At 37.7% G+C, this 105,762-nt stretch overlaps 2 protein-coding genes and 1 pseudogene across 5 annotated transcripts; 1 reads left to right on the top strand and 2 right to left on the bottom strand.

Annotated features, from left to right (window-relative positions):
- Window positions 1–6,116: 6,116 nt before the first annotated feature.
- On the bottom strand, window positions 6,117–10,262 carry LOC148844321 (putative disease resistance protein RGA4). The gene is made up of 3 exons (XM_088959138.1): window positions 7,407–10,262; window positions 7,225–7,270; window positions 6,117–6,419 (listed from the first exon to the last, which is right to left on the bottom strand). Exon 1 carries the CDS (start codon window positions 10,188–10,190, stop codon window positions 7,422–7,424), a length of 2,769 nt encoding a protein of 922 aa, XP_088815264.1. The 5' UTR covers window positions 10,191–10,262; the 3' UTR covers window positions 6,117–6,419; window positions 7,225–7,270; window positions 7,407–7,421.
- Window positions 10,263–26,289: 16,027 nt separating this feature from the next.
- Window positions 26,290–30,405, top strand: LOC148844320 (putative disease resistance protein RGA1; annotated as a pseudogene). The gene is made up of 3 exons (XR_016103759.1): window positions 26,290–29,038; window positions 29,171–29,219; window positions 30,153–30,405. The product of XR_016103759.1 is annotated as a putative disease resistance protein RGA1 (transcript).
- Window positions 30,406–35,203: 4,798 nt separating this feature from the next.
- On the bottom strand, window positions 35,204–105,329 carry LOC148844319 (cycloartenol synthase 2-like). Of its 3 annotated transcripts, none has more exons than XM_088957815.1 (19): window positions 104,884–105,329; window positions 103,922–104,132; window positions 89,845–90,030; window positions 89,669–89,758; window positions 89,296–89,490; window positions 89,086–89,170; window positions 87,244–87,410; window positions 56,329–56,517; window positions 55,326–55,439; window positions 55,059–55,181; window positions 54,824–54,946; window positions 54,642–54,740; window positions 46,093–46,149; window positions 42,427–42,473; window positions 42,187–42,330; window positions 41,734–41,911; window positions 37,623–37,703; window positions 36,249–36,332; window positions 35,204–35,467 (listed from the first exon to the last, which is right to left on the bottom strand). In XM_088957815.1, the coding sequence occupies exons 2-19, from the start codon at window positions 104,117–104,119 to the stop codon at window positions 35,354–35,356; spliced, it is 2,274 nt and encodes a 757-aa protein (XP_088813941.1). In that variant the 5' UTR covers window positions 104,120–104,132; window positions 104,884–105,329; the 3' UTR covers window positions 35,204–35,353. The 3 variants fall into 3 exon arrangements, with proteins under 3 accessions (XP_088813941.1, XP_088813940.1, XP_088813942.1); XM_088957814.1 differs by lacking the exon at window positions 104,884–105,329 and adding an exon at window positions 104,413–104,746; XM_088957816.1 differs by lacking the exons at window positions 55,059–55,181; window positions 104,884–105,329 and adding an exon at window positions 104,413–104,665.
- Between the last annotated feature and the right edge of the window lie 433 nt (window positions 105,330–105,762).

The following is a 105,762-nucleotide window of genomic DNA, read 5'->3' as shown; positions in this document are numbered from 1 at the left end:
TTTTGAGGATTAAGCCCTTACTTTGTAGAATGAATAGATATGGGCTTTTAGACATTGAATCATGCTTGGAAGTCTCAATGTGAAAGCTATAAATCAGATATGGCTTTGTACAATGGAATCCTCAAAGAATCGTAGTAAAAAATCTTGGGTTTAGTCTCACATTGTAGTTTTGTTAACTCTTTCATCTTGTTATTATTTTTTCTCAGTAAGTTACTTTTTCAAAGTTGAATCGATATATGGATTCGAGCTGAGCCAAGTCAAATATTTGGTCGTTCAAGCTTGGTTTGTTGAAACTGTATTGGGTTCGAGTTCGAGCTCGATTCGAGTTAGAGATTTGAGCTCAAGCTCGAACTCGGTTCAAAGTTCGTAAGTTTGAGCTCGGCTTGGCTCGAGTCCATTACAAGCCAAGTTTTTTTTTCTAAAAAAATAAAAAGTATACATATAAAAATATTTTTTTATTTTACATAAAAAATTAAGAATTATAAAAAGCATTTATTATTATACATATAAAAATAAAAAATATACATATAAATAATGTTTTTATTTTACATACAAAAAAATAAGAATTATAAATGAAAAATAAAATATTATTATATAATAAAATTATTTATTATATATATTTATAAATTTGTATGTATGTATATATATATATATATATATATATATATATATATATGTATATATATGTATATGCATGTATGTATATATGTATATAATAAAAAATTATCTATTTATTATACTAGGCTCGCGAGCCTCACGAGCCAACCTTCACTAGGCTTGATCTTGGCTCGATTAGCAAATGAGCCTATATATCAGGCTCAAACTCAGCTCGAAGCTTGGTTTAAATCGAGCTGAGACGAAGTTTTCACAAGCCAGATTTGAATAATTCGTGAGAAGCTCGGCTCGTAGCCACCCCTATTCCTTAAGAAATAGAACCCAAGCTCCTCCATATCATTGCATTCAACAACTTTGTTAGTACAACACATCCTCCATGTTCCATTGAGTTTCCTGATTAGAAATTCATTTTCTGGTCACATCTTACGTTATTTTGTTTGAAAAGTCACTCCTGCGCTGAAATAAACAAAAAATTGAAAACAAGAGTAACTTATTGGTGGATCAAACACCAAATGCTCAAAAGGTCCTCATTAATTAGAAACCAAGTCTCACTATCTCTCCTTATTCACAAATTGACAATAAAAATAAGCTTAGGAAGTTAGAATGAATTTTCACACTTTATGTTTTCAGCTGAGTCCTGATTTCTTGTCCACGACAACTCCGCCTACATTTATTGCAGCTACATATGGAGAACATCTCATCCCCTACATAATATTATGCAGGGGGAGATGTTCCCAATTCACAAGGGGTGGTGTATTGTGGGTAGGCATGGGCAGTCCGGAGTCTTTCACCTTGCTTAGAAACATGGCTCCCTTTGCTTCTCCCTTTTGGTAATGTCAGGATTCAATATTCAAGATCTACAAGAAAGCTTTGAACACAAATAAAAAGGTGAATGGTGAGATGGAATTATTTTTATTAGTTACATTGTATGAACATTTTTGAATTGGCCTTTTACATGTTTTGAAAATTTAAAGAATGTTAAAAGGCAAAGAAGTCTTTTTATTGATTTTGTGACATGTAACGGTGTGTTATTCTGCCATGGGAGGTTTAAGTCCTTAAAAAAATGAGAGGAGGTTTCAGTATTTAGAAGAAACCCCAAAGGAGGTTTAAGTCTTTTACCTTTTTGTTAATGGAAAATTTCATTTTAATACTCTGAACTTTGGGGGTAGTGTTAAGTTAGTACCTGAACTTTTAAACGGGTCATGCAGTATTTAAATCTTCAAAAAGTGTCAAATTGGTTCAAAACTGTTAATTGACGTTAAGTATCATATAGAAAGACAAAAATATCCTTCACCTATCATCTAATTTTCTTCTGCTTTGTATGAATCTCTAACCACCCCTCCATTTCACCAACTCTGTAGTTGCAATTATAGGGTCCCGCATCAATGTTGCCGGTGGCACTTCTGAATTTGAGGATAAGGGAGAACATCTTCCATCTCTTTTTATTCTTTTACGCTTCTTTCTTATTACTCTCAATTTTTAAATCCATAAAATTTTCTTTTTCTTCTTATTTTTCCACAACAAAAATAAATAAATAAATAAAGATTAGGCAGCAAAAATCCAAGCCAGAGGCATGTGCAATGGAATGATAGAAAAACAGAGAATAAAGCTACTCTATTTGTTTCTGCTATTTGCTTGTTCCTTTTTTATTTACATGATTGTTTTGATAATAGAAAAGAAAAAAAGAAAGAAACTCAAAAAACCAGAGAGCTCTTACTAGGTTTATCTATTTTTCCATCACCCCAAAAACACCTTTCATTTTCCCTCAACAGTTCTATCATTTTCTCTCCCCCTTTTAAACAAAGGAGAAATTCAGAAACTGATTCGACTTCAACAGAAAATCAAAAGAAACCAAAAGGGCATATTTCTTGGTCTTTCTTGTCTTGCTTTTACTAACTCAACCTGCTCAAACAAAACAATATATCATTCACTAAAAACCAAACAAAAGCGAAAAAACACGAGAGTTGTGTAGAAAGAGTCTGATAAAGCTTTATCCTCCATTTTCAGATTTTTCCTTTTTTTTCCATTTCCATTCTGTTCTCGGGAATCAGTCTCACACTTTGAGATTACTACTACAACTGAAGAAAACAATCCACACCTCCAGTTTCTGAACTAGCTCTTTAGCATTTGGAGCATAGACGATTATGTGTCACTGAGAAGGCATGAAAAAGCCATCGTCCACAGCTTTGTCGATGAAGGTCAGCAGGTAGTTGTAATACCCATCTGCGGATTCAATAATTTAAGCACTGATCCGCTTGTAATCTTCTTTCTTTTATTGGTTTTCAGTAAAAACCAATAAGCGTTCATCCGCATGTAATCAACGTGATGACAATGTGCAATTGTGGCTCAGTGTTATTATGGTTCAGTTTTAACGTAGAAGACAATTAATAGTGCTTAACTGTAAGATTAACAGTAGGAACTAAGTTGATAATTTTTGAAAGTTTGGGTACTGCAATGACACATTTGAAAGTTTGGATACTAACTTGATACTACCCAAAGTTCAGGGTACTAAAGTGAAAATTTCCTTTTTTTAAAGCAATTTTATCCGTTTGAAAGGAGTACAAATACAAATATGTAAAGTGCAAAACCTTTTATTTTATATTATTTTGCATGTATTTATACTATACATATTTGCATTTATAATCTTTCCAAACTGAGCAAAGAGTACAAATACAAATATGTAGAGTGCAAAAACTTGTATTTTATATTATTTTGTCTATATTTATAATGTACATATTTGCATTTGTACTCCTTACAAACTCAGCCTTAGGTTCAATTTAGTAAGAGTAAAAATATAAATACATACACAATAATACAAAATACAGGGTTTTGCATTCTACATATTTGTATAAGTTTTTCCCCACCCCAAACTATCTTCACTTAGGGTCCCGCTTCGCATAAAATGATGTGAAAGGCTAAAGGCATACGCCTCAATCAAAGTGAGGCTTACACCCCCATCCTGCAATTGAGGCTATTAAGGTGAGGCGATTTTTGGTCACCTCATCTTAAGACATAGGTGGCTAAGAAAAGTTTTGGTTTTACTTGAAGATTTGTGGCTGAGGGATCTAGATAGACACCCTCAAGAGACTAAGAGATCTAACACTAATACCCTCTCACCATCCTAAGCCCTTGTCTTAGCATAAGGTCCCAAGAGAAGGGTATTTTGTCTTTCAAAGTTAGATACCCCACCCAAAGGTCTTTGCATTCTCCCCAGAGCACACATCAACTCTAATGTGAAGCATGATTTTCAAAACCGGATTGGACGGTTGGACTGGAAAAACCGGGAACCGATTAAGTGATTGGTTTTGTTTTTCACCAAAATCAGATTTTTGTCAAAAAATATTGATTTGGTTAACAAACTGCTGACCCGGTTGATTGAACCGTTTGAATCATTCAACGGTTTTGACTATTTTTTATTTATTTTTAATTTTTTATCAAAACAGACCGACCGTTCGGTTCGAACAATCAGACCGTTCAACTCGAGAACCGGACCCTTAACCGATTCGTTATCCGGTTCAGTTGAAATGGTTAGAGATGGAGAAAAGAAACTTTTAGTGGCAATCAAAAGCAGTTATAGCATTTAATCCAGCATCCCGGCCATAAGGAGAGAAACCATAAAATATCATCATTTGTTTGTATCCAACGCCACTTTCCCAACAGTGAAGAATTCTTCAAGCCTAACCCCCCAAGTCCTAAACCCCCTACTTCCTTTCTTCTACCTACAATATTCCAACTCATCATTTGGTTCTTGGATTCATCCAGCTACGACAGAAAATTCCTCGTGTTGCTAATTTAGAGAATTCAACACCTTCTAATTGCTAACTGCAGAACTTGGCCCCTTTCATCTCGACAAGAGATCAAATGGTTGAGCAAAGAGAATGAATAATAACAAAGAGAGAGAGAGATGCAGAATGACAAAAGAATAAGAGGGCACTAAGCGGGGTGTTTTCCTGGTCTTTTATGTTTTATGTAGAAAAAAATCAGTATACCCCTTCTCTCATATACATGCTATTTGATCATGTATGCTTTATTTAAAAGAAGGGTGTTTATAATTTGGTTTGGTTCGATTTGGTTAGGTTGGAGAGTTAGTTATCCGAAATTTTCTGACCAATGACAAAAACTGGTCATTTCGGATTGTATTGATTTGGCTTGGTTTTCGATTTGGTAGTTGGTTCAAAAATTTAATTTAAAAAATTGAATTTAGAAGTTAAACTTACATTTAAATGATAGTAATAGTATTATTAAAAAATAGATTTAAAAAATTAAAAAGCCCTAAACCCCCTATTCCTTGCTTCTACCCACAATGTTCCAGCTTATCGTTTGGTCCTTCTTGGATTCATCCAGCTACCACAGAAAATTCCTCATGTTGCTAATTTAGAGAATTCAACACCTTCTAATTGTCTACTATAGAACCCGGCCCCTTTTGTCTCAACAAGAGATCAAATGGTTGAGCAAAGAGAATGAATGATAATGGATATAACAAATAAAGAGAGAAAAAGAGAAGGAAGAACAAAAAACATATATAACATACTTGAGATATCTACCATTGACTGAAAATACGCAGGGTTTTTAAGAACGACAAAAGAATGAAGGGCATTGAGTGGGGTGTTTCCCTGGTCATTTATGTTTTATGTGAAAAAAAAAAATCAATCTACCCCTTCCCTCACATGTTATTTGAGCATGCATGTTTGTTTTACTTATAAGTAGGGTGTTCACAATTCAGTACAGTTTGGTCCAAATTATTTAACAAATCGAATTGATTTTGTCAAGTTGGGGAGTTAGTTACTCAAAATTCATTGACCAGTGATAAAAACCAGCCAATTTAGATTATATCGATTTGGGACAATTTTCGATTTGGTTGTTGGTTTAAAAAATTAAAATTTAAAAATTAAATTTAGAAGTTAAATTTAAATTTAAAGAATTGCAATAATATTATTAAAAAATATTAAAAATTAAAAATTGCAATGGTTAAAACACTAAGGAGTTTTAAATATTTTTCACAAAATTGGGGGGGGGGGGGGGAGCTATTTGCAAAATCCTACCTAACTTGCAAATTATTGGCTGTAAATTTAATTAAGAGGACCACGACATATGAAGTACAAACTGAGGGCTCACGCCTTAGAAAAAGGATTTCCACTAAAAATTCATCACGGGTGTTATCCGTTTAATAGAAATTAGAAAAGAATTAATCACTTGTCTTATCCATATCAACAAACTTAATAACATATATAATTATAATGACAATCCAAAACCCAATGAATATTAAACAACTGAATCTCTCCATTGCAACAAAAGACCCATTCAAATTTATTGGATCGACCATGGATCATCAAGAGGACAGATGTGCTAAATTAGATAGATAAATAGAATGATGATCAAACAAATCGATTTTGGGTTTGCATGGTCAATATAAATGATGCTTATTAACATGATGTTTATCTTCTAATTCTAATCTTGTACAAAAGCATACATATATTCACATATAATGTAATCTCTACTACTACAACCAATGCATTATATTACAATCTGTCTCCACTTCCTCCATGGTAGTCATACAACAAATAATGCATTATATTACAAGTTGTCTCTACTTTCTCCATGGTAGTGATATATATCTAGGTGCCATCAATTTTGAGATGATCTGGCAATTATAATAATACCTTGAAATTTGCAAATTACACTAATTAAGCTTATTGAAGCATTGGATCCAAATCTCTTAAAAACAACACAATTCTACTTATAGTAGTAATAGACATTACACAACAAACACGAGATACCAACTGCCAGAAACTTTTAACTCTGCCCTGGAGATACATTAGATGTAAAATAATGTTAGCAAAATCAAATATTTATTATTTCAAAACAAAAAAAAAATCAAATATATATCAGTTATTAGTGTGAAGCAAAGTTTTTAAAACTGGACTGGATAGAGAACTGTCTTAGGTTCTGATTCTTAGGTTTGACCGCCCGGATCAACCATTTTGACGATTTGGGGTGAAATGGAATTGGTCAGGTTCTGGTTTTTCCAGTCCAACCGTGTAATCCGATTCGGTTTTGAAAACATTAGTGTGAAATGAATATTTAGATGAAAAGGATTACACAAGAAATTCATATAAAGGCAGATAAATAGGACCGATTAAATTGTATGAGGCTTTGAACCAGGTCTAGGCCTGTAGTCTGTACCCTATTTCGAAACTGAAGACACGTGTGGGCCAGGCCAGACCTTAGAAAAATTCAAATTGCTAATTAACCAATAACTGAAATGGCACTTCACAGAAAATTAAAAATACAGAAACCTTTGAGGAAACAGAAAACTATTAGGCTAATTATTAAAGGTCAAAGTTTTCTTGAGCGTTAATAATTAACAGTTTGACGGGATTAGCGTGTATTGGTGTGTTGGTGACTCCTAAATCCTAATTATTAAGGTCATAAAATTGATGAGGGGTTTGAATTTCAAATGCTGGTTTAGTTTTTGTTCTCTACCGTGTCAATGGTAATATCATGTACGATTTGATTGCAATTTACTAATTTATTAAGAAGATTAGAAAGAGAGAGAGAGGTTAGAAAGATAAAAGGTAATTAATTCAGCAAAAAATAAAATAGAATTACCCGAAATCAAATTTGTATTTGGATGGATTGGACAAAGCCGAATCACCTTGAACAAGAAGATTAATTAATTAGAATATATTTGTTTGTATTAGTATAAATATATATAAATAAAAAAAATTAGAACATACAAATAAATTAATTACACAAAGAGAAAGAGAAAGAGGATATATGTATGGACTAACCTTAGATTAATGATCTCAAATTTTGACATCTGGAATATGAGCAATCTTGTTCCAATCCTGCCCTGTCTGTCTGTTATATCTCCTTGTCAAATAGGGACATCGTCTAATACACAACCGTTTTAATGATGTGAAGCCTTGGATCCCTTCCCACAGGGATCTCAGGTTGGGGCAATGCTCCATCCACAGTGCATTGAGAGACACCAAATTAGAGTTCTGGTTCCTTTCTTCTTCTTCTTCTTCTTGAAGAAACGTCAGATTAGGGCAATTCACTATTACCACTCGTTCAATCTTTGTAATCCATGAAGGCAATCTTATGCCAGGAAATCCTATTAAAAAGAAATATTTGAGATTAGAGTGAGGTTCGAGGGCTTCCAGCAGCACATCATTGACGATGTCTAGACCCACATCATCCGGAATAGAAGAATTTCCTTCCCAAAGGAGTCCCAACTGACGAAGGTGGTGTTTTTCCTTTAAAAACTTTGCCCCGCTAATTGCTTGTTCATGGAGGTTAAGGTTGTGGAACCAGTCACCTTTGAAAACTATACCCAATTGGCGAAGATGATTTGAAAGAAGATGTCCAAACTCTCCAGTTCTGCCTATAACAAAACCCCATAATGTTTGGAGGTTGGTTAATTGTCCCAGCATTCCCACTGGCATCTTCTCAACGCCACTAAACATGATACCCAGATGCCTCAAATTAATCATCTTTCTCATATCTCGTGGGAGTTGTTTGAGATTCCGGCACCCTGAGAGCAGTAACGTCTTCAAGTTGTAGAGGTTGGTGATTGAGTCGGGTAATTCTTCAATGTCTGTACACGAGAGGTTAAGGTATCTCAAATGTTTCAACCTTCCGATCTCAGGTGACACCAAAACCTCCCTATTCTCATCATAGCGCCTAGACAAGTCCAACACGCGTAAGCACTTTAAGTTCAATGACATATAATCAAACAGATTGTAGTCAATTTTGCAAATATCCCTTAAGAGAAGAATAGTACGCAGTCGCCTTCCACCACCAGCTCCAACATACGACGACAACAATTCTACAATTGTCCTTGGCTCGGGATAAGATCCCATAGGTGCAACAACTGACAAATGACGAGCTTTTTCATGAACAATTTGTCTTAATTTATTCTGCTGTTGATGAACATCCTCATCATCGTCGTCATTTATCGATGAGTTTGATGATGAATTTGACGACGACTGATCAATAACACAACATTCATCCCCATTCACTGATTGTGCAAGATCATGCATGAGGTCATGCATCTTGCATTTCCTTATTTCACCAGAATATTCATCTCTCTCTACATCCTGGAAAAACGACCGACCCAATAAGCTACTGAAGTATTTCTCAGCGGTATCTTCCAATGAAACCTCATCGTTAGCTTCTCCAACCACAAACCCATGCGCAATCCATTGCCATATCAACATATGTTTATAAATCACATAGTCTTTTGGCAACACAGAACAATAAGCAAAACACTGCTTCAAATGGTAAGGCAAATCATCGTAACTCAGTTTCAGGGCCGCCATGATTTGAGCATTATCATTTCTGTATTGTTTCCAAATTTCATGGTCTCTCACCAACTCCCATTCCTCTTTTGATCTTTTGGTGCGCAATAGCCCTCCCAATGCTTTTACTGCTAAAGGCACACCCTTACACCTTTTCACCAAGTCTATTCCAATTTTCTCCAGATCTGCATTTTCATCCTTATTTGCAATTGCAAATGCTCTTCGCTGGAATATGGACCAACAGTCTTTATCAGATAATGCTTCCAAACGGTGCATTAGAGGTTCACCCCCCATGACGGATGCAACCTTCTCACTGCGTGTTGTTACAAGGATTTTGCTTCCTTTCTTAGCATCATCTCCTAAACACTTTCTCAACTGGTTCCACTCGCTTTCATCCTCATTCCAAACGTCATCGAGAACCAGTAAATATCTCTTCCCTCCTAAACTCTCTCGAATTTTTCTTACAATCATATCCCAATTTTCCAGGTTGCAACTATTTTTCGTTGCTGATTCTATGATCAGCCTACCCACCCTTTTGACATCAAAACCAATATTCGACACACGAACCCACATTTTTAAATCAAAATGTTGGTTTATGGATTCATCATTGAACGCTAACTGAGCAAGCGTGGTTTTGCCTAATCCTCCAATACCAACTATTGGAAGGACTGAGACATTAACCTCATCACCACAACGGTCTTGTAGGTTATTTATGATTTTTGATTTATCCTTGTCCCTCCCGACAATCGGTAAATCAGCAATATCATAAAGAAAAGCATAGGTTTCTTGCACTCCTTTTCCTTTTTGAATGCTTGTAATAGCAGTAGTGTTTGTACTACCACTGAACTGAAACCTGTTCTTTTCTTTATCAATTCCGTCCAACTTCACATTGATCTTCCTAATCTCATGAGCCATCCTAAGACGAAATGCAACTGGGTTGGAGTAGGGTGAGAAGAAGTTGCATACCTTTTTCTTCATGCTTTTTCTAATGTCCATCTTGCGTCGCAAAACTTCTGTTGCATATTCGTCCAGTACGTCATCAGCTTCATAAGCCACATCTCTCAATTTCATCAACCAATCTTTCACGTTCTCATTCTTCACTTGCATCGTCTCAGCCTCCTTAACTACAACTTGAATCTTCTTCAATATGTTCTGAAGCTTTCTTAGCTTTGCCTTGAAACCCCAGGCTAGATTATTGATCTCATCGGCAACCAAGGAGAGCAACTTATCGATGATCCCCTCCGTGACAACAGTAGCCACAGCTTCGGCCATCTTAATTTCTAATTAATTATAAGCTCCAAAGAAATTAATTAATTGAAACCACCACCACCACAACAACAACAACTAATTGATCTTTGTATAATGTAGTTTGTTTGCAACAACGTGGACACAAATCAGTGTCTTAAATAGATCAATGCTCTCTATGCTTATTTGCCCAGCAACCAAATATACCCAAGAAATCCCCACCACTGAATGTAACTTTCCTACAAAGCAAGGAACATAATCAGCTGTCATTGTACCTAAGAGAGAGGGAATCATCAATCAGCATAAGATTGAGCTTGTGGCACCTGGAGACAAGGGAGTTAAGGAATTCAATTCCTGCCTCTGTGAGAAGCAAAGCTAATTAAAGCATGTCCTTGTCCTTTAATTACCAAAGTAAACTTCATTTATTCCTTGTCTTAATTAATTAAATACCTTCTCATGAATGGGATTAATTGATTCCTGGTTTTGTAATCGTGTTAAGTTTGAAAGAATTTAAGTTGGATTACATCTTCCTATTGGTCCTGGGAGATAATTAAGTCGAAAAGATGCATACTTATTGCCTCCTTAGTTAGCTTGCTACTACGACATAAATGTTTCTGTTTTGCCAAATAATGAACTTAAATTATACATGTTTATTCTTTCTTTGGTTGACTCAGTTAATTATTATATTATATTACATATAGTACATTTCTTCATTTAATTGATATGTTTTGTATAAGGTCTCAAATTATACAAAAATGGGACATCAGCTCAATTAAAGTTCCTCGATATATCGTTATCTACCCCAACTGGTCCCAAGCGATAAGTAGGAAGCTTAATTAATTTCTGCTGAATTATTAGAAACTGCAATAAAATTAATTTCAAATGACATGGGACTTTCCAAACATTTGACCATTTTGGTTATGGGTGAGCTAAAAAACCGAAAAACTGAATCAACCAAAAATACCAACCAAAGCTGAACCGAAAATTCGATTAATCAAATTGATCGGTTCAATTTTGGTTCAATATTTAAAAAAAAAAAAACCAAAAGTACTGGTTTGGTTTTGGTTAACCAAAATAGAAAAATGATAGTTTACCGAACCAACCAGTATACATATATTTATATATGATATATATATTTTATATTTTCTATACATTAAAAATTAATAAATATGCATTATATATAAATACATATTTATAATATATAATATATTATTTATTATTTAAAATATAATATTATATATATATTTCGATTATTTTATTATATATCTATATATTTTTCTATAATAAATATTGTAAATAATAAAAACCAAAAAATCGATGATTAACCAAACCGGTCAGCAAGTTTATATATTTTTCAAAAACCGATAACCCCAATTCGGTTTAAAAAATTAGCCCACGATTCGGTTAACTAAACTGAACTGTGAGCACCCCTAATTTTGGTTTATCATTCCTTAATTTCCTTCATCAATAGACAAATTAATTACAAACTGAATTTATTTATTGTACCTTTCTCCCCTCCTATATACATGTATAATACAACCACATCCACTCCACCCATGCCCACTGTTGTTTATTAGTAAACTAGCAGGGACCCGTGCAGTACACAGGATTTTTTAAGCGAAAGCTAAATAATAGAAAAGGTCATTTACTAAAGTACTCCTTATAGTTTCATTGATTTACTAAAATCTACCCTATAGTTAGCATTTTACTAAAACACCACTTATAATTTGCAATGGATTTAATCAATTTTCCATTAGATGACACTGGATAATGATAGTGCTGACCTTAATGTTCATTTAAATAAATTTAATCAAAAGAAAATAAAAATAAAAATACTATTTTTGCCCTTAATAAGATACGAGCAACCACTCTATTGGCTATATTTGGTCAATTTTTTTTAGGTACAAAAAAGTGTTAAAGGTGTTTTTGGAATAAAAAATCATGGGCCTAATGGCAAAACAAACACTCCTTAATGAAATGTTGATTAAGTAAATAAGTTATAAAATATATGGAATATATATTTTAGTAAAATGAAAACTATAAGGTAGGTTTAAGTAAATATGTAAAACTATAAGGTGTGTTCTAGTAAATGACCCTAATAGAAACACATAAGAGTATACAATTGTTTTATATTTTCAAAATTTTAAATAATTAATAATAATTCATATTTTATATACTACTTTTAAAATTTTTTATAATACAAAAAACACAATAATTAATTTCAATTAGGTTTATACATCAAACTAATGAAATCGACCAACCCGATCAACTCGACCCGAGTTGGTTAGTTTTCTAGTATTTTAGGTCGACTTTGGTTAAAAAAATTCTCAATTCGACCAAGTCGAATCAGTTTCACTTTGGCCACTTATAAATTGACCAAAATCAAACAACCTAACCATGGATATATATTAATATTTTATATTTTAAACATAATTTTTAATACGAAAAGTGGAAAATTTCCCATATTTCTTAGTCTAAAATGTTTTATATCATAAACCTAACTTTTGAAATTGTTTTATTAGTTTCATTGTAATTTTTAAAATAAATTTAATTTTTAAGTTTAAATCTTTTGAACTGACTAACCAAACAAAAAAATAGACCCAAACCGATACAACTTGAGTGAGCCAATTTTCACAAAAGGTTAGTCGGTTTCAACTAACCAACTCCCCAACCTGACCAAGTCAATTTGGTTGTCTAGATATCCTACAACCGAACCAAACTAACTCATGAACGCTCATAATTTCAGTTAAATTAATAGTCTAATATCTGATAAATACCAATAGTTTAATCTCCAATAATTATTGAAAGTTTTATGTTAAATAACAAAACAAAATAAATTTATACATAATCATTAAAAATACATTTATCACAAAAAATAAATAATTACTGAAATACAATAAATATTAATTTTAGTATATAATTACATAATAAATACAGATTAAGAGTTTAAAATTATTAATAATAAACATTATTTTTTGAAAGTTATTTTCTCGAATTATTACTTGATATAATTGAAATTAGTTATTCACAATATTATGCAAAAATATTAAATTATTATTAATTTCAATAATATGTTATAATTATTTTTCTACTTTTCAAATTTTTTAAATATATTACATAATTTATTTATTTTAACTATTTAAAATCTATTTATGTTAAATATTTTGTTATTTAAATACTTAAATAATATTTAAAATTTTAAAATTTAAAATAGTAATTATTTATTGAATTTAATTATCCATAAAATCATAATTTATACTATTATTACATAATTTCACCATTGACTTTGTAATATATTAAATTATTATTAATTTAAATTATATGTTATAATTATTTTTCTACTTTGAAGATTACTTTTTAAATTTATTATATAATTTCATTATTTTAACTATTTAAAATCTAGTAATTACCAAAAAAAACTATTTAAAATATAGTAATTACCAAAAGAAAAGTATTTAAAATCTATAAAATATTTTTTTGTTATTTGAATTTTATTTATTTAAAGCTATTACATATTATTAAATATTTGGAAAACATTTAAATTGATAATCCGAAAAAACATAGTTTAAATTGTTAGTACATAATTTTGTGATATGTTTTGTAAAAATATAAATTATTTTATATGTTTTTAACAAATATTTTAAAGTTATTATATAATTTTATTATAATATTTAAATAATTCTTAAAATTTTTAATTCAAACTTTTCTTTAAATAGATATAGATAAAAAGTAGGGTAGAAGATAAATAGGAATTGGAATTGGAGATAATTTAGGAGAGAAACTCTCTAGTAAATTTGAGATAATTTTGGAGATAAATAGGAATTAGAGATAATTTAGAAGATAGGTAGGAATTAGATGTGATTTTGGAGATAAATAGGAATTATAGATAATTTAGAAGATAAGTAGGAATTAGAAATAATTTTGGAGAAAGTGGGGGATAGTGGAAAAGGTAGTTTAGGACTAATTTTAGGAGAAGAGAGTATTTAGGTTATTGGGAAAGTGCATCTCATTGGTTATTCAAAAAATGACATGGAATAAAAGAAATTAAAAATTCAAAAAAAGGAGAAAATTTCTTGAACCAACTTTTAAGTATGTTTAATTTTAACCCAAACCACTTTTGAAAGTGAAAAATAAAAATAATTACTTGGTGAATAATCATATGATGCCATTGTTTGAACTATTGACCTATTTGACCAAGTCAATAGGCTTAATGTATCACATTAATTCTCTTTTTTTTTGTATTTTTAGTCATTTCATTCATTAATAATTATAATTCTCATATTGTTCACATATTTTTGTTTAATATAATGAATATATAATATTAAAGGCATGCTCAAATTTTTCCACAAGTTTTATCAAATTTTATATCTTTTTATTTTTATTAATTGCTAATTGGTTAATGGCATCATACGTTTACTTTTTTGATTGGTAGAAAAGTGCAATTCTAATTGTTTATAGAACATTGGTTTCTAGTAATGGCCATTTTTTTTTATCTCATGGTCAAATTAATCAGCCAAACCGGTTAACCTATCACCCAACCAAGATCCTGGGTCCATTTACTACCAATATGCTTGCCTACAAAAAGCTATTGACTCAATCAACAACATAATGACCTAGCTAAGTGAACTATTGAACCATTTAAATGGTTGAGGTCATGAGTTAGATATTATTACTTTTTACCTACTTTTTATATTCCATTGCAATCATCAATAGAAATAATTCATATTTCTCACATTTATTTTTATAAGATAAATATAAAATACTAGAGATATGTTCGGTTTTTCTATATGTTTATATTTTTCGTATTTCTATCTGTTTTTAAATTTTTATTATTTAATTATCATATCATGGATTGCCACATTTTGCCCAAAATATCATTTTACCTACCACTGGGAGGGGAAAACCATTCTTATTTCGTTTAAATATTTATTGTTTGATCTCGACACCATGAGTTGGCCGACCCATTTGACCCAAAAGGTTGGACCATTTACCACCTATATAGGAAAACAATTTTATTTGTAAATTGATTTTCAATACTCTATTTCATTCACATCATTAATACAAATAGAGGTGCAATTTGAGGGGGTCGGACTGGGTTTAAAATCAGCCTAGGCCTAATTTGAGGCTCGAGCCTAAATTGAGCCTATGGTCAAACCTAAACTTTCCGACGTAAGGCTAGGTTGACTTGAAATTTTATGTAATCGGACTGGGTAACCGATCCAATTCTATCATCTTTGTTCTTAATGCTTTTCAAAAATAAAGCATAAAATTTCATACATGGGACTATATGCCATTGGATCTCCAAATTTTCTATCTGTCAGAGGGTCAGTCATCTTTGGACACGTTGTACATCATCTAGGTAGCGCAATTTTCATTTGAAAGGCCCTATTGGGTTTTATAATAATCCTATAAATTAATACCTTCCTTTTGTTACTTTTGAGGTGGAAAATGTTGATGTAATGCATTAAATTTTTTTTTAACCCATTGCTCCTCTATCATAGGTTGAAAGGTAGAATTGACCAAGGATCAAAGTATCTGTATCGGGTATTGTATCGGATAAGTCGTATGTGGATACTGATATGCTTTAGAAACGCATGGATATGAACGAAAGATATAGAAACACTTGGATATGGTAGTGAAATGCATATAAATCACATAAATACATTAATAATACTAAACCAAAAGTTGAATTATCTATGAATAAAATACAAAAACAGGAAAAATGCATACTTCAATACGTTATATGAAGAGAAATATTACAATAAACAATATCGAGACTATAGAACATTCAAACATTGTACAATAACTATCATTCTTTCAATTTTATAATTATAATTTTCAATTTTTATTAATTTTTGGGAATACTTATTAATTTAGTATTTTATTTAAATAACAACTATTTTTAAATAATAAACATGTTTTCATTTTTAACATATAATGTTTTTATTTTCACATAATTGTAAAATAAAACGAATAAATCATTTAAGGTAGATAAAATAAATTATATTTAATTTTCAGTTTTTATTAAATCTTTTGGGAAAATTAAATCTTAAATTATTCGTTTCAGTTTTTATAATTATAATTTTTTGTTTTCCATTAATGTTGTTGGGAAAATTTATTTATTTAGTATTTTTATATAATAACTATTATTTCAAATAATAACTATGTTTTCATTTTTAAAATATAATTGTGTGTAAAATAAAATATATAAATCATCTAAGGTAGATGCAATATATTATTTTTATAATTTTTAGTTTTTATTAAGTTTCTTAAAAACATTAAATCTTGAATTATTTATTTTAGTTTTCATAATACTATTTTTTAACTTGTATTAAAGATGAAAAACAATCCAAAAGTACTCAATGTACAATTTTGTCAAAATAAACACGGATACGCTTCCGTATCAGTGTGTATTGAATCATATCCACCGATACGGTCCAATACAGAGGCATATTGTACCGGTACACATGACTCGTAGGATGAGTATCCAATCGTAGCATATCCTGTACCCATGATCAGGGATACAGATACGATACACCCTGTATTGGGAGTATTGTGTTGATACCTTAATCCTTGGAATTGACACCGTCTATCATTCAAGGCCAACCAGACCTCCAATTAACTTCTCCTTCCTATCTTTCTGCTATGTAGGTTTTCATGCATGAATTCTTGAAACAACCTTTGTGCTTGTTCCAAGTCACCCTCCTTGCACAAAGATGTCATTAAAGTGTTGAAATCAAACAGAGTAGGATTATGCCAGCAATGAGCTTTCATTTCATATAAAAGTTCAATTGCAGTGCCATTCATTTACAGCTTGTAGAATCTATCTACCATACTACTATAGCTAGAGGAATCCAATTCCAATATCATTCTTTCATAAAGAAAAACATTTTACAAGGAATTCACATCCTATATATGGACCCTTCAGTCCTCCTTTTAGCAATATGGGATGAATTGTCTTCTTACATGACTGATCCTCCTTGTACTTGTGTGAAGCTTTGAAGGAGTTTCTTGTAGAAAGAGAGAAGAGAGAGACAAGGAGAAGGTATATCAGTTTTTAATCTTGTCTTACCGAGAAATTCTGCAACATTGTTTAGATGGAGCATCCTTAATTAGTATGGATCCATCCTCTCCCTACTGTTAGCAGAGTCTATGCTCTTGTATCTCACTTGCCTTTATACATTGTGAATGACTATTCATGAGCTACATGGGTTTATTTGATGAAATATAAATCAGAGGCTTCTTCCTTGATGGTAATGTTTCATGAGATGGTTATTCAAACAATGGTCTGGTTTCTTTGTAGACCAGCTCGATTGGGATTATTTTCTTGCACATGGAATATGTCATCAACACTCGTGCATCAACATTTGCTTGAGGTAGCACAAGTAAGGGTATTCATAGTCCAGTTTGGAGAAGATTTTAGAGCAAATTAATAAATTACGGTTTGAGAAATTTTAAGATCAAATCAAACCCATTACAGTTTGGTCTAGTTTCTAATATGGTTTGGGACTTTTTATTGGGCTTAACCCAATTACAAAGCCCAAATAACATGCATACCTACGTAAATCACAAATATATATTTCAAATATCATATTGAAATGTTAACAAGTGCTACATAATACTATTATATAATTTACAGTTACACTTTCTTAGACATAAATAGCTCTTTGGGAATCAAATTTCAAGTTAAAATTTGAAACAAACAATATAACTTATGAAATGTTAAATGAATATATAAATGCATATACTTATGTTACTAGTGAGGACCCATGCGATGCACGGGATTTATTAAGAGAAAACTAAATAATAAAAAGGGTTGTACACTAAAATACCCCTTATAGTTTTATGGATGTAAAAAATCTACCCTATAGTTAGTATTTTACTAAAACCACCACTTATAATTTTCCCTTAATAAGACATGGGCAACCACTCTATTAGCTACATTTGTTCAATTTTGTTTTTTATACAAAAAAAAGTGTTAAGGGTATTTTTGGAATAAAAAATCATGGGCCTAAGGGCAAAACAAACACTCCTTAACGAAATCGTGGGCCTAAGGCCCGACATTGATTCTGAAATTAACCCCATCCCCGATCCCTGACGGGGATGGGTTCCCCGTGGGGACCCGAATCCCCAAAATGTTTTTAGATAATAGTATTTTTTTAAATAAATAAAAATTTCAATTTATAAATAATGTTTTAAATATGTTTTGATATATATAGATATAATATAAATAATATAGTAGTATATTTAATATAAATAACATTTAATACACACACACACACACACACATATATAATCGGGGTTGGGGTGGGGCGGGGACCTCAATTCCCATCCCCGACCCTGATCTTGATCGGGGATTCCTATTAATCCTCGTCCCCGCCCTTGCCCCACCAAAACAATCTCCATCCCCAGCCCCATTGGGTCAGGGAAGCTAGGTCCCTGTCGGGGATGGGGAAAATTGCCATCCGTAAAAGTGTGTTCTAATAAATGACCCTAATAGAAACACATAAGAATATACAATTGTTTTATATTTTTAACTTTTTAAATAATTAATGATTATTCATATTTTATATACTACTTTTCATAAAATTTTTATAATACAAAAATAACAATAATTAATTTCAATTAGGTTTATTTATCAAACTGATGAAACCAGCCAACCCAATTAACTCGACCCGAGTTGGTCAATTTTCTAGTATTTTAGGTTGTCCTTGGTTCAAAAATCTCCCAATTCAACCAAGTTGGATCAGTTCCACTCTATCTATTTGTAAACCGACCAAAATCAAACGACCTAACCATGGATATATATATTAATATTTTATATTTTAAATATAATTTTTAATATAAAAAGTGGAAATTTTCCCATATTTCTTAGTATAAAATGTTTTATATCATAAATCTAATTTTTAAATTTATTATTTAATAATTGCACTATATTTTTTAAAATTAAATTACATTTTTAAGTTTAAATCTTTTGAACAGACTAACCAAACTAAAAAATTGACCCAAACCAATACAACTTGAGTGGGTCAGTTTTCACAAAAGTTAGTCGGTTTCAGCTAACCAACTCTCTAACCTGACCAGGTCAATTTGGTTGGCTAAATAGCATATGACCGCACCGAACCAACTCATGAACAGTCACAATTTCAGCTAAATTAATAGTCTTATCTCTAATAAATAACAATAATTTAATCTCCCATAATTATTGAAAATTTATAGCAAAAATAAACAATTATTGAAAATATATTGATAATGAAAACTACAATAATTACAGGAATTTAAAAAATACAATAAGTACTAAAAATATATTAACTTAGTCAATAAACAGTATAATCTCTACTAAATATTAATCAATAACTTATAACAAAAACACAATAAATACAATAAGTAAAATAAATTAAATTTAAAAATTTCAATAATAGTAATTTAATCTCCAATAATTATTGAAAGTTTTCTATTAAATAACTTAACAAAATATATTTATACATACATATTGAAAATAAATTGATCACAAAAGATAATAAATATTAATTTCAGTATATATAATTATATAATAAATATAGATTAAGAGTTTAAAATTATTATTAATAAATATTATTTTTTAAAAGCTATATTCTCGAAATTATTACTTGATATAAGTGAAATTAATTATTTACAACATCATGTAAAAATAATAAATTATTATTACTTTGAATATTATGTTATAATTAATTTTCTACTTTTTAGATTTTTTAAATTTATTGCATAATTTATTTATTTTAACTATTTAAAATCTAGTTATGTTAAATAATTTGTTATTTAAAATATTTAGTTATTTAAATACTTAAATAGTATGCAAAATATTTAAATTTTAAAATATTAATTATTTATTGAATTTAATTTTCCATAAAATCATAATTTATGCTATGATTGCATAATTTCATTATTAAAATTGTAATATATTAAATTTTTATTAATTTAAATATTATGTTTTAATTATTTTTCTACTTTGAAGAAATTTTTGAAATTTATTACATAATTTCATTATTTTAACTATTTAAAGTCTAGTTATCATAAGTTTTTAGTTATTTAAATATTAAAATAATATTTAAAATATTTATTTTTTTTTGTTTTTTGAATTTTATTTATTTGTAGCTATTACATATTGTTAAATATTTTATAAAAACATTCAAATTGATAATCCAGAAAAACATAATTTAAATTGTTAGTACGTAATTTCTTGATATATTTTGTAAAAATATAAAATTATTTTTGTGTTTTTAATAAATATTTTAAAGTTATTTTATAATTTTGTTAGAATATTGAAATAATTCTTAAATTTTTTAATCCAAACTTTCTTTAGATAGATATAGATTAGATGTATGGGAGAGGATAAATAGGAATTAGAGATAATTTAGGAGAGAAACTCTCTACTAAATTAGAGATAATTTTGAGATAAATAGGAATTAGAGATATTTTAGAAGACAATTAGGAAGTAGAGATAATTTTGGAGAAATTGGGGGATAGTGGGAGAGGTAGTTTAGGAGTAATTTTAGGAGAAGAGATAATTTAGGTTATTGGGAAAGTGCATCTCATTGGTTGTTTAAAAAATGACATGGAATTAAAAAAATAAAATTTTCAAAAAAAATGAGAAAATAGATAAATAGCTTCTCTCAAAGGAGAGACATGTTGATATGGCAAGACCAATTTTAATATATATAGATTTGTGTGTGTGTGCGTGTGTGTGTGTGTGTGTATGTATTATTAATAATTTGGTTTACAATTTTAGAAACCAAACCAAACAAAAAAAAAAAAATTATGGCCCGAGGAATGCTAGATTAGACCAAATTGCAAATTTCAGTTTGATTTGATGCGGTTTGACAATCCAGACCACATAATAAATACCCCTAAGCATAGATATTGCATTTTCAAGCCCATTTGCCAATTCATTTTTTATGCGAGTGAGTTTTGACAGTAACTAAGGCCATGTTAGGCCATGTTTGATTCTTTGGTTAGGGCCACATTTTTTTTTTTTTTCTCTTTCTGGGCAAGAATGAACAAGAATGAATAACATTAGAGCGCTTGGTTACAAAATTTTTGCCATTGGCCTTATTTTTTTTAGAATGAAAAATTAGCGCATAACACAAATATTGAGGTAGCATGCAACATAAAAAACAATCATGTCCCACTTTGCCCATTTTCATTCTTTAAAGAAACTCAATGCCAATAGCTAGAAACCGCTAGCATAAAAACACTTTTATGTAAGCACTTTTACAAAAGCACTTTTGTGAAAGCACTTTTATAAAAGTAATTTTATTAAAGTAAAGTACATTTACAAAAGTACTTTTATGAAAGAACTTTTACAAAAGTACTTTTGTAAAAGCACTTTTATGAAAGTATTTTTATAAAAGCACCTTTACGGAAGTACTTTTACGAAAGCACTTTTACAAAAGTATTTTTCCAAAAGCACTTTTACGAAAGCATTTTTGTGAAAGTATTTTTATCAAAGTACTTTTATGAAAACAATTTTACAAAAGCACTTTTACCGAAGTACTTCTACAAAAGTGCTTTTATTCATTCACTTTGGATTGAATTGGACCCAATTCGATCCATTTGCATTTTAATTCGATTAGATTGAATTGTAGCAGGTGTTGTAGTTTATATATATATATATATTTGGATTTCTCATGTTATTTCGGTGTTTGGTTCAATTTGGATTGGATTGGATCCAATTTGGTTCATTTGCATTTTATCTGGACTAGACTGGACTTGGTTTGTATGGATTTGGTCCAGTCCATTTGTAAATGGACCTATATTGGATTGGACCAGATTGTACCAAATCCAGTCCAATTGATAGTTCGCAATAAACATCTATGCTGATGATTTGGGAGACCTAGGCTGATGGTTTATGACTACTAAAACAATTTTTTTAAGAATGAAAATGAGCAGTGTAAGGCACTTGTTAGTTTGAAAAGAATTCATTTTCTGGGAAAAAAGTGTTTAGTTCATAGCAATATTTTCTCATTTTTACCCATTCTTGTCCACTTTGGAATTTCATCTTAGGCAAGAATGAGAGTTGAACCAAACATGGCCTTACCTCTCATCAAGCCCATTTGGTACTCCAGATGAACTATTGTTTCACAAGCCTACCACCTATAGCCACTTAAGAGCTTTTGGCTACCTCTGTTATGCTAGTACAAGAATGATAGATAATATAATCTGGCTTCCAGGCAAATATTTATTTCATGGGTTGTGGTCTTCTTTGAGCATAGATTTCCTTGTGCTGATTGTCTATCATTAGTGGTGTTTGGGCGGTGCTCGAGCTGGCCCAAATCGCCATGTGTTGCCCCCATGGCCGAGTTCCTTGAGCCATGTCAACACTATCAATGATAGACACATCATAAGGAAGTAGAGTTCTGCTCGGACAAGGAAACACATCACCGCCAAGGACAGAGCAATCCCTATATCCTGGAAAGGCGATCTCACCCCAACAACCTCGAAGTTCGAGTCCAACCACAACTCTATTGCTTGGCTATATAAAGGCGCTTCCACTCAAGGGACCTTCTGACTTCTCCTCCTCTTGGGCACCCCTTACTTTCCACTACTAATGTCAGAGTGCCTACCTACGCATTAAGAACAATCATGCCTAAGAACACCTCCTATCGCTTTGCAGCCATCACCCTATCTCAGGGATCTCGTTCACTCCGCAGCTCTCCACCTCAAAAACCCCGCGTAGTTTCTTGCCATGTACCAGAAGGTTGATCGTATCCTCGCTATGAAGGAGATGCTAGGGCAATCAGTGCATGCCCCCCCAAGCCACTCGCCCTATCGTGTAAGAGCTTACCATGGTTGATCCTCGTATTGAGGACTCCAAAAGGCATCATGTAGATCGACATGGGGCCCAATTTGACCATGAGTGTCCACAACCAGCTCAAAGGCCTGACTCCCCAACTCGGCCTCGTGTGCACGACAACCGTAGTAGATCCCATCACTTCGGCGTCTGAGTTCCTACGAGGGAACGACTCGACTAACGTTCTCAATAGTCACCAATCTTGATAGATGAATCCAACTCTGTCCAAAATTGGTAGGCAGTCCCAAAAGCAGAGAAGTCCATGAATGTGGTACCATCTAACTGAGATGCCGAGATCAAAGACCTTTGAGAACGGTTGGTCGAATTGGGACACAGCCAAGCAGATCACAATGTAGCTCCTCCAACGACCTGACCAACAAAGTAGCGCTACGACTAACATCCCATGAAAGAGCCCATCTTCGTCCAAGAGAACGTTGACGAGCTTCCCCTTGCCAGATGGCATCCACCACAGTTTGAGAAGTACGATGACACCTCAAATACCAACGATCATTTCAAAGGGTTCAAGGTCATCATGATGCTCCAAAGCTCACCCGAAGGCCTAATGTGCAAGGCTTTCGTTGCTACCCTCACTCCCACTGCGGTCCATAGCCTTCTGGGAGCATTTGGAAGCGTAGTTCCTGGCGTAGTTCACTACTAGATAGAGGCAATGGAAGACTTCAGTCAGCCTCATGCAGGTGCGTCAGAAAACAAGGAGAGACATTGAGGCACTACTTGGCAAGGTTTAGCGCTGAGGCCCTTCAGGTCTTCCCCCTAAACCAGTCGATGGCCATGGTCACCATCATGAATGGACTACGCCGTTAATGTTTAGCTTTTCTCTATAGAAGAATCCTCCCCCCACTCTGACTGCACTCATGAAGTACATGCAGAACTATATGAATGCTGAAGAGACCCAAGTGCTGCGTAGGGATGAGGAAGACCAGCATGACCAGAAGGCAGAGAGACTACAAAGGCCGAAGACTGGACCGAGAAGGTATGAGATAGGACGACCAAACCGATCGTAGGCCGAGAACCCCACTGTTGATGTATCGCAACATCACTAAATTCAACGCTCTATAGGCCGAGATACTGATGCAAATCTGCGATCGTGTTTTCGTCAAGTGCACCCAAAATATTGAAAACCCAAGGCAATAAGAGAAATCGTGACAAGTATTGCGATTTCCACTAAGACCAATGCCACGAGACCGAAAACTACCACGACCTTCGCCACCACCTGATAATCCTCATCCAACGTGGATACCTCTATGGGTTCATTGATATCAAAGAGTATAAACCCAGAGAAGAGCCATGCTGCACTGACGAGTTCCCAGCCTGAGCTCCCCTGTCAGGGTCATCGCTGTCATCTTGGGCGGGACGACCCTCAGAGGGGAGAACAACTAGGCATGGAAGATCCACATGAAAGATCGTGAGGAATAGGAACTTAGGAATTTATTGGCGACAATCGGCATCGAGCACTAACGGAGACCGGATTGTACAAACTCAAAATAAGAATTTTCTTTAAGTGCAAATGAGCAAACACCCATACATAGTCTGACTGAACTTTGACGGCTGAGGCTATCGACCCATAACTTGCATGATGCATTCATACAAGTCTACAGCGTGACGGCAACCTCGTCAAAGACTCGGCCAACCTCGGACAGTTGAGGCCTGACATTCATCACATGAAAAACCCAACTGAGCATAGACGGTCAAGGCCATGACAAGCCCTCGACGAGCTCTACGGGAACGGCGTCCCTGCCACATAATGACAAGAGGATGACCATCAAACCCCGTGCACCCTCCCAACTTGTAGTCAGAACATAGCTAATTGAAGACCACAGCTAGCCCAGTCAAAGAGTGTGAAGCTCTCCCCGAGCCAGGTGCCACTGGGCTCCTTGGCAATGTTGAGAGTTCGGAAGCACCTTGGCTAACATAAAACTAAGGCCACGAAGCTAAAGACCTTGGCCGTCGAGCATTAAACCTGAGACCTCGACCAACATGAGACCGAGGCCACGATGCCGAAGACCTCAACAACGAAGTCGAGGACCTCAAGCAGCACAATGCTTGAGGCCCTAGCATAAGCTCAGGTGTCTCTGAGCTCCCAGACAACGTTAGGAACGTGGGAGCACATTGGCCAACATTAGATTGAGGCCACATAGTCAATGGCCCTGACCATATAATACCAAGTTGTGACATCGGCCAACATAAGGCTGAGGCCCCGAAGCCCACAACCTCGACCGTCATAGGACTTTAAACACCTAACCAACAATCCCGAGTCCTTGGTAAGAGAAAGAAGGAAAGAGAAAAACACACCACGACAAAAGAACATGCTCTGGAAAGAGAAGAATCCCATTAACAAAAAGAAGGCTACATCGATTGAATGCTCGAAATACCGAGCTATGTACAACAACAAAAAATAAAAATAAAAATAAAAAGAAGTAAAAGAACAAAAATGAAGACCGACGGTCAACTCTTCACGGGGGGATCGTCCGCCCTAACCTGCCCGCCAGCCGCCATGGCCTTGGCTGCCCCAGTTACCTCTTGAGTCGATCCCTCGGACTCAAATGGGCTGAACACCTGAACGACCTCGGCTACCTTCGAAAACTGGCACATCACCCACCACTGATAGAGAGTGATCTCCTCCTACCAAGAATTAGTGGCATAATCATCCAATTCGTTCTGATAGGCCTCCAAAGCCTTGTACTCGAAGATGCCCTACTCCTTCTCCCGAGCCATCTTCACCTTAGCCTCCACAAGCTTCTTCCTCACCTGGTCATAGGCCTCCTTGAGTTCGTGAACCTGACTCTTTAGCTTACGGGCGGTGTTGTCCCTCTCCTTGACGCTGTGCTTCAGCTCGGCCATCTCCGCCTTCCGAAAAGTCTATCAAATCCAACGTACAAAACCAGGAATCAATTCCATTCCTGATAAGTTATTTAATTAATTAATTGAGCCATGGAATCAAGTGAAGCCTTGCTTTGGTAAGTAAAGGATGAGGATATCCCTTGCTTCTCAGGCAGACAGGAATTAAATTCCTTAATTGCCCAAAGATCACAGTGGATGATGATTCCCTTTCTCTTAGGTACAATTGCTCTGAAGGAAAGCAAAGCTACGTTCAGTACGTGATGGAGACAAGGCTTTCTTTGGTATATTTATTTGCTTTAGGGAGAGGGGCCGGGTCGACATTCTTTGTTCTTTTCTTCCTAATTCAACTTTCAATTTGTTCTATAAGGTTAGAATCCTCACAGCATGGACTAACAACATGCATGGAGCTTTGATCTATTTAAGACACTGATTTACGTCCACTTTGTTGCAAGCAAATTGCAATACATATACAGAGAGCTAGCTAGTGTTGTTGTTGTTGTTGTATTGTGGTTTCAGTTAATTTCTTAGGGTTTATAATTAATTAGAAAGATGGCTGCAGAAGCTGTGACTAGTGTTGTCACGAAGGGGATCATCAGCAAGTTGATCTCCCTAGTTGCTGATGAGATTGATCTGGCGTGGGGTTTGAAGGGACAATTGCGAAAGTTTCGGAAAACTTTGGTGGGGATTCAAAATGTACTTCAGGAAGCTGAGTTGCGGCAAGAGAAAAGTAAGAACGTGAAAGATTGGTTGATGCGTCTAAAAGAAGTGGCTTACGAAGCTGATGACATACTGGACGAATATGCCACAGAAGTTTTGCGACGCAAGATAGAGATTGGAAACAACATGAAGAAGAAGGTATGCAACTTTCTCTCACCATGGTCCAATCCAGTTGCATTTCGTCTTAAGATGGCTCATAAGATTAGGAATATCAATGCACAATTAGGTGAAATTAATAAAGAAAGAGAAGTGTTTGGTTTTAGAAACATGACCTCTGGTAGTAGTGTTGATCATAAGGAGAGAAGAATAAGCAACCGCGAAACCACTGCATTTTTAGAAGAAGAATTACCGATTGTTGGGAGGGATAAGGATAAATCAATTATCATAGAGAGGTTAATTGATAGCAGCAGCCAAGAGACTACTGTCGTCTCTGTCCTTCCCATTGTTGGGATGGGGGGATTGGGCAAGACCACATTAGCTAAATCAGTCTACAATGATAAATCCATCCAAGAGTGTTTTGATTTAACAATGTGGGTGTCTGTGCCTGATGACTTTGATGCCAAAAGACTGGCTAGGAAAATCATAGAATCAGCTACAAAAAGGAGTTGTAGCCTAGATAATTGGGATACAATTGTAGGAGAAATTCGAAAGATGTTAGAGGGGAAGAGATATCTACTTGTCCTCGATGATGTTTGGAAGGAGGATGACAATGATGAACAATGGAGTCGCTTATTGACAAGTTGTTTATCAGGAGATGGTGTTACTAGAGGAAGCAGAATCCTTGTAACAACACGCAGTGAGAAGGTTGCATCCATGATGGGGGGTAAACCTCTAATGCACCGTTTGAAAGGTTTATCCGATGAAGATTGTTGGTCCATATTTAAACGAAGAGCATTTGGTGGTGGGGCTGTTGATGTGGGAAGGGATAAAAATATTATTGTAGCTGATGATGATCTGGTATAAATCGAATGGAGTTGGTGAAAAAGTGTAAAGGTGTGCCAGTAGCAGCGAAAGCACTGGGAGGGCTGATGTGCAACATAAGGTCAAAAGAGGAGTGGGTGTCGGTGAGAGAGAGTGGAATTTGGAGGCAATACGAAAATCATACTAAAATCTTACCAGCACTAAAGCTTAGTTACGATGATTTGCCTTACTATTTGAAGCAGTGTTTTGCCTACTGCTGTGTGTTTCCAAAAGGTAGTTACCTTTTTAAAGAAGCTTTGAAAAGGCAATGGATTGCAGTTGGGTTTGTGGTTAGAGAAGATAATGATGAGGTTTCATTGGAAGATACCGCTGAGGAATACTTTAATAGCTTATTGGGTAGGTCGTTTTTCCAAAATGTAGAGATATCTGAATTTACAGGCGACATATATGCATGCAAGATGCATGATTTTATGCACGACCTTGCACAATCAGTGAATGGGATTAGCAATGAACCAGGCGGGACAACTGTAGATGATGATGTAAGGAGACTGCGTTCTCTTCTTATCCTCAATTACAAAATTAACAAAAATCTATTTGATAATATCTCAAACTTTAAGTGCATACGCGTGTTGGCCTTGACTTATGACTATTTTGAGAGTAGGGAGGATTTGGTGTCACCTGAGATCGGCAAGATGAAACATTTAAGATACCTTGACCTCTCATTTATAGGCATTCGACAATTACCCGACTCAATCACCAACCTCTACAACTTGCAGACGTTGCTGCTCATTGAGTGCCAGAATCTCAAACAACTCCCACGAGATATGAGAAAGATGATTAATTTGAGGCATCTGAATATTTTTTTGAGTGGCATCGAGAAGATGCCAGTGGGAATGGGACAATTAACCAAACTCCAAACATTATGGGGTTTTGTAGTGGGCGGCAAGGATTCTGGTATTGGTATTGGAGAGTTGGAGCAACTCAATCATCTTCGCGAATTAATTATAACTTTCAAAGCTGGCTGGTGCCACAATCTCAACCTTGATAAACAAACAATTATCTGTTCAAAGTTATTGAAGGAAAAACGCAACCTTTGTTTACTTTTTCTCCACTGGGAAACAGACGACGCTTCTTCTTCTGTTTCGAATGATCTACTGCAGGATCAGCAGGTCGATTCATCTGTTCCGGATGTGCTGCTGGAAACTCTCCAACCTCACTCCAATCTGAAATATTTTTTTTTATATCTGGATTTACTGGCACAAGATTACCTTCATGGATTACGATGATTGAACAAGTGAGAATAGAAAATTGTTCTAATCTGACATCCCTGGCACAAGATTACTCTTTGGTGTCACTCGATGCACTATGGATCACCAATTGTCCCAACCTGACATCCCTGTGGGAAGGGATCCAAGGCTTCACATCATTAAAACGGTTGCACATTGAAGATTGTGCCCATTTAACAATGAGATATAACAGACAGACAGGGGAGGATTGGAACAAGATTGCTCATATTCCAGATGTCCACATCGACATGGATTAATCCAAGGTTAGTCCATACATATATCCTCTCTTTCTCTTTATCTTTCTGTAATTAATTCATTTGTATGTTCTAATTTCTTTTATTTCTATAAACTTATTCTAATTTAAACAATATAATTAATTATTCTTATTGTTCAAGGTGACGACCCGACTTTATCCCTTCCATCCAAACACAAATTTGATTACAGGTAATTTTATTTTTTAGATGATCTACTACCTTTTTCTATATATCTACTAGATACTCCCCACCCCGTCCCTCTCTCTCTTTCTTTATTTTCATCATCTTAATAAATTAGTAAATTGCAATAATTTCGCCAAATCATTACTTTACTAGCTATCTCTGCGCAAGTATCATGATTAAAAAATAAAATAGTGTTTGGTTAAATAATTTAATCATAGTTTTGGCTTTTTATTTTTATTTTTTCCTTCAGTAGTAGTACATGATATTACCATGCATTGATACGGTAGAGAGCAAAAACTAAACCAGTGTCTGAAATTGAAATTGAAACCCCTCATCTAAATATTCACTTCACATTAATAAATATTTGATTTGGCTAACATGATTTTACATCTGATGTATCTCCAGGGCAGAGTGAACTCGTCTTTGTTGTGTAATGTCTATTATACTATAAGTAGAATTGTGTTGTGTTGAGACACTTGGATCCAATAATTCAATAAACTTAATTAGTGGAATTTCCAAATTTTAAGGTACCATTATTGCCATATCATCTAAAAATTGATAGCACCTCCATATGTATTGAAATACACTAATTAAATCAATTTCTTAAATCCAACTAAAAGCTATGCAACTCTCTATCTGTACTACCAATAAAAGAGCTGATGCCTTTTTTTTATGAAATTTTCATTGGACGTTTTCTATCCCCAGTGTCTAAACATACAATGGGCATAAAAAGGGCATATATTTCCTTTACTCTCATTGTAGAAACTACCCACTTATAATTGCCTACAAACTATCCATGAATTATAAATTGTTTTGTCTTAGAGATACTTTTACTTATCTGCAAACGCACGTATATGTTTACTAATAGTATATAAATGTCAGTAACTATATTGTATTTTTATTTATTGTAATTGCTTTTTTTTCTTCTCTTTCCCTATAGGGTGTGTTTTGGTGTATATCCGAAATAATGAAGCTGCTTCTTTCTTTTGCCTCATAAAAAGAAGAAAGAAAGAACTAGTGTGGCCACATATATCATGTATCGCTACCATGGAGGAAGTGAGGACAGCTTGTAATATAATGCATTGATTGTAATAGTAGTAGAGGTTGTATTATGTGTAAATGTATGGTTGCTTTCATGCAAGATTTGAAAATCATCGCCAGGTTAATAAGCATCATTTATTTTGACCATGCAATCCCAAAATCTGTTTCATCTTCTACCTATGTACCTAATTTATTATTTCTGTCCTGTATTCAGTCAGAATAATCTTGATGATCCATCTCAATCAAAGTGGTATTCATAAATATAGATATTTCAATGAGAATTAAATAAAATGTAAATAATCACTAGCATAGGCGGAAATATGGCATCATATAGTTGATGCACGTAAAACCAAACTGCAATTGGAACATATTCAAGAATATCAGATATTGCATTTTAGACTCTACCAATATGACCCTATTATAATAACAATATGCACAAATGAAAATTCAAAACCAACATTTGAAGTAGAACTTGATTTTGCCCATGTCGAAGAGGCGACTGTATTTTATATGGTGATGAGGTTTTCGCTAGTTCGGTATTATGGCCCTTAGGCTCTAGGAGCGACTCATAATTCACTCTCCTTATCATTGATTTTGCCCATGCCGAAGAGGCGACTGGATCTTATGTGCCCATGCCGAGGAGGCGACTGGGATTTGTATGCCCATACCGAAGAGGCGACTAGGATGTATGTTGTGCCGAGGTCTTTTATCAGTTCAGCACTTACCCTTAGGCTTTGGAAGCGACTCGTAGTCCACTCTCCTTGATCTTTGATTTTTCCCATGCCGAAGAAGCGATTGGGTCTTATATGAAGCCGAAGTCTTTTATTAGCTTGCCAGTTTGCGCCTGGGCCAGTTTTCCAGGTCGGTGCCCGTGCCAGGCTGCTAGCTTGGCGCCTGGGCCAGGCTGTCAGGTTGGCGCCTAGGCCAGGCTGCCAGGCCGCGCCTGCGCCAGGCTGCCAGGTTGCACCTAGCCAGGCTGCACTGCATTAGCCTCGTTAGTGACGTCGGTTACCACTCCTACAAGAAGCTTTTAGGAGCTCAACCTACGGGGGCAGCACTACTGACTTTAGGTCACCAGCTTGCACGGGAGCCTTGGAAGGCTCGACCGGTAGGGGCATCCATGCAATCTGTTGACTGCCTACTCTCGCGGAAGCCACGAAGAGCGCATCTTTGTAGAGGGTACCTTGCGAAAAGCACTGATGAGGCTTTATTCGAGTTGAAATAAAGTTGGTATAACTGCTTAGTCTGTTGGCTATCAACTTCCTGCATAGTCTTTAAGTTCATAAAAAATGGAGACTAGAAAGTGAGAGCTTTTAGTTTCAAAAAGATGAGAACTTAGCTTTTTGCATCATTTCCCACAGACTGTGCCAATTGATGAATCGATTTTTGGTGATGGCCAATTTTTTGTGCTAAGTACCTCATCATTTGGTCTGGTTCCAAGTGGCCGATGACTCAGGCCAAAGTGGAGAACTTTGGCTGCCGAGCTGAGCCAAGCTGAGCAGGCTAGGTGGTGAGCTGACTATAGTGCCGAGCTGCCTATGAGGTGGCGAGCTGCCTATGAGGTGCTGGGCTGACTAGGTACCGAATTGCCTGGTGGCGAGCTGACTATGAGGTGTCGAGCTGGATTGATGAGTTTCGTTGCTCTTTAGAGAACTGTAAGGAACCAAATGTCAGAGGACCCGGGGTGGCTAACCCGGCGAGGTCACTTCGATGCTTATGTCAGTACTCTCATAGTAGACTGTGAGCTAAAAAATCATAAAGTATGAGAGTTAGAATCTGCTTATTTGCTCACTTGCTCATTTGCTCCTTGTCATTGTGGTTGGTGCCTTTGTATAGGCCTTGCTCATGTACCGCTCCCGAGATCTCCGGGAGGTCGTGTCTAACTGGTCCAAGATCTTCGGAGGTAACTGCCATGCACGTTAACCATCTTCTGGAATGATGGCCAACCTCCAAGGATCGTGGCGTATGCATGCCGTATTTGTCGACGAGCATGCCTCACAGGTCGCCAAGTCGACACCTGGGCCAGGCCGCCATTTCGCGCTTGGGGCAGGCCGCCAGGTCGGCGCATGTGTCGGGTCACGTTGGGATAGGCCGCCGAGCCACGCCTAGGCCAGGCCGCCAAGTTGGACGCCATCAACTTAGCAAGTTGTTGCCTGAGTAGTTCCGGGTGTTACCTATTTGTTCTGAGGTGCCATATATCACAATGTCATTGGAGGGCCAAATCCGCCCTCATCAGTTTCCTAAATCAAAGGTATCTGTTATTTATTTATTTATTTTATTTTCATGTCTAGTGCCATTTCAGTTATTGGTTAATTAGCAATTTGATTTTTTCTATGCTCCACACGAGTCTTCAGTTTAGAAATAGGGTGCAGACTATAGGCCTATTAATCTGCGTTTATCTAATTTTTTTGTGGTATCTTCCGTCTAAATATTCACTTCACACTAATGTCTACTATTCTCAAGATTGATAGCACCTCCATATATATTGAAATACACAAAAAAAAAAAAAATGAGGGCAAATAATTATATAAGGCTTGCTTCTTACAGCGCCATCTCTCCCAAGAATCAAGTAAATTGTCATATCGCTTTTTTATTACTTAGTTTAAGATTTGATGACATCACCGGTTCGTTTTCAAAAACCATGTGGTTTAAGTTTATTCGAAAAACTCAGGGACGTTAATTTATGAAAACTGAGGCATGTTTAAGTCTTTTACCGTTTTTCTCTATACAAACCCTTTTTCTATAGTGTGAGCCCTCAATTTGTAGTTTATAGTTTGTGTACTTTGCAACGTAGGAATTTTGCAAATAACTCCCCCAATTTTTTTGACAAATATACTTAAACCTCCCAAGTGTTTTTTGGGTGGAGCAAAATCCTCCCTCCACCCTTTTGTAATGATGTTGAAATTATGATTTGTGCATTTGTTTAATGTTTTATTTAATTTTAAAACATTTTGTTGTATGACATCCATATATGATGCTACGAGCCACACGCACATAACATTTTATTGTATCCAAACGCCAATATTTATTTTTACTTTGAAAATATGTTTTTGAAAAATTTTCATCCAAATGGTTTCAAAGTAAAAGTACCAACATTTATGTCATTGTTTGGACAGACTTCTGCTTTTGTACTTTTAAAAATATCAAAGTATAAAGTACATAAAATAGCCCATTTGGATAAAAAAAATAGAAAAATATGCTTTCCAAAACAGAAGAACCAATTTCTGTTTAGCAAAAGTATGTCCATTTGTACCAATTTCTGTTTCGGGGTCAGAGACCAATGACAACAATTTGACTCTAGCAGCGGTAAATGGAGATAAGGTTGAGAATTTTGTCGAGTTTGCACAAAAACGAAAGCATAACCTCACCAAAAGTACAAAGTATAAAAACTCGACTTCGTGTTTTTGGGGTTTTTCATACATTTAAAAGATGAAAGCAAAAAAGTACAAAATATATAATACAAAGACTATGTCATGTTTTTCGTACTTTTATGCTTTCAAAAGTGCAGAAGAACTTTATAAAAGTCTATCCAAATAGGCCGTATCGGCTGATACGTATCGTTTTGGGAGCTCCCTGATATTCTCCTATAGTGGGTGTATCAGGGTTCTAGCTAGTTCAGGGGGTGGAGGAGCCTTAAACCAGCCCCCCGAACCGGTTTTGAAAAAAAAATAAAATAAGTAAAAAAAAAGTATCAATATTACCCAATATGCCCCTACCGACGTATTCAAAATTTAGTGCTTTATGTGAAGTATAAACCATAAAAAAAAAAAGCAATTGGGATATATTGAAAAATTATAGAATAACTAAGAGATGCAACTATATCCTAACTCTTAGAAAATTTGTTAATATTTATAAATATATGAATTTTAATAATCAATAGTTTTTAAAATTTGTTGATAAGAATGCACAAAAACGAGAAGATGTGAGTTAGAATTTAGAACTCATATGATTATAAGGAGTGGTTGATTTCCTCGCAGCAAGAAAACAATGGCCTAATGCATTAATTTTTTAAAAATACCCATTTTATCCTTATGTCCATCAATTCAGATGGAGATTTGCTAAAATACTCCAATTTTTTTTTTTAATTTTTAAGTAAAAGAAATTCTTAGACAATGATAAGAGGTAATTGCAGGATTTTTTTTTTCAAAACTAGAAGGGAGGTTTTTATTAAAATGAAACTTCAGGGGAGGTTTTTATATTTTACCCTAATTTAAACCTTGTGTGAAACTATTCACAGGCTGCACACCTGGAAGTCTAAAACACTGATTTCATATGAGCTCTCCATGTAAAACACTATGACTGCATTTGGCATTCCTTATTTTAAGGACTTATCTCCTTTTTACAGTTAAAGATGTCCCTATGGATACTGAGTTTTTAAATGTAAAAAGAAGAAAAGTCCTTAAAATAAGGAATGCCAAATGCAGCCCAAGAAGAAATGCCTCTAATTGCATCTCGGAATATATAGTCTTTTATTTTTTTTTCCTTCGACAAGTAAGATATATCCCAGTATTGTAAGACTTGAACCAGTCTAGAAACCGGAATGCCCCAAGGATCCCAATTTTACTGGTTAACTGCTAGTTTGCCCATTTGGAACTGTGAAAACTGTCGTTTAACTGGGACCTGAAAAGGCCATCTGTTCCTGGTTTTCATGGCCAAACCATCCAGTCTAGGCCAACTCTTAAAACGTCAATATATTCCATCTCATATGGGAGAGCGAATTAGGCTGCAGTTGGATCAGATTGGAAGATGGAACTGGAAACAGAACTTGATTCATCGATTCCACAAATCTTCAGAATCTGTAGCTTGGCTCTTTTTATAGCTCCCTTCATGGAGTGAAAGTGTGGGATTTGGAAGATGCACACAGGAAAAGGGCAAGTGTGTCATTCAATTCCAGGGAATCAAGTGGGAATAGAATCCAAATCCAACCTGCGATCCAAATTAAGCCAAGAATTTGCCTCAAACGTTACGTAAAACGATGGTTATTTTGTAAAAACAAACAGAATGTTCACAAAAAAAAAAAAATTAAGACAATATATAAAGAAAATTTAAAATTCAAAGTGGTCACAAGTTGAAAATGGCATATTCATAAATATAGATATTTCAATGAGCCTGAAGTACACGAGAGCGGTATTCTCCTAGTGCCCATATTGGGAAAATATTTCTGTAGGCTGCATAGGTGATCATGCAATTCCGGTTGAAGACACCCATGATTTCCTGTAAGTGAAAAAAAAGGGAAAATTTAGTTATGCAGCAGTAAATAGCACCAGGGGTTTTATAATTGCTTAACAGAAGGAAGACATACGAAACTCAATAGTCTTACAATGGCTTATTCATTTCAACAAGCAAATGTGCTATAAAATATCGTATCATAAGGATTTAGGTATTAAGTAGCAAGATCAAAGAAGTGGAAATTTAAGCTACACTATTTGTGTATAAACAATTACGTAATTGATACTTGATACAGTGGAGTGGAAGTATTTTCATGGACCTAAACACTGAACTAGCTGTTTACCAAAAAACAAAAACAAATGAACTAACTGGCACTGGGTTTCTATTTTTGGGATAGTCGCCGTATTGTGAGGCCAAGGTAAAGTATTGGCATTAAATATTAAAGATATCGAGATTCCTATAGGAATTGAATGTTACACAAATTAGTTCAGAAAAGAAAATCTATTGGTCCATTCTAACATACAAAAGTGGAGATATCAAATTAAATGGCTGAGTTACAATATGAGAATTAAATAAAAAGTAAATAATCACAATCTTAAAAGTAGCATAGGCGGAAATATGGCATCATATAGATGATGCACGTAAAACCAAACTGCAATTGGAACATATTCAAGAATATCAGATATTGCATTTTAGACTCTACCAATATAACCCTATCATAATAACAGTATGCACAAATGAAAATTCAAAAGCAACATTCGAAGTAGAACTTGATGTAGGTATTAACGGAATCATGCATGCAGAATGGTATGGCTCAGAGAATTACCTCCTGTGGAAAATCACCATTCTCCAATTGGGAATTTATCAATGATCTTGCTGCACGGTGCAATGGTGTTGGGTCTCTCTCAGCCTGCTCAAATTTCAATTTGAAGAGAAATTAAGAGGATGTCCAATGCAAGAAGTACAAGATCATAAAGATGTATAAAGTGATGCTTGAAAATTTATTTGGCACAATAATTTTTCAGTGTCCTTGGAGACTAATGTTGTAAGACTCAGACCTGACTGAACCATGGGACCTCAGACTTGGGAACCGATGGGGAATCCAGTTTTTAGTTTTCTTCAAAAACTGTCTGACCCACTATCAATCTGGGTAAACAGTCAAAAACTGTCCAGATTTGGTAACCCAGAGAGTTTTCAACAACCTGATCGGGCCATTGCTTCATTGTATGTTGTAAAATGACACTGAGGGGAATCGAACTCAATTGTATGTTATCAATGTTAACAATAAGCTGCAACACCATTTATTTCTTTTTTTTTTTAATGTCTATATTGACAAAATGTAGAAACTATTGGGTAATGGTAAAATCTTGGGCTGGCAAGCATAAGAATGCGGGTTTTAGTCTGAGAAATGCCAGATAGCCAGGAGCAACATTGGGTAGTGTCTATTTATTTATTTTTTTGTATGACTTGAACCTAAACCACTTAAATTAAAATCAGCAAACTTACCATTAAACTACATATTATACATATGCTAAAATATATAATAATAAATATATGATTTATCTAGGAAATATCTTAAGAAAATAGATTCCCCAAGCAGCACATAAATAAGCAAAAAGTTCCGCAGAGGATAACTACATCATTTTTCTACATTTTTTCCCTTTTAATATTCTTGTTCAGTTCCATCTCCTTTGATATAATGGCCTTGGAGAAAAAAAGAAGATAAGATTCAAGAAGCTATAAATTTAAAACTTTAATGGTTCAGGTTAGGGGTGAGCAAACGGTTTATTCAGTTAAAAACCAAAAATTTCGGTTATTTCGGTTAAAACCGAATTTCAATACTATATATTTTAATATATATTGTAGAGTATGTTTTAATATATAATATATATTTTAGTATATATTATATAATAAAATGTCTATAACAAATTATATATTTTAATACATAATATAATATATTTTATACATACTATATATGTATTATATGTTAATATATATAAAGTTTGGCTAATTCGGTTTTTTTGGTTAACCAAATTTCTAAACCTTAAAACAGAAAACCAAAATAACCAAAAACCGAAAAAACGAACCAAAATTTTCGGTTTGTTTTTTTTGGTTTTAACCAAATAATGCTCACCCCTAGTTCAGGTAAAAGTTCTATAACTTAAGATTACATATTGCAAAATATTGTACTTGTACATACCTGGCCAGCATCGATGAGAGCCAACATGGCCCATCCGGTATTTACTATGTGTGCTTTGTTTTCCCCAAGATTTATGTACACCTATATGAGCAACATTGAATTGGTCTTTCACACAAGAATTGAATGATAGTAAAGCATCAAAATTTTCATTAATATTCTATAATTCATTAACGAACAAATCTGCTTTTATGCCATCACCTAAATTCATGCCTAAAAATAGTAGCACAATTCTGTCATCAACGTAAAAGTTAATTTTCTTAACTGGCATAGCCTAATCCTGTGATTAAAATCATAACCATCATCTTTATTGTAAGAAATTGATACTCTTGTGACAATGATGACAAGCAAATTTGATTAGCCCTTTTTTTTTTCTGGACTAAGATTATAAAATTTGGATGAATCTGGTAATCTATACAAAAAATGGAGCTTAGTTATTCGAGGACTTTGAAGAAGTCTGATGACTTAAGCAAGTTGGATTGTCTTGGGGTAAAGTTTGATTTCAATTAGGAATCTTCTACCCACTTTCTACAACTCTGATTTCTCGACTGAGTAGGTTTTAGTTTTGGTACATTCTTATAGAAGTCATGTTACAGTTAGGCGCACCTAGTTGGATATTGTTACCTATTGCAAGGCTGTTCCCTTGTTTGGTCATGCCAACACCAGGGCTTGGTGTTTGTCTTTTTCTTCTTTTCCACTTGCAGTAGATCACTTCTAACCTTATCATTGATAAAAAATGCAAAGGGCAAAGAAATACGTGTATTTAATTGAAAAATGGAAGTTGTCTAATGCATGCATTAAAGTCTAAACAACTTCACTGTTTTGAATAGAAAGAATGGAGCTATGTTTTTTTTTTTTTCTATTTTATCTTTTTTATTTTCTGATCAGTGAAGTTTTAAGCAGCATATTTTCTTAAAATGGTCTCTTTATGATTGATTGATCCCATCAGTTCTCATGATTGAGAGGCTGTACTCTCTGCTGTCTGTATTTCTGCCCTTCCTGTTGCACTCTTTCTGATTCTTTCCAGTATTTTAAAAATGGAACCAAACCTCTTAACTGCAAGATCTAGTGTATTAAGGTCCGGAAGATTGATGTTCAAGCCAAGAATTTAGAATGATATATATTATTGGTAACTGAACTTCTTTATTAAATTATTTGAAAGAATTTGTGATATATACAATGTAAATGCCAAGCATCCGATGTTGTGGGCTAGCCATGCTACCAAACCCATATTCCTTTGTCCTTTTAAATTACAATGTAATCATTTCCCCTAGGAATGACCCCCCAATGTGCTCTGGTGATTCCTTTTATAGCCAGACATCTTCCATAAAATTACATATCTTTGAATCTAAGTGAATCTAGCTTCCAAATTTCTAGCTAGATGTCTGGTTTCTCTCAGAATATGATTATATTGCCAATACCCGACTATTGCCTTTTTTTTTTTTGTTTTTTTAACCTGCTAAACAAGCACAAAAGTCCTGGTTATTGCTTTTGAGCCATCCTACCATAACCTTTGAATCCCCCTCTACCTGCTGCTAGTTATAGTTGAGGTCTCTCCCTATTCTTAGACCTTGGAATACAGCCAAGTTCTGCTCTTTATCGAGAGCCTGCACCCTATAGGTCTTGAGTTTAATGCTGCTAATCTGCCATCATGGTGTCTAAACACACCCCCAATGCCTAATTAAATTCTCATATTAAGAATAATTAAAAGAACTTAGAATAATATGATTAACAAGACTTGTTGAGAAAGCAGTAATTATTGATGCTGTTTGTATGTTCATTCTCATTTAGATCTCAGGTGTATACGTCTTTTTATTATTACTTAAATGGGGTAGTTTAGGAAACACAACAATTTCATAAACAGAGGTATTATTTCATTTAGATCTCAGGTATTTATGTCTTTTTATTATTGTTTTGATCTCCTTTTATTTTGATATTTTCTTCTACCTGTTTCTTCGTACCATAGACAGAATCTGTACATGGTATCAGAGCAGGGAATTTACCAGACTGTGTGGACTCATCTCTGCTGCTGCTGCAGTCTACTCTTTCTCTATTCTTCTTCATTTACCTAGAAAACTCTGAGAAGTAGATCAGACTTGAGTGGCTCTGAGAGCAACCAGTGATGGTACTATCCATCACTACAACTGTTGTAACTGTAGCCAAGTGATGCATTGCCCTCTATTGGTACAAACCAGGAGTGATTATGAAGTTATTTGTTGAAATACTTGATTGTGAGGGTTGATTTTGGTGAAGAGTAGCATGCAAATAGACCTGTACATTGATCTTTCTTGATCTGGGAACATGTGAGGAGAGTAGCAGGCAAAGACTTGATTAGTAAACATTACTTGTGTTTACTAATTATTTCAGCCATTCTTTAATCTACAACCCAGAGATAAACTCTTGAGAACTAGTTAGAGATCATGGGACTTTGTCAGGAACTAAACGTCAATCTATCTATTATCTCAGATATTATAGTTATGGAACAGTAGGAAAAAGATGTGGCAAAATTTTTATTTATGAATTAAGTCTGAAACTCTGAATATGAACTGCTATACTCTCAGTCTCTCAGATCTAAGGCAGCCTAGCATTGCCACATCTACACAGCTCAAAGATGCATAATTACTATTTCTAAGGAGGAATATAAATGTCACCCTTTCAAAAAACTCTCCACCGATTCCAGATAGCAACCCTTGTGAGCAAACAAACTGTATACTTCTACCCAAATGCTATAAGAGAATTTACAATGTAATAACAGGTGATCAACTGTCTCCTCCACCATATTACAGAGGAAACAAACTAAAGAATCAACTCCCAAACCTCTCTTCATGAGATTATCCTTAGTCAGAATCTTATTTGAATAAGCTACATGTAAGTATATGGACTTAGACCGAAAGGCACTGGGACAAGCACCTACAGCGCCCACACAACACTGCCAAGCTCCAGACTTCTGCATAAATAAAAGAGGGACACACAAGTCTGTGCATATGATAAACTCAGGCATCTTTGTAACCCACGCCAGCATATAGCTTTGCGCTGACACAACATTCGCACCTGGAATGGATGTAACTACAAGCATGGATGATCTATCTTTAGTTATGGCTAAGCAACGAGGGGTCCCTGATAGCAGAGTTGTAGCTAAGTCCGTGCTCACAAGCAAACCTTGGAGAAGAGGCATAAGCCTCTGGCCCTGAGACCCCGTGGCGAAACTCTACTCATGAGACCCCTCTTCTTATCCAACCTACCCACAGACTCACCCCGACAAGGAAGATCTCCTTCCTTGACACAATTACCTTCCTAGTCGAACAAGAGACTCTACATAAATAAAGTGAAGACCAAGCTTCCCAGCCACTCACGTCTTTCAGAAGAGAGTACCATCATTTTGCATTTCGGCACAACCCTCATCACTCTTTACCCACTGCAACTTCCTTGCACCACCCCTCCTCCTCCCAGGAAGGCCATCCTCTGTCCTTCAGGAGGACCATACTCCCATTGCCTTAACCCCGCCCCCCCACTCCTCCCTAACACTGACCACACGAAAAAAAGCTCTATATCTATCCTTTTTGTCTGATTGATGACAAATCTCATTAAAAGTCAATAGAATTTAAGAGGCATGCAAAGAGGGATAGAATGAACAAGAAATTTTGGTTAAGGGTTGCCACTGCCACTCGTTGTGGGTTAGGCTGGAAACCAACTTGTGAACGATTTTGTACAGTGTATCATGCATAGGGCTGGGGTTTGGCTAACTTTTTTTTCTTTCGATTGGAAAAAAAAATCACTTGTATGCATGTTGTATGTTTTCTTTTGCAAAAAAAAAAAAAATCTTGAATGGAGTATAAAAAATTACAACACAATGGTTTTCTTTCCAAATCCCACTTCTTAGTTGAACTATGATCATATCATTTATTTGCTAAAAATTTTAGAGAACTTGTGGATTTCGTAACAAGGCAGTTTCAGCATCTGAGAATAAACCAAAGATACATCCTTACAATGCAATATGCTGACAATTCACAAATTAACAAGAAGGGAACCATTCACAATTCACATCCAACATTGAACATATCTTGGATATTAAAAGAAGGATAAGGATATTGACAAATAATGTGAATAAATTAACCTTGTTCTGACAGGAAAGGTAACTCTCTCCCCAGCCACCTGAAGCAAGCTGTTTGGACAACAGAAAATCACAAGCTTTACGAATACCAGAGTTATTTATGAAGGTTCTGCCAGCAGCTATCAACCCTTTTATCCCAAACCATGTTCCATAGGTGAAGCAGACTCCCCAAGAACCATACCTATTGAAGGATTCATCAAATGAATCATGTAATCTAAAATTGGAACAACCTAACTTTCTTAGGACATTCACGAGAATAAAAAGTAATCAAGTTTTAGTCACTTGAGGAACTTAACTAATCAAACTTGATGGAATAAATAAATAAAATAAAGAGAACATCCTTCCTTTTTTGATTGGCAAGTATAACCTTTACTAAAATGGAAGAGAGCAGTCAATTACAGCATAGAAACTAACAACCTCACTTTATTCAGCTAAAGAAAAGAAAGAAACACAGACCATGAACCATCACTTGCTTGTATCTCTTCAAGGAAGTTAGCAGCTCTTTTTATACAAATTTGTATTTCTTCTTGCCGATGCCCTGGATATAATTTCCTGAACAATGTCAATGCTTGAATTGCTGCTGAGGTGCATTCTACATAACTGCAATCCCATTCAAGGCATTTAACATGAAAACTCTCCATCAACGCATAATGAAGTTTATAGATAAAATTAGAAAATGAGATACTGGTGTCTTACGGGTAATCAATAACAATGTCACCAAAAGTTTCAGCTGGGTTGATTAACTGAAATTACAAAAAGAAACAAAGTAGGATTACAGTCCCAGTAAGGTAACTGTAGTAAGCTGCAACAATTTCAAAAAACAAAAAGAAGATTTAGGACATTTTAATCAATTCACTTTCAGAATCACAACCCAACAAGAAATATTAATTGGGATAAGGCTCTGAAGATGGATTTGTTCAAAACATGGATCTTGATAGAGCAAAATGGCAAGATAGGATTTGTATGCCCAACCACAAATAGTTTGGACCAAGGCTGAGTTTATTTGAATTGGGTTGATGAGGATATGAAGATGACAAGTACGTTGTTTTCTTTTTTTTTTTAATCAGTGACTTGACAAAATTTTATTAATAATAATTATTTCAACAACAAAATCTCATGGAGCTAGCCCAGCACTGCTCCCCGCCTCACCCACTGCAAACCAAAGAGACCAAGTAGAAGTTTAAATTAATGGATATCCAAGCCACTTCAAACAATATCTGCTTACCTTGTTATAGGCCAGTAAACTGACAAGAGAGTAAGCAGACCAAGGGGTCCAAGAAGAATCAGCATCCGATGTATGAGACAGATATCTTGGCTCTCCAATGTGATGTCAGACATTCCATGGTCCAGCCATTTCACTCCACAATCAAGCTATTATGGTAGTCCCTTCAACAGTCAAATCACTAAGACCTGAAGAGTTTGCTAATCTCAATCAACTTTTTATTCTGCTCTGACTCTCTTTCAAATTCCTTTTGGCCCTGAAAATGCCAGTATAATGTTTCCTTCATGTTCATAGAAGACTCTTTGAAGACACTACCAATGCCTGATTCCCCAGGATTCCTGATGCTACAGCTATCAAAATTCAATTTTTATCCTGTTTTGAGGAAGGAGAGTTCATGATATATAGTATTTCTGTAACCGATGTCAAAGCCACCATTTCTCATCCTTTGATAATGTTGTTCTGGTAAAACAGGAGAGCTCTTTTGTCTTCACCCAATGGACGATACCAATTTCAATGATTCCAATAATTGAATATCTCGATTGATGTTTATTTAATAAGATTCTGAGTTCCAGTTTTCCCAATGAAGCTCTGTTGGGTGTTGGCATAAGTTAACACTAACTTCAAGCTAATGGATCCTGTGAGTTTGGGTTGAAGATGGGAGAAGTAATTTACTCAATTCCTGAACCATTTTTGATTGGTTACTCACTTTCTGAATTTGACAAGTAGGTCCTTGTTCAGTTTGAGTTGTGAACAGCATAGTTTGTTAGCTTAGTTCAAAGTAAAGGGTCTTTCATATCTTTGACGGAATACTTTGGCAAGGATAGGAAGCAGATTGTCTGTTTCCCAGAGGGAATGAAAGGTCAGGGTTGGAAGGAAGTTCATGGGGTATTAAGTGAACTGCTGCAATAGTTGGGTGCTAAAAGAGAAGAAAACTCAACATTAAAGGGAAAGACAAACAATACTACTAGCTAGGTTGAGGATAGTAAGAAAGGGGCTCTAATAATGACAACTGGGGTAGAAAAACACAGAATGGGAGCAAATCTAAAGAGAGAAGACTGGTGAAATAAACTGATAGTTAAAACATCAACCTGTTAAGAAGACTGGAGGAAAGTTGCAGAGTTGTTAGCAAGATTGAAGTTGAAGAGAATGTTCATCTTAACCCTCTTTGAGAAGGGTAAGGCACTGTTGGATTTGCTTGAGAACAGAGTAGAAGTTGAGGCTTTAATCATCCAAGCCGAACTGAAGAATTTCACAATCTCAAGATGGTGTCCAGGGTCAAATTCCAGAGATTTCTTTGTTGAAGATGGGGTGCTAGTGCGAATACTAGGCCTACCTTTTCACTTGTGGAAGCAAGAAACTGCTGAAGCCATTGCACTGATGTGTGGAGGGTCACTCAGTGATATTTTCTGGGGAGACCTCTACTCGGATGCTATTTTACTAAATGGAGTAAAGCCAGATACCACAGAAGATAAGAGGTGAGAGTCGAAGGGCAGTTCTATTCAGTTTGGCTGGCTTTATCCATTGAAGCTTTGCTCTGGAAAGAGGCTCATAGGGAGGGAGATGAGAAGGTTGAAGAAGAGTTGCGTGGCAATAAGGGATTGGCTGGTTCAAACAAGAATAGCGCTTAAATTAAAACAGAAAAACACCTGTTGGAGAGACAAAAAGGTAGTGAACAGGGGGAAGATTTTATGTGTGCATGAAGAAGAAGAAAACAGATTGAAGGGTGGTCGGACTTTTGCACAGGTCATAGCTGGCGCCAATATGGAAGATTTAAAACCAAACCGAGTGAAGAGCTGAACTCGTATGACTCCTTTAAAAGTCATGTGGCATCGCAGGTCCTTAAATCCAAGCCAGGAAATAAGTATTTTTGGGTTGAAGGCCAAAGGGTTAAAAGGAGCCCACGACAGCTCACTTAAAATGAAGTTAGGGGGAACACGTGAATCACTTAAAACTCACATGTTCGAACAGGGGGGAGCTTTGCTAGACAGGATGGTGATTCTATCATCATCCTCCTCATGCCCTTCTGCTGGCTGCCGCTTCTCAGGAGTGAAATCAATTAATGATGATCTTAGAGGGGAAGCATACATTGTTTGGGATGGATCAATTAATGATCAGCAATCAACTGGGGGTTATTGTGTGTTTGACAGTGGGAACTTGGATATATAAAGAAGTAAAAAACAAATTGTAGTGGTGAGATTCACATTGAAGCAGAACACGGGACAATGTCACATGAGGTGGCTGAAGTTTCACAGATTTTCTTTCTTTGATATAGTTAGAAATTTGCTAGCCCTATGTCTCTCTGCTATGATAACAGGGAAGCAATTAACATTGCTCATAGTCTGATCTAACATGATAGAACTAAATGCATTGAATGGACAAATTCATGATAATCTGTAGAGGGGTAAAATTTTCTTCCTTTTGTAGCTCCAAAGGAGCAATGACTAATATATTTACTAAAGGGGTGTCTGCCAATATGTATGATTTTGTTTTTCAAAACAAAAACAACTTTCATATCAGCAAAAACAATATGATTTTGTTTAAGTTATTTTTCTTTTGAAAAACAAATTCATACATATTGGCAAACACCCCCAAAGTGTAAATGGCTTGCATCATGCTAAATGTTGTGACAACTAGGATATGTATGATATATATACCCCACTTGAGGGAGAGTTGTTGTAAACCTTAGTGATATAGATACAGAGATATTCCAGTCACTAGACCTTTTTTGACATTAATAAAATATAGTATGTAGACCTGTGGGGCTCTGTCACTCACTGATTATGCCCCAACTTTTATATTCTCTCACTGTTCTTTCTTTCCTACATTTTACATGAATACCCATAACATAAAACAGGTATTACTGATGATAACAATCAAGCTTAGGCTCCTAATATTTTGCTTAGTTGATTTGTTTCTGCACATGTAAATAATTGCATGTGATAGATTAGATGATGCAAAAACATACTACTTGTTAGTGTCTGAGTGTTTCCATGTGTTTGAGGGTAGGTGAGCAGCTTGTGATAAGTGTTACCTCTGTTTATTATGTAAACCCATGGAGCAATTTCTTGCTAAGAGAGGTAACGGAAGACAATAAATTAATGACAAACATGGTATCTTTAAGTATTAAAAGCAAAATCTACCTCCAACCAATGGTAAGATCTTGTCAGTTCATAGGTTGCAAAGCCACCACCTCCATTCTGCAGCATTACCAAAGCAAGGAAATATCAGTGAAATAATTACATGCTTTTACCTCAAAAAAAATGACTGGAAGCCCAAGCAAGTGACATGACATGAGGGAGGTGAGAGAGAATGCAGGAAAAAAATAGAGCAAATTAACAGAATTTCCACAATAATATATGTATATGTAAAGTTGTAAACATGCAATTAAATACTATTAGCAGAAGAAAAGAGGAGAAATAAGGAAGAAGAAGAGAAGAGAGAGAAGAGAAGAGAAGAGAAAGGTTTGGAGGGTTATAAATCTGTCTGGCGGCGCCAGCTTATATTATTATATATAGGGTGACCATAATTAAAAGTGAAAAGACACTTATGCCCCTGCTGTAGTCAAAGTACATAAAAAATAATAAAAAAGCTATTTTAACCAGACCAAACAGACCCTAACTAAGAAGAACAAAAGCATAAAATGTAAAGTAAACATTCCAACAGTCCCCCTCAAGTTAGGACATAGATGTCAATCATGCCCAACTTGTCACACAAATTATTATGCCACACATGATGAAGGCCCTTGGTGAAGATGTCTACAAGTTGTTCTTCTGAACTGACATATGGAGTGCACAATTCTCCATTCACATGTTTTTCTCTAATAAAATGCCTGTCCACTTCAATATGTTTTGTTCTATCACGGAGGATTGGGTTAGCAGCAATGTTGATAGCAACTTTGTTGTCACAATAGAGTAACATAGGTTTGTTAACTGCAAAACCCAATTCACCTAACAGGTTTTTTATCCATATGATTTCAGCAATTCCATGAGACAGCTCTAGTTCTGCTTCAGCACTGGACCTAGCCACCACACTTTGCTTCTTGCTTCTCTAGGTGACTAAGTTTCCTCCCACAAAGGTACAATACCCATCGGTAGACTTTCTATCATCGACTAACCCTGCCCAATCAACATTTGTATACACGTCAACCTTCAAATGCCCATTTCTGGAATAGCAAACCAGCTCCTAGGAACTTCTTGAGATATCTAAAGATCCTTTCTGTAGCTTCAAAGTGAGTTGTCTTAGGATTATGCATGAACAAACTAAGGACATCCACTGCATAGGCAATATCAGGCCTGGTGATAGACAAATATAAAAGTCTCGCTACAAGTCTCTGGAACTTCTTCACGTCTTTCAAAAACTCCCTCTGACTGTCTCCTAGCTGATGGTTAGGTTCAATGGGTGAATCAATTGGCTTCACCCCTAACTTGCCTACATCCTCTAATAGATCTAGTACATATTTCCTTTGGTAAATAAAAATGCCCTTTTGAGAGCAGGCGACTTCAATCCCAAGGAAATAACGTAAGGGGCCTAGATCTTTCACCTTGAATTGAGTGGCTAAGAATTTCTTTAGCTTCTATATTTCACTCTTCCAGTCTCCTATGATCACTATGTCATCAACATACACAATTAAAGCTGCAATTTTCCTTCCACCTTTCTTCACAAATAGAGTATGATCTGGCTTGCATTGTTTGAAACCTATCTGCTATACAACTAAGTGAAACTTACTAAACCAGGCCCGAGGAGATTGTTTCAACCCATATAATGACTTTTTTTAACCTGCACACCTTCTACTCACTACCTTTGGCACAGAAACCTAGCGGTTGAGTCACGTACACTTCCTCCTCTAGGTCACCACAGAAACTTACCAGTCATGTGGTTTGAGGCTCCAGAGTCAATTACCCAAGGGGAATCAGATGTATGAGATGACACATGGAAAGTGTGGCAGTGTTGCCCATCAGGTGAAGTGTCCTATCATATAATTCGAAGTGATCATGAAAAGAATTGATAATCTCTTCCTTGGGGTCAAAACTAGAGTGTCGCTCCTGGGGTACCATGGAACTAGTCTCTTGAGATGCCACATTTGTTGAGTCATATTTCTTCTGACTTTGTTGGGTTGGCTTCTTACTCTGATCAGGTGATGGTTTTTTATTCAATTCCTGAGCCCATTTAGGCATTCCATGGAATTCCAAACATGTGTCTCTAATGTGTCTGGACTTCTAACAATGAGGAATGCACCAAAGCTTGTCTTTGTCATTCTTCTACTCTCTTCTGACTGAACTAAGGCATAAACTTCCTGAACTGAAGGTAAGTTCTTACTTCCTAAGATTTGTACCCTCATGGACTAATACGTAGGATTCAGCCCCAAAAGAAAAGAAAATACTCACTGTTGGTAGACAAGTGATTTGTAGGCCTTTGCATCTTCATCACACTTCCAATTCACATTTTGATAATGATCCAGTTCCTTCCAAATTGATGTCAGATCTAAGTAGTACACCGAGAGACACTTCTCCCCCTGCTTGCAAGTGGAGGATTCAGCTTGTAATTGGTTTATCTTTGCATAGGGCCTCTGCTCTAAATAGGTAGGTTTCGCTTGTTCCCAATTCCCATATTTCACGAGTTGTTTCAGCCCACATAAACGACTTCCTTATTTGTGGCAGCATGGAAACCAAGAGCCATGACATCACCATACTATTTTCTTGGTCCCACTTGTCATGTTTGGTACTTTCAGTCTTTGGTTCCTTCACTTTACCATTAATTGTTAGAATCGGCTGTACAAGGGTAGTACAATCCTTTTATGTTTAGTTATATATGTACTGCTCAGCTGATGTGGCTCTCACTTAAGTGAGGGCACAATGGTAATCCTTGTATATCTTAGAAGAGTATAAATAAAAGAAGGGCCGACTAGAGGGTTTTAGATTTTTCGCTCTAGTTCGGCTGTGATTTTTCGCTCTAGAGGGTTTCAGAACCATGATAATCAGTTCAGATCAATTGTCTCCTTTTCTCTCTGTTCTACGCATTCCTCTCTAGGGTTTTACAGAATTCTCATTGATATTTAGAGAATTTTCCAGAAAGAAAGAAAAGGACTAGTCATTTTCTCCTTTTGGGGGTTTCCATGCCTCCAATGAGTGCAGTTGTTGTGGTTTTGTGTGGTTGGTAGAAAACCCTCTACTCGCAATTCGAAGAGGGCTGGTTTTGTGATGGTGACATTGCAGACTTCGTACCCTCTACTCGACAAGTACATGATCTTCAAACAAAGTTGTGGTATGTAGCAAGTTTCTTTTATATGTTACAGAACTGAGGGTTTCTAGTGCTGACAATAAACTGCAACAGTAGTGTTATTGCTAAAAGTGGTGAGCAGTAGTGAATATTGTTGCTGAAACAGTGGTGAATAGTTGAGTGTTGCTGCTGAAACCTGGTACCAGGAACCCTAGTGGTGTTCAGTCATTCGTGTGGAGTGTGGTGATTTATTAGGGCAGTAGAATAACAATTTAGTAGTATAACCTCCCACTGTTTTTTTGTGCAGTCATGGGAGACAGCAGTGAATACAAATCAAGTGTGATGGTGCCTTCTGATTATCTGAATGTGTAGATGACCTTTATAAAACTGAATGGTGAGAATTATATCCCTTGGGCTAAGTCTATTGAATTTTTCCGGAAAGCCAAAAATAAAGTGAAACATGTGAGGGAAGATAAACCCCCAATTGACTCTCCGGGATATGATGAATGGGAGCAGGAGGATGCTCAAATTATGACTTGGCTATGGAACAGCATGGAGTCCAAAATTACTGTGAACTTCATGTTTTTAGATACAGCCAAGGAAATATGGGATCATGCAAGGAAACTATATTCTGGACAAGATAACACTACTAGGGTTTACCAACTGTACCAAGAGTACTTCAATCTGCAACAAGGGAATTAGAGTCTCGAGGATATTATGCTAGTATGAGAAATTTACGAAATGAGTTGAATGTTTATCATCCTCTTACACCTGATGTCAAAATTCAGCAACAACAGAGAAAGCAGTTGGATGTGACCAGATTTGTAATAGGGCTGAAATCTGAGTATGAACCTGTAAGGACACAGATATTAGGTGGATCTCCTCTTCCCTCTCTTGAGGAAGCGTTTGCTTGTCTTTGGAGGATTTCAGTTGGACCCATAGAGACTTCCACTATGTCAGATAGGTCTACATTTGCAGTTACAAGAGGGGGAGGTCATGGTGGTAGAGGAGGTCAGCATGGTCGTGGTAGTGGTGGTGGACCCATGTATGGTCATGGTGGTGGTCGTGTTGGAGGACGAAACTCAAGGGGAGCCCGTGGTAGGGGACGTGGTAATACTCAGAGAAGGTGTACTCATTGTGGTATGGAGGGACATACTATCAACTTTTTCTACGATCTCCATGGGCCACCTTCAACCTGGGCGAATCATGCAGCTATAAATGGTGGTAGCTCAAGACAAGAATCTCAAGTCACCGATCAGATCCCCACTACATCTACAGATACTTCCAGAAAGGAGATGGTGAATGTTTCACGGGATGAGTATGAGTGGTTCATTCAGGGTACATCTCAACATAACACAACTACCCTTGCATACACAGGTACGGCTTGTCTGGCATCCACATCTTCCCGTTGGATTATAGATTCTGGAGCTTCCAATCATATGACTAGAACTTCAGGTGTGTTTTCATCCATTTCTCCATCCTCCACTTCCCAATTTGTTACTCTTGCCAATGGCTCTACATCAGCCATATGTGGTGTTGGTAATGTTGACACTAACTCATTATCCCTCTCCTTAGTTTTATATATCCCCAAGTTTCCCTTTAACTTGATGTCTGTTAGTAAATTGACTTAGTCTCTTAATTGCTCAATAACTTTTTACCCTTCCTCTTGTGTGTTTCAAGATCGCAAGACGAGGATGAAGATTGGTGGAGGGCATGAAGCTGGTGGACTGTATTATCTTGATGGAGGTGGTTCGGCAACAGCTCTTCAGTCATCTCTCTCCCCTCATCAGTGGCACTACAGACTTGGTCATCTGTCTCTTAGAGCTCTTCAGTTACTTGTTCCATCGTTGCATCGTCTTTCTAATTTAAATTGTGAGTCGTGTCAGTTTGGGAAACATCATCATGTCTCCTTTAGTCCTAGAGTTGATAGTCATACATCGAATCCTTTTTCTTTAGTCCATTCAGACATCTGGGGTCCAAACAAAGTAGTCCATTCAGACATCGTGTCTCCCAGAGTTTTTGGATGCGTGTGTTTTGTTCATAATCTTGGGCCTGGAATGGACAAGTTAGATGCTAGATCCACTAAGTGTGTCCTTCTTGGCTATTCCAAGACTCAAAAAGGGTATAAGTGTTATATCCCTCGTACTCGGCATTCTTTTGTGTGTTCTGATGTTACATTTTTTGAGTTTGTTCCTTTCTTCTCCAGGTCAGATACTTCTCCTCTATTGCCATCACCCCCTCTTCCATTTCCTATTGAGGATCCCATTCCTCTTGTTCCAGTCGTGACCCAGTCTTCGCCTCCAATGCAGATACCTGAGAGAGGACCACCTATCCGGCAAGTGTATACACATCGCCAGGCATCGACTCCTCCCCTAGCTTCGTCACCGTCGACAGATCTGGCAATTGATCCCATCCCAGCCCCAACTCCAAGTTCTGACCTTGACCTTCCTATTGCTTTGCGGAAAGGTAAACGCAATTGCACTCTCCATCCCATTTCCAATTATGTTTCTGTATCTCACCTTTCGGCTTCTCATCAATAGTTTGTTTCTATGTTATCCTCTGTCTATGTTCCCAAGGATGTCCAGGAAGCCCTCAATTCTCCAGGGTGGCGCCAAGCAATGGAAGAAGAACTCTCGTCCCTGACTCGTACTCATACGTGGGACCTCACCACTCTTCCTCCCGGTAAGCATGTGGTCGGCTGTAAGTGGGTGTACATGGTTAAATACTTACCGATTGAAAGTGTTGAACGGTTGAAAGCTCAGTTAGTTGCCAAAGGTTATTCACAGCAATATGGTATTGATTACATAGACACCTCTTCGGTTGCCAAAATTGGGTCAGTTCGTGTTCTTATTTCTCTTGCTGCTATGTTTGATTGGCCCTTGTTTCAGCTTGACATCAAGAATGCCTTTTTACATGGTGATCTTCTTGAGGAGGTGTACATGGAGCAACCACCAGGGTTTGTTGCTCAGGGGGAGGGTGAGAAGGTCTGTAGACTTAAGAAGGCTATTTATGGACTTAAACAATCTCCCCGTGCATGGTTTGGGAGATTTAGTGAAGTGGTGAAGAAGTTTGGAATGAAACAGTGTCAGGTTGACCATTCCGTATTCAGCTATGAATCAAATGCTAGGAAGATTTTCTTGGTGGTATATGTAGATGACATTGTTATCACAGGCAGTGACAGACCAGGAATTGACAGGTTGAAGACTTACTTGCATGATCACTTCCAGACAAAGGATTTTGGCAAATTAAGATATTTCCTAGGGATAGAGGTTGCAAGGTCCAAGAATAGTATTAATCTATGCCAGAGGAAATATGTTCTTGATTTGCTAGAAGAAACAGGATTGTTGGGTGTGAGACTAACTAAAACACCTATGGAACTAAATGTTAGATTGGGTAGTGATACAGGTGAGGAGTTTGAGAATCCGGGAAGGTACAAAAGGCTAGTGAGTACGCTTAATTACTTAACCATCACTCGACCTGATTTCTCATTTGCAGTCAGTGTAGTGAGTCAATTTATGCAGAATCCTAGAATCCCACACTAGGAGGCAGTCCGAAGGATTGTGAGGTATTTGAAGGGTGCTCCAGGTCGTGGTTTGTTGTATAAGAGTGAAGGAAGTCTTGAGATAGAGGGATACACGGATGCTGATTGGGTCGGGTCCATATCTGATAGAAGGTCCACTATAGGGTATCGCACTTTTCTTGGTGGGAACTTAGTGACATGGAAGAGTAAGAAGCAAACAGTGGTAGCAAGAAGCAGTGCAGAGGATAAATATAGGGCTATGGCTCACACGACATGCAAACTAGTGTGGTTGAAGCATCTACTAGAGGAGATGAGATACTCGATTGACACTCCTATGAAGCTATACTGTGATAACCAAGCTGCAGTTCATATCTCCTCTAATCGAGTGTTTCATGAAAGGACGAAGCACATAGAAGTGGATTGCCACTTTGTACATGAGAAGGTGCTTAGTGGGCAGATCTGTTTACCAAAGGGTTGAATCGGGGAAAAATGGACTACATATGTAACAAGCTGGGACTATATGACATATACTCACCAGCTTCAGGGGGAGTGTTAGAATCGGCTGTACAAGGGTAGTATAGTCCTTTTATGTTTAGTTATATATGTACTGCTCAGCTGATGTGGCTCTCACTTAAGTGAGGGCACAATGGTAATCCTTGTATATCTTAGAAGAGTATAAATAAAAGAAGGGCCGACTAGAGGGTTTTAGATTTTTCTCTCTAGTTCAGCTGTGACTTTGCTCCTCCTTTTTCTTCTCTTTCTTCATCTCCTCTCTCTCTCTTCCTTCTCTTTCTTCTGATCTGAACATATACGAACATCTAATCTGATTTTTATCATTAATATACCCTATTTTCTCACTAGAAGTAATGTATAGTTTAATTCCTCTAGACCATTCAATGTAGTTTAGTCCATCAAAGGGAATTATAGCCTTGGGGAAATTCATATCCATCCCCCCACTCATTCCATTTTGACCTCCTGAAATCCCAGAAGTTGCAGAATTTTCAAAGGACATGATTCAAACATGTTTCAGTTTCAACACACCTTACGATCTATCCTGACACCCAAAAAGGTCTTAAAAACACACTAGAGATGCAGTCCACATGCACACACTCCAGTCTGGACACAATCTGAACACAGACCAGCTCCAATTCTCCAAAAAAAAAATTTCTTTTAGGTTGATTTCAGCACTGCACAGGTCTAACAGTTGAATCACAGTCATAGTCCACCAATTTTCCAGTCATCTAAACGCACTAACTACTAGGAGAGATCATAAAACAGTTGAGTCACACCAAAACAGGGTAAAAACAGGCCATTCATGACTTACAAGTATCCCATTTTCAGGTACAGGATCGCACGATCCACAGAAAAAAAGCCTGAACCTCACAATTCCTCCAACAGCATTAAGCAGTTTTGTTTCATAGGGTTTTTTTCTTGGTACAAGACCAAGAGAAAAGAAAAAAAAAAGGTAAAACAACCTTGTACTAGTCATAGGTCAACTTCTCTGATATCAGTTGAAGAAGACAGCAAGATAAAGAAGAAAGAACTTGTTCGATCTGCTTTCAGACCCAGTAGAACCGCTCTGATACCATATTAGCAGAAGAAAAGAGGAGAAATAAGGAAGAGAAGAGAGAGAGAGAGAGAGAGAGAGAGAGAAGAGAGGAGAAGAGAAGGCTTTGGAGGGTTCTAAATCTGTCTGGCGGCACCAGCTTATAATATTATAAAGGGCGACCATAATTAAAAGGGAAAAGACCCTTATACCCCCGCTGTAGTGAAAGTACATAAACAATGACAAAAAAGCTATTTTAACCAGACCAAACAGACCCTAACTAAGAAGAATAAAAACATAAAATGTAAAGTAAACATTCCAACAAATACATATAAAATAATTTTTATGCATTTACAATTATGCTGTTAATAATTCACTGCATTCTTATGTACTGGAGCTGAAATCACCTGTAGAGAGAGAATGACATTTACAGCATCATATAACCGCTTTGCATTTAATGGTTCACCAACAATTTCAGGTGGAGTTTTTGATAATAAGAGAGCAGCCTGGAAGAGTAGAGAAAATAGATAAGGAAAAGGGTCAGTAAATACAATATTCTTTTTTTTTTTCATTTTGTTAAATAGTATACCTTCAATCCTTCTGCTGTGCAGTCAGAGATGGGCCATCCATGATCAGCAGTTGAAAAAGGCCATGCACCTTTAGAAATATGACGATACCAGTAACTTAGATCACCAGGGCAGTCTTCTAGAACCTTTAAAGAGAAGGAAAATACTGATAAGACAAGGGGGAAGAAAAGGAAACATGAGGAGGGTTATGACTGAGATATTAGGAAGTGCTGTCTGGAGAAGAAATACACATAAAACCTGTGAATTTTTAATGTATTCATGTGCTTTTTTAAGGGTTGGACCATATTCTTCTATAAAGCTAGATGAGATAATAGCTTGAACAGCAAAAGCAGTGTCCCATAATTGACTTCCATTGTAACCCTGTTTTATAATAGACATAGCAGTAAGAAACTAGAATCTTGATATTCTCCAAAAAAGCAATAGTACATGGTTATAGATTCCAAAGGCTTTGAATTTCAGCCATCCTAGAAGGAATGGGCACTCCTAAATAAGTCATGCCTACACCTGCATTTTCATTCCGTCCTCGGCAAGCCATAAATAATCATAGATTCTCGGGAGATGCAACTTGAATGCCTCTGAGTTTGGATCTTCCACCCAGCAGCAAAGCATATTTAGCACCTGCATATTGCAGGATATGGGGAAAAAGCTTAATGTAATAGAAAAAACAAGGACTGTTCATATCAATTTATCAAATAGATGGGAGAAGAAAATATATTCAAGAATTATTGTTTTGCATGCTTAGAAAGAGAAGTGGAGGATCTTCAGAACATATGACGTAATGGTTAATGAAATAAATTTATCTAATGCTACTTCTTGAACAGATCAGTTGTAAAGCCAGCTATGCTGTATGGAGAGTGTTGAGTAGTCAAGAAACAACATGTCCAAAATGAATGTGGTAGAAATGTAAATGGTAATATGGATTTAAGGAAAATTAGGAAGAACAGGATCAGAAATGAATTCATTCACAAGAACCTAGGAATAGCTCCAAATGAGGGAAAGCAGACTAAGATGGTTTGGTCACATAAAGAGAAGACCATCAACGGAAACACTAAGAAGAAATGATCTGTAACAAGTTAAAGAGGCTAGAAGAGATAGGGTGACAGGGGCAGGCCGAAAAGGATATGGGTTGAAGTAGCAAAAAAATGATTTTAAGAGCTGAAAATTTTTACAGTGGATATAACACTGAACAGAATTGAATGACAAAAGAGGATTCATGTAGCCAACCCCATATGGTTGGGAGTTGGGACAAGGCTTAGATGATGATAATGAGTGATGACAACTTCTTAGCCAATTCAGATAGTAAATGAACAATATATGAACATTCTCATTTAATAGACAGAAGTAAACAACAAACAAGCTATGATACCCAAATACCAGTACATAGGTGTCATGTTGTGTTGAATACTTCAATTTTTAGTCTGAATTTCAATCTTACACCTTGTTGTGCCCCAACTGTATCTGTGTAACAATGCAAAGAAATACAGCATAAGTAGCTTTCCATGCATACCTTATTTACAGGTCCTATACATACATATCGTGTATTATCATCTTCATAGTGTATATGTTGAATTGTAGTCAGAAGAACCTTCTCTCTCAACCTTTTTCCTGGCCAACACTTTAGAATGGGCTCAACAACCTTGTGAAGAGATGCCCATAGAATGTCTTGTACTAGTGGATGTGGGTAGTACAGATCCTCCTGCAACATCAATGTAATGAACCCTTTATGTATAAACAAAAAGAAATCAAGAACCATGAAACAAATATAAAATTAATTCTTACGAGGAAACATATGATATCAAGAACTATAAAAGAGTAAGTAAGGTCTAGGGACAGAGGACCTGTTGACAGGGGGCCCCAAAATTTTCCACCAGTCCAATGTTACAGTATTCAGGAAAAACCATTAAATGAAAAGATTGGGTATGCTCAAATCAACATAATGTGATCTACAACCATCTGATTTCAGCTAGGGATGCAAACAGATCAGATCGGATCAGATTCGAATCATGGTATATCTGAATCCGATCAGATACTATGAAGAGCAGATCCGATCTGGTCCAATCCGATCTCACAAACAGGGATTTGAATTCGAATCCGATGAGGAAGTCAGATATTCGGATCTGATCAGATCCGATTAAATTTTTTAAAAATTAATAAATTATTAAAAGAAAAAATATAACAATTTAAATAAAGAAAAACAAAAAAAATACAAGTACCTTTTCAACTATTTTCATCATATATGTTTTTTATAAAAAAAATAAATAATATAACAAATTTACAAAAATGCAATATAAATAATATATTTATAAATAAATAAATAACACATATATCGGATCGGATAGGGTGATCCAAATTCAATCCGTTTTCTGATCAGATCCTATTATCCGATCCGATCCAAAGATCCAAAATGGGGACATCTGAATCCAACAAAATGGGTTCAGACTTCAGGTCGGATCGGATCACAATCCAATCCATTTGCACCCCTAATTACAGCATCATTTGTTCAGATTCCTTTTAAGTTTGAGAGTAACTTTTTTTTTTGATAATTGAAATAATTTTATTAATCAGCAACATACAATAGTACAAAGTCCCCAAGGAAAGGCACGAGTTGCAACCTCTCCAGGCTAGTTAAGTACAGATTTCCAAATTAATAACAACTTATGTTGGAAAGTAGAAGATTGACTCTCTGATTGATTCTCCATAATTTTAGGTCCATCAGTTTAGGAAACTTAATTTCCTAGAATCATGGGATATTAATTGGAGAATCCCACTGATACAGAAATTAGTTTTTTAGGAAAAGTTAGTTTCCTATTTTATCACCCTGTAAGTTAGCTCTGTAATTCTATATAAAGCTGTGTATATGCTCCTTCCAAGACGATAGAATCAATTCCTTTTTTCTCTCAAATTCTCACATGGTATCAGAGCTGGTCATGACTTAATCTACACATAGTATCTCTTTGGTCATCTCTGCTGCTGGTTCAAGAACTCTCTAACAGTATTTGGGAGGTTCTTGAGTGTCCTTGATTCTTCTTCGAGATCGGCTACAGATCTGAACTCTACATTTTTGCTTCTTCTGGACAGCTGCGCCATCGGATTCATCCTTTTTCTTGGATCTCTTTGTAGAGACATCAGATCAGCCTGAAATCTTAGATCTGGTGTTGCCCAGAGCAGATTTACTGAATCCCTTTGGTTTGGTTTGGATCAGTTTTGATTTTGAGTGGTTTCGATCCACTCTTCAGTTTGGTGGAGCATTAAGTTACCTTTTTTTTACATTGGCTGAAAGATTCTTTAGGTCTTCATTGCCAACCCTTACTAAGTTTTTCAGACCATCATTATCTGTTTTTCTCTCTTTCTTGAAGCCCGCCCAATATGTCAGAAGCCACCGTATCAAATACCACTGCACAATCGAAAGAAGTTTCCTCACATCAAGCATCTGGCGACCTGCAAAACATTCAGGCAGCATATAGGTTGAACGGGAAAAATTATTTGAAGTGGTCTCAGTTTGTTCGAACATATTTAAAGGGAAAAGGAAAGCTTAGCCATCTCTTAGGGACGGAACCGAAGGAAGGAGATCCAAGATTTGATGCATGGGACGAAGCTGACTCCATGATCATGTCATGGTTATGGAATTCAATGAACCCTGAAATCAGCGACACGTGTATGTTTTTATCCACGGATAAAGAGATCTGGGATGCCGTCCGACAAACATATTCAAAAGCACGTGATGCGGCACAAGTGTACGAAATCAAAGTCAAGACTGGAGCAACTAAACAAGGCAGCAAGACAGTTACCGAATATGCAAATTTACTGCAGAACCTGTTGCAAGAACTCGATCATTATCGGTGCATTGAGACTAAATTTGCAGCGGATGCAGTAATCCTAAAGAGTTTTATCGAAAAAGATCACGTTTATGACTTTCTTGCAGGACTCAACGCAGAATTTGATCAAGTTAGGGTCCAGATTCTCGGCAAAGAAGAGGTACCATCTCTAAATGAGACTATTTCTCTGATTCGTGCTGAAGAAAGCCGTAGGGGGGTTATGCTTGAACCCCAAGTACTAGAAGGTTCAGCCATGACTACAAGGATGGAACAACCGAAAATACTGGAAGGAATGAAGACAGATTTGTCCTCTGCACGGGACGACAAGGAGTCTCTAAACCAAGGCACACCAAAGAAAAGTGTTGGAAGTTGAATGGTAAACCATCGAATAGGGAAAGGGGCTACCGAGGAGGACAACAGAAGAGTCGAAGTCAAGCTAACTTCACCACGAATCAGCCGAGCCAAGAAAAGCCTCCAGACAAGACCAAGTTCAATAAGGAGGAGATCGAAAAGTTAAGGGGGCTTCTGGGATCGTTGGAGAAACCTAGTGGTACAGGCTCTCTTGCAAATCTCAGGTAAGTTTTCTATTCCTCACAGACTAAATGTCTCAAATGAACCTATTAGGGATTTATTGGTTATTGACTCAGGAGCCACAGATCACATGACTCACTCCTCACTACATTTTAGCACTTATACCCCTTGCCCAAGCAATCGAAAAATAGCCATTGCATACAGTTACCTTACTACCATAGCTGGCCTTGGGGATATCCATATTAATCCATCACTTACACTAAAAAGTGTCCTTCATGTTCCAAAATTGTCCACTAACTTGATATCCATCCAAAAACTCACCCATGACATGAACTTTAATGTGCTTTTCTATCCTTCTTACTATATATTTCAGGACCAGGATTCGGGGAAGAGGATTGGACTTGCTAAGGAGAAGAATGGACTCTACTATCTTAAAGAATCATGCAAATCAAATATTGTCCAGGATAAGTTATCTCTATCATTCCTTTCATCATCCAACAAAGACACCATTTGGCTTCATCACTTTAGACTAGGACATCCATCTTTTGGAATTCTGAAAACTATGTTTCCCTCCTTGTTTAAAGGATTGAGTGTTGAATATTTTCATTGTGATGTGTGTGAATTTGCAAAACACAAGCGTGTGCCCTTTCCAATCAGTAACAAGAGAAGTTCAGTCCCATTCTTTTTGATCCATAGTGATATATGGGGACCCTCCACAGTTCCAAATGTGTCTAGCTCACGATGGTTCGTCTCTTTTATTGATGATTGCACTAGGGTCTCTTGGATCTTTCTACTTAAATCTAAATCAGATGTAAGTAGTGTACTCCCAAATTTCCATAACATGATCCAAAATCAGTTTGGGGTCAGAATCAAAAGATTTAGATCGGATAATGTGGGATTATTTCAACCAAACTTTATCCCCATATTTTCAAAAAGAAGGGATTATCCATGAATCCTCCTGCATTAATACTCCACAACAAAACAGAGTAGCAGAAAGGAAGAATGGTCATCTACTAGCTGCAACCCGAGCCATACTTTTCCACCAGCATGTTCCAAAACCCTTTTGGGGGGAAGTTGTGCTTACAGCCGCATACATTATAAATCGATTACCTTCGAGGGTGTTGGGATTTAAAACACCAATGGAAACACTTTCTCAATTTTATCTCGATCTATGTACAACAAATAATCTCACCCCAAGAATCTTTGGATGCACTGCTTTTGTCCATGTTCATACCCATAATAGAGGGAAGTTAGATCCAAGAGCCAAGAGCCGTCAAGTGTAATTTTGTGGGTTATTCGTCCACCCAAAAGGGTTATAAGTGTTACCACCCACCTATTAAAAAATTCTTTGTCTCTATTGATGTCACTTTTGAAGAAAAAACACCATATTTCACTCAACCTTATCTTCAAGGGGAGTTATTGTCATTCATTGAAGATAAGGACAGAGATTTGTTCCCGCTTGGTCTACCTACAGTTTCTCAACACCCAAACTCAGCATCTATACCAGTTCAATCCGTATCTGCACCTATCGAACCACCTCAAACCAAACCAACTTCTTCACCCATTCATACCAGACCCATGGCAAAGAATGATGAACTTTGTGACTCTATGAGATTGCATGTATATTCAAGAAGAAGAAATCAGGATCCTAATCTTGTGCAGGTTCAAGATTCAACTCCTAATCCTGAGAATGAGGTAAATACAGTTCTAGAAATTTCTTCTGAATTAGCATCTGACCAAGATCTTCCTATTGCCCTTAGGAAAGGCACAAGAGAATGCACTAAACATCCCTTATATCCCTTAGCAAATTTTGTGTCCTTTAAAAAATTCTCACCATCACATAGGAGTTTCCTAGTTAGTCTAAACACCACTCATATTCCTAATACTTTATCTGAGGCATTATCTGATGAGAAATGGAAAGATGCTATAAGAGAAGAGATGCAGGCTCTAGATAAGAATCAAACATGGGAAATTGTTGACCTACCACCAGAAAAGAAACCCGTGGGCTGCAAGTGGGTTTTCACAGTAAAGTACAAGTCAGACGGCTAATGGTATAGACTCGTGGCAAAGGGATATACACAAACCTATGGTGTTGACTATCAGGAGACATTCGCTCCAGTGGCTAAGATGAATACGGTAAGAATTTTGTTGTCACTAGCAGCTAACTTCGACTGGTACTTGGAGCAATTTGATGTAAAGAATGCTTTTCTTCATGGTAATTTAGAGGAGGAGATATACATGGATATTCCTCCGAGCTTCAAAGGAAATCTAAAAGGAAATAATGTTTGCAGGTTGAAGAAAGCACTATATAGTCTCAAGCAATCACCTAGGGCGTGGTTTGGAAGATTTACTGAAGTTATGCTTGCCATCGGATACAAAGTCAGGGAGATCATACACTCTTTATAAAGCATTCGGATGCAGGGGGAGTCACGGCTCTTCTGGTATATGTCGATGGCATAATTGTGACAGGAAATGATGAAAAGGAGAAGGAAGCCTTGAGAAGATGCCTAGTGAGAGAATTCGAAATAAAAGAACTTGGGAGATTGAAGTATTTTCTAGGGATTGAAGTAGCTCATTCAAGAGAAGGCATCTTTATCTCACAACAGAAATATGTAACAGATCTTTTAAGAGAGACATGAAAGTTAGCATGCAAACCATCCTCCACACCAATTGAGCCAAATCACAAATTGGGAGAAGCAAATGAAGATCCAGCCGTGAATAGGGAAATGTACCAAAGATTAGTAGGAAAACTTATATATCTTGCCCACACAAGGCCAAACATAGCATATGCCGTGAGCGTGGCTAGCCAGTTTATGCACAACCCGAAAGAGGTTCACCTACAGCCGGTCTATAGGATACTACATTACCTAAAGGCTAATCCTGGCAAAGGAATCTTGTTTAAAAGAAATACTGGATTAGCCCTAGAGGCATACACCGATGCAGATTATGCAGGCTCTCCCATAGATAGGCGGTCCACTACAAGTTATTGTACGTTCCTTGGAAGAAATCTTGTGACATGGAGGAGTAAGAAGCAGAATGTGGTAGCTAGATCAAGTGCGGAGGCAGAATTCAGGGCAATGGCTCAGGGAGTATGTGAATTACTATGGCTCAAGATAATTTTGGAAGACCTAAAGATCAAATGGGAAGGTCCAATGAGAACAAGTCAGCTATTAACATTGCTCACAATCCCGTCCAACATGACAAGACAAAGCACATTGAGATAGATAGGCATTTCATAAAGGAAAAGTTGGATAGCAGATTAATTTGCACTCCATACGTCTCAACGAATGGTCAACTAGCAGATGTGCTGACAAAAGGGCTTTGCAGTGTGGCATTCCAAGGACTTATCTCCAAGCCGGGAATGAAAGATGCATATTCAACAGCTTGAGGGGGAGTGTTGGAAAGTAGAAGATTGACTCTCTGATTGATTCTCCATAAGTTTAGGTCCATCAGTTTAGGAAACTTAATTTCCTAGAATCATGGGATATTAATTGGAGAATCCCACTGATATAGAAATTAGTTTTTTAGGAAAAGTTAGTTTCCTATTTTATCACCCTGTAAATTAGCTCTGTAATTCTACATAAAGCTGTGTATATGCTCCTTCCAAAACAATACAATCAATTCATTTTTTCTCTCAAATTCTCACAACTTACAAAGAAGCACAAAAAAAATCTTCCCTAGAAACCCCTTGTTTGGCTAAAGCATCAACCAAAGAATTAGTAGACCTACTAACCCATTTTACCTCAACTCTCATATTGCTGGTTAACCACTTTACTTTTTTTATGAGATCTTTGTAGCCCCAAATGGTGGTATCGAAGTTTAGGAGCCACCTTGTTACCACTTGAGAGTCCCCTTCAACTAGGAGATGCTCCACCCCGAGCTGGTTGGCGATCTGAATTCCTTGTACTGCAGCAAGGATTTCTGCCCTTGTGGAATCCCCCACTCCCACCGGTCCTGAGAATAGGGAAATTATGTTGTTGTCCTTATTTCTCAGGATACCCCCTATACCTGAAGGCTCGGGGTTGCCTTGGCTGCTTCCATCAAAGTTCAGCTTGATGACACCTTCCAAAGGTGGAACCCATTCTGACAGAATTCTATCCTTCTTTGTTGAAGTGTTAGCTATTACTAGCCAATTCCTCCACAAGTCATCAAAGGAGAAGTCAACACAGATATCCACAGTTTTCAGCCAATGGATTGCTCTTGTTAGGATACAATCCCTCATTTCATCTAACCCCCTTTCCTTCTCTAAGAAAATTCTTGCATTCCTTTCCTCCCAAAGAGTCCACAGAGTGGCTGCCCTGACACATTTCCACATGACCTTACCACTTCTAGTGTGCCAAACAAAGACAGATGGGTTGAATAACAAGCTTAAATCAGAAGGCATAGACCACCTACCTCCAAATAAACAAAGGCTCCACCTCCATATAGTTGTAGCAAAGGAACAAGAGATTAGCAAATGGAAACAGTCCTCGTTCTCGGCCTTACACAAGGAACACCAATTTGGGGAAAGACAAAGCAAGGGCCTCTTTTTCTGTAAGTTTTCCAAAGTATTGATTTTCCCATAAAAGACTTCCCAACAGAATACAACAATTTTTGGGGGAATAGGTTGCGCCCAGACTTCTTTGACAAGGAATCCTTGGGAAATGGGGTTAAAACTGAGGGACTTTAGAAATGAAGAGCAAGTAAAAGTACCTTTTGGAAGAGGAGTCCAAACCCTTTGATCAGAAGAAGTGGGGTCCAAGCAAACATATTCTAGTAATGAATTAGCTCAATAACACAACTCGACTCACCATCCTTTAACCCTCTACGAAACCCAAAGTCCCAATTTAAAGATAAGGCGGGCTCGGGAGAAAAATTGCAATTGGCTCATGTTTGAGAAGGGAAAGGGAATAGAGCAAGGGGAAACAATCTTTGAGGGGTTGAGTACCCACCCAAATATCCTCCCATAACAGAATAGCATTACCAGAACAAGCATCATACCTGATGAATCCGAGGAAGCGAGGGAGAATACCATGTATAGCCTTCCAAGGTGTAGTAAGGGTAGCTCGGCGAGATATCCTGGAATCCCAACCATTTCCTACACAACCATGAATGCTTGCCACCACCTCATGCCATAATCTCTCTCTCTCTCGGGGCCATCTCCATAGCCACTTCCTTACTACATTCTTTAGCACCATGTTCCCTATCCCTAAACCCCCTTCTTCCTTTGGTTTGTTAACTATCTCCCATCTGACCAACTGATCATTTTTCACCTCTCCTGGTTCCCATAGAAAGTCCCTCATTCTCTTCTCCAATTTCTTAGCCTCCCTTGGAGGAATCCTGAACACTGAAAGGAAGTAGGTTGGAAGGTTGACAAGTGTAGACTTAATTAAAGTCAGCCTACCCCCTATTGAAATGTAATTCTTTTCCCAAGCCGCCAAGCACTTTTGAGAGGGTCTGCAATGGATTCAATCTCCCTATTCTCCAAGTTTACTCCAGCCACACAATTTTTATCAAAATTTACCTTCAAGTTGGAGACCCTCTCAAAAGTACTTATTAAAATCTTAAGGTTCTCCACTTTGCTCAACTCATTCCCTTCACAGAAAATAACAATATCATCAGCAAATTGAAGGTGAGTTACTAGAATGCCTCTGCTCCCTATTCTCCATCCCTTTATTTGGCCCTCCTCATCTGCTTTGGAAACCATCCTACTAAAGACATCAGCAACAAGTGTAAAGAGGAAAGGGGAGAGTGGATCCCCTTGTCTTAAGCCTCTATTGGCTAAAAAAAAGTCCTTAACCACCCCATTCACCAACACTGAATAACGACAAGAGTTTAAGCATCCTATTATCCAATTACACCGTTTATCCCCAAATCCACGTCTTCTTGACATCTCGAGCAGGAAACTCCAACCCACTAAGTCATAGGCTTTCTCCAAGTCCAGTTTGCAAACAAATCCTTTCCTGCCCGATCTCCTTATCTCTTCCACACTCTCGTTTGCAATAAAGATCTGATCTGTAATTTGTCTATCCTGTATAAAGGCTCCTTGTGCTTGGCTAACGAGAGAGGGGAGAACTGCTTTGATCCTCCTAGAGAGCACTTTTGCCAGAATCTTATAGATGCTTGTCACCAAGCTAATTGGCCGAAAATCTTTGGGGTGCCTGGCATCATTCTTTTTGGGAATTAAGGCTATAAAGGTGGCATTGATTCCAGGATTCACAAAATGTTTATTCTCAAATTCTCTAAATACTCCAATTAAGTCTTCTTTGACATGTCCTAATAGTCCAAATAAAATGCCATTGTAAATCTGTCAGGACCCGGTGCCTTAGCACTATCCATAGAAAAAACAGCTTGTTTAATTTCCTCTTCCTCAATCATTCTTTCAGCCATCCCTTATCTGCTTGGTTCAAAGTTGGCCAATTCTCCTCCCCTACTATTAACTGATTCTCTAAGGGTCTTTGAAAGATGGATTTGAAGTGATCCACAATCCTACTGGCAATCTCCTCTTGAGAGGTTATCACCACACCATCAACCTCAAGCTTTAGTATCAAATTTTTCCTCCTTCTCCCATTAGCCAAAGCATGAAAGAATTTGGTATTCCCATCCCCTTCCTTGATCCACTTATTTCTGGATTTTTGTCTCCAAGAGATCTCCTCCCTCAACAAAGTCTCCTCTAACTCCTTTTTCAGTTTCCTCCTCATTTCTCTGTCTTGCTCATCCATCATCCCTTGGGATTCTTTTGCATCTAACTCCTCAATCTGAACCAATAATCTAGCTTTTATCTCCTCCACTCTTCCAAATTGATCCTTATTCCATTATTTTAGTTTGCCTCTCAACCTTTTTAATTTTTTGTGGAATCTAACCCCATCCCATCTCACTTCTCTCATCTCTTCACTCCACCATTCCTTAACCTTAGGCAAGAAGTCCGGGTATGTCAGCTACATATTTTCAAACCTGAATGGTCTAGGTCCATTACCAAGAGGTTCTTGTCCTACTTCTATAGGGTAGTGATCAGAGGTTATCCTAGGTAGGGCCTTAGCCACCAAACCTCTCCAGTGGCTCTCCCAACCCTCATTAAATAGGAATCTATTAAGCTTTGAGCAGGTTGGGTTTTCTTGGAAGTTGGACCAAGTGTAGGTAGCCTGTAGTAAAGGAAGCCCCCGTAACTCACAGGAATTTATTAAGTCATTGAACTTCCTCATACCAGTTATAATGGCTAGCCTAGGATTATTTGACTCATTTGTGAATCTCATTGCATTAAAATCCCCCCCAAACACCAAGGACCTTCCCACAAACCTTGAATTCCATGAAGCTCCGCCCATAACTCATTCCTCTCTGTGATTATTTGGACCATACGCATTTGTTAGCACCCAAATAAATCCATCTTCCACCATAATGAATTTTAGGGATACAGTGAAGTTTCCTATTAGCTCCTCTACTAGTTCTACGAAGTCCTCCCTCCACAAAGTTACTATTCCCCCCGAGGCTCCCCATGACGGAGCTGAGCACCATCTTACCCCTCTTATTTTCCAGATCTCCCTGACCCACCTTCTATCCAGTTCAGCTAATTTTGTCTCTTGCAGCATCACAACATCAGGTCTTTCTCTCCTAAGTAGCTCCTTAATCGATCTACTTTTTCTAGCGCTACCCAAACCCCTTACATTCCAGCTTATTATCTTCATTACCTTTCAAGAATTTAGCCCTCCAATATAGTGTTCCTTCATTTAGAACCCTTCTTTCTTTCCCCTCTGCCACTGAACTCGATATCCCCTTCAATGTCAGTAGAAGATCAAGACTATAATCAGTCTTGAATCCTAATAGGTTTTAGGTTTACAAAACAAAAGAAAAGCGAGAGAAAGGAGAGAGAATAGAAGAGAAACAGAAGAACACAAGTGGTTGAAAGGAGGGACAGATTCTAACAGATCTGCCGCCGCCACTTTGTTATTATTTATAGGTTATGTTTAGTACATAATGGAAATGACACATCTGCCCTTAGTGCTTACATAATAAATAAAGTAAATAAAAGCTAAAATAAATAACAATTGAATTAACAAACAGACTCAAACTGACACTACTATAACTGGAACAAATAACTACACATGCTGTCCTACGAACACAATGGGGACCACTGCAGTGGGGCCCACATCAGTGTTCTCTACACTCCCACTCAAGTTGGGAGTAGATATCTATCATTCCCAACTTGGATAGGTCTGTCTCTAACTTCTTCCTTGGTATAGCCTTGGTGAGGATATCTGCGAGCTGCATATTAGATGTGATGTACGAAAGACACTTCTTGTGATGTGACCCTTTCTCGCACAAAATGTCGATCAACTTCGATATGTTTAGTTCTGTCATGCTGCACTGGGTTGTGGGCTATATTAATAGTTGCCTGATTATCACAATACAGCATTAAGGGATTTTCATAGTCAATACCCAACTCCTCAAGTAGTGACCTCAGCCACAAGATTTCAGCCACTCCATTAGCCATTGACCTGTATTCCGCTTCAGCACTGGAGCGGGAAACAACACTCTGCTTCTTACTCCTCCAAAGGACAAGGTTACCTCCCACAAGGGCACAATATCCAGAGGTAGACCTTCTGTCATCAACACTCCCAGCCCAATCGGCATCTGTATAGACTTCCACCCTCATGTGATTATTGTTCTTGAGCAGTATACCTCTACCCGGCCTTCTCTTCAAGTATGCTAATATTCTCTCTGCCGCAAGAAGATGAGAAGTTCTAGGGGAGTGCATGTACTGGCTAACAACACTAACTGCATAGCTGATATCCGGCCGAGTGGGGCAGAGAGATAGGAGCTTTCCAACCAACCGTTGGAACATAACTTTGTCTACAAGAGGCTCCCCGCCCTCTGCACTAATCTTGTGATTTTGTTCGATGGGTGTATCAGCCGGCTTAACACCCATCTTTCCCGTTTCCGCCAACAGATCTAGAACATATTTTCTCTGAGAGATAAAAATCCCCTGCTTGGATCTAGCAACCTCAATACCCAAAAAGTACCGTAGTGCACCAAGATCTTTCACCTCAAACTCTTGATGAAGGAACTGTTTGAGGGACTCAACCTCATGACTGTCATTTCCTATCACCACAATATCATCAACATATACTGCAAGTAGTGTCAAAGAGGACTCACCCTCTTGATGAATAGTGTATGATCTGACTGGGCCAGTACATAACCAAACTTTCCAAGGGCTAATCTGAACCTATCAAACCAGGCTCTAGGTGACTGCTTCAAACCATACAATGCCTTGTTCAGTCGGCAAACCTTCTTACCCGTTTCTGTATCATAGAATCCAGGAGGCAACTGCATGTAAACCTCTTCCTGTAAGTCTCCATTCAGAAAGGCATTTTTAACATCCATCCAAAACGGGGGCCAAGAATGATTTGCTGCAAGGGATAACAGAACTCGGATGGTGGTCATCTTGGCTACTGGGGCAAAGGTCTCCAAGTAGTCTATACCATAAGTCTGAGTGAACCCCTTTGCAACCAGTCGGGCTTTGTACCCTTTCAATAGAGCCATCAGCATTATGGTTCACAGTGAACACCAATCTACATCCCACCGGTTTCTTTCCTTTTGGTGGGTCAACCAGTGCCCAAGTATTATTCTTCAACAGGGCATCCTTTTCGATTTGCATTGCATCTTTCCATTCTGGAACTGATAAGGCTTCTTGCACTGTTCTTGGAATAGGGACATCGGCAATGGAAGTGAGATAGGACCGATAAGATGGAGACAAACAATCATAGGATAGGAACTGTGAGATGCTATGAGCTGTAGAAGTGGTGCAATGTCGTTTCCCTTTGCGAATGGCAATAGGGAGATCAAGGTCATCTACAAGAGGGGAAGTGGCAACAGTGAGAGGTATCTCAGTAGGCTCTAGATATGGAGCCGCAGAAGGAACTAGAGCTGGCCGGGACTTCCGATGACTAGGATCAACATGCCTGCATCGCCTGTGATAGACTCTCAACTCCGGCTCCCTCTGACCACCCTCACCACTACAGCCTTCATTATCTAGTGGAATAGGTAAAGGAACAGCCCCACTTCCACTCTCACTACTCTCTCCCTGAGGAAAGAAACTCAAAACAGCCCCACTCTCACTGCTCTCCCCCTGAGGAGAAACCCTAGGATAGTAGGGTGTCTCCTCAAAGAAAGTGACATCCATGGAGACAAACCGTTTCCCTAAAACCAGATCATAGCAGCAATAACCCTTTTGAGTTTGTGCGTAACCAAGGAAAATGCATTTGGAGGCCTTAGGTTCAAACTTGGAATGATGAGGCCCGAGAAGCTGAATGAAACAGGTACAACCAAAGGTTTTAAGGGGAATAATGAACAACTCCTCGTCTGGGTATAGAGGGGAAAAGGGGGTTCTTATATCAAGAACCCGGGAAGGAACTCAATTAATGAGATAAACTACTGTGAGGATAGCATCACCCCAGAAGCCAATAGGTACACTGGAGGTAAACATAATGCTTCTAGCCACCTCCAAGATATGCCTATTCTTCCTTTCGGCAACACCGTTCTGCTGTGGTGTATAAGGGCAAGTGCTCTGGTGAATAACTCCATGGCTAAGAAGGTAGGAGGTCAATGGCTGAGCAAAGTATTCCTTTGCATTATCAGATCTAAGGACTTTGATTTTGGTCCCAAACTGAGTGAGAACCATCTGATGGAAGTTTTGGGTCAGAGCAGGAACCTCATCCCGAGAACGCATAAGATAGACCCAGGAAAAACGGGTATGGTCATCAACGAACAGTAGAAAATATCTGTACCCACCCATAGAAGAGATATGATATGGCCCCCAAACATCAGTATGCACAATATCAAAAGAGGAATTACTCCTTTAATTACTTAAAGAATAAGATGTTCTACAACGTTTGGCAAACTCACAACTCTCACACCTCAACTTTGATAACTCAACAGACTCAAATAAAGCATGAAACAGACTCTTCAAAGACTTAAAAGACAAATGACCTAATCGATTATGGCAAAGCATAACCAAACTCACAGACTTGGAAACAAAAGACTTCTTTTGCCCGAAATGGGAACAAGAGAGCCATCAGCAATGGATACTCTATCTCGGCCAGAGAACAAGTGATAAAAAGTGAACAAAGATGGCAAGCTAGTCATATGATCAAATGCACCTGAATCTATTACCCAGCAGTGGTCAGTATTACCTGGAGTTGAAGCATGGTAAGTTGAGGCTCGAGTACCTGAATGTGCAAATGCAAATGTGGCAGGAGCTGATGGTGACTGAGATGGCTGAGCTGAACTCCCAACTTCCTTTTCCAACTGTATGAGGGCAGCCCGAACAGCAGCTAAAGTCTCTAGGGATGTGCCTGATGAGGATGTTGAATCAGTGTTCACGGCCACATGAGCATTACCCTTCTTATTTCTTAGTTTTGCTAAGACCAAGTGAGGATGTAGCTTCCAACAAGTATCTTTTGTGTGCTTGGGTTTCTTGCAATGTTCACATACCAGATCCCGTTTATCTTCCTTCTTCCGGTCCCTTTCTGAGTCACCCAATGGCTTAGGTTTAATAGCTGTCAAGGCTGGGAAAGAGGGCTGAGGATGCATCATGACTTTCCTCCTAGTCTCTTCACTATGCACCAGGGAGTATGCTTGAGAAAGGGTCACACTATCTCTTGTCAATATCTGTTGTCGCACAATGTCATATTCTGAATTCAAACCAGCCAGAAACTCAAATACCCTATTCGTCTCGACTTGTTTTCTGTGAGTCTGTGCATCTTTGGGACTCTCCCATTCAAGGGTCTCTAGATGGTCAATCTCATGCCACAAAGATTTCAAGGTAGGGAAGTAGACAGAAACTGGCTTCTCTCCTTGTTTAAGGTTGTTCACCTCACACTTCAGTTCATAGGCTCTAGCAACATTAAGGGGTTGGGAATAGGTTTCTTTCACAACATCCCATATCTCCTTGGCTGTCTTTGCCCACAAGTAATTTCGGTTGATATGTGGCTGCATAGAATTACACAGCCACGCCATAACCATATAGTTCTCTTGAACCCACTTGGTGTATGTTGGGTCCTCCTTGGAAGGTTCTTTCACATCTCCCAAGAGGTAACCCAGTTTTCCCCTTCCTCCAATAGCCATCATGGCTGATTGAGCCCACTCCAAATAATTTGACCCATCAAATCTCATAGTTGTAATCTGAAACCCGATTTCAGATACACTACCATAACTGTGGTTTCCAAAACTACTTTCTCCCTGACCCTTAAACTCCATTTTTTATTAAGATTCAATGGCTAAAACTGTTAGAGTCACTATACCAGAAAACAGAGTCAAACAAGCAATTCTAAAAACTGATCCAAAACCAACACAAATCTGATCTGATCTGATCCGAAATCTGATCTGAAACCAACCCAAATCTTATCTGAAATCAATCGCCTATCACAGTATAGGCAAGGAATCAACTCAAATCTGATCCGAAATCAATCAGCATGCACAGGATCAGGCAGCCTATCAATCTGAGATGCTATTTTCTGAAATTACTACTGTGGGGCCCACTACTGCGAGAGCAAAATTAGGGTTTCAACTGTGAGTCTGAAATAAGTGCTCAGATGCACTCTCCAAGCGGTCCGCACAAGTGGGACTTGTCGTAGGGCAATATGAAACCCTAAAAACTAATCCCCTCTGAGAGGGAAGGGGTTCGGCCCAACAATCAAACCCTAGAAACAAACTTGAACACAGTTCGGCCCCTACTTCCAGATAGGTCCAACCTATCTCGACTGATTGCAGTCTCTGAAACTCAATAAAAAAAAACTTACTTATGTACTTCGGTTTACTGTCTTCTAGGGTTACCTGAACCCTAACCTTCGCTGCTTCTTCCTGATTACCAACTCTCTGCAAGCCGTGGCAAGTCTTCAACTGTTGCGAACCTCTCCTGGTAATCTCCAAGATTCAACCACCGAATACTTCTTCAAAGCTTCCAGCCCTAACAAGTGCTCAGGTGGTCGACTGGACTAGACACACATGAGAAGCCCTAGATAGGCTTTGATACCAAGTAGAAGATCAAGACTGTAATCAGTCTTGAATCCTAATAGGTTTTAGGTTTACAAAACAGAAGAAAAGTGAGAGAAAGGAGAGAGAATAGAAGAGAAACAGGAGAACACAAGTGGTTGAAAGGAGGGACAGATTCTAACAGATCTGTCGCCACCACTTTCTTATTATTTATAGGTTATGTTTAGTACATAATGGAAAGGACACATCTGCCCTTAGTGCTTACATAATAGATAAAGTAAATAAAAGCTGAAATAAATAACAACTGAATTAACAAACTGACACTACTACAACTGGAACAAATAACTACACATGCTGTCCTACGAACACAGTGGGGACCACTGCAGTGGGGCCCACATCAGTGTTCTCTACAATGTTCATTATTAGTCTCTACTTCAGACTTTTTCTTCTTTTTCCTACCCTTATTTCCCACTGATTTCCTATTCTACCCTTTATTTCCTAATTCCTGCCCCAATCTATTGGTTCTTGCCTCTGATTCAAGGTTTTTTGGAGCCACCTCTATCATTTTCTCCTATTTATATTCCTCCAGCAGGGCACAGATCTGCTCCCAAATCCATTCTAACTCCTCTTGTTTCCTTTCTAACAACCCAACTCCCTTCTCTGATCGCACTCCATCATTATCAATCGCCACTTCCCTGCTACCAGTTGGTTGGTCTGGTTGGGATTCCAGGACATCTGTTACAGGCAGAGACCCCAAGTTAGCATCTAAAACCAAATGGACAGGCTTACCTGGAATTAGCATAGATGGTTGCATGTGGACCGGCTGCTGGGTATCAATTCTTGGAGTCAAGACTAGGCCCTTGCCCTTTTCCGGACTCAGCCATGGAAGCATACTAGGTACAACCAATACTTCTCACCTCTACAGTCATAGAAACTTCACTTCTCTTTCCCTCTGCGTGAATCTTTAGGTAAGGCTCCAAGTCTGATTCCTGTCTCTCTAGCTTAATGTCCTGACTAGGCTGCACATATGGAATGGACTCGTTTATTGGCCAGGATGCGCTCTGCCTTACCTCTTTAAGTGCTCCCAACTCCACCTGTCTTTTGTATAGCATACCCAGTTTGGGAAAGATATGTTCTCCACTGCTAAGGCTCACTCTTCTTTGCGTTTTGATATTACCAGAATCTTGCAAATCCGTCTCCTCCTCTAGGAATAACAGTTCAGTGTTTAGGCTACCCTCTTCCAGTATATCTCTTGGTTTTTGGAGGCCGATACTTCCCAAGCTAATGGTTTCTTCCAAATCGGAATCGGAATCAGAAAGTTCTTCATCGTTTGTCAATCTTTCCGAATCAGAGTCGAAAACCTCACTACTCTTCACACTCCTGGGGTTACGGCGTTCCTGTTCCTTATGCGGCATCTTCTTCGAGGGTTGGACCCCTATGCATATTCCTGAGGCTACCAATACCTCTGCCCGACCCGATGAATCACCTCCCTCCTCCCGTATTGCACTCGAACCATTCCTTTCCACTAGCAACTGCCTGAGCAAAAGAAACTTTGGTTTTCCCACCGTTGCCTTGTGTAACACGTCTAACACTTCTAATGGTTTCCTGATCTGAGTCTTTTGGCCTGCCTAAAGGCTGTGCTTCCATTCTTGTGAAAACTCCTTGTTTCTTTTTTACAGCCACTTTCAGACTGCCACATAGCTGCAGCTCCTCCACCACTTCGTCTTCCTCCTGCCTTGCTTCTCTCCACAGGGTAGCTTCAATGGAGGACAGTAACCACACTGGGAAGAACAAACCCTCCACAGCTACATTCACCTTCCTCAGTATATCTTCTGGTTTTACACCACCTAGTAGAATGGCTGCACTTCGCAGGTCTCCCCAGAAAAATCCATCAAGGCGAGCTCCACACAACAAAGCAATTGAGTTTGCTGTTTTTTGATTCCAGAGAAGGAATGGCAACCCAAGCACTCGAACAATTACATTATTTTCCACTGAGAACACTTTTGAATTTGATGAAAATGACCATTTAAAAACCGAGAAGGTTCTTGGATACTTAGGGCTCTAACATTTACCTGGTTTTCAAAAGGGTCCAACACTGCCTTGGCAGGATCAAACGGGGTCACAATAAAGGTGCTTCTTAGCTCCATCTTGCTCTTCAACATTTCTGCAACTTTCCACCAGTCTGTCACCACCCCTCCAGCTTCAATCACTAGCATTCTATCCCATTTTCCTTGTGTCCCCTCTGCTACCAATGAAGGGTCCCTCCTACTATTTGCCATGGCAACAAACTTTTTGTTTGTATCCTCTTTTTTAAACAAAAACTGGCTTCAGGTTTCTGGTCGTTGTCCCCTTTCATCAACTTTCGTATTCTCTTTATTCTCCATTCTCCTTCTATTTAGAAAATTTTTTAGTGTCCCAGCAATCCTTCTCCATCCTTGATCATTCTTCCCTTGAGGAAGACGAATCATTTGTTTCCTTCCTTTAGAGAAATATTCAGTTAAAGAAATAAATGCACCTTTTGCATTCTTCTTGTTCTCCAGCACATACCTCCTACCCGATCCTGAGAAATTTTCATTCCGATATTTCTGCTTCCCTTTAGCAGCTGCATCAGAGACAAACTCTTTCACCCACTCAATAATTTCTGAGCCTTCCACAAGGATCGTGGCTCTCTTCTGTTGTTCTCCAGCACATACCTCCTACCCGATCCTGAGAAATTTTCATTCCGATATTTCTGCTTCCCTTTAGCAGCTGCATCAGAGACAAACTCTTTCACCCACTCAATCATTTCTGAGCCTTCCACAAGGATCGTGGCTCTCTTCTGTTCTCTTACTTTCAAATCCATTCTTCCTTTGATCCGTATCTCTTCGAAGAGAAACTCTTTGGCCTCTATCCTCAGAGCTGACCTCCATTTTACTTTCTCCACGAAACCTCCCTCCACTTTCTCCACGAAGCCACCCATGGCAGTTATCTAAATCAGTATCACAGAGACTCTATCTATTCCTGAATGGACAAATTTTCAAGAAAAAAGGATTATTCACTGGAATAGAAATATACAACTTTGAGTAAATTTTGAAAGTTATAATCTTTTCTCCATTTTACAATCAAAATGAGTAAAATTTGAAAGTTATAATCTTCTCTTCATGCCAATTTTTGGCCCAAGTGTTCTACCAGTTAGAATCCATCCAAGTAGGCCTGAAACATGAAACAGGGGCCAGGACCCAGTCATGGAGCCAGACCCATATATGGATCCTATGTTCCCAAGCCCAAATATTATTATAGATTGAAAATAGAATTTTAAAAACATTCATTTAATTATGTATAACTGTAGCTGTTTAAAGGTGTTAAAGTGATTGCCTAGCCAACAAGGCATCCACCAAGATAATATTTTTATGTAAAATACCTATCTCAGCTGTTTTCCTAGTTTTTTCTGAAGCTGCAAGTGGCAAGCATTGAGAAAAAACTATCATGAAATCAAACATTATAAGAAATAAATAACAATTTGGAGGATTGGGATAACATAAATAACTTGGATGAAGATTAAGCTGGTTGGGAGTGTCCAGCATCAAGATAGGTCGAGAGGAGATGGATGAGAATGAAGTACTTGTGGACAAGTTTTGTTAGTTAGGAAAATTGTGTTCCTATTGGAGATTGAGATAAGGCATAAATTGGAAAGGCAAAATTGTTTGATCTTCCTTTTCATTAGGGAGAAGGGTACATTCGCTTAACAGGAGGATGTAAGAAGAGTGTTGACAAGAAAGAGGCAATATGTTATTTGTACATGGGCTGCTAGTTAAGCACCTAATTAAGGGAATCTTTGTAATTTTATCATTTAAGATAAAAGTTAATGAAAGAAGGGTGTGAAATGAGTGACAGAATTTTGACACCCTTGTATCTCTTCTTCTTTCTCCTTTCTTCATCTTTTCTATTATTTTCCAACTATTTTTTTTGCAAATATTTCACAACTAAAAGGACAAGAGGAGTTGGAACAGGAACACAAACCATTTCAATAAGTTTCATTTCTTTATTATTTATAAAGAATTTCAAGGAGATATTGAGGAAGAGGGAACTCAAAAGGATATTTTAATGATTCTTGACAGTAAGGCCAACTAGAAATAAGAGATAAAGAGAAGAGAGGATAGAAGAGAGAAGATAGAAGAGAAGAGGAGAGATTGGCAACAATAGAACAGTGCTGGCAGCGCCAGCTTCTATTAATCTTTATAGGGCATCTAAAATAAAAGGGAAAAAGACCCTTGTGCCCCTGCTGTAAGTGAAGTACAATAACTGAAAATAAAAAGGCTTTAAATCAACCAAACAGACCCTAACAAGACAGAAAATAATAAACAAGACATAAAATAAACTATTTCAACACTCCCCCTCAAGTTGGAGCATAGATGTCAATCATGCCCAACTTGTCACACAAATCATTATGCCGCACACTTTGAAGACCCTTGGTGAAGATGTCTGCAAGTTGTTCCTCTGAGCTGACATATGGAGTGCACACTTCTCCACTCACAAGTTTTTCTCTAATAAAATGATTGTCCACATCAATGTGTTTTGTCCAGTCATGGAGGACTGGATTAGCAGCAATGTTGATAGTAGCTTTATTGTCGCAATAAAGTTGTTATGATTCGGTTCTGCATTAGAGTTCTGTCTGTCTAAGATCAGTTATGTAGAAAGAGAGAAGAAAGAGAGAAAGAGAGAAGGGAGAAATTCTGGTTCGAACTGGAAGTCTCAACATGACTCTCTCCCAGTCGGCTAGAGAGTATTTATATTATTAAAATTAATTGAAAAGACATGTGCCCTTATTTAAGTTAGGAGCACCGGTTCCAACACAACATTACAGATCAGCAACATTAATCTAGGTATAAAGACAGAAATACCCCTACACTAACACTCCCCCTCATATACTCACCAGCTTGTTACATATGTAGTCCACTCTTCCCCGACTCAAGCCTTTTGTAAATAAGTCAGCCCACTGATTTCCTGTATTAACATGTGTAGTGTCTAGCTCTCCATTCAGCACCTTCTCCCTCACAAAGTGACAGTCAACCTCAATGTGCTTGGTTCTTTCATGAAACACTGGATTAGAGGAGATATGAACTACAGCCTGATTATCACAATAGAGCTTCATTGGAGTGTTGATGTTGTACCCTACTTCCTGTAGAAGGTTCCTTGGCCACACTAATTCACAAGCGGTGTGCGCCATAGCCCTATATTCTGCTTCTGCACTGCTTCTTGCCACAACCGTCTGCTTCTTACTTTTCCATGTCACCAAGTTACCTCCCAGGAACATGCAATAGCCTGTAGTAGACCACCTATCAGACATAGAACCAGCCCAGTCAGCATCAGAATACCCTTCTATTTCAAGTTTTCCGCCACTCTTGTATATCAGACCGCGACCCGAACCCCCTTTTAGATACCTCACAATTCCCAGAACTGCATTCCAATGAGGAATCAGAGGTTTTTGCATGAACTGGCTTACCACACTAACCGCAAAAGAGATGTCTGGTCTAGTAATGGTTAGGTAGTTCAGTTTACCCACAAGTCATCAGTATCTACCAGGGTCTTCAAACACTTCACCCATATCACTGCTTAGCATGGTATTTGTGTCCATGGGTGTTTCAACTGGTTTAGCACCCAACAAGCCTGTTTCCTCCAACAAATCAAGCACATATTTTCTCTGGCACAGGTTAATACCATACTTGGATCTCGCTACCTCTATCCCCAAGAAATATTTCAGCTTACCAAGACCCTTTGTCTGAAAATGATCCTGCAGATAAGTCTTCAGCCTGTCAATACCCATGTTATCATTCCCAGTAATAACGATATTATCTACATACACCACCAACAGTATTTTTCCTCCCGGAGAGTCATGACTAAATACAGAATGGTCAACTTTGCACTGTTTCATACCAAACTTCTTTACCACCTCACTAAACCTACCAAACCATGCTCGAGGAGACTGTTTAAGCCCATATATAGCCTTCCTTAGTGTGCACACCTTAGCATCCTCCCCCTGAGCAACAAACCCTGGAGGTTGCTCCATGTAGACCTCCTCGAGTAAGTCACCATGTAGAAAGGCATTCTTGATATCAAGCTGATATATTGGCCACTCATGCATGGCTGCAAGAGAGATCACAACACGAACCGACCCTATCTTAGCAACTGGTGAGAAGGTCTCTGTGTAGTCAATACCATAGGTTTGGGAGTACCCTTTAGCAACCAACCGTGCTTCCAAGCGTTCAACACTACCATCAGGCAGATACTTAACTGTATAAACCCATTTACAACCAACAGCTTGCTTCCCAGGAAAAAGAACAGTGAGGTCCCAAGTATGATTATGATGAAGGGCTGAGAGTTCTTCCTCCATGGCTCGGCACCACCCTGGAGAAGCAAGGGCTTCCTGGGCATCCTTAGGGACAACAACTGATGATAACAGGGTGACAAACTGGCGATGGGAAGCGGAAAGGTGAGTAAGAGAAACATAATTAGAAATGGGATGAAGGGTGCAAGTACGTTTACCTTTCCGCAAAGCAATGGGTAGATCAAGCTCAGATGCTAAGTGCGGGTCTGGTGCCGGACCGTCGACGGAGATGTAGCCGGAGGAGTAGTAGCTGGTGCGCGTGGGCGATGTGTATACACATGACGAATAGGTGGGCGTTCAACAGGTGGTGGCACCGGAGGCAAGGGTTTGGTCACGGCTGAAACAAAGGAAGGAGGGTCGACAACGGGAAGTGGAAGAGGAGGAGGTGATGAGGAGGAAGAAGAACCACCGGACCCCAAAAAGAACGGAGTAGACTCAAAGAAGGTGACATCAGTACACACAAAGGACCGTCGATAACCATGATGGTAACACCTATACCCTTTTTGGGTCCGAGAGTAGCCAAGGAAGATGCACTTGAGAGAACGGGCATCAAACTTGTCATTCCCAGGACCCAGATTATGGACGAAGCAGACACACCCAAAAACTCTCGGCGTAAGAGGAAACAGAGACAAAGTGGGAAACAAGACCTGAAACGGAGAATGACCATCAAGGATGAACGTGGACATCCGATTAATCAGAAAGCAAGAGGTAAGCACTACATCACTCCAAAAAGGTTTGGGAACATGCATGTGATGCATGAGGGATCTTGCTGTTTCAAGGAGATGGCGATTCTCTCTCAGCCACCCCGTTTTGTTGTGGGGTGTAGGTAAACGAGGTCTGATGTATAATGCCATGTTGGTCCAGGTATTCCTGAAATGATGAGGATAAATATTTGCAGCCATTATTAGAATGGAAAACTTTGACGTGGGTACCAAATTGGTTATGAATGTCAGCATAAAATTTCTGAAAAATGGTAAACAATTCACTTCTTTCTTTCATTAAATAGAGCCACGTCATCCTTGAAAAATCATCTACAAAAATGACAAAATATTTGTATCCATTATATGACATCACTTTATAGGGACCCCAAACATCTGAATGAACTAAAGAAAAAGGACTCGACACACGGTTATTAACCCTAGAACTAAAGGGAACACAATTGTGTTTCCCAAACTGACATGACTCACAATCCAAAACAGAAAGCTGAATCAAGGACGGAACCAAAGACTTCAAGACTTTTAGCAACGGATGAACCAATCGGTAGTGCCACTGGAGAGCTGTTGAAGTTCTACCACCACCACTGTCAAGATAATATAGTCACCTGCTTCATGCCCTCCACCAATCTTCATCCCTGTCTTAAAATCCTGAAAAAACACATAGAAGGATACAAGGTAATGGAGCAGTTAAGTGATTTGGTCAGCTTACTAACAGACATAGGATTAAAAGGCAATTTAGGAACATACAAAACTGAGGAGAGGGATACAGGATCTAGGTCAACATTACCGACACCACAAATTGAGGATGTGGAACCATTAGAAAGGGTGACAGATTGTGATGATGAGCAATGAGATAAGGAAGAAAACACACCTGGAGTTCCAGTCATGTGATCGGAGGCTCTAGAGTCAATGATCCAGGGATTGGGTGTGGATGCCAAACAAGCCATACCTGAGTGAGCGAAAGTCACTGTGTTCTGTTGTGATTGGATAAACCTCTCATATTCATCACGAGGAACACTCACCATCTCCTTCACGGGACCATTTGTGGATGTAGGAGGCATCTGGTCAGATGAATGATTCTCCTGTCTAAAGCTGGAACTTGAGTCACCGGTTGCAGCATGATTGGCCAAAGTTGAGGGTGGACCATGTAGATCATAACAATAGTTAATGGTATGTCCATCCATACCACAATGAGTGCACTTCCTCGGGCCTGAGCCACGTCCTCTACCACGGGCTCCCCCTGAATCTCTGCCCCCAGTACGACCACCACCACGATTATGAGTAGGCCCCACCATTGCCACATCGGCCATACACAGAACCACTACCACCACCACGGCCAGACTAAGCTCCCCTAGATCCACCTCTAGCACCACGGCTCTCGATACAGCAAAGGCAGATCTATCTGAGACATTAGAGTTCTTAATAGATCCGATAGAAATCCTCCGGAGTCGAGCAAATACCTCTTCTAAGGAGGGAAGAGCTGATCCTCCTAATATCTGAGCCCGTACTAGTTCATTATCAGACTTTAGCCCCACCAAAAATCTAGTCACATCAAGTTGTTCTCTCTGTTGTTGCTGAATCTTGACATCAGAAGTGAGAGGATGATAGACATTCAACTCATTACATATGTTTCTCATGTTGGCATAGTACTCCTCAAGACTCTGATTGCCCTGTTGCAGGTTAAAGTACTCTTGATACAGATGATAAACTCTAGTTGTATTGTCCTGCCTCGAATACAATTTTTTCGCATGGTCCCACACATCTTTGGTAGTATCAAGAAACATGAAATTCACACTAATCCTGGGTTCCATACTATTCCACAACCATGTGATGATATGAGCATCCTCTTGCTCCCAGTCTTCATACTCGTGAGAGTCAGAGGAGGGTTTCTCCTCTCTTATGTGTTTTACCTTCTTCTTTGCCTTCAAAAAGACTTCGACGGATTTAGCCCAAGGCACACAATTCTCTCCATTTAGTTTAATGGAGATCATCTGAACATTCAGGTAGTCTGTAGGCACCATCACACTAGGTTTATAATCACTATTATCTCCCATTATATTATCACCAATTCTGCACACTTGCTGAATTCTATTACCACTGAGTTCTGCACACTGCACACCACTAGGTCACACCTGTCACACTGATTGCAACACTTGTTGCTGAAATGTGTGCTCTTTACACCACAAACCCTAGATCACACCTGTCACACTGATTTCAGCGCTTGTTGTTGCTGAAAAGTGTGCTCTTTACACCATAAACCCCACTCCTACAACTACCTGAAATCTCACCACTATATGATCATAACTCTTCCTTCGAAATGCACAAAGAAACCAGCATAAACCCTAGCACATTACTATCTGAAACCCTAGCATATGGTCTGAAACACACTTCCTATTTGATCCATAACAGATATCATGCACTGGGATCTCTTACCTTATCACTGAAGTAACAACCACACGAGCAGGAAATCAGTCCACACACGACATCCACTGCACCACACAGTTCAGCCCTCTATTCTTCCTCTACTAGGGGAGGGCGATCTTAGAAACCACAGCAACCGACCACATACAACCTGACTGGAGACATAGAAACCTCCAAGGGAAGAGGGCGATCACTCCTTTTTAGCCCTTTCCCTTATCTCCAATCGAATGCAGAAAAAAAAAAAAGAAAAAACCCTACATAGGGTGCGCAGAGAACAGAAACCTAGGAAAGCAAAAATCTAGGCAGATTCAAGTAGCTCTGATACCATGTTATGATTCAGTTATGCCTTAGAGTTCTGTCTGTCTGATATCAGTTATGTAGAAAGATAAAGGTGGAAGAAAGAGAGAAAGAGAGAAGGGAGAAATTCTGGTTCGAACTGGAAGTCTCAACCTGACTCTCTCCCAATCGGCCAGACAGTATTTATATCATTAAAATTAATTGAAAAGACATATGTGCCCTTATTTAAGTTAGGAGCACTGGTTCCAACACAACATTACAGATCAGCAATATTAATCTAGGTATAAAGACAGAAATACCCCTACGCTAACAAAAGTGACATAGGGTTGTTAACTACAAAACCAAATTCACCTAACAAGTTTCTTATCCACATGATTTCAACAACTCCATGAGACATAGCTTTGTATTCTGTTTCAGCATTAGATCTAGCCACCACACTTTGCTTCTTACTCCTCCAGGTGACCAAGTTACCTCCTACAAAGGTACAATACCCACTGGTAGACTTTCGGTCATCAACTGCCCCCTACGCAATCAGCATTAGTATATACTTCCACCTTTAAATGTCCATGTTTCTAGAATAACAAACCAGCTCCTGGAAATTCTTGAGGTATCTAAGGATTCTCTTTGCAGATTCAAAGTAGTTGTCCTAGGATTGTGCATGAACTGACTAAGAACACCCACTACAGTAGCAAAATCAGGCTTGGTCATAGACAAATATAAGAGTCTCCCTACAAGTCTCTGAAACTTCTTCACATCTTTCAAGAACTCCCCCTGACTATCTCCCAACTGATGGTTAGGTTCAATTGGTGAGTCAATTGGTTTCACACCTAGCTTTCCTGTAACTTCTGGTAGATCCAGTACATATTTCCTGGGAAATAAATTTGCCCTTCTGAGAGCGGGCACCTTCAATTCCAAGGAAATAATGCAAGGGTCCTAAATCTTTCACCTCAAATTGAGTGGCTAAGAATTTCTTCAGTTTCTGCATTTCGGCCTCCCAGTATCCTATGATCATTAGCTCATCCACATACATAGTTAAAGCTGCAATTTTCCCTTCACCTTTCTTCACAAACAAAGTGTGGTCTAACTGGCTTGTTTGAAACCCATCTGTTGAACTACTAAGTGGAATTTACTAAACCAGGCTCGAGGTGATTGCTTCAACCCATATAAAGATTTTTTTAACCTACACACTTTCTGCTCACTAAATTTGGCACAAAAGCCTGGAGGTTGAGTCATTTACACTTCCTCTTCTAAGTCACCATTCAAGAAAGCATTTTTAATGTCTAACTGGTGAAGTTCCTAATCAAGATTTGCTACCGATGAGAGAAGAATCCTGATAGAGTTCATCTTAGTGTTAGACGGTTTTTGTATGCCCTTAGTTTCAATCAGAATGATGTACATTATTAGTTTATTGTAAATGAATAAAAGTACATATTTGATTCATGTTCCTTTGGTATGTTTCTGTGTAATACCCTTAAATTGGACACTTAATGAGACTCGTATTAGTTTAGAATGTCCACAGCCAGTGGGTCAGTCTGAGGAGACCTATACTGATAAGGCTGACACTGATGTGCCACTAAGTGGGTTGGGGTGGTCTGTCTCAGCCGCCAGGGTGAGACCCAAGGCACATGCAATGTAGGATTAATTGAATCTTTGAACCAGACCAGATTTCTAGTATTGCCCTGGACCTTAGAGATTAATGGGCAAAACTGGAAAGTTACACCTGACCCCTAGACTCGATTAAGATACTGCACTAGGTGTCGAATTAGGCTGTCTTTGATGTACCAATCAGTGAGATCCTTAACAGGGGTCGAAACCTAGGTATGTTGGGACAATCTAAGAATTCATCTGAGTGGGTGATCATAGTGACAGGATCAGCCCCCTTGTCGGACAAAGGTAATGATCGGGGATGCACTCTCTCTGATGGAAACCAAGACTACCGGCAGTCGATTTCAACCGTTGAAATTTGTCTTGCAAAATATATTTTATATGAGATATAAAAGTATATATATTATGGTTTCTAAATTGTTTGCAAAATGTTTTAATTCCCGGGATCCATATAAGCAGAAAGTGCAACACTGTTCCTTGCAACCGAGGGAGAGGTCCTCTCTTGTCGGGCAGTATTTGATCATTATGGGCTGAGAGGTTAAGTGTAAGACCATTGAGGATAATACCCGATGGGCTAATCTTGCATCTGCCCACAGTCCCTGGGTGTTACAAGGTGGCTTGGCCCAAGGACCACTTAGGGTAAGTGTTGGGCCCATAGAGCCCATGTGATGGGTTTCAGGGGGTGCACTGTCCATAACAGTGTATCCGGCCAATCCTTGTGACAAAGGCTGGGCTGAACCCATGTGGTTGATGTATAGATCAATGTTTGGGTCCCACGACATACAAGGAAGCCCAACTGGGCAGCAGTTAGGAAGGCTAAGTGAGCACATAACCCTAATGGGCCTAAAGCCCATTTCGAACTGGGCTAATTTAAGCAATTAAATTAAGGGGGTGAATTCTGGGATTGGATTAGCAGATAGGATTGGGTCTTAACCCTATCCACTCAGAGAGGCCAGATCTAAATGAGATTCAGATCTGGAAAACTACTAATGAGATTGGGAGAAGGCTGATACAATCTGCGAATAGGATAAGGGTTTACCCTTATCACTTAAAGGGAAGTCTGATCCAAATATGATTTGGATCAGCAACTCTTAATGGGATTAGGATGATCCCTTTAAGGTTATAAAAGGAGGAGGGGGCGGCAGCCTTTAGACATCACAAGAACATCAGATCACTGGAAGTCTTTAGAGCTGAAATCATAGAAGAGAGAATTCAGCATACCTGCCAATTCGACCTCCATTTCAGTGGAAGAAATCAAAATTCGATCTTGATATCAGTTCCTTGTGAAGGGACTGATAGGAAGCTGTGCTCACGTGCCATCCTGCTATTTCTTGCGAAGGACTAGGTTCTTGGAGAGAACACTGCTGATTCTGCTCTATCCGACATTGCGCCATCTTCGGTGAGAGCAGTCTTTGGATCCTTCCTTGAGCGTGAACACCTTAGTTGGGAGATATTATTTCTCCGTATCAGGTATAATCCTCTCCTACTGCTTTTGTTCAGATCTGGTTCAGTTTATGATTCAAGATTGATCCTTGAAAATATGATTTTCTAAATAGGGAATGCGATTCCCAGTTGAAGGAAGAAAATTTTTTTTTTTTTGAAATTCGCCCACCTTATTCCGCAAGATTTGAGCGTCCATATGATGGATCTCTCATCCCTTCACTTGGCTACTGGAGCAAATGTCTTTGCATAGTCTACTCCATATACCTGTGTAAAACCTTTTGCCACCAGTCTGGCCTTGTACCTTTCAACAGTTCCATTACCTTATGCTTCACTGTGAACACCCACTTGCCATTCAGGCTTGGATAAAGCTTTTGCCACATTCTTAGGAATAGGGATATTATCAACAAAAGAGATGAATGCACGATATGAAACTTTTGCCACATTCTGTGTCTTTCATATCGTGTCTAACCTGGGCAGAGCTGGCAATCTCTTTCCACTTTCTCAACAAGTCATCTAGAGTGAAATCAGTGAATAAATCTAAGGACTTTAACCATTGTTCCACCCTTAAGTGTATCAAAAAGAAATTTCATTAAAATGAAAAAAGAAGTACATCTCAACACCATTGGTTGTCAAGTTGGCACACCAAGAGCATATTAGAAATCAAACAGAAAAAGAGTCTTCAATACAAGGCTGTAAATCAAGGGTGCTCCAGGATATTTCCACCAAATCATCTTTGGATCTTTTTGAGCTATTCTATTACCAATTTGGAATCTCCTTCAATGATCAAGCAGCTAATGTTTAGCTCCTTAGCCCTTTTTACACCTTCCATAACAGCCACAATTTCAGCTCAGAGTGAGTCCCCTTCCCCAATTAGGCCTGAAAAGATAGCAATAACCCACCTTCTATACCATAAAGTATTTACTAGATGGTTCTATTGAAAGGTTTAATGATAAACTTTGTAGCAAAAGTGTTTACTCAAACCTATGATGTTGATTTAGCTAATATTTCTTGTGGCTAAAATTTCATCTGTGAGTTGGTAGATTTGTTGTCTAAAGCTCTAAGTAAACCAAGGCTGGAATTTATTGCTAGCAAGCTGGGATTATATGATGTATACTCTTCAGCTTGAGGGGGAGTTTTGAGAATAGCTGGTAGATGGGACAGAATTGTTTATCTTAGTGTTTATCTTTACTTATCCCTGATAAGTACTTATGTACTTATGTTTCTCTACTTTATTTAGTATGGGCCATGGATAACTAAGTCTTTTATTATTGTAACTTAAAGAGGGATGGGTTAGTCACTTTATATTCAATTGCTAAACAAGGGTCCTACTGTAATTTCATCATGATTCTTATGATCCATGAGTTCAATATAAATAATACCCTAGACAACTGGGAGATCATTCTTTTCTCTCCCAATCAGCAGTGGTGTTTTTACTCTAAACTTGCTGCCACTTTTTCTCTCTCTATTCTGCACAACCCATTTTTTGCACAAATTATAAATTAACAATTCATGTCAAACTTTTTTCTTAACAGCTCAAGGTTCTTTAGTCACATACTACGAATCTGAGAGTCATGTTGATTTTGGTGTTCAGACACATACAAATGGGTTGTTTACCCATTTTAAAGTTCCCATGTAACATAACTCCAACCTGAATTTTATACAAAAAAAAGGTAATTACCCAATTTTGGTCCCAGCTAACTGGGACCTTGGGAGGGGGATTGTATACGAACCTAACCTTCGACAATTTTTTTAAAACAAATTGGCCATTCTTGGACACAAACCTGCAATTTTATGCTTGTCAGCCCAAAATTTTACCATTACACCAAGCATTGGCCCCTACCCAGAGATGTTACAAAAGGCCATTATCTATGAAGCACAATGATGAGCAATCAGGAAATGAGACAAGCATGACTAAGTTGACAATGTTGATATAAAAGTCTATAAAGATGTAAAGGGATAATTATATCAGAAATGAATATTGTGAAGGCTAAATGGTTCAGTAAATTAAGATGGTTTGGCCATGCGCGCAAAGATATTGCACTGTCAAGTTTGATTTGGAACAAGTTGAATGCTCTAGGACAAGGAAAGTCTGTAAAGGACATGGCATGAGACAGTGAAAACAGTTTTAAAAGAAATATTCTTTGACAAAATTTGTGAACCTAAAAAGACTAATATTGTGAAAGGTTTATTGGAAGACCAGAAAGAACGATATAAAAGCATTATGTTATAAACCCTTGCTTTTGCATGTGCTAGATATTACAAACCTTTGCACATAGATTGCGTGCTTGATTCCAATCTACTTCATGATAGGGTACAGTATATAGCTCTTTCCTCAAAGATAAAACTGTTGGTGTTATTGGACCAACAAATCTCTTCCCATATAAATATGACATTGGCAAATAAACCATCCGGCAGTGACACCACATTCTTCCTGAATAACATAAGAAGGCAAAAAATAAGAAAAAGAAAAAACATTTAAAACTGGTGCTATAAATTAGATTGTCAGATTCACATATAGAACTAGAAGCTAGTGAGCTATTAAGACACCATGTTTGGTTGCATAATACATGAGCAACATATCTGTTGAGGACAACACAATGAACGCTGCAGTATTTCTTAAAGTAGAAAATTGCCACCACTACCAAACCCAAAGCTTCTGTATCTGTGGTGGCAGCTTCTGTATCTAAATACAATAATCTCTGTTACCCTGTCACATTTGTACCCTTTGGATAGGAAGAGTTCACTCTTATACTAAAATCAGTATCAAACCAACTGATTCAAGCAGTACTTTAAATCATCCAAGGAATGGTTAGTGCTCAACCACAACTAATAGGCAGTGATAAGCTTAGTTTATGGTCATGAAAAAAAAATCTAGTATTCTTTATTTAGGGACCTTGATGGGATGCTTTTAAACAACTATTTGTTTCCAGTAAAGCCATCTGGCAAATTTACCAAAGGTTTTGCTCAGAGGTTGCACACGTTAGAAATTAATTAACATCATGACATGCTGCAGTACAGGTGAAAAACAATGACAATTATTTCCATACATGTGCATAGTGTCAAGAACAGCTTCATCTGCTTTAAGTAATTAAGCTACTGAGATAGAGATGTATTGAATCTTTTAATTACAGAGTGGGAGATGTATTCATGCTTCTATTTTACAGGAGCTTCCAGGTTCCTAATTCATGATTTACTCTTTGCAGGTAGTATTTCCACTTTCCAGTTTTTTTTATTGGTAACTTTGAACTTTATTAAATATGTTAAAGAATCACATATACAAAGTGTAGGGCAGATTAATTAGGCTAGCAGAGCTGCCACCTACCCTTTTCCAGCTGAGTACATAAATTCAATTGCACTGTTGTCCCCCAGTAGAGATTATCCCTATTCACTCTGTCTTGCAAGTAAATCATCTAAACTACTTGCTGCTTGTGTCCATGGTCGTGCCACTTCCAAATTTCTAGCCATCACAACTTGGCTTAAGGTATACCTATGATGCCATGTTACATTGAAGTTGTTTTTGAACCATCTTATCACAGATTTGGAGTCTCCTTCAACCTCTGTATTATGCAGAATTAGACTCTTGCAAATCTTTAAACGTCGAAGACAGCTTGCATTTCAGCTCTTGTGGCTCCCTCTCCTATTGGGCCTAAGTAGAGAGATAAGAAAGAAACTGAACTATCTCCACTTTCCAGTTTCATTTGATGTAATATCATTGCTCTTGTGGAACATTTCTAGTTATTTGATCTTGCCTGTTTCTTAATAATTATCTTTATTTTTCCCCTCTTTGATTATTATCATGTCAAAATTCACCATTCTAATTAAATCCTTTAGCTTCACAGTTTATTGAACTGACATGATCAACTACCACTTTTGCAAACTCCTGACCGAGTACAAATATAATTGACAGGAAACACATTGTATACTTTGAATTCACCTTGCTGATTTCTTATACCCAATTCTTGTATTCTCTTTTTTATTTTTTAATGAAATTTTCATTTACTAGTAAAAAAGAAAGTGTATATTAGATATTTAAGCAAAATCTCTGTTTACACTAGATTCAAAGAAATGAAAATTGAATGCAAATCAGAGAAATATTCACTACACACCTGGATGGAAAGGAAGAAAATAAGGGAGCAGCCATATCTCAGGAGGTAGTGGATTGTTCCCAGACCATTCAAATGCTCCAAGTACCTAATATCATTATAGAAAAAAAATATACATAAATGCCCCAGAATACATGCTAGCATGAACATAACTGCTCAAGACAAATATCACCACCACCATCAACGGCAAGAATAAAGGGTTTAGTCTTTTACAGAGAGCCACATTTTCCCCCATGAAGTTATTGCAGTGACACCACCATGGTCAAAAATCCATTTGTGCCCTTTTTCCATCGCTCCTTCTCCATCATCAGCCCCTTCACCAAGCAACCTCAAAGTAACATAGTTCAGAGCAGTACCAAACATGGTGCTTGGGCCCTCAATGTGTAAACCCCAACCACCATCTTCATTCTACAATTCACAAGTCCCAATGTTTAGAAGGGTTTTGTGTTTCAATGTACAAACTATGTGTGTGTGTGTAAGAGAGAGAGAGGTAAGAATAACAGACACTAGAAACCATATAACATTAAACAGGTGTGTAAAAGAGATGCGCAGGTTGCAACTTCAAAGCTGCAGGAGTTTATCTTGCCTGATGATTGTAAAGATAGCGGCACATCTCACGTTGATGTTCTTTTGACAAGACTGCATTCAGTGCTCCTGTTATATATAGGGTAATTATCTGTTCCATTAAATGAGAAAAACAGCATTAAAAATTTACAAGAAACCAAGGAGAGGAAAGAAATCTATTTAAGGTTCAATACTTACCAAACCAGGTAATAGAAACATAGGGCCACCATAGTCCCCTGGCCAGTGTCCATCATGTGCCTGGATGGTCGAGTAGAAACTGATAGCCCTTTTCAAAGTGATTTTCACAGCCTCATCAGTAACATCTTCTGAATCTTTTACTTCAACTTGAGGTAAGATTGTACTTTGTGGATTCTCCTTTGCAAACTAAGTTTTTAAAAATCAAAGGGTCAACATGAGAGTGTAACATGAAACATCAGAAACCTTACCTAGTCTCTTTTCCATATTTAACATTGAGTGAAAGCAGTAATAATATATCAAGAATGTAAATCCCTTTTTCATTCCTAAATATGAAGAGAGGTGAATTTTTTTTATCAATAATTTGAAGAGATATGAATTCTAATGCAAAATGAAGTACATATGATAATTATGAACACAACTGCTTGCTATTTTTTCCTTTCTATTTTCTAGATTTTCCTGTATTTGGGCGACAGGATTTTTCTAGTATTTGGACATCAGACCCATGTGGAATCCACAGGTATGTTTATTTTTTTTTCTGAACAAATATTGTATTTGATCATTATGGGCCATGTACAGTGAGATACATTCATATATTAGGTCTGTACATTAGTCATACCAAAAACTGAGCTCCTAGAACAAACAGCAAGCCCTCTAAGAAAATACTAAACTTTGTTCAAAAAAATTGTGCTGAGGAATGCCCTAAAACTTAACAACATCAGATAGCCAAGAATGAAGAGTTACAACAGCCCTCTGTATAATCTCTTCGTGAGATGCAGCCTTGTTCTCAAAGATTCTGTGATCTCTCCTTCCATACCACCCACATCACCATCAAGGGTATGGTATTCCAGAGGATTTTGTTGAAGTATGTTTCTTTTAGTTCATATTTAATTGTTTTTGAGTCACTGTATCAGCTGTTCAGTTAGCAGGCCGCTTTACATGTCATTAGTTATTACTGTAATGAGCAGTTTAATAAATTTACTTGCTAATAAGGCAAGCCATGACCATAAGTCCATGACTATAGTGCTTCCAATTACAGAGATGAATGAGAATTTTAGTTTATTGCTGCTGCACCACCTTGGTTTTTGTGATGTTTTCTAACACCTAACAGTAATTCCTAGTCAAGGTTATTTTCCATATTATGCTTCTTTCTATTACTTCATTTATGGTTGCTACCGAATACCTGTTTGTTAAAGGAAAGCCTAGGGATGTTGGGAAACTTTCACCACACATTTATCTCAACTCTGGATATTTTTTATTGTTAATAATGGTAGCTGTGGCTAGCCTAACAGTGTTGTGCCTAAGTTTTGTGTCCAGACCCAGCCCAGGCCTGGCATGGTATGCATAATATATATAAGGTTGTACTGTTGTAGGCCCACAGTCCATTCCTGCCTTGCCCATGATCCACCCTACTAAAGGGGTATATTGCAACATTGAAACTCCAAAATAGTTTGGAAAGTCTTTCTATATCTTTTCTAGCAGACTCCCAATGAATGCAGGTGTCTGTTTTATTTTTGACCTTTAGTCCTTTGAACACATGTTTGAAACCCTTCAAGTCCAATTAAGGGGCCGTTTGATAATAACTGAAGTAGTTAAACTGAATGGCTTATTGCTTTGACTTTGGCGAACAAGATGGTGAATTTCTTATAATAAATAAAATTTCATTAAAAACAAAAAGAAAGTACAGGGGGAAGGTAATGAGAAATCACCCAAGAGAAGAAATAGCAAACCCAACAGGTACAAAACGCTCACACCCAACACAAGACCCACACAAACAGAAATGACTCAGAGAAACAACAACTCTCGGCCACTCAATTATAGAACAAAGCAAACAAAACAACTCCAGAAATTCCTCTCAGAAACAAGATCATTCCCCCCTCCCATCGAGTTCCTCTTCCTGACTGTTAAAGATTCAGTCAGTTTTGTGTTGTTTTAGGAGTAGTTGTTTTATGTTAATTGTTAGATAGGAAGTGGGGACCACAGCAGTTATGCCGGGTCCATTATTTATTATTTCTTTAAGTCTTTTATGTGCTTTTTAGTGTTTGCCGCCCTATAAGGGCATATTAGTCATTGTATTCTTCTTATATTTCTAATATAAATATTAAGTGAAGGGGGCGGCAAGATATAGCTCTCTTTTCTTTCTCAAGTTCTCTTCTGCCTTTCTTCTTCTCTCTTTCTTCTCTTCTTAAAGAAAATATTTTTTCTTTCATAATTTTTTTAATTCAGCAGATTTCTACTTGGTATCAGAGCTTCGGCTAGGGTTCTTGGAGTTTTCTCATGCAGCCCTAGATCGGCCGACTGCATGTGGTGATAAAGGGCTAATTAATCTACTACAAATTGCCCAGTTCTTGGATTTTTTGGTGAGATCTAGTCATCATACAGGCGATCTACTTTTTGGCATCAAAATTAGGAAGAACCAGAGTACGGGGAAGAGTCCTAGAAAAGCTAGACTCTTGAGCTGATCTTGGGCGCTTAGGTATTGTTGGATTTCTCTTGTTTTTCTGTAGGGGGAGGTTAGGTTTATGGAGTTTTCTGGGCCTCCTAGAGTGGCCAATTCACTTTTCTCTCTGGTGGGAGACAATGGGAGCAGAGGGATTCTCTCTAAATAGGGTTTTCTTCTTCTAGAAGGGTTTGTTCCTATGTGTGTGAATCGAATTGCTCTTGGAGGCTCTCAACCTTTTTTCTTATTGTTGAACTGTTTGAAGTATGATGGAGAGTTGGAGTACCGAGTTGAAGTCCACCGGTACCATGGGACCGGGTGTTGGAGGTAGTAGTGATATTTTTTTGTCTAGAATCATTACTACAGTGAAGCTTGATGGTACAAATTATTTAGAATGGGCACAATCAATCAAGATGGCTATTGGTGCCCGTGGAAAATTAGGGTACATCACTGGGGAGGAGAAGAAACCTGATACAAATTCCTCTCAATGGGTACAGGAGAATTACATGGTGATGTCCTGCCTGTGTAATTCTATGTTACCTCACATTGGCAAAAATTTTCTATGGGCTAATACTGCAAAGGAGATTTGAGATGAAGTGACTGAAAACCCTTTGGTAGGAGATAAATCACTTAGAAACTATGGTGTGGGAAAGTGTAAATGATGCAACAACCTATCAAAAACTGGTAGAGAAAAATAGGGTTTTTGAGTTCTTGGCAAGGTTAAACCCTGAATTCAACATTGCTAGGCAGCATATCCTTTCTAGAGAGAGTGTGACACTCTCTCAAGCCTATGCCTTTGTTTTTTGAAAGGAGAGCAAGAGGAATGTCATGCTGAGACAGCCTGGGATTGACCAATCTGCTATGGTTAGTACAACCAAACATAAGACAACTGGAAATAGGGGGAGTAGTGAGACTAGGAGGGAGGATAAGAAGGACTTAGTGTGTGATTATTGTAAGAAACCTACGCATAACAGAGACACTTGTTGGAAGCTCCATCCACATCTTATACCTACTCAGATCAAGAACAAGAAGGGAAATGCAAATGTGACCACTACGGGAGACTCTTCGGCCCCCCTTTCCCAAACTGATTGGGAGTCCGTTGCAGTAGCAGCAGTTAGAACAGAACTCGGAAGGTTTGGACAGCTTATGAGTAAGAAAGATCCAACTAGTTCTAGCCCTTCAAATGGACAACAAAGTGCAGGAATCAACTACACCACCTCTTTTTCTCATACAAGTAGTTCATATGCAACTGCAAATTTTGCATTCACTTCAGGTAAGGAGGGACCTCCCTAGATTATGGACTCAGGAGCATCTAAGCACATGACTAATATACCTACCCTTTTTAGTTCTTATCAGTTGTGCTCTGGTAGAGACAAAGTCTCTACAACAGATGGTTGACATATTCCCAATGCTAGGAAGGGGACAGTTAGAGTGGCCAATGACATTACTTTATCTTTTGTCTTACATGTCCCTAAACTTCTTACAACCATCTTTTTGTTAGTTCTTTGACAAAAAATTTAAATTGTTCAGTGACCTTCCTGGTAATTGTGTTTTGCAAAATCTGGAGTCAAAAAAGATGATTGTGAGTGATCGTGAGGTGAATTGAGTCTACCTTTTGGATGAGATCCCTAGACATCAGGCCCACCATGTTAGTAGCAGCAATAGTAGTGGATCAGAGTCAATGAGTCAGATTATGCTCTATCATAATCAGTTGGGTCATCTTTCTTTTAGTTCATTAAAATTCCTTTTTCCAAAATTGTTTGAGTTTGTCCTATTATCTACCTTAGAGTGTGAGAGTTGTCAGTTGGGAAAGCATTGTAGACATCCTTTTAAACCAAGTAATAAAAGAAGTGCTTTTGCTTTTGATGTTATTCACACTGATGTACGGGGACCATATCATATTCCTTCCATGGGTGGCTACCGTTATTTCCTCTTGTTTGTGGATGATTATACACGGTATTCTTGGACATATTTGATGAGATCCCGTGATGAGGTTCCTAACTTAGTACGACAGTTCCACCAGATGATTCTCACACAATTTGGAATAAGAACTAAGGCCTTCAGATCAGATAATGCCAAAGAGTATTTTGAGAAAAATTTGACCACATATTTTTTGGAACATGGTATAATTCATCAAAGTAATTGTGCATATACACCGCAACAGAATGGAGTAGCAGAGAGAAAAAATAGACACATTGTGGAGGTGGCAAGAAGTCTTACAGTGTGTGATTCAGTTCCTATTCATTTCTGGGGAGATGCATTTCTTATAGTCGTACACTTGATTAACCGTATTCCTTCACGTACTTTGGGGTTTAAGATACCATCCAGTTTTCTTTTTCTAGATGGGGAGATGTTTCACATACCTCTAAGGGTTTTTGGGTGTGTTTCCTTTGTTCACATTCTTAGCCCCCATCACAAGAAATTGGATCCTAAGGCCAAGAAATGTGTTTTCCTTGGGTATGCTCAAAACCAAAAAGGGTATTGTTGTTCTGACCCTATGTCAAAGAGTATATTTGTCACTATGGATATTACTTTTTTTGAGTCTACCTTCTTTTTCTCGAGTGGTTCTCCTCAAGGGGAGAGTCTTGGGGAGGAGAACTCACAGTCTATTCCTCTTCCTGTTTCCTTTATGCCCCCAGTTTTACCATCAGCACCTCTATCAGTTTCATTACTTGAGCCACTACGGGTAGCCTCACAATACTATCAACACCGTCAGACGATGGTTGACTCCACACATGCTCAACCAGTAGAACCCACACCACTCTCCATCTGTCCTTCTAAGGCTCCAGATTCAGCAAATATAGTTCCAAGTATTCCCCTTGAGCCTAAGCCTGTTATTTTTTCTGATGATAATGTTCTTGTACATAACACTATTGTTGCAGTTAATCCCATTAACCCTGATCTTCCCATTGCACTTCGCAAAGGGAAGAGAAAGTGTATAGCCCATTGCATTTCACACCATCTCTCCTACAGTGCCTTATCACCCTCCTACCGAGCTTTCCTTTCTTCCCTGGATTTTGTGTTGATGCCCAGTAATGTTACTGAAACTCCAAACCTGAGTGGAAAACAGCCATGAAAGAAGAGATGGAAGCCTTAGTTAAAAACCAAACTTGGGAAATAGTTGATCTTCCTCCAAACAAGGAGAAAGTCGGATGTAGATGGGTGTTCACTGTGAAGTACAGGGTCGATGGTAGGATAGAGAGGTACAAGGCAACATTGGTTGCAAAAGGGTATACTCAGACCTATGGCATTAATTATCTGGAAACCTTTGCACCGGTTGCTAAAATGAGTTCAATCCATATCCTCGTGTCTCTAGCAGCCACCTATTCTTGGCCCCTATTTCAACTTGATGTTAAAAATGCATTCCTCAATGGTGATTTGCAAGAGGTATATATGGACATTCTAGCAGGTTTTTATGAAAATGTTGGTTAAGGAAATATTTGTAAACTGAGAAAATTGTATGGCCTGAAACAATCACCTAGGGCTTGGTTTGACAGGTTCAAAGGGGCACTTACCCATTTTGGGTACACGCAAACCCAATCTAATCACACCCTCTTTGTGAAGAGGAGAGATGCACTTGTGTCAATCCTGATTGTGTATGCAGATGATATAGTGGTCACAGAAAATGATCTGAAGGAGATTGATGCTCTCAAAAAAATCATTGCAGCAAGAATTTGAGATCAAAGATCTTGGTGAGGTCAAATATTTCTTGGGGATTGAGGTTGCAAAATCCAAGCATGGGATCTTCATTTCTCAGAGAAAATATGTACTAAACCTATTGCGGGAGACTGGGAAGTTGGGAACCAAACCAGCCGACACTCCTATTGATCCAAATCGTAGAATTAATGTTGTGGATGGTGAGTTGGTAAATGATGTGGGGAGATATCAAAGAATGATGAGCCGACTGTTATATTTGTGTGTGACATGACCATATATTTCTTATGTCGTCAGTGTTGTAAGTCAATACATGCATGCACCTCGAGTTCAGCACTGGGAAGCTATTGAGATAATACTTGCATACCTGAAGAAACAACCCAGCAGTAGTATCCTTTTCTCAGATCATGAAATCTGAAGTTGGAATCTTGTACAGATGTAGACTGGGTAGGTTGCTTAGGTGACAAGCGTTCTACATCAAGAGTATGTACCTTCGTAGGTGGAAACTTGACCTCATAGAAGAGTAAAAAACAGGCAGTTGTGGCTAGGTTAAGTGCAGAGGCTGAATATAGATCAATGGCTCATGGTGTCTTAGAACTACTTTCGGTTAGATCCCTATTGAGCGAGATTAGGGTAAAAGCAGAGGAACCTATGATGCTATACTATGACAATCAAGTTGCAACCAATATTGCCCACAATCCAATTCAGCATGACAGCACAAAACACATTGAATTTGATAGGCACTTCATAAGAGAAAGGGTAACAACTGGAGAATGTGTGACATTTACTCCCGATTTGAGGGGGAGTGTTGAAGATTTAGTCAGTTTCGTGTTGTTTTAGGAGTAGTTGTTTTATGTTAATTGTTAGATAGGAAGTGGGGACCATAGCAGTTATGTTGGGTCCATTATTTATTATTTATTTAAGTCTTTTATATGCTTTTTAGCGTTTGCCGCCCTATAAGGGCATATTAGTCATTGTATTCTTCTTATATTTCTAATATAAATATTAAGTGAAGGGGACGGCAAGATATAGCTCTCTTTTCTTTCTCAAGTTCTCTTCTTCTTTTCTTCTCTCTTTCTTCTCTTCTTCAAGAAAATATTTTTTACTTTCATAATTTTTTTAATTCAGCAGATTTCTACTATTCTCCTTCGGTCCACTTCTCACCCCCTTCCCTTAGAATTGACTTTTTACATTTCTCCCTACTTTTCTCAAATTATTCGAAAGCTCTTATAGTGAAGGCCTCACCACCCAAGAAAAATAATCCTAAAGTCTTACCAACCCCCACATCCTTATCTGTAAGCATCTTTACATCCAAACCTCCTTCATGCTTTGCTTCCAAAAACTTGCCAACCTCTAGTTCCTTGTCCACAATAAAATTAAAACCCATACTACCTAAACTCCACTTCTCAATTCCTTGAACCAAACCACCATCTCTCCCCAAAACCTCATTCCTTTCCTCCTTTTCCTTATCCCCAAAAACCAAACTCCTTTCCCCCTCATCTTCAAATTGATTCTTTGCACACGCTTCCTTGTTGCTATTTCCATGCGAGGCCAGCACCTCCTCAACCTCACCCCTCTGACATGAATTCTTCAACTTTCTCCCCTTTCTCTTTTTTTTTTTTTTTGATAAATCTTTCTCCCATTTCTCTTATATAATCTTTTATTTTTATCACTTAGACCTACCCCAACTAGGCCTTCAATAATCTCAAACCTTGGACACATGAACAATTTGAAATTTGTTTGACACTCTATTTTTAGATCCTTTTCAGTGTCATAGTGAGCAACTTTGTCAGGCTTCTTCCTCCTCTGGCCCAAATCAATCCCAAGATTTCTAACAAAAACTTTGGATACCAATAGTTCATTCCTTTCAAAAGCATTTACTTCTAAGTTTTTCACCCCTCAATCTCATTGGTTGAAACACACTCTCCCTCCTCCACATCTTCATATTCAACAACAAACACCACTCCCTCTTTGTCCTCCTCAGCCACCGTAATGCCACTTTTGATAGATAGACCAACGTTTGATACCTCAACTTCCCCTTTTTCACCTTTTTCACCTGTCTTTCCCTCCCTGAGTAGAAACCCGCTTCTCGAACACCCTATCTTCTTCCCCTATCACCATGCCATCCCCTCTATTCACTTGTTTGAGAGTTGCCTCTTTTCCCTTACCCCCTCCCCCTCCGAATGCGCAGGAGAGAGAGAAAAATCTCTACAAAATCAATGACTGAGGTGGGACCACTTAACTTATTCAGCTCGTTCCAATCTTCACCATTTGCAACCTCCAATGCTTCGATCCTCACACCTGACTCAAACTCTTGGTCGTGTCGAGGCTCCTGCTTGTCTTCACATAAATCAAAATGGTCTTCAACCCCTTCCGAGATTTTCTCGACCTGAGCATCTGAATTAGGCTTCTTGTCTTCACATAATACAACAAAATATTCAGCAGTAACAATCAATAAAAAATATTTAAGGGTATAGCAATAAACACAAAAAGTCATTCAGCCCTTATGAATCTTCCACCATCATCTCAGCCCTTATGAATCTTCCACTCTCATTGGTTCCAAATACAAAGCAACAAGGTGTCTTTCAGCCATCCTACCACCAACTTAGGACTTGTGTTGCTTTGGCTGCTACCATCAAAATTCAGTTTCATGAATCCTTTGGAGGGAGGCGTCCATACCAAGGTTGGTCTTTCCTTTCTAGCAGAACTCCTTGCCACTGCATACCAATTCCCCCAAAGATCATCAAAGGAGAAGAGTGATAATGAATCAAAAGTTCTGATCCAATGTATTACCCTAGTAACCAGACACTCTTTTATCATGTCCTTGCTTCTCTCTTTTTCTGGGAAGATTCATGCATTTCTTTCCTCCCAAGCAATAATCAAAGCAGCTCTTATATACCTCCACATTATTCTTCCCCTTTTCTTGGGCCAACTGAACACAAACAGGTCAAACAAAAGGCTTACCTCAGTTGGCAAAATCCACCTGCACCCAAATAAAGAGAAACACCAATTCCAAATGTCAGCAATAAAAGGATAGGAAAGTATTCCTTAAATTTTAATGGAAGTTACCGTTTCCCATAAAAAAAAAGGATAGGAAAGTAGGCGGTGAGAACAACTCTCACCATTAGACCGGCAGAGGATGCACCAATTTGGGGATAAGCACATCTCCTTTTCAATTCCCAATGTCATGATTTAAGTTCAACTGCTCAAACTTAAACTCACCTACCAAAACCCTCTTTGTTAGCTTCATTAGTTTCCTATCCTTTCGTAGAACTTCATAAAGTCCATAATTTGAACTGCAAATGTATTGCTAAGATGTGATATGCCCTATATAATAGCATCCCTCACTCTGAATAATCCATTTTTTATCAGCAGAAATATTTTATTTATTATTAAGTTTGAACCACAACAAATTAGTACAACTTGGCGATGGGAGTGTCGTTCCCATCTTTGAATCCCAAATTAGAACAATTTTCAATCCCAAGTTACATAGCCACCCAAAATAGTTGTTGCCTTAAGGCCCCTTGTTTGGCAAGGGAATCAGCTAGTCCATTTGCACTCCTTCTGACCCAACTGAATTCAGCCTCTATATCCTTTGCAATCTGTTCCACTTCGCTAACCACATATTTGAAAGTCCAAGGGGTACATCTATTGTAACTTGCCCATGAAATGACTACTTTTGAATCTCCTTCCACCTCAATTTGCCTAATCCCAACTGTTTAGCTAGCTTGAGACCTTGTAGCAGTGCCAGCAATCAGGCCTCAAGGAATTTCCAGTGCCATTGGCCCTGGAAATAAAGCCAAGATTCTCCTTTCAGAGTTTCTGATTACTCCTATACCAGACAAACCTGGGTTTCCAAGGGAGCTCCCATCAAAGTTCAGTTTGATTTTGTTGCCTTCTAGAGGTTTCCAATCCACACTTACCTTTTACCCAATGAGCAACCTTCACCTTTATGTTGTCTATCACTTCCTCTAGTGTCCTGCTTTTCTCAAAGAAGATCCTATTATTCCTTTCTTCCCAAACCACCCAACAAATTGCTGCCTCCGTAGCTCTCCACATTATTTCCCCTCTTTTCTTTGGTTGTTTCAAGAAGTCAAGGATGAATAGGCCCACCACATCTTGAGGGGGAACCCACCTGCAGCCAAAGAGAACACAAGAAAAAAAAAACACCCAAATTTGATGCACAAAGGTACAGGAGAATAATGAATCAGATAGGGCCTCACCACTTTCCTTACAAAGGGAGCACATGTGAAGAGAAAGGCAAGCATAAGGCCTTCTTTGCAACATATCACAAGTATTTACCTTACCGATGAAGATTTCCCAGTAGAGGGCTTAAATTTTTGAAGGGATAGGCTTACTCCATATTTCTTTCATAGGGAAGTCTCCTACTAGGAGGTTAGCCAAGGCAAGTACTCTGAAAAAAGAGGAACAAGTGAAGAGACCATCCGAAGAGCCTAACCAAACTCAAATCCTCGAGCGGCAGGTCTAGAAAAAACTTGCCCTAACAAGTCCAGCAAATGGATTAAGGACTCACATTCATTTTCCCTTAAGCTTCTTCTAAAACCCAAGTTCCTTTTTTTTTATAATCAGCAAAGGTAACTTTTATTAATCGTAATGTGAAAATTGAGCTTACAAATTTATGGGTAGTTTACCCACACCCATATGGTAAACAGATACAACTAAAAATGCAATCCCCCAAAATCAGCCTTAAAGTCAGGGATGGCAATTTCACAGGAATTTTTGGGTATCTGACCCATCCTGACCCTAATAGGACCCATTTATCAAAACCCTATAGGGTTTGGGACGGGTTTGGGTTTTGATTTTAGGGCATCCAATACCCAATACCCGGGATGCATAAATATGAACCTATTATATTATATATCATGCACAAATTATAAATTTTGAGTACTAAGATAATTATTCTATTATTAATATTTTATTTGTATAAATTTCTTGGGATTAAAATCATCATTTGATGTAAATTTGGATTTGATAGATTGTTTATTTCATTTAGTTACAAGATGCTAATTTTAAATATTATTTCTTTTAATTTTTAGTTGGAATTGTTAATCATATACATGTATTGATTGTTTTGATGAACACAAAAGTTAATAAAATCTATTTTATTTCATTAAATAACAGAAAAGGTGAGATGGCTTAGTGGCTTAAAGTAGTATTAGGAGATTTGGTGCTATCATTAATTGATCTGAGTTCAAGTCACACTATAAGCATTAAGAAATTTTTTTTAGTAGAAAACGTTTAGTCAAGGGGTTTAATGGGTGGGATGGGTCGGGACGGGTTTAATGGGTTTGGGAAATTGAGAGGAAAAGTTAGACGGGTTTGGAATCAGGGACACAGGTGGGTTTGGGAATGGGTAGGGCAATTTGCACGAGTACCCTACCCATTGCCATTCCTACTTAAAGTTTAGCCCAAAATAAGTGCTGCCTGTTTGCCGGTGTGCCCCCCGTTTAGCTAATGTATCTACCATGCCATTTGCAGTTCTTCTCATCCATTTAAATGTAACACTCAGTTCCCTTGTTATCATTTAAATTTCTCTAATCCTTTTCCTGTATACCCAAGGGGTTCGGCAATGAAATTTTGTCCAGGAAATCACCACCTGAAAGTCTGCTTCCACTTCTAACCTTTGGAAGCCAAGTTGTTTTGCAAGCTTCAACTCTTGAAGCAAAACCATTAGTTCTGCTGTCAGTGAATCCCCTTGCTCTACAGCACCTAAATAGAGTGCTAGTACCTCACTTCCTGTACCTCAGAATACACCCCCTAACCCAAGTTCCAATTTACACCGTTTGATAAGGTGTTCCCAAAAAAGACACAGTTTCACACTTAAAGTTTAAAAGAGCAAAGAGTTCAGGAATTGGTCTTTAAGTGGGGCTTCCCCTAACCATAGATTTTCCCACAAATGTACTTTATTACCCCATCCCACATCAAACCAGATGGGATTAAGGAAACTAGGGTAGACTTCATGTATTGCACTCTGAATAGTCCATTTCCCAACTTAAAACCTCTTTTAACATTCTGTAATTGAAATGAACAATTGCTTTTTTTATCAATAACTGAAATTTTTCATTAAATTTATAAAAGAAGATTACAAGGAATGCAGAAATGAATGGATATAAAGCAGCTTATCTCCAATAACAAGATTTTACAACTGAGCCCAAAACATTTAAGTCCTCTCCAATCCATGTTTTGCCATAGAATCAGCCATGCTGTTGGCCATCCTTTGCACCCATTGAATTTTAATATCCGCTGATCCCCTCCCCTGGTTATCCATTTAAACTTTTTGAACTCATTGGTGTATATCCACAAATGATTCCCTTTGTTTAAAAGCTACTTGATCACTAGTGTTTTGAATCTCCTTCAATAATCAATTTATGCACATTCAGCTCCTTTGCTCTAGTTACACCTTCCAAAACTGACAACACTTCAGCCTTTGAGGAATCTCCAATAGAAATCAGACCTTAAAACAGAACCAGCACATGCCCTATTTCATTCTGGAGTGCACCTCCTACACCTGAAGGTCCAAGGCTCCCTCTACTGCTGCCATCAAAGTTGACTTTTATGTACCCAACCTCCTAAATGAAAATTTTCTTTTAGACTCTTGTCTGAAAAAATAAAGCTGTATCAGAGGAAAGCACAGCTGTATTGGAGGCTTTAAGCATAGGATAGAAAGTACTGTTCTTATACGATGTATTTGGTGCTATGCACATGGTTTTCCTTATTTGAGTTTGTCATATGAAGGTATGTCTTTAACTTTTAATTTCTCATTCATCATAAACAGAACTGTACTTCTACGATGTATTTGCTGCTATGCACTTGATTTCCCTTATTTGAGTGTGTCATATGAAAAAGGTGTACCTTTAACTTTTATTTTCACATTCACCATAAATAAAGCTTCTTTAATAATGTTACTCATAAAAAAAGACCACATCAAGTTCAAGTGATGTCTTCAACTTTGAACTCTCCAAACTTCTTTTTCTTTGATAAATAAAAGGGATGTCTTCAATAAAGCTTCTTTTTCCTTTTTATATAAAATTAAAAAAAAAAGAAATTTGTGCATTTGTTCTACATTTGCACTACCATATTCCTAGGTAGTGCAAATAATATAATGTAAATATTCACTTGTGATAAAATACTCTAGACCTGGCAAACAAGAGAATGCAGCTTGAAATCTTAGAGCAGCCACTTTGTGAAAAAAAAAAATGCCAAAGGTTAGGACCATATCCAGTCTACCCCTACCAAGACCCCAAATAGTTGGGACCAACATTGGTAATGGTTTTTTACAATACTATACTTGCCATCATCATCACCCAAGTCTTATCCCAACTATACTTTACTTACCAATAGATAGATAGATATCATTCATTAGAATGGATAGTAAATAGCTAGGATAATCCTCAATTGAGTACATAAGGTGTTCCAAGACAAAGATCTTAAGACATCCTACAAAATTGCATTACTAACTTGCACTTTCAAGATGTTTTAATTAATTTATATATTTAACTTCAGAAAAGAAACAATAAACTGCAAAAAAAATGGATGCCCAAAATATTAATTGATATGAATTAAATTACAATCACTTGTTACATTTTGAGTATGGGGTTTCTAAATTTATACTCCTTGAATGAGTTAGAGCAAAATCAAGTAAACTTGGAGTATGAGAGGCTTGGGTTTTGGGTGGTAGAAGGTCTAGTTGGCAAGTTAAACGAAATATGAACTCTAGAGCATGTCTAATTCTCTTTTTGGAAATTCTATGACCATTGACACAAGCTGAGATTACAAACAACGGTCAACAACAAACAAACAATACAATTTCCTATTCACACATCTAGTTAATTAATAGAAAATTATAGAAGGGCGGATAGCCAGGATTAAAGAAAACACGTCTCCAATGCCTTAGCGTCACGAGGTTTCTTCCTAAAACCCAAAAAATAAATAAATAAATAAAAGCAGCTCTCTTCTTTCTTTCACCTGAATCCTCATGAGAAGGTCTGAACTATGCTTCTTCTCGAACCGACGCTTCTGGAAACCTTCTCGAGCCTTCTCAACCTCCATAATCTCCTCCGGCGTTCCAAGCTTGGGGTCGAACTCCCATACTTGTCTTCCGACGTGATTGTTTGTTGTCCGAAGCCACGAGTTTCCTCCTTCGGCGATTTTAAGCCTCCACATTATGATCAAATAACTGAAAAATCCAGTAAACAGAAATGCAGTTGCTTTTAACTAAAATCTCTTACTAAAATCAATCTCAAAATGTAAGTCCAACAACCGAAAAGGAAAAATCTTCTGAAATTCCTCGAAATCAATGAAAGCATGGACTGCATTATGGTAAATATTGTAAGAAACAGAGAAACCTGTTCAAATTTCCTGCTTTTTTTTTGCTAACAAAAAAAAAAAAAGAAAAAACAGTTCGAGATTTTCTCCAAAATCTGCAATTGAATGAAAAACTACGCGATCAATTTTACCTTCGTGATGATGAGATTTTTTTCTTCTTTCTTCTTTCTTCCTGCGTGAACTCACTCAGAGTTACAGCAGCTTCTCCGACTTCATATGTGAAGCATGTGGCAACAATGGATTTTAATAATCAAATAATAAACTATTTGTTATTTACTAAAACATTCCTATAAATTTACGTTTTGCTAAAACTTACCCTAAAGTTTACTTTATACTAAAACTCTCCTAATAGTTGCAATCGATTTACTTAATCGACCTTCTCTCAACAATCTTGTTTATTGACGTTTGAAAATGACAACTTGAACACTTCTACCGAGTTAAAAAAAATTAGGGCAAATTTCATTTTACTACCACTTTGGGGCTAACGTCAAGTTAGTATTTAAATTTTAAACGTAATTAAATTTTCTAAAAGTGATCGTTCAGTTATCTGTTGAAAATGTTAAAATTACTTTTCAAAACATTTTTTGTTCATTATCTTCTACCTTAAGACTGAATCGGTTGAGGTTTTTGAGCTTCAAACTGCATCGTCTTCCATTAGACAATTGGAAGCCATGAAAATGGAGCTTGAATCTTCTCTCATCACGGTCCTCTGCTTCATCTCCCTTACCTTTCTTCTCTCTTGTCTCACCCCAAGCCTGCAATAAAACCCGCAGCGACCAATTAATCAGGTACCCATTTGGCAGCAACCCTGCGTATGGCGTGTCAGCATGTCGACACCCAGCCAGCTAACGATGTTCTCAAGCTCATACCTCGTGATTTTCCCGTCCCCTTCTCTATCAATGAACTTAAACGCTTCGATGAGATGGAAGTGGAAAACCACCTGTAAATCGGACCAGTCGCTAAATATCTCATGGGAGTGAGAATGGAGGACGCTTTTGCATGTTTTATTCTAAAAGTTAAACTAAATTTTAAAAACTAAACATGTAACAGAAAAATTGAATGGGTTTTATGGACATGATAGATCATTCAAATATTTATTATTAAAATTTAAATCATAGAAAAAAAATTAGAGAAATAAAGAAACATTATAAACTAAAAATAACAAATAAAAAAATTAAAATTTTCACATGATATTTCAATATATTGATGTCTTAGCTCTACAACATACTCAACCTATAGCGTTAGATCACATAAAATTCAAGAAATTATCTATATATTATATATTATTCAGAAAATTAAAAAATTTAAAAAATTTAACTATTTAAAAAAAAATCAATTGAACTATGGACATGGTAGATCATCCATAGATATACAATATAATCAATTTTTAGAGGTAGATCACAAGAAAAACCTAAAATTTTTATTTCTTTTAGATTTTTAATATTCTGGAATTTTTTCAAATATTCACAAAGATCTACTTA

Source organism: Nelumbo lutea, chromosome 8 (genome assembly GCF_056320005.1).
Source record: "Nelumbo lutea isolate HS-2025 chromosome 8, American lotus-T2T, whole genome shotgun sequence".
Taxonomy (NCBI): domain Eukaryota; kingdom Viridiplantae; phylum Streptophyta; class Magnoliopsida; order Proteales; family Nelumbonaceae; genus Nelumbo; species Nelumbo lutea.
This window is presented reverse-complemented; position numbering and strand designations above follow the sequence as displayed.

What these genes read in the sequence shown, in the direction of transcription:
- LOC148844319 (XM_088957815.1), bottom strand. Translation starts at nt 104,119, where the DNA reads ATGTGGAGGCTTAAAATCGCCGAAGGAGGAAACTCGTGGCTTCGGACA. An exon ending in GCACAGCAGAAGGATTGAAG is followed by an intron (nt 54,741 to 54,823) that starts GTATACTATTTA and finishes CTACTCTTCCAG; the next exon opens with GCTGCTCTCTTATTATCAAA. An exon ending in CAAGCAAGTGATGGTTCATG is followed by an intron (nt 41,912 to 42,186) that starts GTCTGTGTTTCT and finishes ATCCTTCAATAG; the next exon opens with GTATGGTTCTTGGGGAGTCT.
- LOC148844321 (XM_088959138.1), bottom strand. Translation starts at nt 10,190, where the DNA reads ATGGCCGAAGCTGTGGCTACTGTTGTCACGGAGGGGATCATCGATAAG.